This window comes from Betta splendens, chromosome 1 (assembly GCF_900634795.4).
Source record: "Betta splendens chromosome 1, fBetSpl5.4, whole genome shotgun sequence".
In the NCBI taxonomy this organism is placed as follows: Eukaryota; Metazoa; Chordata; class Actinopteri; order Anabantiformes; family Osphronemidae; genus Betta; species Betta splendens.
Window position 1 is genome coordinate 750986 of NC_040881.3, and position 115000 is coordinate 865985.

General features: G+C 50.2%; 13 protein-coding genes and 1 long non-coding RNA gene across 25 annotated transcripts in view; 7 read left to right on the forward strand and 7 right to left on the reverse strand.

Moving 5' to 3' along the window:
* acaa1 (acetyl-CoA acyltransferase 1) overlaps positions 1 to 1492 on the forward strand; it is a 3460-nt gene extending 1968 nt beyond the window's left edge. Inside the window, exons 8-12 of the mRNA XM_029154456.2 lie at positions 87 to 277; positions 357 to 536; positions 614 to 669; positions 743 to 888; positions 971 to 1492. Coding sequence (XP_029010289.1) covers positions 87 to 277; positions 357 to 536; positions 614 to 669; positions 743 to 888; positions 971 to 1049 — 652 coding nt within the window. The 3' untranslated portion in view covers positions 1050 to 1492. The remainder of the gene's footprint in view (positions 1 to 86; positions 278 to 356; positions 537 to 613; positions 670 to 742; positions 889 to 970) is intronic.
* A 4570-nt stretch (positions 1493 to 6062) lies between these two features.
* On the forward strand, positions 6063 to 8139 carry irf2bp2b (interferon regulatory factor 2 binding protein 2b). Its single transcript, XM_029154361.3, has 2 exons — positions 6063 to 7085; positions 7216 to 8139. Exons 1-2 carry the CDS (start codon positions 6365 to 6367, stop codon positions 7848 to 7850), a joined length of 1356 nt encoding a protein of 451 aa, XP_029010194.1. The 5' UTR covers positions 6063 to 6364; the 3' UTR covers positions 7851 to 8139.
* An 8143-nt stretch (positions 8140 to 16282) lies between these two features.
* Positions 16283 to 18945, reverse strand: LOC114857561 (E3 ubiquitin-protein ligase TRIM21-like). Its single transcript, XM_029154146.1, has 2 exons — positions 18791 to 18945; positions 16283 to 18108 (listed from the first exon to the last, which is right to left on the reverse strand). The coding sequence occupies exons 1-2, from the start codon at positions 18906 to 18908 to the stop codon at positions 16457 to 16459; spliced, it is 1770 nt and encodes a 589-aa protein (XP_029009979.1). The 5' UTR covers positions 18909 to 18945; the 3' UTR covers positions 16283 to 16456.
* Positions 18946 to 21682: 2737 nt separating this feature from the next.
* Positions 21683 to 25533, forward strand: tomm20b (translocase of outer mitochondrial membrane 20b). 2 transcript variants are annotated; one of them, XM_029154885.3, is made up of 5 exons: positions 21683 to 21932; positions 23757 to 23803; positions 24608 to 24689; positions 24763 to 24905; positions 25055 to 25193. In XM_029154885.3, exons 1-5 carry the CDS (start codon positions 21809 to 21811, stop codon positions 25088 to 25090), a joined length of 432 nt encoding a protein of 143 aa, XP_029010718.1. In that variant the 5' UTR covers positions 21683 to 21808; the 3' UTR covers positions 25091 to 25193. The 2 variants fall into 2 exon arrangements, with proteins under 2 accessions (XP_029010718.1, XP_029010709.1); XM_029154876.3 differs by having other exon boundaries at positions 21686 to 21932; positions 25153 to 25533.
* Positions 25534 to 30271: 4738 nt separating this feature from the next.
* Positions 30272 to 34071, reverse strand: rbm34 (RNA binding motif protein 34). The gene is made up of 11 exons (XM_029154477.3): positions 33888 to 34071; positions 33520 to 33676; positions 33209 to 33330; positions 32921 to 33131; positions 32242 to 32301; positions 31630 to 31673; positions 31413 to 31496; positions 31279 to 31342; positions 31166 to 31208; positions 30974 to 31092; positions 30272 to 30786 (listed from the first exon to the last, which is right to left on the reverse strand). The coding sequence occupies exons 1-11, from the start codon at positions 33908 to 33910 to the stop codon at positions 30481 to 30483; spliced, it is 1233 nt and encodes a 410-aa protein (XP_029010310.1). The 5' UTR covers positions 33911 to 34071; the 3' UTR covers positions 30272 to 30480.
* Positions 34072 to 34209: 138 nt separating this feature from the next.
* On the forward strand, positions 34210 to 41633 carry tbce (tubulin folding cofactor E). 3 transcript variants are annotated; one of them, XM_029154221.3, is made up of 17 exons: positions 34210 to 34354; positions 34478 to 34639; positions 35763 to 35847; positions 35983 to 36147; positions 36216 to 36301; positions 38958 to 39057; positions 39313 to 39415; positions 39482 to 39558; positions 39639 to 39731; positions 39981 to 40045; positions 40178 to 40242; positions 40323 to 40475; positions 40550 to 40688; positions 40844 to 40912; positions 41007 to 41066; positions 41183 to 41274; positions 41357 to 41633. In XM_029154221.3, exons 2-17 carry the CDS (start codon positions 34495 to 34497, stop codon positions 41450 to 41452), a joined length of 1593 nt encoding a protein of 530 aa, XP_029010054.1. In that variant the 5' UTR covers positions 34210 to 34354; positions 34478 to 34494; the 3' UTR covers positions 41453 to 41633. The 3 variants fall into 3 exon arrangements, with proteins under 3 accessions (XP_029010054.1, XP_029010063.1, XP_055365882.1); XM_029154230.3 differs by having other exon boundaries at positions 34272 to 34354; positions 34489 to 34639; XM_055509907.1 differs by lacking the exons at positions 34210 to 34354; positions 34478 to 34639 and adding an exon at positions 34679 to 35477.
* A 304-nt stretch (positions 41634 to 41937) lies between these two features.
* LOC114857250 (nidogen-1-like) lies at positions 41938 to 56770 on the reverse strand. Of its 3 annotated transcripts, none has more exons than XM_055509891.1 (21): positions 56653 to 56770; positions 55035 to 55291; positions 50693 to 50992; positions 50390 to 50619; positions 49628 to 50262; positions 49412 to 49552; positions 48978 to 49223; positions 48694 to 48894; positions 48384 to 48617; positions 47810 to 47947; positions 47600 to 47728; positions 47385 to 47528; positions 46912 to 47040; positions 45962 to 46192; positions 45717 to 45889; positions 45383 to 45509; positions 45135 to 45306; positions 44491 to 44648; positions 44288 to 44411; positions 44097 to 44209; positions 41938 to 43001 (listed from the first exon to the last, which is right to left on the reverse strand). In XM_055509891.1, exons 2-21 carry the CDS (start codon positions 55236 to 55238, stop codon positions 42883 to 42885), a joined length of 3948 nt encoding a protein of 1315 aa, XP_055365866.1. In that variant the 5' UTR covers positions 55239 to 55291; positions 56653 to 56770; the 3' UTR covers positions 41938 to 42882. The 3 variants fall into 3 exon arrangements, with proteins under 3 accessions (XP_055365866.1, XP_055365864.1, XP_029009403.1); XM_055509889.1 differs by lacking the exon at positions 56653 to 56770 and adding an exon at positions 55807 to 55947; XM_029153570.3 differs by lacking the exon at positions 56653 to 56770 and having other exon boundaries at positions 55035 to 55330.
* gpr137bb (G protein-coupled receptor 137Bb) lies at positions 55946 to 63902 on the forward strand. Its single transcript, XM_029154490.3, has 7 exons — positions 55946 to 56401; positions 56732 to 56781; positions 61154 to 61376; positions 61455 to 61604; positions 61697 to 61825; positions 61909 to 62030; positions 62117 to 63902. Exons 1-7 carry the CDS (start codon positions 55946 to 55948, stop codon positions 62208 to 62210), a joined length of 1224 nt encoding a protein of 407 aa, XP_029010323.1. The 3' UTR covers positions 62211 to 63902.
* On the reverse strand, positions 63093 to 71267 carry ero1b (endoplasmic reticulum oxidoreductase 1 beta). 2 transcript variants are annotated; one of them, XM_029154307.3, is made up of 16 exons: positions 70798 to 71267; positions 69033 to 69152; positions 68732 to 68815; positions 68551 to 68592; positions 67905 to 67978; positions 67714 to 67787; positions 67448 to 67568; positions 67127 to 67173; positions 66446 to 66457; positions 66334 to 66360; positions 65910 to 66002; positions 65588 to 65834; positions 65192 to 65261; positions 64992 to 65078; positions 64785 to 64918; positions 63093 to 64681 (listed from the first exon to the last, which is right to left on the reverse strand). In XM_029154307.3, exons 1-16 carry the CDS (start codon positions 70957 to 70959, stop codon positions 64621 to 64623), a joined length of 1455 nt encoding a protein of 484 aa, XP_029010140.1. In that variant the 5' UTR covers positions 70960 to 71267; the 3' UTR covers positions 63093 to 64620. The 2 variants fall into 2 exon arrangements, with proteins under 2 accessions (XP_029010140.1, XP_029010149.1); XM_029154316.3 differs by lacking the exon at positions 70798 to 71267 and adding an exon at positions 69967 to 70733.
* Positions 71268 to 72048: 781 nt separating this feature from the next.
* LOC121202245 (uncharacterized) lies at positions 72049 to 73935 on the reverse strand. The gene is made up of 2 exons (XR_005897724.2): positions 73795 to 73935; positions 72049 to 73503 (listed from the first exon to the last, which is right to left on the reverse strand). It is a non-coding gene; the product is annotated as an uncharacterized LOC121202245 (long non-coding RNA).
* Positions 72502 to 77231, forward strand: gtpbp2b (GTP binding protein 2b). Of its 4 annotated transcripts, none has more exons than XR_003786241.3 (12): positions 72502 to 72684; positions 72957 to 72983; positions 73339 to 73523; positions 73614 to 73725; positions 73818 to 74015; positions 74175 to 74349; positions 74573 to 74792; positions 74912 to 75047; positions 75134 to 75192; positions 75273 to 75444; positions 75645 to 75840; positions 75911 to 76049. XR_003786241.3 is itself a non-coding variant. In XM_029154085.2 (12 exons), exons 1-12 carry the CDS (start codon positions 72502 to 72504, stop codon positions 76103 to 76105), a joined length of 1827 nt encoding a protein of 608 aa, XP_029009918.1. In that variant the 3' UTR covers positions 76106 to 77231. The 4 variants fall into 4 exon arrangements, 3 of the variants coding, with proteins under 3 accessions (XP_029009918.1, XP_055365874.1, XP_029009941.1); XM_029154085.2 differs by having other exon boundaries at positions 75676 to 75840; positions 75911 to 77231; XM_055509899.1 differs by having other exon boundaries at positions 75285 to 75444; positions 75676 to 75840; positions 75911 to 77231.
* LOC114857266 (apoptosis-stimulating of p53 protein 2-like) lies at positions 77216 to 87215 on the reverse strand. Of its 3 annotated transcripts, none has more exons than XM_029153623.3 (18): positions 86843 to 87215; positions 82645 to 82810; positions 82457 to 82558; positions 81998 to 82038; positions 81819 to 81920; positions 81576 to 81753; positions 81286 to 81473; positions 81019 to 81183; positions 80718 to 80937; positions 80530 to 80616; positions 80406 to 80452; positions 79961 to 80309; positions 79266 to 79891; positions 79037 to 79174; positions 78838 to 78971; positions 78591 to 78757; positions 78032 to 78231; positions 77216 to 77856 (listed from the first exon to the last, which is right to left on the reverse strand). In XM_029153623.3, exons 1-18 carry the CDS (start codon positions 86924 to 86926, stop codon positions 77815 to 77817), a joined length of 3036 nt encoding a protein of 1011 aa, XP_029009456.1. In that variant the 5' UTR covers positions 86927 to 87215; the 3' UTR covers positions 77216 to 77814. The 3 variants fall into 3 exon arrangements, with proteins under 3 accessions (XP_029009456.1, XP_029009439.1, XP_029009447.1); XM_029153606.3 differs by having other exon boundaries at positions 80530 to 80634; positions 86843 to 87214; XM_029153614.3 differs by having other exon boundaries at positions 80530 to 80634; positions 82457 to 82555; positions 86843 to 87213.
* Positions 87216 to 88884: 1669 nt separating this feature from the next.
* On the forward strand, positions 88885 to 92450 carry rrp36 (ribosomal RNA processing 36). Its single transcript, XM_029154615.3, has 8 exons — positions 88885 to 89149; positions 89993 to 90360; positions 90434 to 90566; positions 90634 to 90700; positions 90777 to 90881; positions 90947 to 91021; positions 91098 to 91215; positions 91527 to 92450. Exons 2-8 carry the CDS (start codon positions 90018 to 90020, stop codon positions 91676 to 91678), a joined length of 993 nt encoding a protein of 330 aa, XP_029010448.1. The 5' UTR covers positions 88885 to 89149; positions 89993 to 90017; the 3' UTR covers positions 91679 to 92450.
* A 14280-nt stretch (positions 92451 to 106730) lies between these two features.
* Positions 106731 to 113790, reverse strand: slc22a7a (solute carrier family 22 member 7a). The gene is made up of 12 exons (XM_029158281.3): positions 113649 to 113790; positions 113304 to 113370; positions 112231 to 113217; positions 111766 to 111869; positions 111124 to 111278; positions 110875 to 111043; positions 110687 to 110810; positions 108063 to 108172; positions 107777 to 107991; positions 107604 to 107712; positions 107265 to 107471; positions 106731 to 107072 (listed from the first exon to the last, which is right to left on the reverse strand). Exons 3-12 carry the CDS (start codon positions 112576 to 112578, stop codon positions 106991 to 106993), a joined length of 1623 nt encoding a protein of 540 aa, XP_029014114.1. The 5' UTR covers positions 112579 to 113217; positions 113304 to 113370; positions 113649 to 113790; the 3' UTR covers positions 106731 to 106990.
* Between the last annotated feature and the right edge of the window lie 1210 nt (positions 113791 to 115000).

The following is a 115000-nucleotide window of genomic DNA, read 5'->3' on the forward strand; positions in this document are numbered from 1 at the left end:
GAGTGTGAATGTGAAGGAAACGGGTCGGCACCTCAGCCTCGCTGCAGGTGTCCTCACGTGTTGGTTCCACCCGGTTCTTCCTTCAGAGCCGCTCGGGCTCAGAGTTCCGGGCTGTTCGACCAGGAGATCGTCCCCGTCACCACGAGGCTCGTCGACGACGCCGGGAGCGAGCGACAGGTGACCGTGCGTCAGGACGAGGGGATCCGACCCGGGACCACGCTGGAGGGACTTGCAAAACTCAAGCCGGCTTTCAAAGCGGACGGCAGCACCACGGCAGGTGGGTGTGCTCCTGCAACCACAGGTGAAGCGGGGGGCCTGGCTCACAGCCCTCTGGTGGTGGTTGTGGTTCTGCTCAGGTAACGCCAGCCAGGTGAGCGACGGCGCCGCGGCCGTGCTGCTGGGCCGCAGGGCTGCTGTGGAGGCTCTGGGTCTGCCGGTGCTGGGGGTTCTGAGGGCCAGCGCCGTGGTGGGGGTCCCTCCTGATGTGATGGGTGTGGGACCAGCGTTCGCCATCCCTGCAGCCCTGGAGCAGGCCGGTACCGGCTTTAAGGATGGTTTGACGTATATCACATAAACTGAAGCAGAACCTCTCATCTGGACCTTTGCTCTGCAGGACTGACTGTGGCCGATATCGACGTGTTTGAGATCAACGAGGCCTTCGCCAGCCAGGTGAGTCCCGGCTAACGCTAACTCCGCTAACCCGGCTAACCAACGCAAGCCAGCGCTGATGTTTGCGTCCCAGGCCGTGTACTGCGTGGAGAAGCTCGGGATCCCTCTGGAGAAGGTGAATCCAAACGGGGGCGCCATCGCGCTGGGTCACCCTCTGGGCTGCACCGGGGCGCGGCAGGTGGTGACGCTGCTCAACGAGCTGAGACGCAGAGGACGGAGGTGAGAGCCCGGCCCGGCCCGGCCCGGCCCGGCCGGCCCGACCCGGCCCGCGCTGCCTCTTGACCCTGCTTGTCGTCTGCAGGGGCTTCGGCGTGGTGTCCATGTGCATCGGGACGAGGATGGGAGCCGCAGCCGTCTTTGAATATCCTGGACCGCTGTGAGCGAACTCACCGTTAGTCAGAGCAGAGAACTGGGTCAGTGCCTTTGATCCTGTGCCGTGGGAAATGAAGCCACTGCTTACTGAATGATCTTTGACTTTAGTGTCTGGATGAATCTGAAAGTGAGATTATTTCCACATCACAACTTTTGTAACAGATGGGTTTAAATGTTCCTCTGGATCCTCACTTGATTGTCTTTGTGTTAAACATGAAGTGTTTGCGCTTCACATTTAAATCCCAGTGAGTATTTTACTGAGAAGCGGTTTGGCCTCCTGCTGTGATGAGTTGGATCAAGTCTGCAAAACTAACGGGTCTGAACAGAACTTACAGCCACTGCTTCGTCGCATTGTCAGTGTTTGAACCATTAGAAATGCGAGTTGGTCTGAAGACTGGAGGAAAATTTGTATTGGTTCATGTGTACATGGAAATAAAAACCTTCACTTTCACCTTGTTTTTAAACACACATGTCAAACACACGCAGTTCCTGTGTCGGCAGGAGGCTCCGACCAGAACCAGTGTCTGGGTCAGAGAGTTGACCCGTTAGTTTCACTGCATGCTGATCAGAACCACATCCAGCACTGTCTCTGCTTCGTCTTTTATCTGGTCAGACGGTACAAAGGCCTCACCTCCACCTCCACCCAGAGGTCAGAGGTCGTAGATGAGGTTAGATCATTCGACATCAGTAAAAAATGAGTCGAAGAGAGCTTTGCACACAACCATTTGGTTCCAGCACAAAACCTGTTAGTGGATCGAGACCTCGTGAAGCTGAGGGAGGGAGCGGCCTGTTGGATGCTCCATCCGCCTGGAGCTGGTCCACATCCACGCTCGCACCCCAGCATTTCCACGTCATCTCTCAGCTGTTCCAGCCCGGTTCTGGGCCGGGTCGGCATTCGGCCCAAACTGTGAAACCCCCTTCAGCTTGGACTTGGCCAGTGCTGCTCAGCTGGGACCTGTTGTCTTTGCTGTGATTTGGTCGCGTTCGGTCTGCACACACACCTCTTTCACTGAGTGTTTTAATCAACCTTCGCCCTCCAACCGCTGCTCCGGCAGGACGCGCTGCAGCTCCGCTCATTCCAGTTCTCCTTTCAGTAGAATGCTTCGGAACCAGAACCAGCAGGAGGGACCGCTTTGCACCCACGTTGTTTGTCCTGCTTTGTGTCGCTGAAACGTTGCTCGTAAATAAGCTTTAGGAGGAGGGCGAGTCTACAGCCACAGCCGCAGGGACTGAGGCATGATGGGTAAAGCAGAGAAACCACGCAGCTGCCTAAATATAGAGCTGGAGATGGATGCAGATACAGCCGAAACCACCAGGCTCTGACCCACGACCTGATGTGCTTGGTCTCACTAACGCTCAGTACCGTGTGTAATGTGCAACATACGTTTGTAGGTCTCGTCTCAGTGTGACTCTGGAAGCGGAACCTGAACGTTGCATTAAGAACCTCTGGAATCTTCTGTCTCTACAGATGTTTCTCTTTTGAAGTGTTAAAGAGCAGAAACCTTCTGATTGTCGATGAATGTGAACGTCTCGTCCATGTGTTTGTTTGGCTTCATTTATTGATGGGCTGAAACTGAATAAGAACGTGACCATATTAACAGTTCCGATTGTTGGCGCGTGACCTGTGAGGCTGTGACCACGACAGCGCGACACCATTGGGGTTCAATAATAAGCTTCCTGCTGCTCGAGCTGCTGCTTCATTCCAGGAAAGATGACGAGAGGCACATTTTTCCAAGCAAACGTGGAGCTGGAGGCCCTTTTTCCTCCTGTGTGTCCAGGTGGGTCACGTATTGGAAGGTTTTCAGCGGTTTGACCCAAACGGTCACCTTCACTATCAGTGGGCAACAAAAGAGGCTGTAGTGAACAGACTAGTGAAAGACTGACTCTGGACGTCTCCAGTGGCTCCTGGCATGAACACGCTGGTGTCCATGGGAACTAGACTGGACTTCAAGCACCAGCTCAGGTGTAAACCAACAAACAGTGGAACAAAGGCTCAGGCTGATCACCTTTCATTTCCTGCTGTTTCCTGCTTTGCTGCTTTTCCCGTTTTTTCCCATAATGCTCCTCTTCCACCTTCTCTCCTCCTCTCCTGATGCCCAGCCACAGCTTCATGTTTTCCTCGTTTTGTCTTCTATGTCAGCAACAGGATCGATCTGAGAGAAGCCGAGCCGTGGCTTCACATGGTGTCGGGTCTCGGCCACATTGAAGGCGAATGGGAACGGCGGTGTTGGCTTACGCTGCCTCCTTCAATAGCAGCCGGACAATGAGAGGCGAGACAGACAGAGCATTGAGGAGGATGAGGAGCAGCGTCTCCATCCCCTGTGCGCTCGCTAACAGGAGACAGGAAGCTCTCTGACCAGCAGGAGGCCTGGCAGCAGGGGCTGGGAAGTGAGGATGATGATGGTGATGATGAGCAGTGGCCACATCCAGAACCTCCACTGGCCCAGCGGGCCGAACACCCTCCTGCCTGCTATGAAGCGCAGCACACACGTGGAGCAGCTGCTCGGAGGTCTAGCAGAAACTGCCAACGTGCCGTCCAGTGAATTGACTGTGTTGTTTATTCTGTGCTGCGTTTAAATCTATACCATACGTGGTGTCCTGGTGGGCTCCTCCTCTAGGCTGAGCTGGCGATGGTCCAGTGAGCTGTAACGAGTGCAGGGAAAAGTCCTGTTCGTCTGGAACGGGAAGAGGTGAAGGGACTCTGACCCGCTGTCCACTGGTGTCTGTCAGCTGCTCACATCTGAGTATTTCCTCGTGAGGTGCGGCTTTTCTGAGCTTCCTGGACCAGACAAATCTACAGAACAACCTCAGCCCGCGGCGCAGGTGACCCTGGTTCGGTCCGGGTTGAGCCTGAGGCGGAGCTAGGCCCTAAACGAACGCTCCCCTGCTCGTGCCTTTAGCAGCAGGCGATGCCGCTCCTCGTGCGTCTCCTGCCTGTCGGAAACGCTTCCGGAGGAGTCCAGCTGCTGGACGGCGCCGCCATCGTCACCGTCATGTCAGATTCCCAGCAACCGAGCTCCTCCTTTCGTTCTCGCTCCTTTTTAAAACCCTTCCTTGTTCCAGGGAAACCCAACACTGCCCGAACCACTCCCCGTCCAGCTCAGCGCCCACAGACCGTCCATCGCAGCAGCACATGTGGCTGTGACTCATTATTCTGCTCCCTTCTCTCGCCGCCGTCATGGCAACGCCGCCCTTGGCACAGCATGGGGCCATAGGAGAAGCACCGGGCAACGGTCCAAACAGCCTCCGTGGACAGAACAAAGCTGGGAGCGACGCCACCGCCGCTCCTGCTTGGCAGCCGCCACGTTTCCCAGCAGCCCTTGCTTTGGCAGCCGGACGAGCCCAGAGGATTAGGTTCAGGAGGGGGAGCGGGAGAAAGGCAGGGAGCCAAGGGTTTGAAAGGAGAGTTGTTGTTTCTGCTTCGCCCTCACTGACATCACTACAGGTCCAGACCGTCGGCTGCACCAACACAAGCTCCGTGTGAGTCGTGAAGCAACAACAAAAAGCCGAGGAGCTCAACAGTGCTCATCCGCTCAGGTCACACAGATTCCCCCATGTTGCTCTAATGAGGGTCTGTCGGTCCGTTGGATCGCTGAAGCCCAGGAAGGAGGTGCCGCCAGCAGTCGAGCAGCTGGAACACGGGTCTGGAGTAAACATTGCTAATGTCCTGAGAATCAAAAGGAAGCAGGTCTGTCTGCTGCAGTGAAGCAGTGGTCCAACAGAACCTCCGCTCAGGTTCGTCCAGTCCTCCCAGCCCTCGCTTCCCATCGTGCAGACAGAACCACTGGGTCGACTCCCATCTGGGAGTCTCATCTCATGTTATGTTTGAAGGACTGAGCTGCTGATCTTCATCATTCCTTTGACATCACTGCATCGGCTTCATTCTGCTGGTTGCTACTTGGTCTCCTGCGGACGTCAGCGCTTGTAATCAGGAGATAACATGACTCTGCTGCTGTTTATCAGGCCGCGTTCAGCTGGCGCCTCAACGTGGAAGAAAAGTTTGGCTTCACTTCACTGTTTTTACTTACTGTCACTGTAATATTTTACTAATTATGTTGTAGTTGTGATGTCGATTACTTGGCCTCCATTTGAGTCCTCAGTGAAAGTCTCTGGAACGATTACGTAATAACTGTACTAATATACAGTGGCGGTTTCATGCTCCGTGCTCAGCTCAGCGTCAGTCCGAATAAAGGGAGGGCGTTCACAGTCACAGTCTGCCTGGTAACAGCAGCTGAATTCTGTGATTGGCTGGGGCTGGATGGCGTCAAGCGCGTCTCACGCTGGCGCAGCAGTGCAACAGGAGGATTGTTTTTATGTTGCACCAAGTAATCACAATAGGAATTTACTTATGTCAAATCCATAGGTTTTTCTTTGGTCATGTGCTTTAATGGGAAACGAAAAAGTGTTCAAGAATAAAATGAGGCTCAGAGCAATTAAAGGGAAGACAACGGAGCAACGAGCTCTCACTCTGCCTCCAGTTACAAAGTTTACTTTTTATTTGGACCAAATACTTTATTACCAAAGCAGGTGTACGGGAGACAGTGTGCCACGTGCCAAAACAAGATGTACTCAATATATTTCAGTTTTATAACAGAACACATAATCACAGTGATCCATATAATTCCTTTTCTACTGATGCACCTTTTATTAATGTCTTTGCTGTTGTGGTCATTATCTTGACACCTTAATTTTACTATGTATGATGCAGCGTAAATATATATATTTTATATCTTATTTATCAATTCTTTGATTAATCTTACTATATAAAATCAATAACTTAACCAGAAATCCAAATACTCCAAATTTTCTCAGATAAATCAAACAGACTATGCTACCAAAGCAAAAAGCACCTGTTTTGGCCCATTCGTGGTTTTAAAAAAATATTATTGGTTTGTCAAAAGACGAAAACGTGTGTGGTAATGTTAACTTCTTGTTTTTCAAACAATTTATTCCACTTATGTCGTGCACTCGTGAACGTCTTGCAGAGTGATTTCTCTTCACATTTACACGCGATCTTTGTGCGTGACATAAGACACGCATGGCGCATGCGCCCGAGGCGGTCGTCGAAGAACCCAGTAAATAGAGTCCGAGGGCACGAGCTACCGTCTGCGCTTACGTCACGAGCCCACGTCGAGAGCTCGAGCTGAGTTGTAGGAACTGGCTTAGACGGAGACGCGTCGAGGAAACGGACGCAGCGACGATGGCCCGCGGCCGCTGAGTGTCGGCTGCTTGCGACGGAAAACACCGACGGCCCCTGCTTCCAGCGAGGTCCACGCGCCGACGGACATTTTGAGGCGCCGTGCTGCCGCTTCAGGGTCGCAACATGTCGTCCGCGGCGGTGCCTGCCTCCAGAAGGCAGTCGTGCTACCTGTGCGACCTGCCCCGCATGCCGTGGGCCATGATCTGGGACTTCACCGAGCCCGTGTGCCGCGGATGCGTCAACTACGAGGGCGCGGACCGGATCGAGTTCGTCATCGACACCGCTCGGCAGCTGAAGCGAGCGCACGGCTTCCAGGACGGCCGCGCTCAGGGCGCGGGGAAGCCCCAGCACGCCGGGAAGGAGTTCGGCCACTCGGCCGGAGACGCGGGCGCCCGTGCGCCGCAGCCGCTGGAGCGGTACCCGCTGTGTGACCGGCCGCCCAGGCTGGGCCCGGAGTACCAGGCGGGCCGGCCGCTCAACGGCTTCAGCAAGCCGGACGAGCCCCCGGAGCTGAACCGCCAGAGCCCGAACCCTCGCAGGACTAGCGCGGTTCCTCCCAGCCTGGTGCCGCTGGTGAACGGCGGCCTCCCCGCAGGACACCCGCTCAGCGGCCGCTTCCCCGGGGCTCTGTCCGGGCAGGAGCACGGCAGGCGTCTGGAGAAGGAGGACAAGCACAGGCCGGACAGCCTGTCGGACCCGACCGACAGCCACAAGGACTGGATCGGCAAAGGCAAGACGGTCCGGGACCTGATGGCGCTGCACGCGTTCGACGGCAGGTTGAAGAAGGAGCACGCGGCCGTGCAGAGGGCGATGGGATGCGAGGCGGGCGCGTCCTCCAGAGCAGGTACCGGCCCAGCGTTGTCCTCGCGCCCGCCCTGCAGCTTCACACGCGCAGTGCGTGTTGCTGGTGTTGTTGTTAGATTGTGTGTACGCTGTGTTGCTCCTGACCCGCTCTTCCTCCTCCTCTTCCTCAGACAGGGGGAAGCAACCACGCAGCGTGAAGAGAAAGGCTTCTCCAGAGCTGGACCCCGAAGGCGGCGTCTCCAAGGTGAACGGTGCTGATCCGTGGCTCCCGTCGCCCTCTGAGGTTCTGAAGGTTCCTCCGGTCGCTCTGCCCGGCTTCTCGTCCGCCCCCCCCTCCGCCATCTCCCCACTCTCCCGCATCACACCCCCTGAGGTTGCCACGGCGCAGAACGGCCAGTTGCCCGCGGCGACGCTCATCCACGCCGGCGACGGCAGCCAGGTGCTGTCCAACATGGCGGCCGCCAGCCCCCTGCCCCAGAGGGAGGGTTCTGTGGACCTCCACCGTCCCCCGAGCGGCCCGGACTCCTCGGCGGCGCCCGGCGGCGCCCCGCTGTGCTGCACCCTGTGCCACGAGCGGCTGGAGGACACGCACTTCGTCCAGTGCCCGTCGGCGCCGTCGCACAAGTTCTGCTTCCCCTGCTCCAGGGAGAGCATCAAGCAGCAGGGGGCCACGGGTGAGGTTTACTGCCCCAGCGGAGAGCGCTGCCCGCTGGTCGGCTCCCACGTGCCCTGGGCCTTCATGCAGGGGGAGATCAGCACCATCCTGGCCGGGGACGTGAAGGTGAAGAAGGAGAAGGACCCTTAAAGCGCTGCGTCCGACCCGATCCGAGCACTGCGGCCGCAGCCGCAGCGGAGTGGAGCTGCTGCAGCCGAAGCCGGAGGCGGCGCCGCCCTGGAAACTGGAAGCTTTGCCCTTTCCACTACGTTGTTGTTTTTTTTTGGAAGATGGCAGGTTTGTCCTCTGAACGGACTCACTGGCTTCAGCCTAGAATGTGACTGCTGAGGAAATGAACCATGCTTTGCTTCTAGCTGTACATGTCTGCACTTGTTTAAGAAGAAACTTGCTAAATACAGTTTCAGCTCTTGTAATAACACCTGCAGTGTCTGTGGTGTCTTGTCCTCCGAGCCTCCAGTCATATCAGTGGGTGGAATAAAAGTAAAGGAGGGCGGGAGCAGCGGCGCTGAGTAGAGGGGGGGGGTCCACACACTAAAAATAGCTGGTCACGATCATCTGGGTCTTTGTTCTGGTCGAGCTCTTACTGGTTCTGATAAAAACGTTGGTGTGTCTGTGCTGTTTCAAGTTCCCCATGTTGTTTTTGTGAGCTGGGGGGGGGGGCTCAGTCACCCCCCCCTTCCCTGTTCATTCTTAAAGGCAGCGAGTGCATGAATGGGGCCAGTGTTGTGTTCGGGGCCCATTCACACAAACGTTAACCCCTCAGGAGTCGCGTTCGATGAACAGAGCAGCTGGAGGTAAGAAACGCTGACAGAACCAGATAAACGTGAATGCTGTTACGTTCAGCTTGAAAACCAGGTCATGATGTCAATATTTTTATGATCACCGTTCACATTCACGGACCTTTGAATTGAATTGCACGTATTCACTGGATGACCAAGCATTTGCACTGAAAGCTAACTCCGTTAACTCCGCTTTTTACATGGAGGGAGGGCGCATGGCGTCACTTTGTGTGGGTCGAGTGTGACACTTGAACCACCAGCTGCTCTTCATCTGCCACTGACCTGAGTTTTGGCACCCACCGTGAGCTGAGCAGCTCCTCCTCATCCTCCTCTGGACTCTGGAGGAAGAGGAGCAACAACAAACCTCAGCTGTTCTCTCACTGGAAATACCACGACTGATTCAGTTCAACCAGGAAGGTTCCGTCCTTCTGGAACCTGTTTGTAACCGGCACCGCACCGACGGAGTGGAGCAGGAACAGAGGGTTTGTGCTGCAACTGCAGTCATTGTGTCCTGACGAGGGGGAAAAAGGTCGGTCCCCACATGAAGAATGACCCCACTCAGCCTGAACACACCGCAGTCAATGGGCGTCCAGCCCTGATGCGTTCAGGTGCTGACGTGGCAACGACACGCACGCACACACACACACACACACACACTGTCTGTGTCTGCTTCACGTGACGCTCGCTGGCTCAACCTGAACATGTGGTTGATTTGGTTAAATTCACAGCTGCAGGTTTTTGCCAGAGACGGGCTGAGCTGCCGTCCGGTTCAGATCAGACTCAGCAGCTGCTCTCTATAATTAGGCAGAGGCTCCCGAGGCATTAATCAGAGAACCCCCGGCAGCGAGAACCAAGAAAGGAACCTTGTGCTGTGTTGACGCTTTATCTGGAAGAGAGCTTTAGGGAGCAAAGGCCCAAATATAGCAGGCGGCGCTCGGAGCCGCGGCCCGATGCCCTCTGGAAGGTAAACAGAGGTCAGTGAGCTGGCGGGAGGGCTTTGTAACCCGAGAGCAGCAGAGCTGAGGGTTCCGAGGCGGGCCGCATCGGACCTGCAGAGGTCCAACAGGAAGCTCTGCTGCTGCACCGGTGGAACAGCTGCCTTCACACCTGGAGGATGTTTGGGTTTGTTCTATCCTGTGACAGGCTCAGGGTCCGGAGCCCGAGTACAACAGTTAGTGTTGATGTAGTTAGTGGACCTCCGTTCAGAAGCAGAAACATTGGTGGGAGTCCCTGGTTTACTGTGTTAGTACGAGGGTTTACTACATGCAATGAGCCCTTCTAGAGTTGAACTCCAGCTCCGTCTGGTCTGAGGATGGTCAGGTTTAAAGACCAGCGTGGTGCCTGCTTCCTGCTGGTTGGAGCCCTTAAACACTGGTTTGTGCCACGCTGGGCCTCCGCTCGTCTGCTCTGTAATTAAGCACCCAGAGAAATGCGGCTGAATGTGGACCAGCTGCAGTGCGTCCGCCTCACGGGCTCAGTTTTGGCTTGTTTCCCAAATCAAAGACCAGCCTTTGAACCTTTTTCCTACTGGTGACGTCAACGCGGTTTCCCCTCCCTCCACCTTAAGGAGATGAGTGAACCCAGAGTGGGTTTTAGCCTGGAGTTGAAAGGTCAACGCATCCTTCGCGTCCTGCTGCCTCAGAGAGTGGAGACCTGGCTTTAGAGCAGCTAAATGTGTTTTTGGAAGTCAAATCTACTTTAGCTGCAAACAGCTTGTGTTCTTCATGTGCCATGAAGCCTCCTGGTCACAGCAGCAGTGACCTTTAACCCCACAGCCTCCTGCAGACGCAGACACAGCTGAGGCAGCCTGCGTCTGCTCTGCAGCTGGTTTCACTCCAGGTCTCTGTTTTTGGACCGTGGAGCTGAGACGTGTCAATCAGGCATCAAAGCTGCTCCGGTTCGACCCCGCCTCCTGGGCCTGTGGCCTTTGACCTCTCACTTCCACCTCCCTCGGGTATGTGGGGTCAGAAAGTGGCTGCTGGGAAATAAACCCTCTGTATATTATATATTAACTGATGATGTCACTGTTTTTAGGATGAGAGAATGTGTCTCTTCGTTTATAATGAGTCTGTGATGTGTGTTCAGCTTCTGCTGCCAACATGTGAACAGACCTTCCTCTGGTTTTTACTCCGTCTCCCCCCGTGTGATTAGAGCCAGTTGCTGCAGGTGATGGTGTTTGGATGCAGCTGCTTCAGCTTCCAGTACCTCCCACGGACGGGTCTGGATGGGTCCCCATGCTCTGATCACAGCCTGAAGCCGCACAGAGGGACACCTGGTTCCAGCTGCGATGCCTCCTCCTCCTCCTAAGTTCTGGTCGGGTCGGAACCAGGTTTGGTGGGAAGGGGCGAAGCTCCCCAGTGTGATTTGTAGCAGGCCGGGCCGGGCCGGGCCGGGCAGACGAGTTACAGAACACGTCTCCTTTTAGTCTGAGGTGTCTTTACTTGATGTTTACGCATATTTTAGCTGCTTCAAACCACTTGAATCGTGTATAAATATTCTGTGATGAGTCCAGAACCTTTGTGACTGGGTCTACGTGAGCAGAACGTTGATACAGTAATAAAGTTAGTATAGCATCCAGTCTAAGGGTTCTGGTCTCGTTTAGTTAAATTGAAGTCAGTTTTATTTGTATAACACCAACACAACCAAACGCTTTATAAGCGTTGAGACCTGACATAAAACTGTAAAACCGCACATGGAGTAGTGTGATAGTTCTGAGGAGATCTCTGCTGGGTCTCAGGTTGAACTCCTGACTCTGGATATGCACAGGGCACAACTGGAGCTCTGCATGTTGTCCTCCAGCTCACGTGGTCAAGTAGGTCCTGGTGTCGGGTGTGGTGGTAAGCGGAGCCGTGATCCGTTCTGCTGGACCTCGACCCCTGCAGCCTCCCAGCTTGGCCTCGGGTTAATTGGGTCGCATCCAAAATCACAGCCCTGCAACTTCCTGCCCCAAATCAGAGTCAGCTGGATGTTAAACTTCTGCTGAGCTGATCATGACCAGTCAAATAACCCGGTTCTGATCCACATCCAGTCTGTCCGCAGAGCTCCAGTTTCCCATCATGCTTTGCCTGTGCCACGTGTAGCTCTTCATCTTGCGGCGATTTGCTTCCTTCATCTACAGACGGTTCTCGGATCACAACAAGACTCTGGGCCGATCGGGAGCTGAGTCAGCAGTTCTGTCCTCACCTCAGCTCAGGAGAGAGACGTGTCCAGTAGAAACTGGGGCTGCCTCTGCTGGGACCAGCTCCTGACGCCGGTAACACATTGGTTCGCCTGTCAGACATGGGTCTAATCCCCAAGTGAAGGCGTTTCCTAGAAGGATTAAGGTTCAAACCCGGAGCCAAGATTGGATCAAAGACAGAGGACGAGGTGATGCTGAAATAAGACTAATTAAATCAGCTTTGTTAGAAGCAGACAGTTCGCCCACGATCAGCAGATGTGGTGAAATGGTTGACCCGCCCACAGCCCGGGCAGCGCCGGCTTCCACATGGACACAGATCCGACTGATAAACCCTCACACATCTGCTGCTACGGAGACTCATGTTCACAATAGCCCGGTCAATCACTGGTTCCGAACCCGACGATGTTCTGTTCTGTCTGTGGGACTCTCTGAAGCCTGAGACCTGCTACAGCTGCTCCACGCCAGCGTGGATCTGCTTCGCACAGCAGAATCCTCCAGAATCCATCTGATTACCTGCAGGTCACAGTGAGGCGCTCAGTACCAATGGCTGAGAATGGTCAGAGGTCAGAGGTCATGGGATGTGTGACTGTGCGAGCGGATCTTCAGTGCCTGTTCCTGTGGTTTAGGTGCAGAAACACAGCACAGACGGTGGATGTCAGATGTCACATTATGAAGGAGTCAGCTGTTCCTCAGTCTGTTGGTTCTTGTTCGGGGAACCTGAAGCGCCTGCCTGAAGGCAGGTCCGTAGGCGGGTGAGAGGAGTCCTTGGAATCACTGCGTGCTCACCGCAGACAGCGTCTCTATTGGATGTCCTCAATGGCACAAGTGGAGTCCCTGTGATGCGTTGGGCAGTCTTCACCTGCTGCAGTGTCTCACGCTCCACAGCAGAGCAGCTCTTACCACACTGTGACGCCGTTGCTTAGGATGCTATCTGTTGTGCAGTGGTAGAAGTTCACCAGGAGGCTGGTGTCAGTTTGTCTTCACTGTCGTGGTCCTGTCTGCATTGAGGTATGTGATCCCACATGTTTTGTAGTCAGTCATGTGTTGTGTCTTTTGGTATTTTTTGTACTTTTCCTGCTTTGCAGCGTATTATTCTCAGCGTCACCTGTGGTTTATAGTGTCTTGTGTTGAATAAGTGAAGTACTTAGATTCAGTCAGCCTGTCTGTGGTTGTGCATTGGGGTCCTTTCTTCCCATCCTGCTCTAGGTTGGGCTGGCCAGCATCGAGTTGAGTCTGTTACTCTGTCTGTGGGAACAGAACATGTTTTTTTGTCCTAGAATGTTCAAATTCTAAACCAGGCAAGAGTTGAGACTGACTGATGGTTCACAACACAGCGCACCGACGTCAGAGACAAAGAGAACGCAGCCAGTCAGGATTATATCTGTTATCTGTCTGCTATTAGTCTGTTATCAGTCTGTTATTAGTCTGTTATCCGCCTGTTATTAGTCTGTTATCAGTCTGTTAGTAGTCTGCTATTAGTCTGTTATCAGTCTGTTATTAGTCTGTTATCCGCCTGTTATTAGTCTGTTATCAGTCTGTTAATAGTCTGCTATTAGTCTGTTATCAGTCTGTTATGAGTCTGTTATCAGTCTGTTATCCATATGTTATTAGTCTGTTATTAGTCTGTTATTAGTCTGTTATCCGCCTGTTATTAGTCTGTTATCCGCCTGTTATTAGTCTGTTATCAGTCTGTTAGTAGTCTGCTATTAGTCTGTTATGAGTCTGTTATGAGTCTGTTATCAGTCTGTTATCCGTATGTTATTAGTCTGTTATTAGTCTGTTATCTGTCTGCTATTAGTCTGTTATCAGTCTGTTAATAGTCTGTTATCCGCCTGTTATTAGTCTGTTATCCGCCTGTTATTAGTCTGTTATCAGTCTGTTAGTAGTCTGCTATTAGTCTGTTATCAGTCTGTTATCCGTCTGTTATTAGACTATTATCAGTCTGTTATTAGTCTGTTATCCGCCTGTTATTAGTCTGTTATCAGTCTGTTAGTAGTCTGCTATTAGTCTGTTATCAGTCTGTTATCCGTCTGTTATTAGACTATTATCAGTCTGTTATTAGTCTGTTATCAGTCTGTTATTAATATGTTATTAGTCTGTTATCCATCTGTTATTAGTCTGGTATTAGTCTGTTATTAGTCTGTTATCAGTCTGTTATTAGACTGTTATCAGTCTGTTATTAATATGTTATTAGTCTGTTATCCATCTGTTATTAGACTGCTATTAGTCTGTTAATAATGTGTTATTAGTCTGTTATTAGACTATTATCAGTCTGTTATTAGTCTGTTATCAGTCTGTTATTAAGATGTTATTAGTCTGTTATCCGTCTTTTATTAGTCTGCTATTAGTCTGTTATCCGTGTGGTATTAGTCTGTTATTAGTCTGTTAACAGTCTGTTATTGGTCTGTTATCAGTCTGTTATTAATATGTTATTAGTCTGCTATTAGTCTGTTATTAATATGTTATTAGTCTGTTATCCATCTGTTATTAGACTGCTATTAGTCTGTTAATAATGTGTTAATAATGTGTTATTAGTCTGTTATTAGACTATTATCAGTCTGTTATTAGTCTGTTATCAGTCTGTTATTAATATGTTATTAGTCTGTTATCCGTCTGTTATTAGTCTGCCATTAGTCTGTTAATGATATGTTATTAGTCTGCTACGAGTCTGTTGTTTATTAGATAAATTATTTTACACTAATTGTTTTAGTTACTTATTGCTCAGGGACCGCCGGGAGCGTGTCACCGGCTACATAGGAGGACGGGTTGAGGAGCCAGGAGATTTACAGCGGATGGCAAACAGTTTTTACTGGAGACGGAGAAACGGAAAGACAGGAATCTGCAAAGGAACATTGAAGAGACAGCAGCCATAAGACACAGGAACACACGCAACAAGAAGCCACCATGGATTGTTTGTTTGGTGGAACAATAAATCACCTGCATACAGCATGTTGGACTGGACATTGCACTGTTTGATTTAATCACCCAGCTCAGCTCCTCAGTGGCCATTTAAAATCGCCACTACAAATACTATGTCTACTAACGCTATGAGGCCTGAGGTGCTGGTATGATTATTAATGGTCTCCTCCTCCTGTGGATCCACAGGATGGAGTCATCAGGAGGAGACGCAGGATCACCCAGGGCCTCATGTACGAAGGGTACTTACGCACGAAAACCCGGCGTAGGCACGAATCTACGCCTAAGGTCAGATGTATCAGAAACTATGTAAAGTAGAAACGTGCACAGATCTACGGTAGCTGGCTGGCTGGTGTAAGTACTTTTCTACAGCTATTGGTCCATTAGCGACACGAAGAGGTCAAACTGGGAAACTGTTAATCACATGAAAACGATCATTAGTCACAATGGAGAAAAACGATAAACAATAATATACAGCCACGCGTCTTGTTAGATGAGGTGTATTCTATTAGAATCTGGTAGAGGTGCCCGTTCCTGGACCGCGATGCAGTGAGAAGCCGCGCAGCCAGCCACATCCAGCTGTTGACCACAGGGTTCCAGCCACGGGGGCATCCAGCGGAAGCTGCAGACCTGTCAGGTAGTGGACCCTGAGCCGAACTGAGCCGAGCCAGCTTTTACCTGATGTGACGGGATTCATCGATATAAAAGCGCCGTCACAGGATGAAACATGAGCCGACAGGAAACATTTTTATTTCATCATACAAATAATCTGTGACACAAAAAATGCAGCTACAGTAAGTAATGTGTCGAGGTGCCTGGTTTAACGATGATCCATTCATTGTATCAGATTTGAAGTTGGTACCAGATCGGTGGCGTCTTGGTCAGTAAATAATTTAACGGCCTTAATATTAATTCCTGTTGCGCAAAGAACCTGTGTGCAACCAAAGTACATCCTGTCTTCATCATCAGCATTAGTTGGTGATTTAATGTAGAGAATTCCCATTAGTAGCTGAACACAGTGTCTTCTCCTTCACTTCTGCCTGTTTTAGTGACGCTTTGGCGGTAAAATTCGCTTCATGTCCACCTTCATGTCAGACCACTTTAATTTTTTTGTTTCCGCTCCTGAGCAGAACCTGCAGCATTAATACCTGCACACGGTCCTGCTCAGCTACTGCGCGGACGCAGACCCTATTTAAATGAATTAAACTATGTATGAAGGGGTGTGTGATGGGAGGAGTCTGCTGCTCATTCACCTGCGCTCAATTCTACATTGATTGGAATGTACGAAGGAAGCATGCGATTGATACTCTGTATTTACGCAGTTTTCTGGATTTTAACTTACGCCAGGTTTAGTAGGAAATCTACGCAAGTCTACCCGAGGCCCCAGGGGACCAGCTGCTCCACACCTCTGGCATCCTGGGACTCTGTCCTCCTTGTGAACTGGGTCATGGTCTGATTCTCTGATCTGTTGTAGTCGAGGTGTTTGGAAAAGACTCGTCAAACAAGCACACATTTAACTTCAGTGTTGTGGGTTGTCATCATTGGACCAGAGGGTGAATGGAACTTAACCCTAACTAGCTGAGCAGGTAAGATGAGTTTAACCAGCAGAAGCTTTGCCTCAAGGACGCGCTGGCACTCGATAGTAGCACACGCTGTCTGCTTTTCAGTACTAAGCATCACTCATGAAACACTGTTTGGGAGAAGTTTATTTAGCTTTCAATTTAACAAGAAGCCATGAAAGTAAATACATATAATTTCAACATTCCTGATTCAGATGCCACAAATGGTTTTTGATTCAGCCTTCACCCACATGAGTCAAACCTTGGACGCTCCCTCTCAGCTCTGCGTCTTCCAGGATGCCGCTACAGGAAAGGGTTGTTTTGTTTGACAGGACAGATGATCAGAGGAGCTGAGTTTTTACCACCGTCGTTGTCACTGGGACAGAAGTACGGCAGCAGTTTGTGAGTGAAGGAGCAGCCGCAGAAGGAGTAGATCAGCGCTCCGGTGTCTGCGTCGTAGAAGGACACCAGCCCCTGGTCGCAGTCCACGAACACGCCCACCTTCTCGGGCCGGGACTTGAGGCGCAGGTTCACCGCGGGCTCGTCTAGCGCCTCGTACTCGCTTCCGTTTCTCAACCAGACGGCCCAGTAGCCGTCAGCCGGGCTCAGCGGAATGTTCTCCTTCCTGTTGATGGACTCTCGGGCCACTCCCACATCCCAGTCGGTCTTTCCTGTGACCTGAACCTCAAAGTAAAACCTGCCTGAAGAGAAGCTCTGCTTTGCGAGGACACAGTTACAGTCCGAGAACCGCTCTGGGTTGTCTGGCAGCTTCTGCTTCGTATCGCTGTCGTAAACCTGCTTGCCATCAGCAGACAGGACCAGATCAGGGTGAGCCGTGTCCGGGTCGAGGGTCACGTCCACTGCAAACTGCCGGACTCTCGCCAGCTCCGCCTCCAGCAGCTTCTTCACTTCTGCGCTGAGCGTGTCCTCCAGCCGAGCCACAGCTCTCACCACCGTGCCCTCGTAGGACGGAGGCCGGACCTCCACCTCCGTCCAGTCCTTGGTGGGAGGAAGGGCCTGTAAATAGTGGAAGCTCTGGATGAAGTGGAGGTGATCCTCCCCACGCGCCAGCTGCTCCACCTCCGTGCTTCTCTTCATCAGCTCGTACGTTTCCTCTTCCAGCTCTTTAATCAAGTCTCGAGCTTGGGTCTCTGCCGCTTTCTGCTTGCTGTCGATCTCCTTGATGAGCTCGTTCAGGCTCCTCTCCACAGACTCCTTCAGAGCAGCGGAGGCCTGGACTCCTTCCGCTTTCTCTCGGTCTGCTCCTTCTTTACTGAGCTTCACCAACTGTTTAATCTCCTGAACCTTCAGCCGTCTCTTCAGGATCATCTGCTGGATTTCAGCCTCCGTCGTCACCAGCTCTGCCTTCTTTCCTTCATATTCTTCTTTCAGAGGAACAACATCGTGTGTCTTGTGCTCCACCACCGAGCAGAACATGCAGATGCAGGTCTGGTCTCTCTTACAGAACAGCTCCAGAGGTTTGTCGTGCTTCTTACATATCCTGGCTTCCAGGTTCTCCACGGGCTCGATCAGCTGATGCCTTTTTAGACGTGCTGCCGTCAGATGAGGCTCCAGGTGGGTCTCGCAGTAGGACATGAGACAATCCAGGCAGGACTTGAGGGCCGTTCCAGAGCACACGTCGCAGGGAACCTCTCCTGGTTTGGGGACTTGTTGCTCTGAGTCGCTGCTGCTGACAGTCTGTTGAGCTTCGTGCCTGAACTGACCAGCCATCTCTGAGATGAAGGTGTTGATGTCTAACTCTGGTCTTGTGTAGAAAACCTTGTTACACATGGGGCACAAACAGATGTCATTAGTTTCCCAGTGTTCAGTGATGCAGTTCTTGCAGAAGTTGTGTCCGCATGGTGTGGTGACTGGATCTTTGAACACATCCAGACAGATGGAGCACAGGAACTGGTCTTCAGACCGCAGGCAGCTGGCAGCGTACATGTCTAGCACTGAGAAGAGAAGGTAGAGCAGTCACAGTTTCCATATGTGAACCTGTCCCAGATGCCCTGCTTCCCCTGTGTTAGACAGAACTACAGCTTCTGAGGGGCACATGTGGATTTAGTAGCTATTGGAATCTTGGCACGTGGTCTAAGAGAGGTCTGTGCATGGAGGGTGGATCACTAAATCAGAGGCAGGAACTGGAAGCTCAGCTTGAACAAGGAAACCGATTCGAATGAACAGAAAAGACCTGAAAGCCCCGACTCCTGTCAGCACGGTGGCAGGATGCGAGTGTGGAGCTAAACCGTGTCTTCACATGGAAAGCGACCCAAAGTCAACCCACTGAGCAGCTTTCCACTTCTCGAAGGAAGAAAGACCCAGAACCAGGACGGAAGCTCAGCCACAGCCACTGAGCCGTCAGCTACAACCCACGCGTCCGCTCCGTGTCTACAGTTCCCACACAGGCTTCATCCGCTTGGCTGAGCTCCGACATCAAGGGGACAGAATGCTGCCAGGTGAAAACAGCAGGTTTGTCCACAGAAACCAAGAGGCAACGAGCAGGAGCGGGATCGGCTCACAACCCCTCCATTAGACAAAACCTCCTTAGTTGACGATTACTCACATATGACCTTAAAGGCTTTAATCTGATCTGGTCCCAGTGTGAAACCAGAACCAGGACTGACCTGTACTCACCAGGGTTTTCAGGGACCACAAAAAGATCAAAAAAACTCTTGCTTTTCCTGCAGAATTCAAAATTGCGTGTTGACTGTCGTCGGTGTCGCTGGGACAAATGCTGACTTTCCTCAAACATTGTGACTCTGCACTTGCCCTGAATTTCCAGTTCTTGTACTTCCCACCTCACCTTGTTCTGCAACATGCTTATAATGACAAGCATTCATTCTTTAGAGCCACGTTCCTAGTTTTGGTTTTGTCATTTATTACTTTGTCAGATTCTTTACGACCAATGTCAAGTCTTTTACTTCTACAGCTCTGCTTGTCACAGGACCAGTAGCACTGCGGTGCATTTGGTTTGATGCTGGACATTCAACAGACATTCAACCATTCCGGACAAGCAGCCCGTGTTTGAACAAGAGATCCGTGTTTTGCGTTCGCTATGCAGACAAGACAGTGGTGATTTCAGCTCTGCTCTGTGGGTTAGAGACGGTAGCAGTGAGGAAGAGGCGGAGGCAGAGATGAAGATGCTGAGGTTCTCCTTATAGTGACGAGGTTGGACAGAACCAGGAACCAGCTCATCAGAGGACGGCTCACGCTGCCTGTTAGCAATAAAGTGACAGACAGACTGAGATGGTTTGGACGTGTGCAGAGGAGGGAGAGCGAATATATTGGTAGAAGGATGTTGGAGATGGAGCTGCCAGACGAGAGGACGACCAAGGAGATACATGGATGTGATGACAGAGGACATGAGGTTGGCTGGTGTGTGTAGAAGATGCCAACGATAGAGCGAGATTAACACAAATAAGTTATAAGAAGAAAGCCTTTATTGGTCATTATCCCATACAATGTAGGAACGAAACTGGTCTTCGGCATTAAAGCCATGCCACGGGGGAGCTTCTGTGGTACAAAGTGTCCTGCTCAAGGACACACTTGCTCTGGTGGGGGGGAACCTGGGACCTTCTGCTCCCCAAGCCACAAAGCAGTCATTACATTAAACCATCTACAAGTGCTGATGCTGAAGACAGAATGATATTTATGAGCACACAGGTTCTTTACTGACCAAGACGCCACCGATCTGGTACCAACTTCAAATCTGATACAATGAATGGATCATCGTTAAACCAGGCACCTTGACACATTACTTACTGTAGCTGCATTTTTTGTGTCACAGATTATTTGTATGATGAAATAAAAATGTTTCCTGTCGGCTCATGTTTCATCCTGTGACGGCGCTTTTATATTGATGAATTCCGTCACATCAGGTAAACGTGCTCTTGATGCAAACTGCGCTTTAATGTTGCACCGATCAAATTGCAGACGCGTGGCTGTATATTATTGTTTATCGTTTTTCTCCATTGTGACTAATGATCGTTTTCATGTGATTAACAGTTTCCCAGTTTGACCTCTTCGTGTCGCTAATGGACCAATAGCTGTAGAAAAGTACTTACACCAGCCAGCCAGCTACCGTAGATCTGTGCATGTTTCTACTTTACATAGTTTCTGATACATCTGACCTTAGGCGTAGATTCGTACCTACGCCGGGTTTTCGTGCGTAAGTACCCTTCGTACATGAGGCCCTGGGTGATTTACTGTTTCATCGGCTGTTTGACGGAAACCTGTGTGTAACAACAAAACTCAACACACATGTTCAAAGCTTGAATATTGATGAAAAGAGTTGAAAAAAACTACATAGAAAAATACACAAATAAATAAAAAACACATAAATAAAGATGATGTTTGATTCTGATTTTGCACCATCAGCACCGGTGCACCTCAGGGATGTGTCCTCTCCCCACTGCTCTATCCCTCTATACCAACGACTGCACCTCAGGAGACGCGTCTGTGAAGTATGAAGCACGCAGACCACATGACCGTTGTTGGGCTCATCCAGGACGGTGATGGGTCTGCATACAGACAGGAGGTGGAGCAGCTGGTCCAGTGGTGCAGTCAGAACCAGCTGGAGCTCAACACGCTCAAGGCTGTGAAGGTGACGGTGGACTTCATGAAGAACCGCCTGAACCCCCCCTCCCCAAGGCCCAGCAAAAAGGCCCAGCAGAGGTTGGACTTCCTGAGACAGCTCAGGAAGTTCAACCTGCCCCAGGAGCTGCTGACCACCTTCTACACGGCCATCGTCCAGTCTGTCCTCTGCACCTCCATCACTGTGTGGTCTGGTTCAGCCACCAGGCAGGACAGACACAGACTGCAGAGGGAGGTCCGGTCAGCAGAGAAGATCATCAGGACTGAGCTTCCTTCTATTGAGCATCTGTACCGGTCCAGACTCAGGAAACGGGCTCTCAGCATCACCGCTGACCCCACACACAAACTGTTTAAGCTCCTCCCCTCTGGCAGGCGTCACAGAGCCATAGCCACCAGAACCAGCAGAACCAGCAGAACCAGGGTCAGCTTCTTTCCCCAGGTTGTGTCCGAGCTGAACTCAGAGAAAACATAGAGAAAGGACTCAGCAAAAACATGTGTGGTGCAATTTTAATTAATTTTATTCTATTCTATATATTTTTTATTTTATTCTTTATTTCCTTTATGCAAATAATGTATGTATGTATATATGTGTAATTGATGCAAACCTGGCGAAGAAAAACGATTCTGTTCCATGACGTCACTACATACCGTAAAAAACGTACTTTTCAGTCAAGACTCTTCGGTATTCATCACTTATTCATTTTGTATCTTGTTGTGAGCAAGTTGTCATCAACGTTTGCTTTATTATTATTTCAGGTAACACAATTACGTTTCACGTTTTCATGTAGAATAAGTGTAAGCATAACTATGTCTATATAAATTGCACAATTGTTTAGTAGTTATTCCATTTTCCAGACTTTAATTTAATACATATATACATTTTTTGCAGTCAGGCGCCGCTCGGGCAGCTGCTGCTCGAGGATCACGGGTCCTTCCGGGTCCTTCGGGGTCCTTCGTGCCCGGAGTCGCTCCGCCTGCCTCCTCACGTAAACCTTCCACCCGAGGAAAAGACGGTGTTTCACACTAAAGTCCGGACCAGCCGAGCGGGTTGCGGAAGCGATGATGGGCGGCAGGACGAGCGCGATCGCCGCGGGCGTGTGCGGGGCTTTGCTCGTCGGCTACTGTGTTTACTTCGACAGGAAGCGAAGAAGTGATCCGGACTTCAAGAACAGGCTGCGGGAGCGTGAGTGTTGACCTGCTGCTCCTCCTTCGGCCTCGGTGCGGGTTCGGCCCGGTCTGGTCCGGTCCGGTCTACCTGCCCGTCTAACCTCTCTGGGTGTATGTTGTTACGCGCTTGAGTTCCGGTGCCTCCCGTCCGCCACTCGCCAGGCTCCGGTCACAAGTCGAGCTCTTAGAGCCCAGCTGCTACAAAGCCACTAGTTCTGACCCTGCTCAAGTTCATCGGTTGATTCGGCAGAAACTCGGAAGAGCTTCATTTCAAACGTAACAGCTTTGATTCTCTGATTGGCGCTTCATTTTATAAAGCAGGTCTGGGTCAACATCTGTCCAGCTGCCCCAGATGTTTTGGACGCCAGTACGGCTACAACTAACGATTATTTTGATAATCGATTAAGCTGTTGATTATTTTTTCGATTAATTGGGTATTAGAAATAATCAGATAAAAAAGATAAATTATTATTTAATGTTTTGCTTATTAGAAACCCCATATTATGTTTTTTTTATACTAAATTTAGATTTTGACTCTTCAAATCTCAAAGAAAACACAAAATCCACCATTTGAATAATACAAATTCAATATCCAAAATATAAATAAACAAAGCAAGCATAGAGTTTGTTCCAACGTGAAGATCTGCAGCAGCCCTAGTCAACCTGATATACCGGTATATAATCGGAGAAACCCCACGAAGACACGGGAGAACATGTAAACTCCACAGAGACTCCTGGGCTCCTTCTGGCCTCTGAGGCAACAGTGACAACCACTAAAAACCATGCTGTCACATTTTAATGCTGCGGTTACATTTAGTGGCTGGAATCGTGTGTCTGAACAGGGTCGATTGACCTCTGACCTCAATACAGAATCAGCTGCTCCAGAGCCAGCTCACTGGTCCCATGTGTCCATTCAGCCACACGATCAACAGTCATAGTATTTTGCTCTCCTCAGGGTCATCTGCTCTTCAGATAATCCTAACCAGACACTGATCACAAATCATTTGGGACGTAGATAAGAGCTGAGGCTGTAACCAGTGACGTGCGGTCAGGGTAGACAGGGGAGGTGGGGCCTTACCTCACCTGACAAAATACCATAATATGAATACATAATGACATAAAATAGAAATAAATATCTGTCCACTGATCTGTGTTAGAAATTTATTTCCTATACATTTTTCACATTTTCTTAAGTAAAATCGCTGAATATGTGTATTCCCGGCCCTAATATCCAGTGAGTTAGCAAACGAGGTCAGTTAGTTTATTTCCCATCTCAAGATGGAGGAGAATTATGTAAGTCTTAAGGCATTTTTCAAAACTGGACTTTCAGTCAAAACATAGGCTCATAACTGATGGAAGACCAACGCCGGAGCTTAAAGGTTTGCTAAGACCACAAATGGCTTTCAGTTTTCTAAAAAAATAACCAATGACACCAACTTAGATTTTTAAGTAAAGTCAAAGTCTTGTGTCGACATGCAGTCCTGTGTTAACTAAAAGTACGTGTGCTGTGTTAACTAAATAAGGCAGAAGTCCTGTGTTAAACAAAAGCAAAGGCTCATGTTTTTATGTTGTTTGGTCCAGTGGTAAATCCTGTGGTATTTTTTAAAGTCAGAGTTCTGTTTTAAGTGAGTAAAGCGAGTTAAAGCCAGTATCACTGTTTGGTCTCTCCTGTTCCTCTGTTATAATTAAAGTAATTTTGTTTGCCCATAGTCAACGTAAAGATACTCCATTTTATTGTAGGTCTGACTCTGGAGAAGTCAGCGCCTCAGCAGCCATGAACCTCACACCACTGGCTGTGACGTCAATAAAACCTTAGCTGACTGTGCTTGTTGTGTTGCAGGCAGGAGGAAGCAGAAGGCGGCCAAGCAGAGGGAAGGTCTGACAAAGGTGGGTCGTCATGTTGGCCTCTTAAAGGAAAATTGACCAAAACAATGTTGGGTAGTATGTCAAAATGAAGAGACACTCTGTATCCTCCATATTATCTATGCAGGCTGGCAGATTGTTTGCCATGGGCTCACAGACTACAACTAGTGCTTCCTGGTTTTCTCTGTACCTGCCTGAGCAACGGTCGGGTTAAGAGGGGGCGGAGCCAGGCTGGGAGGGGGGCGGTGCCATGTTGCTGGAGTGCAACTTCTCCGTCCGCCATTGTTTTCCTCACATACCCGTACAGCACTAATATTCAATGGTCTGAGGTCCCACTGTAGATTATTTAGAAGACGGCGAGTACTTCAGCACAGTCTGATATTCGTGGTTAGTGTATGAGCCAAAGTACAGCACCGACTAGTTACGGTATGGAGGAGTACGACGCTGCCCGTGAAAGCAAACCACCTGCAATCAATGCCATCTGCCGAGGCGTCTTACGAGAGGAATGAATGATCACTTCTCTGTATAGAAATTATGGAGGAATCTGAAGGAGGAAGAATCCTTTCATTTCTAAATATTACCCGAGGTCGAGGCCCCCATTGAAAATCAGTGAAGTTTTCCTTTTATGTGCTGCTGTCAGCTCATAACTCTGGTGAGCTGATAAGTCATCCAAGCTTTGACAATGCTCTGGGGAATTAAAGGGAGAGTGGGCGTTGGTCAAGTCCTTTAACCACATCCTGGAGGTCTGGCCATTAAATCATCTTGGAAAGTTGTGTAGAAACAAATTTTCAGAGCTGCTTCCTGTTTTGATCCATGACTGTTCTGCAGCTCCCAGACCTGAAGGATGCTGAAGCGGTGCAGAAGTTTTTCCTGGAAGAGATTCAGTTGGGAGAGGAGCTGCTGGCTCAGGGTAACGCCTCCGGTCCGGTTCCTGATTGCTGGTTGGACGTCTTTTACCTAAACACCATGGTTTCTCTCTGCAGGCGACTATGAGAAAGGTGTGGACCACCTGACTAACGCCATTGCTGTGTGTGGCCAGCCTCAGCAGCTGCTGCAGGTGCTGCAGCAGACTCTGCCACCCCCTGTCTTCCAGATGCTGCTCACCAAGCTGCCCAGCATCAGCCAGGTAAAGCCAGGCACATAGCATAGGTCACCATCAACATCTGTGTTAGTTCTGTCACACAGGCCTAGACTGCTACGTCCTAAAGCCCTAAGCCCTGGATGTGCAGTTCAGAATCAGCTGTGGGAGCATAAGAACCTTTTTTTCTGGTCTAGGTTTCAAACCTTCGTACCTGGTCCAGGAACATGTAACTGCTGGGATTCTCCCCTAAACAAACGTGTGATGCTTCTGTTGTTCTGTTCCCACCTTGCAGCGGATCGTGAGCGCACAGAGTCTGAGTGAGGACGATATAGAATGAGATGATAAAAAGCTGCCGCTCGACCCTCGGCCCGGCAGCGTCTCGGCCTCCATCACTATAAGGAGTTAGTTTTTTTTTTAACCCTGCTTTGTCCATCGCAGTCTTTGGTTTTTACATAAGTGAACGTCTCAATTGTAGAAATAAATCAGTCTGGTTTGAAGCATCAGGACGGTGGTGGTTCACACCGTGTCTTCATTCTGCTCATGCTACAGAATATTTATTGTTTATTATCAGTCATTTTCATTTCAGTATAAATGCTTTTTAAAAAGTGACAGATTTTTGTTCATTTTCAAAGATGATGAATCTCTTCAAGACATTAAAAAAATTCAAAGTACAGTCGGAATTTTATTCTTTGCGCTAAACTTAGAGTTTTTTGATCCCATTGAAATATACAGTGCCTTGCAATAGTATTCATCCCCCTTGGCATTTTTTGTGTTTTTTGTGTTTTGGTGCACAGATTTGCATCATATCATTTACAGAACATGCCCACAACTATGAAGACATTTTATTGTTAAGCAAATACCAAATAGGATAAAATAACAGAAAAGTCAATGTATATAACTACCCCCTCTACTTTGTAGAGCCACCTTTTGCAGCGATCACAGCTCCACGTCGCTTATGAGCCTGTCACGTCCTTCCACTGGGAGTTTTGCCCATTCCTCCTGACAAAACTGCTCCAGCTCCTTCAAGTTGGAGGGTTTGCGCTTGTGGACAGTAATCTTCAAGTCTGACCATAGGTTTTCTATTGGATTGAGGTCTGGGCTTTGACCGGGTCACTCCAACACAAGTGAAACCTCCATTTTGATGGCCGATAAGTTCAATTTTAGTCTCATGAGGCCAGTGCGCCTTCCTTCATACTTGGGAGTCTCCCACATGGCTTTTTGCAAACTCAAAATGTGCTGTTTTGTATTTTGCTGAAAGTAATGGCTTTCCTCCTGCCAGTCTGCCACAAAGCCCAGTCTATGGAGTTTTGGTGGATGGCCGTCTCTTGCTTTGTAGATGGTAGATTGATAGTGATGCTGGGGATCATGAAAGATTTGGATATTTTTTATAACCTAACTTCTCAATAGTGATGGGTCTGGCAACGCCGATCTCATAGCGCGAAACCCTGTGTCGGTGCATGTATCGCTTTGGAAAAGTCACATAGCCAACACTATGCAGTAAAAGTATTTGATATTTGCTGTATTAGTACAGCAATGGTGATGTACCAATCTGAGGAAGTCATTTTATGGAAGTCAAATTTCAGCTATTGATGTGAATTGAACTTACTTTACGATAGTTCATTGATGGATAACTTTAAAACTGTACAGTAAAAGTATTTGCTATTTGCTGTGGTAGTAGTTAAGGTAGTATCAAGCAGAACTATGAAGGAATGGTGATGTACCAATTTGAAGAAGTCATTCTATTCAAATCCAAGTATTAGAATAGAGGCCAATTCCCTTTTTATATTTTCCATCAGTGATTTTTTTAAAAATTCACTAAATTACATAATTTCCTAAATTTGCTTCGTTTCCTTCCGACATTAATCCTAATATCGCCTCAGTTGCTCATTGGAGTGAGTTTCTCCGCTCTTCACGGTGGTCGCAACTCTGTTACCGTAATTATCGCACGAATCGCGCATCTCGAATATAGCGACGGCTCATGACCACGTTAACGCAAAGAGCGGCTCATTTGACCGCGGTAAAAGGAATTCCTGGGCGTTTGCCGTTTATCGTCAAATTCATCTAGAATTATAGAACAGCCTCAAGCCAAAAGAAGTGTGCGGAAATCTTTCTTTTTCTGTTTCATCCTGTTCAAGCTTCCACTTGATGTATCTGAATTCAGATTAATTTCAAAGTGACTCTTCGTTTACTAATCATATTATTTTCTCCAGGTGAAATGTCATATTTGTTTGACAGGACCTATTTAAACAAAACCACCTCCCAGCGCGATGACCCCGCTAACACTTCTAGAGCCCAGATTTAAATCACTGGTTCCGCCGTTGCTCCAAGTGCGATGAGGCGTCAGTAGACTGCGCTCAGACTGCGTCTGTTGGACTAAAAGTGCCGCAGCTGAGTCCATCCAGGAGGTGCACAAAAACCCGACACAGGGCGATATGACCAGGTCCCAGGATCCTATGAGATCCTATGAGATCCTATGAGATCCTGGGTCAACAACAAGACCATCTACCCAACCCTAGCGGCTGTCCTCACAATGTCTCTGCACCTCATCTGTGCCACGTGAACGGGTCTTTTCTGCAGCTGGAGAAGTGTATCTAAAACGCGTAACAGGCTCAGTTTAAAAAAAAAGTTTTTTCCGACGTTTTATTATAAATTTGTAAAAAAAAGTTCACTTAGATTTTCACTTTATGATACATGTTTACTTTATCGACTGCATCTAAAAATATCAAATATAATTAAATTTAAATGACATTAAATTATACTATACAAAACACAATGACTTACATTATATTATGGTATATATTGGGTCAGGGGTGTCAAACTGGTGCCGACACTGCTGGTTTTCAAAGCCCAGCTCCGACTGATTATGTTGACCAGGTGTGTTCAGTCAATCAGTCAATGACAAGCTGGGAAAGCCGACTGACACACCTGATCAAGGTAATCAGCAGAGAGCTGGACCACCAGCAGGGACACGGCCCGAGGCCCGGAGCTCCACACACGCGTATTGGGTCATCAAATCCGTGAGCGGAGTCCGTCCACCAGGTGTCAGTATTCAGTGACACAGTATCAATACAGTTTTGTAATGTGTCGAAACGCTTCCTGAACCTCGTGCCCATCACCACGTCTCAACAACACTGTCCCTTACCTGTGTGGACTCTTCCTCGGTCTTCGTGGAGGTGTTTCTTCAGTGACGCCTCTTGCTTAGCTGTTGCAGCCTCCACGGCCTTTCAAAAAGGTGGGAATATGTAATGACAGATCACGTGACACTTAGATTGCGCACAGGTGGACATCATTTCACTAGGTAGGTAGTTGGTTTCACCAGAGCTTTTTATGGACTTCATGCGGCACCGTCTGAGCAGAACTTCATCTAGCGCATCCTTAAAATCCTCTTGTTATTCTATGTTGCATCTTTCATCTGAGACAAGGAAGCCTTAAATCAATCTGTTGGAAGTAGGATGCCAGAACAACATCGTATTGTGGATTGTTTGGACCTGAGTCAGCCGTATTCAAGGTCCGAGGGGAGTAGGATTAATAAAGCCGGGATAAAAGAGGAAGCGCGATCCTGGCTCGATCCTTTGCACGTTTGCTGAGTCAGGATTAGAAACCGCAGCCAGATCAACCAGGTGTAGTAGGTGGGAAAACTGCGCGCTCGCGGCCATCTTAAACAGACCACGAGATCGATCACAGAATTATCGATGCGCCGTGCGACGTACTTCTCACAAGCAGAGCAACAGCTGATAATAGAAGCCTACGATGAAGTCAATGACATCATCTGTAAAAAGGGAAATACCGCTGCTATAATAAAACGAGAAAAAGAATGCAAACTATAGCGGAAATGTGTAAGGATTCCAAATTACTAATACTACTGTCATAATTAAAATCAGTATGTTGCTAGTCATTTGCACAAATTAACAGTTGAACTCTGTAATTTTCTGTTTGTTTAAGAACAAAGTTGTGGCTAAAAAAAGAACCTGGCAGCAAGTTTTTTACTTGCTGCCATTTTGCAGGCTGGTAAGTGACTCCTCAAATAACAAATTAGGTGTTTGTTGATGTGTTTTATTGTGTATGTGTCACCTGATTTTAGCATGTAAAAACAGGGGAGGGACATCTACTGATTCCTGCCCAGCAACTGAACCTGGCCTCTTCATACAAGGCACATTATTACCATACTGCACATGGAAAATAGGACAATTCACACCTCCTGTGGACTGTGCGACTTTTCCTTGAAGCATGTGGTAACAGTTTTACTCCTGGAGCCACCGGACCATGATCCCCAGTGAGCTGCTAATACAGGTTCTACTGAATATGACATGACAGTGCAGGCTGAGATGCAAACTAAAAACATAGCAAGTACTGCCTCAATTAAATGTACAATTATGCACAAATCCAGCTTCACTAATTAATGTTTTACATAATTCACAAACAGTCAGATGTCTCTACACCACACATCTGAAGAGACAAATACAGCTGACTGAACTGCAGATCAGGGAGAAGAAGAGAAAAGCTGGAAGAAATGGACCTCGATGTGCAGATAAAGCGCTGAGGAAACTGGATTTTAAAATCCAGACATTAGAATGAGACGTATGTGATCTCAGTTCACACTAACCATGACTATAACACAGTGCATTTACTCATAGTTATTGTTTTCTCTCCAAAGCTCCAAGCTGAAAAGTGACCACAATGCAATAAATGAATGAAACCTGAAACTGCTCTGTCTTTCTTATGGATGTCTTGTACACTAGTGAATATACTTATTGATTCAATAAAGTGAAACTAAAGTTTGGGGATGTAATCAGACACTGTGTGCTAGTAGTTCACACAAAATGGAGAGTACACATGAATGAGTGACACATTATCCTTTATTCAAGGACAGGCTACATCAAAACAATTAACTGAAATAATTCACTATGTATTGTTCTCAGTCTACTTTTTTGTTCATCTGTAAAAATGGCTAAATTTTCCCAGTCAATATCATTAACAACTCCTGGGGCTCTCTTTTCTGTCTGTGGAGACTCTCAGGTGGTGCAGGCACTGAAAGCCTGATTTCAGGAGCACAAAGGTCATTGGATCCGAGCCTTGTTCTGACGTGGGCATGGTTAAAAAAATAAATGAGGCCTTTTCTGATGCTGTACTGAAGGAGAAAAGAACTGTTACCTTAGCTGAAAGCTGCATGTGAAAGGGGAGATAAAGGCAGTGTGAAATACGATAGACTGGTCATAAAACCCAGGTGTGAATAAGTCCAACAGCCAAGTTAAATGGATAGATGACGGTTGATTTTGATAGTTTACATAATTGTGTTTTCTGTTTTACGTTTTGCACTCTGATATTAGTCACTTTTGTGTGTGCTAGAGAAACCACAGCTGTTGGTTTCCACTGGGCTCAGCTTCCTTGTGGTTCAATGCCTTTTTCCATGAAAAAGTTGAGAATTTGTTTATTGGAATACGCCATTACACAAAACATCAGTTTACAAGAGACAAGTGTGTAACAGGTTTCGTACTTCTACAGGCAAAAGTTGTTGCAGACATGTCTAGCAGACATGTTGATCAAACCCTGAAGCTGGAACATGCTGGAAACTGCTGCAGAAGCTCCAACACTTGAACTTGAAAATGTGTGAGGTCTGACGTCAGATGTGAATCGTCTTTTTTGGCTTTGTTTTCTTCTTCTGACGCTTTTTAGTCTTCTTCTTTGGATCCACCACTTCTCCTTTAAACAACGTGGACCTCTGCTGGTTTCCACCGAACAACTTCTTTCCTGAGCCTTGAACTGGACCCTTCGCGGGGCCCCTTCCTGGGCCCCTGCTGGTCCTCCCTGTGGTCCCTCTAGTGCCACTTTTACTCTTTTCTTTCTTCACTGATCTCTTCACCCGGATCGAGCGGCCGTCCACCTTGGAACCGTCCAGTTTTAGCGCCAGCTGGACAGAGTCTGAGCTCTGCAGCAGGAAAACAAATATATTCTTAACATCTAGCGTGTTTAACTGTGACACTGATATGAACTAATATTAGTTAACGAGTTAAGTTTCTTTTCGTTAATAAAACTTTCTTAATCATTAGTGTTCTTCCATCTTCTGATCTTCATTTTACATAGTGTGATCTACAGATTTGTCATAAGAGTCGTACCTCAAACAGTACATAACCGAATCCTTTCCCCAGCCCAGAGTTCTGGTCCCGGACCAGTCGTACAGCCTCCACTGTGCCGCATTCCTCAAAATGGCGTCTAAGCGTCAGCTCATTCATCTCTGAACACAAAGACAATTAAAAAGCTGCAGCTTGTGTCAAAAGGAAGTCTGCAGTGAGAACAGAAAAACTCACCAAACGAAAGATTCCCCACGAAGATGGAGCGTTTGTGGTCGTGCTGCAAGACAACAGGAGAGATGGGGATCAGCCGTTGGCCATAGATGGTTTCAGATGAAACTGAGACTCACCGATGAGCTGTCCCTCACTCTGTCCACGCGGATGTAGACGTCTTTCTCCATCTCCATTCCATTCCTGTCAGATGAGACAAGGATGATGAATGGGCTCATTTCAGTCCACATCTGGTTTTCAGTGAATGTCTGACCTGTCCAAAGCTCCAGCCGCTCCCTCCTCATCTTTAAACACTATGTAGGCGTTTACACTTTGCCTCTTGGGATGAATCTTTCGTCTGAAGTAAAGAGAATCTGAGATCAACTGAAGCTAGAAAATACCACTGGGGGCTCAGGTTGGTGACTAATTACCCAATCCAATTACTGCCGTGGACTGTTTAAGTACTTATGTATGACAAGACTCGAACTCACTTAATAGCTGCTACTTTGCGGGACATGGACTGATCCTCTCTGACCTGTAGGAGACAAACAGAGTCAGTGACGGTCTGTAATGATCAGTGGATTCTTTGTGTCTGAACCGGAGTTAAACTAAGTGAACTAACTGCTTAAGTTATTATTGACAAGCTTTCCTAGTCCAGACCTAGAATCTGATATTGCCACCGATGGGACCAGGTTCTTGTTCTGGAAGCTTCGGTCTCATCCACCAACAAAACATTCTATAGAAAGATACTCAGGAACACAGCTATCAGCTGTGCATCAGGTGACCCAGATGCTTGTTGTGATCCTGCTCCTGTTTAGACTGTTGTCAGACTGACAGTAGGAGTCCATAGTGTTAAGACATGCTCTTGTAACCATCATCAGCCTGTTTAAGTATGAGACATGTCTGCAATCCTGTTTTAGGATGTAATCTTAGAAGTGAAGACGTTATGATGCATAAATGCAACATTGGATCATTTTTCAAAATGAATAAATTCAGTGTATTTTTGTTCATTTAGTTGTAACACAGAATGGTGACTGTCAGACAGGTTTAAAGTTTCCATTAATACAACTACCATTACTGTTTTGGGTGAGTGTGCGTCTTACCACAGAGCGAAAACGGATGGTCTCAATGGATCCTTTATCCTTGAAGAGGCTCCGCAGGGTCTGAAAAACAAAACTTCACCATCTGTGCTCCATTTTAAATGAGTATTAGTCATAAGTGAATCACCTGGAGACACAAACCGCAAATAATTACTGAAGTAAAATGTATTGCATTTTCTCCAATTGGCATGTTTAGAGTTTGCATGTTCTCCTCGTGTTGGCGTGGGTTCTCTCTGGGTTCTCTGGCTTCTTCCCACGGTCCAAAAACATGCATTACTGTAGGTTAATTGGTCACTCTGAATTGCCCGTAGGTGTGAGTGTGTGTGTGTGTGTGTGTGTGTGAATGGTTGTCTTTCTGTGTGTTGCCCTGTGATGGACTGGCGACCTGTGCAGGGTGTTCCCAGCCTCTCGCCCAAAGACAGCTGGGATAGGCTCCAGCACCACCTTCGACCCCGGATGGGAATAAGCGGCAGAAAATGGATGGATGGATAGAATGTACTGTCAGGTGAGTTTACCTCTAATCCTTTCATATTGAATCAGCTCAGTGTGAACAACACTCAGTGTGAACAACACTGAGCTGATCCAATTTCTTATACACATATGATGGTTTTGTTTTAAGTTTTTGCTGTAGATGTGGAGCACCAAGTCTTCCTAAAACATCGTCTGCTGACTTCATCACTACCTTCTTGGTGCAGCTGATGGGCAAGTTGCCAACAAAGATCGTCCTCTTCCTCTTTAAGGCCTCCTCCTCTCTTCTGGCTTTCAGCCGCTGTCTTTTCATCACCCAGTCCTCCACATCGTTCTCTCGGCAAGGACTCGGCGCCTTCCTCTTCCTCTTCGCAGATGTCGTTAGTGCTTGCTCGTCCTCGTCTGCTTTCTGTAAACTGCTTTCCCTAAAACCACCAGACAAAAGAATAAGAATGAAAACAAAAAATGTATTTGCATCATAGTCTGCATCTGAGCTTCTCACCTGTTTACTAGCTTCTTGTCAGCTGCTGATTTGTCCTTTGGTGGCTTCTGGTTTTGACTTGGTTGACCTTTGACCTCTGAATCTTTCTGCTGTTGTTTTTTTTCTGTGCTCTTCTGAACAGGCTGCATTAAAAACAACCAATCACTTTTGGCACGGGAAGTCTGCAGATATTATGTATTACTAATTGACAAACTGTTGCACTGGGTACCATGCATCTTCATCCACATCTTTTATTGATTCAGTGCTGCTGCCAAATGTGGGTAAATCGGTTGCTGAATATGGTGCTTTTACTACACTTCCATTTTATTTACCTTTGGTGCAGCCTGGAACACCAGCGGTGCAACTGCACCAGCTGTGCTGAACAAAGCCGTCAGAGATCCAGAGCCTGACGGGTTTTCCTGAAACAAACTCTCCGATACCTGACCCACAACGTAGTCAGTTGATTGCTGCTCCACTGAAGCATCCCCACTGACGAAGAAACAGACGTGAAGAACAGCCAAACGTAAACATAATTTACGAAGCATTAATAAGAATGTGTGTACTGTTACGTCCTGTACAGGAGCTGAATGTCCCAAAAGTAACTAGTGACACAATCTATCACACAATTCAATACTGGACAACACCTAACACACCACAGCAGCGAAGCATTTGCAAAGTTGCGAAGAAACTGTAAACAAACCTCCGTTTAAGTTTCTTCTTCATGTTTTTTTTTCCAGATTATTCGTATCGTCGCTTCAAGTCGATTTTACCTGTTTTATTCTTTTTCAGCATATGCACGAATTGTTACTTAAAGTCTTATAACATCACAACAGCAGCATGTTCACACGTTTCTCCAAGCTCACAACTCACAACTGCGAATAGTTTCCCTCTTAAAACACAATCACGGCGGTGCAAAGGTTCCGTTATATGGTAAAACTAGTTTTATCTTTTTTTTTATTCGGAAGACCTGATAAGTACAACAATAAGCAAGCATGGATATATCGTGTGTTGATACATTTATTCAAGTTGCGGTATGTTCGTAGTTGAATTTTAAAATAAAAGTGAAGTGGTAAATCGGTGCAACCGCTAAATGTGACACTTCCGGTATGGTGGTCCTGTGTTTTAGTTTGAGAGCTATCCGCTAGTTCACACCTACAAACGTCACAGGTAAATGTAAACTTTATTTTTATTGGGTGATTTTCCACGCCGCGGCTCCGTTACACGAACACATTTAGTTACCTTGTTGTATATTGACGTTAAACACCTGAAGTCAGTGTAACGCCTTGGCAGTACGTTAGCAGGCGGTCATGCGAATAGCTGCGTGCCAGGCTGTTTCGATGGGAGCTGATCACATGGAGACGCAGGTTCCAGAGGACGCAGTCGGCAGGCGTGTGTCCTGTGGCGGGGAGCGGGCCACGGTTCGGTACGTGGGCCCGGTACCACCGACGTCAGGTGAGACCTGTGTTGTGTGGCGCGCTGGTTGGTTTTAACTTTAACTGTTTCTTGAGCTGTCAGTGATTTCCTGACATTTTGATCTGCCACTAAAACAGTAGAAACGGAATGCGAACAGAGTGTAAACCCCCCGTTCAGTAAGGGAATAGAATAATTACACAGGGTCCAGACCTGCTCCTCCGTGGGGGGCCAGCTGGGAATGTCTGAGAGGAGAACTCCAGCCCTTATGGAACTAATGGTTCTGGCAGCAGCTGGACTTGGTGGCTGTGATGAGCACCAGACTCCCCCAGAGGCCATTCATCAAAGCAGCACCCTAGTCTGATCATCTGAAGGTGAATGTGTCCCTGACGGGCTGGACCGAGAACATAAAAGTGACACGTTAACACAGTACAACAAGTAGCAAACAAATTCTGACCAACTGGAGACCAACTGGAGACCTACTGGTCAACAAAACAAAAGGTAATTAACAGTGCTGATTGTAGAGTCTGATGCAGCAGGAGGAAGGATCTACAGAATCTCTCCTTCACACAGCGAGGGTGGATCAGTCTGCTACTGAAGCTGCTCTCCAGAGCAGACAGTGAGTCCTCCAGTGGGTGAGAGTCCTGGTCCATGATGGATGTCAGTTTAGCCATGACCCTTCTCTCACCCACCTCCTGCACCGTGTCCAGAGTGCAGCCCAGGACAGAGCTGGACTCTGATGACCCTGTCCAGTCTCTTCCTGTCATCACTGTGATGCTGCTCCATCAGACCACACGTACAGGATGGCTAATGCCACACAGAGTCATAGAAGGTCTTCAGGAGCAGCCCCTCACTCCAAAAGACTCAGTCTCCTCAGCAGGTAGAGTCTGTCTGACCCTTCCTGTACAGTGCATCCATGTTATGAGTCCAGTCCAGTTTATTGTTCAGATGCACTCCCAGGTACTTGTAAGAGTCCACTCTCTCAATGTCCCTTCCCTGGATGTGCATCGATGGTATGACAGCAGACTGCCATCGTCAGAAACCCACCACCATCTCCTTGGTTTTCCTTGATCTAGTGACCACCTGGGACCTACAGAAATAGCTTGACTGACACATCCTGAGCTAAACCTAATCACTAACGTCAACCCTGTTGGCTCGTTTTTAGGGCTGTGGCTCGGTGTTGAGTGGGATGATCCAGAGAGAGGCAAACACAACGGCAGCCATGAAGGAGTCCAGTACTTCACATGCAGGTTAATGCCACTTTCATTAAAGCATTCTTTGGTAGTCCAGCAGTTCAGAGAGCTTTTAACACTAAATACTACTGGGTTAGGTGACTCTCCTCTGCTGTAAGCTTCTGTTATATTTGTGAATTCCACTTCTCTCAGACACCCTAAAGGAGGCTCATTCGTGCGTCCAGCAAAGGCGAGTTTTGGAGTGGATTATGTGACGGCTGTGCGGCGGCTGTACAAGATCGACGCGGAGGAGGTGCTGAGTGAAGAGATCTCCATCTCCTCCAAAAAGCTCATGTGGGAAGGCATCAAGGAGCGCAGGTATGACGCCACGGCAAAGACGCAGCGTCACCAAGGATCAATCACTGCACCCGTTTCTGTCTCTATAGCTTTGAGAGCCTTCAATCTGTGTTGCTGACTCGCTGCGAGGTCAACAGCCACGGGGCCCAGGGGGAAATCCGACAAACAACGCCCAGTATCCTTCCACAGAAGCAGCAGGATCTGCCGGAGTGTAAACTGCCTTCCAGTAAGTCGAATGTTTAGGTGAAGATGAGGATGTTCCCTTAAATACTGCTGCGGACGCGTCTTCATCCACCTACAGCTGAGCCTTCATCAGCTGCTGAAAGAAACGTCTTCTGCTTCATATGTTATGTAATAGAGTTATTAGGGAAATGTTCACAAAAAGCTGGAATCAATTATGTGTATGTTATAAATCATACATCCATCCATCCGTCCATCCATTTTCATCCGCTTATCTGCGGCCGGGTCGCTCTAAGGGAGCGCCCAGCCACCCTGCGGAGGAAGCTCATTTCAGCCGCTTGTATCCGTGACCTTGCCCTTTCCGTCATGACCCAAAGCTCATGACCATAGGTGAGGGTAGGAACGTAGATTGACCTGTAAATTGAGAGCTTTGCCTTTTGGCTCAGCTCCCTCTTCACCTCGACAAACATACACCGGCCGCATTACTGCAGCCGCCGCACCGATCCGTCTGTCAAACTCACGCTCCTTCCTTCCCTCACTCATAAACAAGACCCCAAGATACTTAAACTCCTCCACTTGGGTCAGGAACTCTTCTCCAACCTGGAGAGAGCAAACCTCCTTTTTCCGGTCGACAACCATGGCCTCAGATTTGGAGGAACTGATTCTCATCCCAGCCGCTTCACACTCAGCTGCAAACCGCACCAGCGCACGCTGGAGGTCCTGGCCTGATGAAGCCAACAGGACAACATCATCTGCAAAAAGCAGAGATGCTATCCTGTGGTCCCCAAACCAGACCCCCTCCGGCCCCTGGCTGCGCCTAGAAATTCTGTCCATAAAATAATGAACAGAACCGGTGACAAAGGGCAGCCCTGCCGAAGTCCAACATGCACCGGGAACAGGTCTGACTTATTGCTGGCAATGCGAACCAAGCTCCTGCTCCAGTTATACAGAGACCGAACAGCCCTTAGCAAAGGGCCCTGGACTCCATACTCCCGGAGCACCCCTCACAGGATGTCACGAGGACGTCCACCACCGGGTTCGGGGATTACCACCACGACATCACCTGCGTCCACAGCTCCGAACGGCCGCGTTGACGATGGTGACGGAGAACATGGTCCCCTCGGACTCTATGTCTCCAACCTCCCTCGGAATCTGGTCGAAGCTCTCCCGGAGGTGTGAGATAAAGGTCCGTCTGACAGAGGGTTCAGCCAGGCGTTCCCAACAGACCCTCACAATACGTTTGGGCCTGCCAAGTTGTTCCAGCCTCCTTCCCTGCCAGCGGATCCTACTCACCACCTGGTGGTGATCAGTTGACAGCTCAGCCCCTCTCTTCACCCGAGTGTCCAAAACATATGGCCGAAGGTCAGGTGAAACGACTACAAAGTCTATCATCGACCTCCGGCCTAGGGTGTCCTGGTGCAATGTGCACCGATGGACACCCTTATGTTCGAACATGGTGTTTGTTATGGCCAAACTGTGCCTAGCACAGAAGTCCAATAACATAACACCATTCGGGTTCAGATCAGGGAGGCCGTTCCTCCCAATCACGCCTCTCCAGGTATCACTGTTATTACCTACGTGGACATTGAAATCTCCCAGAAGAACAATGGGGTCACCAGTTGGAGCGCTTTCCTCCAGAGACCCCAAGAAGGCCGGGTACTCCACACTACCATTTGGCCCGTAAGCACAAATGACGGTAAGTGACCTATCCCCCACCCAAAGGCGCAGGGAAGCGATCCAACACATGGCGACTAAGCTGGGGAGCTATGAGCAAGCCCACACCAGCCCTCTCACCGCAGGCAACTCCAGAGTAGAAGAGGGTCCAGCCCCTCTCAAGGAGTTGGGTTCCAGAGCCCAGGCTGTGTGTGGAGGTGAGCCCGACTATTTCTAGCCGGTACCGCTCGACCTCCTGCACAAGCTCAGGCTTCTTTCCCCCCAGTGACGTGACATTCCATGTCCCAATAGCCAGATTGGTTATCCAGGGATTGGGGCGCCCAGGCTGCCGCCTTCGACTGCTGCCCAATCCACTTTGCACCGGCCCCCTACGGTTCCTCCTGCGGATGGTGGGTCCACTTAAGGACAGCCCCACGTCGCTCTTTCGGGCTGTGCCGGCCACCAGGCGCTCGCATACGAGCCCCAACCCCGGGCCGGGCTCCAGGGTGGGGCCCCGGCTACGCCATACCGGGCGACGTCTCTGGCCTTGGTCGTCTGCCTTTCATAGGGGGGTTTGTGATCCATTCTTAGTCTCCTCCTTGAACCGCCGCCTTATCATGGTGGAGGAGTTTGTGTGCCCGAATGACCCCGGGAGCTATGTTGTCGGGGGCTAAATGCCCCTGGTAGGGTCTCCCAAGGCAAACAGGTCCTGGGCGACGGGCCAGACTAAGAGCGGTAAATCATACATTGGAATATAATATAAAATGTTCTGATTTGGAAATTCTCCAGGCTTTGGTCTGTAGATTAAGCTGTAGCACTAATGACTCCGTAACCTCAGTGATGGTACGTTTGTGGTCACACATCTTGGAAGAGATGATCCAGCAGAAAGGTGGACTTGTAGCTTGGACAGTTATTGGACTATATTTTATGCAAGCCAAAGTAGTGTGTAAATTAAGAAAGTGAGGCCGTCATGCTACCACCTTAACAGCAGCGACCAGACGTCCAGTGGCTGGACCTGGGTGGGACTCTGCTGTGCTCCTGGGACGATGTAGCCGCCATCACGAGGCAGCTGGAGCGACTGGAAGGGCTGCAGCTGAGGTGTGTGTGGGGGGGGGTTGTTTGATGGTTAAGATGTGATTTTAGAGCTGAAGTTAGAATTGAGTTTTGGTTCTGATCTGATTAGAGCAAAGATTAGACGTCTGCCTTTAGTTGTGATGGTTAGAGTGAGGGGCTAGGGAGGCATTATGTCAGTGGAGGTCCTCACTTCCATGGAAGCACAGGGGTGTGTGTGTGGGTGTGTGTGTGTGTGTGTTTCTTTATGAACAATACAGAGACGTAAAGTTTGCATTTCAGCTCAAACAGACTGCGTTTGCCCTCTGAGCCCTCGCTTCACTGCCAGGCTTTCTGCAGCCTCAAAGTCCTGGCACTCAACAGCTGTGACCTCACCTGGACACAGGTACGCAGGGCAGGTTGTTGTCTGTTTTCATCTTTTCCTCCTACTGATTTCTCTCCCATGGGTCAGGTCCTTGAGTGCGCCCCCATGTGGCCACAGCTGGAGGATCTCTGTGTAGAAGACAACAACATCACAGAGCTGCAGAGGTGATGACGGCTCCATCCTTTCTCCTTCTCTAACGCCGTCCTGATCCTGACTCCAGTCTGGTGTGTTTGGCGTCTTACAGGCCGGAGGGGGTGCTGCAGGGTCTGAAGAGTCTCAGTTTGTCCAGCAACCGTTTGGTGCAGCACACTGTGCTCAGTCTGTCTGCTCTGCCCAGGTACAGTTCATACTCCACTACGTGAATGTTGTGTTTGAAGACTTTGTTTGTCATCTGTTTATTAGCATTAAGTGATGTCGGTCATATTGTTATTGAACATGCAGTAAACCAGGAGTTTGACACATTTGAAGCACAAATGAATGAAAATCAGTTAACTTGTGTTAAATAACAATCACTGTGATTCCTAGTGAGCTTGGTGTGTGTTGCTGCTGTGGAAGCTTGTGTCTGATCTCTGTGCTTTGATTCCAGCCTGGAGAAGCTGAACCTGTCCAACACTGGACTGTCTGACATTCGATTCAATGACACTGCTCCTGGTAAGTTGAAGACAGTTTTATCTAAACTGTGTTTCACGTCAGTCACAGCTTGTTTTTCTCTACTGAAGAGTTATGATGAACCCGACCTTCAGCTGTTGTTACTCCACATAAAGTTCAATCTCCTCGCTGCAGGATCTTTCACACACATGTTTCCAGCACTGAAGAGTCTGAACCTGGACCAGAACAGCATCACAGAGGTCAGCGTGTAGCTCCAGTTAAGGTCCTGAACGTTAACCTGGCAGACTGTGACTCCATCTCTTCTCTTGCTCCTCCTCAGTGGCGGGTGGTGGACGAACTAGCTAAACTTTCCAGTCTGGTCCAAGTCTCATGTCGTGGGAACCGACTGGTGAGCAGCGACGGAAACCCCAGAACAGCCAATCAAATGCTGATCGCCAAACTGGGACGACTGGTCGTCCTCAATGGCTGCGAGGTGAGTTGGACTCTGTGTTGGTGTTTGTAATTGTGGTAGCCTGCTGAGCAGTTGCCATGGTTACTGTCCCTCAGGTCCACCCTGAGGACAGGAGGGGGGCAGAGCTGGACTACATTAAGATGTTCGGAGAGGAGTGGCTCAAGGCAGCGGGCCAGAGTCTGACCAGCACCCAGTTCACCTGTCAGCACCCGCGGTACCAGAACCTCATCGACAGTGAGTCACAACAGCAGCTCCCGCTTAATGAGATCAGCACTGGTGGAACCAACTCTATAACGTCAGGCACACAGCAAATCCGGTTCTAGTGGTTTTGCTTTTTGCTTGAAATTTAAACTTGGGCCCCTTTTAGATTCATCTGGTTTTGTTTTCAGAGTATGGAGCTCCAGAGGAAGGTGAGCTGAAGAAGCAGGAGCCGTTCACCCTGAAGAACCAGCTGCTGAGTTAGTCCCACTACTCTGACTGTTCATAAAGACACTCACCAGCTGAGGTCTTTGTTCACCACAACACAACCAGACATGTCTGTCTTTGTTCTAGAGGTCACGTTCGTGTTTCCTGATGATGCTCAGCGGAAGCCGATGGAGAAGAAGCTTCCAGGTAAACAAGCAGAGAATCCACCTCTGATCTGCTGCAGTCCAGTCTGTGGTCAGTGTTTAACACAAGGCGTTGTTTGGACGTATGTATGTAAACCTGTCCTGTGTCCTGTGGTGCAGCCTCCATGGTGGTGCAGAAGGTGAAAGGACTCCTGCACAGACTGCTGAAGGTTCCTGCAGCGAGTCTGAGGCTCAGCTACACCAGCCCCAAGGTACCACACGCCACATCCCACCGCTCGCTGCTGTGGCCACTCGGCACAGATGAAGCCTGCTGAGTTTTTCCCTTGGTTGCAGGTGGCAGGGACAGAGTTTGAGATCGACAGCGATCTGAAGACGCTGCAGTTTTACTCGATAGAGGACGGAGACCAGGTTCTGGTTCGCTGGTCCTGACCCAGACGCTGCAGCCGTTACCAGGAGCTGCAGCTGGAGACACAACTCACTGAGCTGAATCTGGTTCTTGGGTTATTATTGATGCGCTGATGGGATCTGTAACCCTGCAGGAACCACATCCATGACTCCGTAAACACTGACAGACTCTTAACAATAAATTAAATGTTTAGTATAATAATAATTGACTTTGAAAACTTTTAATTCTTTCCGAAGTCTAATGTTAATGAAGTAGAAGTATAAACTTCAAGGAGGTAAAAGTAGCATAAACTGGTGATAGTTCAGCAGAGTAAATGTACACGACTGCATATGGAAACCCTTCACATCCATTGACATGGTCTCAGCTCCCAAAGAGAAAACTAAAGCCAGAACTTGGATCCAGGCGGCATGAAGATGCTGAATTTACAAAGCTGCTACTACTAATACTACTAATGAAAACTCAAATCAGAAATGACCTGAAACTTTACCTTATTAACATCAGTAACAGATTCTCGGCCTCCTCCGTGTAAAAGGTTTTATTCAGAATGAAAGCACCAACTGTGATGAGTCAATAAGTGAGTCTCCAGTCCAACACGAGCTGCTCACACAATCCCTCACGGGCACCATCTGAACATTAACAGCTCATTCATATAAAACAGTAACAAAACACATTATAAATCTTACTGTATAAGTGGTTCTAGCTCTTATGAAGCTCCAATGAATGGGTTCTGGGAGCGGGTTCTAGCAGTTCTGCTAGTGATCCAGCTGTGATCCAGCTCCCACTCTGATAAGGCACACCAGTCTAACAGCCCTGGTTTTAGCATAGAGGGATGTTAATGCAACACAAGTTAAGTTCAGCTAAGAAGCAAAACAAATGACTTTTAATGTTACACACTGATTAATGTGTGATGAACCTGTCAATAGAACCAACGTGTGATCAGAGGTTGTTTTACTGACCAACCATTAACCTTTAGAAGCTGGACATCCAACCTTGGCTCAGGTGCTGGTTTCCTGCTGGGCTCAGTTTGTCCTGAGGCTAATGCCTCGTGCCTTTATTGAAAAACTAATGGTTGCTGCTTCTTTTATTCCTGCTGAGGATTTGTTCAACTTATAAAACACTTTGGTAGCGCTTGATTGCTTCTTGCACGTATCTTACACCACATCCTATAAAATCTACTAAAAGAAGTGTAACTTTAAAACCACTGTAAACAACCTGACGTCCCTCGGGTAAAAACCAAAAACAACTTTAAGCTTGTTGGTCCTTGGCTCTTAAAGATCCCTGTAATCACATCACGTTTAGTTCCAACTTGGCTTTGAAACAAATCCTGCACAAACTGCTTAAACTACAATAAATACTGTGAGGTCTGAACACGTGAGCTGGTTGTAGAGTTGTTCAAGTATGAAAAGTAGAAAAGCCCAAAACGAGTGGAGAAGCGTCGCTGCCTCCTGCGGAGTCACGGGTTCATCTCCGCACACTGAGCATCGGACGCGTCTGGGCATCGGCAGGTGAAGCCTCCGAGTCGAGGAAGACACAGGTGAGAACAGCCACCGTTGTTGGAGCAGTAGTTGTAGACTGACGGGAGGAGAGAGTTTGAAACGTCAGGCAGTCAAAAAACAATGTTAAATGAACATTATTCAGTTTGCTGCTTTCGCTATTTGTGGATGACGATGGTTAATGTTTGACATCAGGAGAGAAACAAGGTTCTGCTTAGATTCGTTCCTTCCAAGTTTGAGTTGGGATTTTTTTCTTTAAAAATATTTACATTAAATCTGTCAAGTAGTTTGGTTTTTTTGTGGGCTCTGCTACCCATCCCACCGCCCCAACCAGGCTGCCCAGGGAACCACAGGCCACGCAGCCAGAACCGCCACCCCTCTGTCTCATTCACACATGCTTGACCTGTGTGTCTGTTGGCTGATAGGAATTAGGTAGTTCCAGGCCAGTTGTTGTGTTTTGACTTTTTAAGCTGATTCGTGGTGGCTTGTTTCTCCATATAAAAACTTATGTTTTATAAGTTGAACAAAAAACTTTTGGCAGGACCCTTATTTTTATGGTAGCAATTCTTCCCATAAGTGAATTAGGTAGTGACTGCCATCTTTTGAGGCTGGCTTCTATATGTTTTATTTTATTATAGTTTAGTTGGGTCAGCTCCGACAGTGTAATGGGATAATTCCATGCCTAAGTAATGTTTCCTGAGCGGAATGTGGTAGATAGAATGTTATTCGCCTTAACGTTAGGTGGTAATGCTATAGATTTCTTCCAGTTGATATAATATTCTGAAAGTGCTGAGAATTCATCTATGAGGCTGATAGTTGTAGAATGAGACATCTGTGGCTCCAGCAGGAACAATAATACATAATCAGCATATAAACCTATATTATGGTTAGCTGATTTTGTAGATATTCCCTCATGCTCTCTAACCGCTGCAGCTAGTGGTTCAATGAATATCGCAAATAGTGATGGAGAGAGTGGACAGTCCTCTCTGGTCCCTCTATGCAGACTCAACCTTGGTGAGGTCCATCAGCCCCAGCTGAGCTTTTCAGGCTTATAACACCCACTCTGAATCATGATGAGAGCATAGGCGGCTTTACAGAACTTCAGTGTTTAGCTTTGCATTGTTCTTTGTTCCGAGCCGTTCTGTTCTCATGCCTCCAGGCTGTGGGTCTGTACCTTGTGGACACTGTGTCGTTGTTGTGGTGATGCCGTAGACCCGAGAGCGTCTCTGAGGTAGAAACTCTTGCGTCTCTTTCTCTGAGCGACGGTCCACAGCAACGACGGCCTCTCTGATGTAACCAGAACAGAAACGTGTTAGCCTGGTTCTGAGTGGTTCTGAGTGGATCTGTATGAGTGTCAGTCTGTACCTTCTCCAGTCGGTGTAATACAGGTTCTTTCCGTAGGAGACGAGAGCAAAGGGATACTGGATCCCGTCAGCGACCTGCCTGCGGATTCTGCGGTGAGGGTCCATACACTCCAGCTTACGAGTACCTGCATCAGGATAACGTACGGACAAGGATGGGTTCTGAAGGATAGGTTCTGAATTAATGCGCGCTGCTGGCGACCTCACCTGCGTCGGCCCAGCACAGCAGCTGGTTGTCAGGGTCAAAGGTCAAACCGTTGGGAAGCCCCAGGTCATCTTTCACCAGGATGGTTCGCTCAGTCCCGTCCATGTTGGACATCTCTATTTTAGGACCGTCTCTGTTCCAGTCAGCCCAGTAGATCCGCCTGAGTGCAACAGCACAGAACCCGGTAGAACCTGACGCTCACTGCTGCTGATATCGAAGTACACCAAGATCATCACTAATTACTAGCAGTAAATGGACCGTCAAGCCAGAACTCGCATCATGTCTGAGCAGAAGTTTACTGGTTCTTATCAGAACAGCGACAGATTTGGAGAGTTCTTGGAGAAGTCAGCCACGAGTGAATGAAGAGTTGAATTACATTTTTAAATCATTAAAATCAGTTCTTTTGTAGTCAGAATCTGAGGAACCATCAAAAGAAATTTGTCAGAGATGTAACACAACACTGTGGAAGGAAAACAACGACTGATGTCACCTAAAGGAGGAAAAGGAATCAGTTTGTGTCTCAGTAATCAGAACAAGACGGGGGGGGGGGGGTTCTAAAGGTTCTGACTCTCCTATCATCACCCCCAGAGACGCCGGAGGATAAACCTAGATGGTTCCGGTTACACTCATGGGCCCCGTCACTCACCCGTACGCTGGGTTGGTGACGATGGGTCGAGGGCTGACCAGCTCCGTGTCAAACAGGACTCTGCGTTGGCTGCCGTCCAGCTTGGAAACCTCCACGGTGTCTCGCATGGAGTCGGTCCAGAAGAGCAGACGGGCCACGTGGTCGACGGCCACGCCTTCTGGACTCTGCAGCTCTGAGGACATGTTACAGGAGAAACTCAGGCAGTGAGCGGACCCTGAGACGACGCTAGGTCTCGGATGCACCTGTACCTTTGGTGATGACCGGGCTGATGTCGCCTCCGCTCAGACGGGCCCTGCTGATGGACGGACCCGTGATGTCTGTCCAGTAAACGGTCTTCTCCACACAGTCGTAGGTCACAGCGATCAGCACCCGGTCCTGACACACAGCGCACACAGACGGATTATTCACGTGCAGAGTTTTTTCCCTCTTAATAACAAAGTAAGGTGATGAAGGATTAGAAGAATCTGGAAACAACAAAGGGGCCGCCATCCGTAGAGCCAACGTTTCCTTTTCACTGAAACAAACTGTTCTTTACATAATTCTCTTATGGAGCTCCAGGTTCATTCTCAGGTGAAGATTTACCGGAACGTGCAGCAGCGGTTTGGCCTCCTGCTTCTTGATCCTGTATCCGTCCAGAGGCACGTGCTCGATTTTCCCGCTCTGAGCGAACAGCAGGTGTGTCCCCGGAGCAACGGGCCGGACATCGGGCCGCGGCGTCGGACCCACCGGAGGAGGACTCACTGCCTGGTTGATGCCTGTCAGGAGAGAGAACTGTCGGTTGTGGAGCGGCTGCGTGTTTGTGCGTCTGCAGGAAGCGGCCGACTCACACAGAGGAGTGCTTCCTGGGCCCGTCCGGGTGTTGGGAAGCTCCTGACCGCTGGCATCCACGCACCAGCACTGGCCCAAGCTGCTGTGGCACTGCGTGGACTCGTAGGCTCCGTGCTGGTCGCACTGAGGGACGTAGAGGCCGACGGGCGGCCGAGGGCGGAAGAAGGACAGGAGGCCGGTGGAGGAGGAGGCCTGGTCTCTGTGACGCTCACACGGACTCTTCTCTCGCTCTAAGGACACAGAACACCAGAGAAGCGGAACAAGCAGGTTCTAAGACGACCTGGGTCTCAGTCTGTCTCAGCTGGAGATGAAAACGTGAGAACGCACAATAACGAGGAAGACCCCTGAGATGAAGGCAACAGAGCAGCTCACAGCAGGAGGCAGGTTTTGGCAGGCGACAGTAAATGAAGCCTCTCAGCGTCCTGCGGTGGAGGAAACGCCACAAAGCTGCAATTAACTAAGCTCCTCACATCTGGAATCACTGAAGGGGCCTGAAGCTTTAGGTCAGCGCCAAACCAGACCAGACACCAGTGAGCCGGATCAGAGAGACCAGCAGTGACCGTAAGATGTGAAGTGAAAGCTGCAAATCAGCAGCCAATATAGAATTAAACAAACTACTGATGCCGTGGGCGGAAGGAGAGAAGAAGAAACGCTGCTTCACTCTGTTTCGACGGTTTCGTGCTGAACCTGTGTGTAAACACGTGATCCCAGTCAAACTGTTTGTGGCCGTCAGTGCTTCACAGCCACAAACTCATTCATTATGGTTTTGGAAAAAATTATAAACAAAACACCACAATCATCCAAAACTCATTATGGACTAGAAAAGCCTACAGAGACCCTTCATTCACACGTCTGTGTTGTTTTCCTCAGCTCATCCACAGCTCTGCTCTAGCCTCAGCTGAGTTTGCAGCAGGTTCCAGTAGAACCCAGAACCACAACCTGTTCTTACCTGTGGACGTGGGGCTGCACTGGAAGCCATCGCCATGGAAACCAGGGCGGCATTGGCAGGTGTAGGATCCGTGCGCGTTGGAGCAAAGAGCATCACGATGACACGGGTCCTGCTGACACTCGTCCGAGTCTGAAACAACGATGTGAAGGTTGAAACGGGGAGAGTTGTTCCAGAACCACAACGCTGGCGTGAGTCCCGTTCAGCCCTTAAAGCTGCTGAGTAAAGACAGATGTTCCTCTGCTTCCTGGCTAAGCCAACAGGAGATGAAGACAAGGATTATCTGCTCAGCTGTAGGTTCTGTGTTTCCTGTCCGGCCCCAGGGCTCAGGGGCAGCGTTCCGCTGCAGACAGAACCCAATCTCTGGCTTCTGAGGCTCCTTGTTGCTTACTACAGGTGGATTCTCTGCAGCTTCCTGTTCATTCATGAAGTTTCGGTCATTGCCTTTTCATGTGTGGAACCTTGGTCCGACTCACCCTGACACATCCGACCGTCGCCCACGAAGCCCGGCAGGCAGGAGCAGGCGTAGGCCGAGCCGCCTCTGTAGCTGCACACAGCTCTGTCAGCGGCGTCGCAGTCGTGGCTTCCTGTCTGACAGTGGTTGACCGGACGCCTCTCCTCTGCAGAACCACACACGTGTAAACAGGGAACAGAGATCACAGGCCCAAGCAGCACGGCCTCTGTCACCTACCGCTGCAGGTTCTCCCATCGCTGGCGAACACGAAGCCGGCGGTGCATTCACAGCGGAACGTTCCGGGCTGATTGCTGCAGATGGCGTTGGTTCCACAGACCGGAGGAATCTGCTGGCACTCATCAGCGTCTGCAAACAACAACAAGCACGGTGGATCAGGTGACTCTGGACCAGAACCAGGCCTCTATCAGCGGAGGCGAGCTGCGTTACCATGACAATAGCGTCCGTCTCCAGTGAAACCAGCGGCACATTGACAGGAGAAGTGGAGTCCGTCGGCCGGCCGGCACACGGCGTTGATGTCGCAGCCGTGCCGACCCGTGAAGCAGGGGTTCTGCTCCGGGAGGCTGCCTGGGCCAACACAAAACACCAAGTGTTACAGAGCAACTAGGACTGGATAAAGGAAGCCACAGTCACAGCTCCTCGTTCCCACGGAGCCTCATATGCGAGTATCTCTCACAGGAAACAGGGTCCAGATGTTGCCCAGCTGAGGGGTGTTTGTTTGCATAACTCAGCCTCCACCTGCTCCCGCAGAGATTTGGGCCCCGACCCCCAGCTGAGGAAATACAGCCGAGCTCAGGAGGCTGTTTGTCTTTGTGTGATGTCTCTGAGGCTCCCAACAGCTGGAGCTGTGCCTCAGTAATAACATGTATTTCGTCAACCACAGCTGCTAGAGTTGGTCCAGTTCTTTGTCTGGACCCAGCGTTGCTTGGTTGTTTAAAGAGAAGACTTTCTGTCCTTGTGAATATGAGGATCTGTGTCACTCTTAACGCTTTCTTTCACTCACTGTGGATGGGCCCGATCCTGTTGCTCATCGCATAGCGGATCAGCAGGTTGTCGGGGTCGAACATGACAAAGATCTGGTCTACGCTGAGCTGCTGGGTCGGCGCCGCTGTCCTGCTGGTGTCATCGTGTGGGCAGCTCTGGAAGGTGATCGTCTGGCGCCACTGGTAGCTTCTGCCCTGGACGAGGCCGTGGGGGGAGGTGACGGTGTAGTTGCGGTTGGAGGAGGATGTGACCACTGAGAAGGAGAGAGCAGCATGAAGGGACACACACACGAACCCGACTTAACGGTTGCCTCTGTTCCGCGTCCTCACGGTTTCTGTCGTATTGGTAGATCTCCTTGTACGGGTCGATCTGGACCGTGGACCCTAGCGGGACGACCGGCACGTGTCCCTCCATCTCGGTGCTCACCACCAGATGGTCGTGCTCGTCGATGCCAGTGAACTGCTGCTTGATGCTCAGACGCTCGTTTCCGGGCTGGAAGGTGACCTCAGCCTGTCGAGCGAACACGCCCCCTGCAGGTGGAGAACAAGCGCTACAGCAAAGGTCTGCGTGTGCCACGGAGGGAGCAGGACGCCAACTGAACACGCCTCCTCACCGACGAGGCTGAAGCCGTTCCGGAAGCCGGGCTGCTCTAGGGCGAAGGCCCAGCCGATGACTCCGCCCAGCGGCGACAGCGGCAGCAGCGACGGCCCCAGGCTGGGGGGGATGCTGCTGACGGCCACGTAGGCCCGTCCATCGTTGGCCACAACGTACGAGTGCAGGTCCTTGTTCTGAAGCTCTATGAGCATGTCGCCCACAAACACACGGCCGCTCACTTTCCCATTCATCCGCTGAGGTTTGCCTGCAAGGCAACAGGAAACCATGAGATGAAGATCTGCAGCTGTGACGACATAGAGCATCACGTTACGTTGACTAAAACCCACTGAAGTAAATTAACAGGCCACGACAACCCTACAAGGACAAAGCTCCTCAGCTCTATTATGGTTCAGGTGATGAAACCTCCCAGTACTCCGTAAAGAAGCCTTTCACCTTCTGCAACACAGTCTTTGCCGTTGCCATAGTAACCAGGACGACAGTGGCAGCAGTAGCCACCGCTGTGATCTCTGCAGTCGGCGAAAGCTGAACATCTGTGGCGGTTGTGGGCGCAAGTCTCCAAACTGTATGAAAACACTGTGAAGAAGCGTCAATCAGCAGATTAAGTATTAAAGTTCTTCTGAAGAAAGAAAAACAAAGCACAGCGTTTACCATCAATATCCAGATCTTCATCCTCATCCACTGTGACCATCTGGGGCTGGGCAGAGTCGGGGTGTATGTACCGTGACTGGACCAGGTCAGGGTCCGGCATCGGATGCACCGCAGGGAATGTGGGCACACCAGACTCAGGGATGTGGGCTGGTGGCAGGGGCTCAGTGGGTTCTGTGCTCTCTGCTTGCTCAGGGTGCATCGACCCGACTGTAGAGTACAGTGGTTCTGTGGTTTCAGGGGCGGCATGTGTTGGGTTTGTGGTTTTGGGTTGGCCTCGGTGTCTCAGCTCAGGCTGGGTTGGGTGTGTGTTTGCTGCAGTCACAGCCTCCGTCTCAGGTTTTCCTGCTTCAAACAGGTCTGGTTCTATGTGGTCCGGGTCCTCGGGCCCGGACTCGCTGTATTCTGGGGTGATGACTTCAGCCTCTGGAAAACGAGGCTGGAACTCAAGAGGGGTCTCAGTTGAAAAGTCTTCATTTTCTTCTGGAACCTCTTGGATCATCAAGGCCGGCTGGATGGTGGAGGTGGGATCTGTGGTCGGTTCCGCTGAGGAGAGGTCCGATGGAACCAGTCCCGCTGCGATGTGTGTCCCACTGATGTCGTAAACCCAAACTCCTCTGCGTCCTGAGTTTGTCTTTCTAGATGGGAATTAGAAAGAAGAAACTAACTCAATGCCTGTTTAACTTTCATTCTGACGGAAGAATCAGTAACTGGCCTGTTCTGTTCTGTTCTGTTCTGTTCTGACCGGTGACTTTGGATTCTTACTCGGTAAGTTCCCTGACGGAGGCCTCTTCCTCGGTGGTGGTGGGGAAGTGCTTCCCCTGCGTGCTGCCCCACAGCCAATGCTGCACCAGGCCTTGGTTGAAGCCAGCCTCCAACAGGCGACTAGCGCCCCCTACGGCCGTGGAGACGAACTGCAGGGTGCCTCTGGGGTACAGGAGGATGGCGAAGGAGGCCGACGCCGTGGAGGCCACGACCAGCTGGAAGGTGTTCCTCTGCAAGCACAGAAGAGCCCACGCTGAGTTCACTGAGCCAAAGCTGCAACGCGACGCCGCAGATCTTGCTCACCTTCGTGTCCAGTCCGTCCCCTCGTCCCAGTGTCCCGTGGGCAGCCATGTTCTGCCACGTGACGATGAGGGCGCTGGAGGGGTCCACAGCCGTGACCGAGGGGAAGGCTCTGCCGATGTGCTCAGCAGCCTGGCGTAGAACGCGTGGCGCAGCGTCCTCCCTGAAGAACACGGCCCCCGCGTCGCCCGTGTCCAGGTCTCCCAGCAGGACGGCCATCGCTGGGAAGGCGGCCGGCGTCCTCCCCAGGTAGCGCTCCTCCGCCGGAGGTTGTGCTCCTGCCACCAGGCCGTTGGTGCAGACCTGTTGATCAGCACAGTCTCAGCGCTCCTCATAGGAGGTAAGTAGCGGTAAGAAGGCCAGCGCCGCTGCCCCGCTGGTTCCCAACTCTTCCGGCACCCACATAGCGTTGGAGGAGCAGCGGGAGCAGCGGGAGCGTTGGAGGAGCAGCGGGAGCAGCCCGGAGCATTGGAGGAGCAGCGGGAGCAGCCGGGAGCATTGGAGGAGCAGCGGGAGCGTTGGAGGAGCAGCGGGAGCATTGGAGGAGCAGCGGGAGCAGCGGGAGCGTTGGAGGAGCAGCGGGAGCGTTGGAGGAGCAGCGGGAGCGTTGGAAGAGCAGCGGGAGCAGCGGGAGCGTTGGAGGAGCAGCGGGAGCAGCGGGAGTGTTGGAGGAGCAGCGGGAGCGTTGGAGGAGCAGCGGGAGCGTTGGAGGAGCAGCGGGAGCAGTCGGTAGCGTTGGAGGAGCAGCGGGAGCAGCGGGAGCGTTGGAGGAGCAGCCGGGAGCATTGGAGGAGCAGCGGGAGCAGCCGGGAGCATTGGAGGAGCAGCGGGAGCAGCCGGGAGCATTGGAGGAGCAGCGGCAGCGTTGGAGGAGCAGCGGGAGAAGCGGGAGTGTTGGAGGAGCAGCGGGAGCAGCCGGGAGCATTGGGAGGAGCAGCGGGAGCAGCGGGAGCGTTGGAGGAGCAGCGGGAGCATTGGAGGAGCAGCGGGAGCAGCGGGAGCGTTGGAGGAGCAGCGGGAGCGTTGGAGGAGCAGCGGGAGCGTTGGAGGAGCAGCGGGAGCAGCGGGAGCGTTGGAAGAGCAGCGGGAGCAGCGGGAGCATTGGAGGAGCAGCGGGAGCAGCGGGAGCGTTGGAGGAGCAGCGGGAGCGTTGGAGGAGCAGCGGGAGCGTTGGAGGAGCAGCGGGAGCAGCGGGAGCGTTGGAAGAGCAGCGGGAGCAGCGGGAGCATTGGAGGAGCAGCGGGAGCAGCGGGAGTGTTGGAGGAGCAGCGGGAGCGTTGGAGGAGCAGCGGGAGCGTTGGAGGAGCAGCGGGAGCAGCGGCAGCGTTGGAGGAGCAGCGGGAGCAGCGGGAGCGTTGGAGGAGCAGCGGGAGCGTTGGAGGAGCAGCGGGAGCAGCGGCAGCGTTGGAGGAGCAGCGGGAGCGTTGGAGGAGAACGAGATGAAAGCGCGTGCACAGGTCCAGCTGAGCCGAGTTTGACTCGCTGGTGTCACTTTACAGGATAAAAGGAAACAATGACGAACGACGTGGAGGTGCTGCTTCTAACACCGGCCGGAACCGGCGGAAACAGCAGCAGCCCACGAGACCACATTCACGAACGGACCAGTGTGAGCTGAAGCCTCCGTCCGACATCATGAACATCAGTCCACAGCTGCTTCTTCCCACTGGTCCCATCCAGTGACAGTGCTTTGCTGCCCGTTTAAGCCGCTCAGATGATAAATTCATGTGAACGGACGCTGAGGCTCGCACACTGAAGCCCCGTAGGTTCATCCTCTGGTGAACATGAATGTTCAAAGACGTCGGCCTGTCTGTTTACGGGACACGGGTTTTCTGGATGTTTCAGAACCTCGACCTGCAGCTGAGCTTGGTTCACAGACATCCAGAACCACAACACTGGCTCCTGATGTCACTCAGACCGTGAGCTGTGGTCCGTCGTCGGCACTGGACGAGCTTCAGCCTGTAACAGTGGCACCTTAGCAGAAGGTCAAAGGTCAGAGCCGCTGCTGCAGACATGACGGGAAGGAAGATGTCCTGCTCCTGTCTCTGTAGCGACGTGAGCTCCTCCTCCCCCACTTCCTACCGATAAAGGCATGAGTGGCAGCAGCATGTGGGGGAGGCGCTGCAGAGACACAGGAGCCGCTGTGGAGCGATAATGACAGGATCCCATCATCATCATCATCATCATCATCATCATCATCATCATCAGCAACAGCAGCAGCAGCAGCAGCAGCAGCAGCAGCAGCAGCGTGTGAACCAGCTGCTTCAGAGGACACATGTCCTACATGTTCCAGGTGGAGCTGAGCCAGGCTGGTTGAGGCCCGCGGAGGGGCAGCAGCAAGAACCCCAGACCCAGACTGTGAAAAGGTTCACAACAGATGCAACAGCTGCCCAAAACCCACAGGTTCTGTTCTGAGGTATCAGAACCAGCAGCAAACCCAGGCAGGCAGGATGTGTCCCGTCCGTCTCTCTGATCCAGAGTGGGTTTAACACAGCGAGGGACAAACCCAGGATCAGAACCTTCAGAACCTTCAGGACACGGTCAAGGTTACACCACAGCGCTCAGATTCCACGTGGACTCATGAGGAGCTGTTTCTTCTAAAGATGCTCTGAGAGCAACGACAAAGAACCAGAACCAGAACTGAACTCCAACTGAAACCGACTGTGAAGCTGAGCTCAGATGCACTTTAAGAACCTGTTAATAACAGACACTAAACAGTGTCACGTCCATCCTTTATACCTGAAGCTGGGTTGACTGTGATTCGATGGTTCTGTCTTCCTCAGACAGGCCGGGCCACGCTCATACCGGGCTCCGGACCCGGACCCCTCTGGTGTCAGCACCGAACTACGGCTGCATTTAAAGATCTGGAACCAATGTAAAGTCTTCAAGTCTTCCGTGAAACTGAGTTCATGCTTAGTGTAAACACTCAATCTGGATTAATTAAAGGTCACATGATCTGCGTTGGCTGCCTCACATTCCTGTCTCTGCTCACCACGGACGCATGTACACACAAACACGCATGCACACACACACACACACACACACACAAACACAAATTCACACACACACACACACACACGCACACACAAAAATGCACGCGCACACGCACACACAAACACAAATACAAACACACACAAACACAAATTCACACACACACGCACACACACAAATACAAACACACACAAACACAAATTCAGACGCACACACACACGCACACACAAATACAAACACACACAAACACAAATTCACACACACACGCACACACACACACACATGCACACAAACATGCACGCAAACACAAATACAAACACACACAAACACAAATTCAGACACACACACACGCACACACACACACACACAAATACAAACACACACAAACACAAATTCAGACGCACACACACACGCACACACAAATACAAACACACACAAACACAAATTCACACACACACGCACACACACACACACACATGCACACAAACATGCACGCAAACACAAATACAAACACACACAAACACAAAATTCAGACACACACACACGCACACACACACACACACAAATACAAACACACACAAACACAAATTCAGACACACACACACACACACACACACACGCACACACACACACAAATACAAACACACACAAATACAAATTCACACACACACACGCACACACACACACATGGACACAAACATGCACGCAAACACAAATACAAACACACACAAACACAAATTCACACACACGCGCACACACACACTCACACACTCACACACACAAATACAAACACACACAAATTCACACACACGCACACACAAACACGCACATACACACACAAACACACACAAATACAAACATGCACATACACACACAAACACACACAAATACAAACCCTCACAAACACAAATTCACACACACACACACACGCCAGCTTCACCACTAAACCGCAGGCAAACGTTAGGGGCCTGAACGCAGCAGGCGTCCGCGGACGACAAAAGACAAAGGCACGAAGCAGCTTCACCTACAAAGAAAAACACGACCCGAAGCCGCACGTGCTCCGCTTTAACCGCTCAGCAAAAGCAGAACATCTGCAAACATGCCGTTTGTCACCAACTGCGTTCCTTTAAGTTTGAGGGTAAAAGTTAAGTCTTGATGTTTTGTTTTTATGAGCGGTCTTTTAAACTACTGATAAAAATCACTGAACTTTTTTCTTGGGAAAAGTGTTGTTTAATTGGACCGAACCACGTTGGTGCGGTTGAACTTAAGATAGATTTCTGTGATTCTCGTCTGAATTAACACGCTGTTGTGTGTAATCAGAACCGGACTAAATGTAATAAACGAGTTTTTCACTCACGTAAACTTTGTCCAGACTTTGTCCAAAGAACCAGACCGAACCGTTCAGAAGCAGCTCGACGGTGGAATCCGGACCGGGTCGAAGCTTCTGGTCTCCGGCTTCCTCCCCGAACTCAAACAGGTCCTGCAGCTCCAGTGACCAGGTCAGAACAGCCAGGCTCAGCAAGCAACACCAGACCCACGCGCAGCGGCACCAGAGACCCATGATGCTCCACAGACTCGGTCCAGCGAAGGCGAAGCGACCGACGGAAAGCGGAGCTGGAGACGGGATGAATGAGTGGAGGAATCCGGAGCAGAGAGAGGGAAGAAAAACGACGGAGCAACTTCCGGTCACGAATTTCACAGTAAAGGTCTCCAGATGTTCGCTTATAATCAATGAAACCACAGCACTACTGAAGTACAACATTGTATTAGTTTTCATTTCAGGTTCTACAAACGTTCTAAGCTGTTTCATGGGTTTTACTATTGTGACTTTATTTATGGAAGCTGAGGCAGTGAGTCTGTCTGGAACAGCAGCCTGAGGCGAGACAAGCTGTACAGCATCCGCCACACTGAAGTAACAACAGAGAAATTGAGAGAACGAGGCAGAAGAGGGAGAGGAGGATTCATTCAGCCATTATTTGGTTTACTCACTCACAGAATGCGTGTGTGTGTGTGTGTGTGTGTGTGTGTGTGTGTGTGTGTGTGTGTGCGTGCGTGTGTTCCCTCCCTCCAGATCAGTCTCTGCTCATCCTCCCTCTCTGCAGCATCCTTCCTCCAGCTCAGCCAATCACCTTCAGAGGAGCTGGATCATGTGACCAGCAGCCACCAACCGCCTTCCATCAGGCACCGGCTAGAAGAGGGGCGGTGCCTCTCCTCCTCCTCCGCTCTGTGTGAAGCAGACGTCTGAAGAGGAGTCGATGGAGGCATCTAATGAGCTCCACCACGTTTCTTCCATCTCGGAGCCTCTGCTGCATCACTGAGGGGACGCCTGTGGAGGCGATGGAGCAGAACCCGGCTCAGGCGCGGCAGCCGGTCGGCAACGTGTTGCAGAACCCCCCCCCTCCCACCATCACGCCGGCCGTCCCCCCCTTCGTGAAGCTGGGCCTGACTGTCGCCTACACCGTCTTCTACTCACTGCTCTTCGCCTTCGTCTACGCTCAGCTCTGGCTGGTCCTGCGGTACCGACACAAGCGCTTCAGCTACCAGACGGGCTTCCTGTTCCTGTGTCTGCTGTGGGCCGCTCTACGCGCCCTCCTCTTCTCCTTCTACTTCAGGGACTGCGTGACGGCCAACGCTCTGGGACCCTTCGCCTTCTGGCTGCTCTACTGCTTCCCCGTCTGCCTGCAGTTCTTTACCCTGAGCCTCATGAACCTCTACTGCGCACAGGTGAGGAGCTCTGGTTCTGGTTCTGGTTCTGGTTCAGGAGAAGCTGATGTACCTGTGGTCACTTTGTATCCATCCATTCAGATGTTAACCAGTTGTTTGTGTGAATTAATGTGGTTGATTGTGATTTTGTAATGAAAGAAGGGAACAGATACAAGGTCACAGAGACTTTGACCTTTGATCAAACACAATCAAATTTCAAGAAACATCTTCACATTGTTGGTTCTGAATTTATGAGAATGGAATCTACTGACCTTGGCCTTTGACCTTTAACTCAAAGGAAAACTTCCTTGAGGTCAGCCAGCTCTGATCCTGGTTCTGCTCGTCTCATAGGTTTACTTCAAGGCGAAGTCCAAGTCCTCGCCTGCGCTGCTGAAGTACAGGTACGTGTACGTGGTGCTGAGCCTCAGGTTCTGGGCCTCAGGTTCTGGCTAGGTCTGGCCTCAGGTGCTGAGCCTCAGGTTCTGAGCCTCAGGTACTGGGCCTCAGGTTCTGAGCCTCAGGTGCTGCGCCTCAGGTTCTGAGCCTCAGGTTCTGGGCCTTAGAACCTGAGCCTCAGGTGCTGGGCCTTAGAACCTGGGCCTCAGGTTCTGAGCCTCAGGTGCTGAGCCTCAGGTTCTGGGCCTTAGAACCTGAGCCTCAGGTTCTGAGCCTCAGGTGCTGGGCCTCAGGTGCTGAGCCTCAGGTTCTGAGCCTCAGAACCTGAGCCTCAGGGCCTTAGAACCTGAGCCTCAGGTTCTGGGCCTCAGGTTCTGGGCCTCAGGTGCTGAGCCTCAGGTTCTGGGCCTCAGGTGCTGAGCCTCAGGTTCTGGGCCTTAGAACCTGAGCCTCAGGTTCTGAGCCTCAGGTGCTGGGCCTCAGGTTCTGGGCCTCAGGTTCTGGGCCTCAGGTACTGGGCCTCAGGTTCTGAGCCTCAGGTGCTGAGCCTCAGGTTCTGGGCCTCAGGTTCTGCTCAGGTTCTGGGCCTCAGGTTCTGGGCCTCAGGTTCTGGGCCTCAGGTGCTGAGCCTCAGGTTCTGGGCCTCAGGTTCTGGGCCTCAGGTTCTGAGCCTCAGGTTCTGGGCCTCAGGTTCTGGGCCTTAGAACCTGAGCCTCAGGTTCTGAGCCTCAGGTTCTGGGCCTCAGGTTCTGAGCCTCAGGTTCTGGGCCTCAGGTGCTGGGCCTCAGGTGCTGGGCCTCAGGTTCTGAGCCTCAGGTTCTGGGCCTTAGAACCTCGGCCTCAGGTTCTGGGCCTTAGAACCTGGGCCTCAGGTTCTGGGCCTCAGGTTCTGAGCCTCAGGTTCTGGGCCTTAGAACCTGGGCCTCAGGTTCTGGGCCTCAGGTACTGGGCCTCAGGTGCTGAGCCTCAGGTTATGGGCCTCAGGTGCTGAGCCTCAGGTTCTGGGTCTTAGAACCTGAGCCTCAGGTTCTGAGCCTCAGGTTCTGGGCCTCAGGTACTGGGCCTCAGGTTCTGAGCCTCAGGTGCTGGGCCTCAGGTTCTGGGCCTCAGGTTCTGGGCCTCAGGTGCTGAGCCTCAGGTTCTGAGCCTCAGGTTCTGGGCCTTAGAACCTGAGCCTCAGGTTCTGAGCCTCAGGTTCTGGGCCTCAGGTGCTGAGCCTCAGGTTCTGGGCCTTAGAACCTGAGCCTCAGGTTCTGAGCCTCAGGTGCTGGGCCTCAGGTTCTGGGCCTCAGGTTCTGGGCCTCAGGTTCTGGGCCTTAGAACCTGAGCCTCAGGTTCTGAGCCTCAGGTGCTGGGCCTCAGGTCCTGGGCCTCAGGTTCTGGGCCTCAGGTTCTGGGCCTCAGGTGCTGAGCCTCAGGTTCTGTGCCTCAGGTTCTGGGCCTTAGAACCTGAGCCTCAGGTTCTGAGCCTCAGGTTCTGGGCCTCAGGTTCTGGGCCTCAGGTTCTGGGCCTCAGGTGCTGGGCCTCAGGTTCTGAGCCTCAGGTTCTGGGCCTTAGAACCTGGGCCTCAGGTTCTGAGCCTCAGGTGCTGAGCCTCAGGTTCTGGGCCTCAGGTTCTGGGCCTCAGGTGCTGAGCCTCAGGTTCTGGGCTTCAGAACCTGAGCCTCAGGTTCTGAACCTCAGGTGCTGGGCCTCAGGTGCTGGGCCTCAGGTGCTGAGCCTCAGGTTCTGGGCCTCAGGTTCTGGGCCTCAGGTGCTGAGCCTCAGGTTCTGGGCTTCAGAACCTGAGCCTCAGGTTCTGAGCCTCAGGTGCTGGGCCTCAGGTTCTGGGCCTCAGGTGCTGGGCCTCAGGTTCTGAGCCTCAGGTGCTGAGCCTCAGGTTCTGGGCTTCAGAACCTGAGCCTCAGGTTCTGAGCCTCAGGTGCTGGGCCTCAGGTTCTGGGCCTCAGGTGCTGGGCCTCAGGTTCTGAGCCTCAGGTTCTGGGCCTTAGAACCTGGGCCTCAGGTTCTGAGCCTCAGGTTCTGGGCCTTAGAACCTGGGCCTCAGGTTCTGGGCCTCAGGTTCTGGGCCTCAGGTTCTGGGTCTTAGAACCTGGGCCTCAGGTTCTGAGCCTCAGGTGCTGAGCCTCAGGTTCTGGGCCTTAGAACCTGAGCCTCAGGTTCTGAGCCTCAGGTGCTGGGCCTCAGGTGCTGAGCCTCAGGTTCTGGGCCTCAGGTTCTGGGCCTTAGAACCTGAGCCTCAGGTTCTGAGCCTCAGGTTCTGAGCCTCAGGGCCTTAGAACCTGAGCCTCAGGTTCTGGGCCTCAGGTTCTGGGCCTTAGAACCTGGGCCTCAGGTTCTGGGCCTCAGGTTCTGGGCCTCAGGTACTGGGCCTCAGGTGCTGAGCCTCAGGTTATGGGCCTCAGGTGCTGAGCCTCAGGTTCTGGGTCTTAGAACCTGAGCCTCAGGTTCTGGGCCTCAGGTTCTGGGCCTCAGGTTCTGAGCCTCAGGTTCTGGGCCTTAGAACCTGGGCCTCAGGTTCTGGGCCTCAGGTTCTGGGCCTCAGGTACTGGGCCTCAGGTGCTGAGCCTCAGGTTCTGGGTCTTAGAACCTGAGCCTCAGGTTCTGAGCCTCAGGTTCTGGGCCTCAGGTACTGGGCCTCAGGTTCTGAGCCTCAGGTTCTGAGCCTCAGGTGCTGGGCCTCAGGTGCTGAGCCTCAGGTTCTGGGCCTCAGGTTCTGGGCTTCAGAACCTGAGCCTCAGGTTCTGAGCCTCAGGTTCTGGGCCTCAGGTTCTGAGCCTCAGGTTCTGGGCCTTAGAACCTGGGCCTCAGGTTCTGGGCCTCAGGTTCTGAGCCTCAGGTTCTGAGCCTCAGGTTCTGGGCCTCAGGTGCTGGGCCTCAGGTTCTGGGCTTCAGAACCTGAGCCTCAGGTTCTGGGCCTCAGGTTCTGGGCCTCAGGTGCTGGGCCTCAGGTTCTGAGCCTCAGGTGCTGAGCCTCAGGTTCTGGGCTTCAGAACCTGAGCCTCAGGTTCTGAGCCTCAGGTGCTGGGCCTCAGGTTCTGGGCCTCAGGTGCTGGGCCTCAGGTGCTGAGCCTCAGGTTCTGGGCTTCAGAACCTGAGCCTCAGGTTCTGAGCCTCAGGTGCTGGGCCTCAGGTTCTGGGCCTCAGGTGCTGGGCCTCAGGTTCTGAGCCTCAGGTTCTGGGCCTTAGAACCTGGGCCTCAGGTTCTGAGCCTCAGGTTCTGGGCCTTAGAACCTGGGCCTCAGGTTCTGGGCCTCAGGTTCTGGGCCTCAGGTTCTGGGCCTTAGAACCTGGGCCTCAGGTTCTGAGCCTCAGGTGCTGAGCCTCAGGTTCTGGGCCTTAGAACCTGAGCCTCAGGTTCTGAGCCTCAGGTGCTGGGCCTCAGGTGCTGAGCCTCAGGTTCTGGGCCTCAGGTTCTGGGCCTTAGAACCTGAGCCTCAGGTTCTGAGCCTCAGGTTCTGAGCCTCAGGGCCTTAGAACCTGAGCCTCAGGTTCTGGGCCTCAGGTTCTGGGCCTCAGGTTCTGGGCCTTAGAACCTGGGCCTCAGGTTCTGGGCCTCAGGTTCTGGGCCTCAGGTACTGGGCCTCAGGTGCTGAGCCTCAGGTTATGGGCCTCAGGTGCTGAGCCTCAGGTTCTGGGTCTTAGAACCTGAGCCTCAGGTTCTGGGCCTCAGGTTCTGGGCCTCAGGTTCTGAGCCTCAGGTTCTGGGCCTTAGAACCTGGGCCTCAGGTTCTGGGCCTCAGGTTCTGGGCCTCAGGTACTGGGCCTCAGGTGCTGAGCCTCAGGTTCTGGGTCTTAGAACCTGAGCCTCAGGTTCTGAGCCTCAGGTTCTGGGCCTCAGGTACTGGGCCTCAGGTTCTGAGCCTCAGGTTCTGAGCCTCAGGTGCTGGGCCTCAGGTGCTGAGCCTCAGGTTCTGGGCCTCAGGTTCTGGGCTTCAGAACCTGAGCCTCAGGTTCTGGGCCTCAGGTTCTGAGCCTCAGGTTCTGGGCCTTAGAACCTGGGCCTCAGGTTCTGGGCCTCAGGTTCTGAGCCTCAGGTTCTGAGCCTCAGGTTCTGGGCCTCAGGTGCTGGGCCTCAGGTGCTGAGCCTCAGGTACTGGGCCTTAGAAGCTGAGCCTCAGGTTCTGGGCCTCAGGTACTGGGCCTCAGGTTCTGAGCCTCAGGTGCTGAGCCTCAGGTTCTGGGCCTCAGGTTCTGGGCTTCAGAACCTGAGCCTCAGGTTCTGAGCCTCAGGTTCTGAGCCTCAGGTTCTGGGCCTTAGAACCTGGGCCTCAGGTTCTGGGCCTCAGGTTCTGAGCCTCAGGTTCTGGGCCTCAGGTTCTGGGCCTCAGGTTCTGGGCCTCAGGTTTAACTCTGGTTCGGACCGTTTCCCCCAGGCTCCCTCTGTACCTGCTCTTCCTGGGCGTCAGCCTCCTTTTCCTGGTGGTCAACCTGGTCTGTGCCCTGCTGGTCAAGATGGCGGCTGCCGACGTCAAGGCCGTGGTGCTGGTGAGGGTCGCCGTCAACGACAGCCTGTTCGTCCTCTGCGCCGTCTCTCTGTCCGTGTGCCTCTTCAAAGTGGCCAAGATGTCGCTGGCCAGCATCTACCTGGAGGCCAAGGTGAGGCGGAGCCCCGGTGCTGCCGTCGGTGAACGGGCTCGACTCACCCACGCGGGGCGCATGCTTGTCTGTGTTCAGGGGACGTCCGTGTGCCAGGTGACGCTGATCGGCGTCTCGGTGGTGTTGCTCTACGCGTCTCGAGCCTGTTACAACCTGGTGGTGCTCGCACTCGCCCACATCGAGAGCATCAACACCTTCGACTACGACTGGTACAACGTCTCAGATCAGGTGACGCTTGCTGGACAGAGTCTCACTTTAGCTCAAGTCAGGATTTTCGAAAAGGTTTCTGGCCCTGACCTTTGACCTCTGTGCGTCTCCAGGCCGACCTACGCTCGTCGCTGGGAGATGCCGGTTACGTCGTCTTTGGGGTGATTCTGTTTGTGTGGGAGCTGCTGCCCACCTCACTGGTCGTCATCTTCTTCAGGGTCCGACGGCCTCCTCAGGACCGGGTCCGCTCCCCTCCATCGTTATCATGTTTTTTCAGCTTGTCTACAAACAGTGACTTGTCTCATTGTGCGTCATCGACCCACAGGGCACAGTCGGGCTTCCGAACCACGTCCTGTCCTCTAGAGGGTACTTCTTCGACAACCCTCGTCGCTACGACAGCGACGACAACCTGGCCTGGAGCATTCCTCCCCACAATGCATCAGCGAGGTCAGTCTGCAGCTCAGACAGACAGTGTAGAATGTTTGACACATCTGTGCAGTAAGAGAGATAATTCCTACTCATTTCTCTCTCAGTCTTTCCTCCAGCCGTCACAGCAGCTTCACGAGTCACTGCAACAGTGACGAGCAGCGTCTGACGTCGACCGGAGAGCTCCGCCCCTTCCCCTGACTCCACCAGTTACTGTCAGAACTATAGAAAATCAGTGTTCATCACAGTGACTAAATGCACCGTGTCTCAGGGTGACTGAGCTGTAAATAACCAGATTCATCATTTGTCATCGGCGATAAAAGGAAGGTGTGAGCAGGTCTGAGCTAACGAGCTGCAGCAGCATTAGCCTTTAGCATCACGTTTAGCTCACTGCACCTCTGCTGGAGTCCAGACAAGAAGGGAATGCGTCAGGTCGTGGATGGTTCTGGGATGAGTGCTTCATAATATCGACCAAGAGGCTCCAGATGTGACAGGGAAGCAGGAGGTGGCGACTGTAAAAGTTCTAGTTTGACCTCTGTTCTCCTCAGAGGACTTGATGAAGGGATGAAACTTGAAACATGGTTGTGATGAAGGACACGTGAAACTGCAGATCGTTTTGACACAAAGCAGGAAGTGAGACTCTGAGCTCTACATAAACTCATGTTATTTTGAACATTTGTATAGTTTCACTAAGATGACGTATTGTGTTGTTGTGTTTGACGACAATGTTAGTGTCTGAAAATACAAATTCTAAGGTTCTGATCCTTAAGTGTCCAGTTCTGATCAGAGCAGATCCACATTTAAACTAAAATTTGTCATTCAAACATCTTAAACACTGAAAGGTTTCAGGAATATTAATCGTTACAAGTTTCTGTTTCGGAACGGATCAAACTGGAAAAACATCCGAGTCTGATATTAATGTTTGGACATTTAAGAGTCAACATACAATAAACATTTAATGTGGGCAATAAATTTAAATCAATAGTTCAGTTCAAAGTTCAACTCATTTTATAAACTTGCTCATTGACTAAAATAGAGATAAATGTAATGAATGTAACAAAATAAAAATGACTGCAACTAATGTTTCATTGAGATAAATTATTTTAATCCCATGATGACTCAGCAAAACATCAAATTAAACTTTTCATGAACAAATTTTGGACTTGCACACTTTCAAACTTCAATTTTCTCCAATTCCAGTCATAAACTCATCTGAGTTTAAACAACAAAATGCACAGCTGCATTAAAGGCAGGAAGGAACAGGCATCACCAGGTCACACGGTGTCATGGCAGAAACTAAGCTAAACGTTGCAAATAACAGGCAACTCAACAGTCTTTGGTCCAGCTGACACTTCAATAAACAACAGCATTAAAGCGGAGACACAAACGGAACAAAGCAGTTCCACGGTTGGAGGCTGAGACTCACTGATTGACAGGTTCTTCAGCCTCGAGAACAAACTCTGATTTGCCTCCAGGAACTGGGCTCGTTTCACCCTGCAGCTGTGACTAGAGAGCGAACACAGACGCCGGGATCTGCTCAGAGTCCGCACATGCTTTAAACTTCCTTCTGTCAAAGCTTTAGTTTCAAGTCTGAACCATCAAAGACCACAGACAAAGTAAACGTGAGGAGTCTAAGACCTAGCAACTAACACTGATTGGGTCTAAAAGCGGGATGTTGACAGTAACAAACTTAAAGCACCTGAACAACAGAAGCTGCTCGTCCCAAAGACACTTCAGCAGCATGGCTCTCTCTCACACACACACACACACACACACACACACACACACACACACACACACACACACACACACACACACACACACACACACACACACACACACACACACACACACACACACACACACACACACACACACACACACACACACACACACACACACACACACACACACACACACACACACACACACACACACACGCTCATAGTAAAGTTAAGCTGCAACACGACACGGCTGAAGATAAAGCAGCAAAATCAAGTAGGCAGCAGGTTCATTCAGAGACAGACAAAGACAGATAAAGAGACAGACAGACACAGATAGGCACGAGAGGGACAGACAGACGTGACCTATTCATTCACAGTTACTGGGAAAATCTGCTCCTAATATGAAGCTTGTTTGTTTCTGGAATCGGGTCATAGTCTGTCATTTAGCTGGAACTGTTCACAGGTTGAGGTAAATATTAGCAGATTGGTCCAGAACCTCAGACTGAGCAACAAACATCTGTAGAAAGAGCAGGAGATGCTGAGAATGCAGAAAACCAACCAACCAACAGGCAGCATGGCCCAAACATCACTCCACGAGGAAATTGCTCCACACTCGCAGAGTCAACGCCTGTAGAGGGTTAGGAGGTTTTCTCCATCATCTGCTGCCCTGGACCCAAGTTCTCAGAAGAAACTACTGTGAAGGTCAAAGGTCATCGCTGGGTGAACTTTGACAGCAGAGAGAAAAGTCACATGTCCATGAAGGCAGAAGAGAAAACGCACGATGTTACAAGATAATCCTGATGAAGGAGACCTTCTGGGTGAGCTTCACATGACTGCAGAGCTGAGAGCTGGCTCCACCTGGTGGCCAGGAGCAGCATCGCCTGCTGTTACCTGGACTCCTTCAACAGCAGGCGGAAATTATGGAGCTGATATATACTGGTGGACAACCTGAAGGAGCGAGAACATTTCACACCTCTACTCCATCACCAGCTCCTGTCTCACTTTGGAATGTCTGGCCTCAGGATGCAAACGTGTCAGGTTCACCCCTTACCTGCTGAACGCGTTCATCAAGGCCACAATCTCCTGCCTGGTCAGCTGGAAGCCTTGGGAGGGACTGTGTTCAGGGAGATTTTTAATCTCCTTCTCAGAGAAGAGAATTTTTAGAGCGGTGCCAAGACCCTGAGTCTGTAGAACAGAGGAACAGGAAACATGTGACAGCAGCAGATCAGCTTGAAAGGTCAGTGAGAGCACAACTTGCCTGTAGTTTTCCCCACAGCCGACATTTACTGCAGCCAACGCAGTCCATGATCCTCGAGATGTTCTTAAAGTGGAGGCGAAATTCCTCCTGGAAGCAAAGATCAGGTGTGACTGAGTTACAGGCTGTAACCATGGAGCCAGCAACAAGAGGATGTCACACGCAGTAAACAGTCCGACCTCTAAACATCACTTCTGTTTCACCTTTAAGATCTTTGCCTCCATTTTGTGTCCTGCAAACATGGACTTCTCATCAAAGTGCATCGGAAAGATTCTGCAAGACAGCAGCAGCCGTTGATGACGAGGAGGAAAACGACAAAGCAAAGTATTTTAGGCTTCAGGGTTTAAAGCCTGTAGGAGACACGCTTAGACAATTCACACAACCAAACAGAAGGCAGGAGATGATGCTGCTCTGCTTGTTTTACACACATCTGTGCTTTGGACTCTTTATGAAGAGACATTTATTTCAGGATCAGGACAAACATCATCTTGTAGCAGAGGAAGCACCTGCAGCGTGTTTTACTCCAGCCGCTACTGGCTTGCATCCTGCTCAGTGTTAATGAACAGTCAGAGGACAGTTCATGAACTTGAACCTCTTACTTGATCTCATTGAAGATCTGCAGCAGCAGTTCTTTGGTGGCGCCGTCCTCCTGCGAGTTTCCTGTGTACAGGTTGACGATGGCCCGTTCAAAGTACGGCGCCACCTTGTACAGCGCCCGCAGCTCGATCAGGTACAGGAAGTAGAGGTTCTTCAGACGCCGCGTGCCCTCGCCCTTCGTCTCCGCCGTGTCAAAGCGGTGCCGAAACTCCTTGAGGTTTGGACCCCACACAGTGCGGCCCCAGCCCTCTGAGGCAGAGCAGCACACGTCAGCACGCCACACAACCACACAACCACACCACACTAGGGGCCGAAGGTTCGTACCATCCAGCAGGTGCTCAGCACACAGGTGGATGTTGATGCTGCTGTGGAGGCCAGAGATGAGTCGGTAAAAAACTCTCTTCTCCAAACACAAACCTGGAGGAAGAGATGAAGGAGACGAGTCTAACACTGAACCCTGCACATCAGTGGCCAGGCATCCAGGCCGTGAGGCGTCTAAGGGCGGTGGGCACAGCTAATAAAAGGGGTCTGGGCTGAATTCAACCCTGGTCATTGTAACAAGAAGCTACGCTGTGGGAGGCAGTTAGCAAGAAGTTCTGATCCAGCTGAACCGGATAACTAGAAGCTCTGATGGGTCTCAAGACTTGCAGAGAAAACAGATAAACCGACTGCTGTTCTCAGTTTAACCTTAGAGCCAGAAACATGACTAAAACATGACTGCACTTCACTCACAATAAAGAGGACTCACCTTCAAGCCACGTGTAGAAAGCTTCTCCTGCAATGCGAGGACAGATGTTAAAGTTCTGCTTTTAACCAGTTAAAAATAAAGTCTGATGCAAAAGGTCTGGCTCATAACTCACCATCGTCATCTCCTGATCAGAGAGAGGAAAGGAAGAGAACACAGCTGGGTTATTAATATGGCTCATTCACACATAGCTGACGGCTGATTCTAATATTCTGTGCATAATAAACACATTCATTCACATTAACACGAGACTGTCAGAAGCAGCTCAACACTAAACCTGACATTCTGTTCAGCCTCATCTCGTAATGATCTGACAACTGACACATCGATGTCAGCAGACAGTCCTGTGTCTGAATGTTTGATGGAAGCAGAATCTAAATGTCCAACTTGAACTTTAACCAAGATTAAAAAGTCCTAAACGGTCATGTCCTAACATTTAGCTTTAGAGATGTGCTAGTTCTGAAACAAGGACTTAGTGTTTGTCCTCTTTACTCTATTTTGTCATAATCAGGTGAAGTCAGAATTCAAAGAAAAAAAAACAACGCTCTTATCAGTTTTTCTGGAGTCAGAGGTTCAGCACTGACACAAAAACAAGCAAAAACCTTAAATGTTGAATGTTGTGTCAACACAATAACCCAAACTTTGTGCAATGAAAATAAACCTACAGCGTCGATTCAAACACAAGGTTCTTCACAGTAGCTAATGCTCATTTCTGCAAGAAGAACCTTTGACAAAGACACATGTGAACTGGACTCTACAGACATGCTATGAATCAGGCATCGATCCTCAGACTCACCTCTGCTCGGAGCCAAAGGATTCAGAGGTCGGTAAACTGATCTGGGCCTGTCAACACAAATACAGCTTTTATTAACAGGAAGATTTGTGCTCACACCAACAGTTCCTCATTTTACACCTCCGTCATCTACCCTTATTTCACAGCAGCTTTTTTTTGACTCAAAAAATGGTTTAAAACATCAACAAAACGATATTCCTCAGACTGAACATGTGAAAAGAAACAAGTCCCTTGATATCAGCAACCAAAGCACAAAAGACCTGCACTGTGCAAAGCCAGTGAATGCCTCAGAGAGCTGCTAAACCAGTGGTGAGCGAGTCCTACTTAAAGCAGTTTTCCTCATAGATGCTGTTCCACACTCTCCAGGCTGACGGACCCTTATATCCAGTGAATCGCTCGGGATTCAGCAGCAAATCTACGTAGTCGGCATCAGGAGAGGTTTCATCTGAAAACACAGGTTCAGTTACAGCCGTGAAATACAGCATGTGGAGTCAGCACTATTTCTACTGTGCTGAAGCGCTGGTCATCGAGTACTGAGCGCCAATCAAATGTGGTTGAGCTTTATCCACCCTGCAGCAGGAAACCCTCACCGTCCAGCTCACAGAAGTGATCCTGAGCATCATCATGTCTCGCCCAGTCAGCGAACGCCTCCTTACTCTGATTACTTAAACGTAAATACAGGAAGGACATAAACACAGTCACTAGAAATCTTTAAGTGTGAAACCAGTATTACTACAACTTTACTTACGACAGACGCCGCAGGACGGGCCTGCGGTCTCACCTCAGGGTGCTGTTGATGGCGCCCAGCTCCTTGGCCTGCTCACACTCCGTCATCTTCCCAGCAGCCTGAGCAAACTGCAAACACATTCAGTGAGAGACTTTAAAGCATCATCTGTTCAGACAGGGGAGCAGGCAGTGCAGGCACTCATTTCTGCACGGCAGCGTTGTACATTTGTTCTGTTTAACAGTTGGATACATTGTCACACCCGATGAAAACATGGCAGTGCCTGATGATAGATGTTTTTTTGTGCTGCTTCACCAATTAGGAAGTAGACAAAGCAATGAATACGTTTATTTTTCGCCTAAACCTGAAACGTGGTGATTTCAGCTTCAGAACCGCTTTAAAGCCGTAGCGTTGGCGAAACAGCTTCGACCTTGACTGCAGATGTCCAAACACCCGTGGTTCATAGACAGACAGACGTCAGGCTGTGAGCCAGGAGCTGGTAAACAGTGAAGGAAGATAAGCTGAGAGGACTAAGAGCACACACACTGCAGCTGGTGCTGGACTCTTTCAAACAGGTGCAAACCATTTGACGTCTCAGAGCTGAAAGCTCAAGGTCTGCGCTCACTACTAAAAGGCCATCAAAGCTTGAATCATGTTTACATCTCAGCTCTAAGTCAGTGACAGCACTGTCAAAGTCTCTCACCTTGTTGTAGTTCCCAGACTTGATTCCCACTGGAATTTTACTCTGTAAAACAAAGGCCCACAAATAAACAGCTAACAAAGTAAACTGTGTATGAAGCCAGTGCTAGTTAGTGGCTGTAATGTGAGCTAGTAACATTATTTGAAATATTTGTGAAGCGATGTGAGGATAGTTGACCTCTGACCTCTGGACAGGGCTCCACGTGACAGTCTTTGATGGAACAGTGTCCGTCATCTGGCCAGAAGGGACACGGCCTCTTCAGGTTCACCTGAAGGAAGAACAATTAGAGAAGAAATTGTGGCAATTTCCTGCAAATGTTTATATAAACCTAATGAATTTATTAGAGCTGACCTGCGAAAGACAAATAAAATTAAATGATGAATTACTTAAGTTATTTTAAAGTAGCATATTAGTTTGCTGGTGCTGATGTGAGCGTCTGCTGCAACTAGAACTAAAGTAGAGGCCTCGTCCGCAGCAGCTCTTACCCTGTAGTATCTGAAGTAGTCTCGCTCCATCAGCTTCTTCACGCGTGGATAAATCTTAAAGTTGTTGAACACGTCGATGCTCTCCACGTCACAGAAGCAGTCGTCCAGTACGCCCGTGAGCTGAATGGAGAAAAGAAGGATTTCACAACAAAACATTTCAGTTTGACCAAAGCTCTGCACAAACTGGACTCAGATCACATCAGTGTTTAGTTGCGTCTCCATCAGCCACTCTCTGATACGTGGACCCGTCACACCCTCCATCTTCAAACATAACGCATCACCAGCGTTACCTGAACCCACAATGCGCACTCAGCATAGAGACCTTCACCCGCCTGCACCCAGTAAACACCTGACCCATCAGCTGGAACACAGGCCACGTAACCACCAGCTGGTTTGTTCTGAGCTCAATTATAAAACATCAGAAAAAATAGTACAACTAATAGTACAACTAAGATAAAGCACCTGTTCGAACACTGATTTAGATCCATGGTTAGTCCACTACCTGTTCATGTGATGGTCGGTTCATGTTTTATTAATTGGTCTTTTCATCTGGTCTTGCACTGTTTGTCCAGTACTGATCTCTAGCTGTTCTTATCTACATGCAAACACATATGCAAACGAGCGTTTCTACTTCGTCTTTCAATACGTTACTTAGAGATACTTTTTTCTGATTCGTCCTAACAGAAAACTGACACAAGATACAAGTGATAAAACCTTCCCTTGGTACCAAAAAAGCCCTGTTTAGTAAGTGGTTTCTATTAAAACCAACCACATGGGCCCAGAACAAGGAGCCACTTTTAATACTTGCGTTTGTGTGACTCAGACGTGGTCCAGGCCTCGGAATTATTGCAACATTGCTCTGCCTGACGGTGACAAACAGCTGGAAGGTCTCAGCACGTTACAGCACACATCACACAAAGTGGCCCAGGCTGACCTCTGGCTGCAGCAGGCCACCGAGCGCCATGAAGCTGAGGAAGACACACACTCCCCGCATCATCCTGCTGCCTGCCCGTCTCAGGTCCATGGAGCATCTGCCCTCTGTGAGCCGGGTCCTGGGTCCCAGCTGCAGCTTGTGGAGCTGAGCTGTCACTACAGACCTTCAGACCCGTGCCCGCCCGAACCCCGCCTCCACACAACCAGCTGTCACACATGACCCGGCACTGTAGTCCTTTGCGGGCAGGGAGGCCGTTAGGAGAGCTTGTTGAAAGTGAGGCCGAAGACTACAACTCCCATGAGACGGAAGCTCTACCATAGCCAATCAGAGCACACCACGCTTTGCTATGGAACCAAAGTCAGTTTGATTACAAACGAAAAACGGAGTCTGAGCCCAAGACGTGTACCTGCTAACACACCAGAGTTAGATTTTTAAATGCATTGTTTATGTCAACAGCATTAAACGTGCGCGAGCCTCTAACGCAGTTTAACCACAATGAAACTTTATGTCCACTTTTTAAACGCGAAGCAGTTTCATTGAATAACTGACAAGAACGTGGCATTCCGCAGTTTGTCATCACTGTCAGTCGTGTCCTGCCTAAACATATTGACAGACCTTAATTTTAATCTCGCCAGAATTTAAAAACCTAAGACACGATTCGAGTTTGCTGCTGCTGCTAACTAGCATCACAACACGGTGACGTATGACGGTGGAAGCTGCTAGAAGCGGTGCTCTGCGTTCACTGCCGTGTTGTTTGTCCGTTTCACAACACAACAGTGATGTCTCTGTGCCAAGCGTCCGGGCTCGGTTCGTCCTATGTGGGTCGCTTACATGGCACAGGCAGCTCTGGTCCTGGTCCGAGGCTTCGCTCCGACGCTCGCTGTGTTGGGTTTGTGGTTTCACGTTGTTCTGGTGAAACCAGCCCACAACAAAGTTGCCGAAGAACCAGGCGAGCAGCAAAACCCCAAACACAGGCAAAGTAACTTTCCACATCCCTCGACGACCTGATGGTACCGGCGGGGAAATAAAGATCAGCAAGAATCCGCAGGAGTTCGGTTCCGCTAGCTAACTGCGGAAGCGCCTAGCTCAAGTTAGCGTCCGCAGGCTAACAGTGGCGTAAACGAGCCGTCAACGGTCCGAGGTCTGAACTCTCACGCCGACATACAGAACAGAACCAACGTCTTCGTGTTCATACAGAACTGCCTGAAGAAGTTTTGGACCTTCTTCTTCTTCTTCTTCTTCTTCTTCTTCTTCTTCTTCTTCTTCTTCTTCTTTTCCGGCGGTTGGCAAACAACTATTTGGTTCATTACCGCCACTTTGTACTGTAAATTGGAGCGTGGATCAAATGAACGGTCGTAAAAAAACAAAACACAAGTAATAATAATAATAATAATAATAATAATAATAATAATAATAATAATAATAATAATAAATACATACATACACATAGACTATGTTTTCTGGCATAATCCCGTTTTCTCTAGAAAACTAAATACTCCTCTAAATATTGTGTCTCATATATCTTTGCCTAAAAAACTAAACTAACTGAACTAAACTAACTAAAAAACTACTAAAAACTTCAACCATCAACGTTGTTTTCTTATAGTATGTAATATATATAGTATAGTATTGTCAACAGTATCTGGACTTTCTGAGGTTAAACAACATGTTTACTAATAAATAATAGTTGAACATCCAAAGTAATCTGGCCTGTCAGTTGATACAACTCTTGGTGCCTAATTATGATGACATCTACTTTAATATTCTCCAATTGCAAATTCAGGATGGAGACATTTGACCAAGGATCTCACATATGACTAAAATGCCACATTCAGAAAACTTGTTCATGTGCAATGATTGCATGTTTAAAAACAGCTGCTTTTGTTCAATTTCTGTTGGTTAGAGAAACACATTAAAGAAACAGAAATTGTTTGAGTGATATATGCAGAATATGTATCTTGTGTTAGCTGTGTTAGTTCCAGTCTACGTGATGGAACCTACCACGTTGATGCTATTATTGAAACAATGGACGTGCAAAAAACGTGCATTGTTTTCTTACAAAAGAAACGCGAATCACCCGTGTAATGTGTAAGGAATGAATGTTTGGAGCGTTTTATTTAACATAGATTGAGCAGAGAAATACAGCAAATGGTAAATAAAATCAAGATCCTCTAAATATTAGAGCAGCTTTTAACGACTTTGGAAATACAGCCAAACATGTTTAACAGTCAGCATGACACTGAATTTTGTTGCGCTTGTGTCTCTGCTCTTCCAGTTTATTTTTGATGTTTCCTGTGGCATTTCCTGTTTTTGCACTCGTGTTATTTTGAAAAACCGGGCGGAAGCCGGATCTCAGCCAGTGCCTCAGACTTTACGGTGAGGATGCTGAGGAGAGAGCATCCTCGGCCGCGTCTGTGCGCGCAGGCGGCCGTAGGCGGTCCGTGTTGACTTAGAAGGAAGGAAGCAGCTGTTACACGTCAGTTCTTCTCGGTTAGTTCACGTTTCTTCAGATAAAATCACGCTTCAGCTTCAGTGATGGTGGATTTGTCCCAAAGTGGCGCAGTGTCGCCCGGACACAGCCGCCACGGACCAGGCTCCGGGAACAACGCGAAGAAGACACCGAAAAAGTCACGAACGAGACGAGGAAAACGAGGCAGGAGACGGAGAAACAAAAAGAACAACAAGAACAGGCCGCCGCCGCCGTATTTACCACCGGAGGTAGATTAACGGAGCCCTGCTAGCTGTTAGCTGCTAGCTGCTAGCGGTGCTAGGACAGACTGTTAGGCGACGCCAACACGTTATAACACGTAATAACATGTTACAGTTGCGTTGCTACACATTTATGACCCGGTTTGCGTCCAGACATTCTGCTAAGTGAAGAGGCGTGAACATCTGAACCACTGAGCGCAAACACGGGACCTGGTGAAGCTGTCTGCTCTGTTTTCTGTAACCATGTCACATAACAGCTGACTCTGTTTGTCTGTTCACAGGCTGAAGAGGGAAACATAGAATATAAGGTGTGTGACCCTAAATGAATCATTGTTAACTGGGTAATTCAACTCTTCCTTGTTTTGGGAGGATGGATCATGGTTTATATCTTGTCACTATTTGTCGTATATAAATGAACTAATGAACACTCAGAGAAGTGAAGTTTTCTCTGGCAGCCACACCTCTAACTCACAACAAACCAACTTATGAACATACTTACACACTGTATGTCTATATACATTCAGACTCAGGTTTTTTGGTTAGTCAGTAGAAGTTGAGCATGGTACAGAACTTTTCACTGCTTCCATTATCGTCTGCTTTTTCAGATAATTGGTTTTGTCCATCACCTCCGTTTAAATGCGTTTGTCTGCTGTGTCGTTGTAGCTGAAGCTGGTTAACCCCACCCAGTATCGCTTCGAGCATCTGGCCACGCAGCTGAAGTGGCGACTGCAGGAGGGCCGCGGCGAGGCCGTCTACCAGATCGGGGTGGAAGACAACGGCCTGCTGGTCGGCCTGACGGAGGCCGACATGAGGGCCTCACTGAAGACGCTGAAGAGGATGGCAGAGAAGTAGGTCAACACAACCAACGAGGCAGAACTTCTTCAGTACAACATGAACTCTACCGCCACTGATCAGTTTTTATTTCCTTGTCTTTTCAGAGTCGGTGCAGACATCACTCTCCTCCGAGAGAGGGAGGTTGAATACGACCTGGACAGAAACACTCGAAAAATCGCAGAGGTCCTTGTTCGAAAGGTTCCTGATGATCAACAGGTGAGATTCTGTCCAACCGCCTCCGTGTCCGTCCTGATAAAATATAATCAACTTGTGGCCCGTCCTCACCTTGCTGCTTTGGACCGGGACAGTTCCTGGACCTGCGGGTGGCAGTGCTGGGCAACGTGGACTCTGGGAAGTCCACCCTGCTGGGCGTCCTGACGCAGGGCGAGCTGGACAACGGGCGCGGCCGAGCGCGTCTCAACCTCTTCAGGCACCTGCATGAGATCCAGAGCGGACGCACGTCCAGCATCAGCTTTGAGATCCTGGGCTTCAACAGCAAAGGAGAGGTGATGCAACGCACACGCACGCACGCACGCACGCACGCACGCACGCACACACACACACACACACACACACACACACACACACACACACACACACACACACACACACACACACAGCCGACCTCAGCTTCAGTCCAGTCTGATTCTCATCTCGTGCTGCAGGTTGTGAACTACAGCGAGTCTCGGACAGCAGAGGAGATCTGTGAGAGCTCCTCCAAGATGATCACCTTCATCGATCTGGCTGGACACCACAAGTACTTGAAGACCACCATCTTCGGCCTCACCAGCTACTGCCCCGACTTCGCCATGCTGGTGGTTAGCGCCAACACAGGCATTGGTGAGCTGCACCTGAACACAATACTAGACATTAGAAGCCTTTATTCACAGGAACACCTCTGACAGGTTTGTAGCTGCAGCTCTGCCTTGGTTTTAAAGTATTTCTTCCTGACTGACGTCAGTCAATGTGAATTAGTCCAGATTTAAATCTCCAGATCTGAGGGTTCACATTCACACAAATCTAAAACAGTGAATGTCTGAATGAGCTCCTCCTCCTCATCCAGCTGGCACCACCCGGGAGCACCTGGGCCTGGCCATGGCGCTAAAAGTTCCCATCTTTATTGTGGTCAGTAAAGTGGACCTGTGTTCTCGCGGCACCGTGGAGCGAACGGTCCGGCAGCTGGAGCGGGTTCTAAAGCAGCCGGGTTGCAACAAGGTTCCCATGGTGGTGTCGAACCCTGACGATGCAGTGACGGCCGCTCAGCAGTTCACTCAGTCTGCCTGGTGAGTACAAGTAGAGGAGATGTACTGAAATGAGAAAGGTAATAAAATATACTGAGCTGCTTTCATCTAGTTTCCTGGTGTGTGTGTGTGTGTGTGTGTGCGGGCGTGCGCGTGTCCAGCATCACACCCATCTTCACACTGTCCAGTGTGTCTGGAGAGAGTCTGGACCTGCTAAAGGTTTTCCTCAACATCCTCCCTCCTTTGAGCAACAGCAAAGAGCAGGAGGAGCTGATGCAGCAGCTTACAGAGTTCCAGGTACATGCACGCACGCACGCACGCACACACGCACGCACGCAGGGATGATTGACCTGGGTGTCGTCACATCTGAGCATCGGTCGCAGGTGGATGAGATCTACTCAGTTCCTGAAGTCGGCACCGTGGTGGGAGGAACTTTGTACAGGTAAAAGCTGAGTGTAGTTCCTTCATATCCCAGCGTTTGCTCCGTGGTTCCGTCGTAATGCCCGACGCTGCGCGTTTCAGCGGCGTGTGCAGGGAGGGCGAGCGGCTGGTGGTCGGGCCCACAGATGACGGCCGTTTTCTGCGTCTGAAGGTGGGCAGCATCCAGAGGAACCGCTCGGCCTGCAGGGTGCTGAGAGCCGGACAGGCCGCCACGCTGGCTCTGGGAAGCTTCGACCGCTCCCTGCTGCGCAAGGTCAGAGGTCACACCAGAGCATTCCATCTAGAACCTCTTTAGAACGTGGGTTCTGAACCCTGGTTGTTTGTAGAAAACCGCTGACAAACATTTGTTGCTTTGACAAACCCTTAGAAAACTTTAATGAAATCCATGAAGTTAGCTTGTTCAGAAACAGCATGGTTTTTATGAGACACGTTCTTGGGGCTAAATGCTAACAGGAGCGTCAGTGTGATGTGACTGCTTCTGCAGGGGATGGTGATGGTCAGTCCAAAGATGAACCCCACCATCTGCTGTCAGTTTGAAGCCGCTATCGTCCTGCTCTTCCACGCTAAGACCTTCCGCCGGGGGTCACAGGTCACCGTGCACGTGGGCAACGTCCGGCAGACGGCCATCGTGGAGTGCCTTCACGGAAAGGTCAGTGTTAGAGTCAGCGTCAAGTCTTCATCACGATGTAGTCGCGTCACCTCCTCCTCCTCTGCTGAAGGACGAGCTGCGCACCGGGGAGAGAGCCGTGGTCCGGTTCCGCTTCATCAAACACCCCGAGTACCTGCGACTGGGCGCTAAGCTGCTCTTCAGAGAGGGCGTCACCAAAGGCATCGGCCACGTCAGCCGCCTGCTGCCGCCCTCCCAGAACCACTACCAGAATCAGAGCCACGACCAGAACCTGCAGGAGCTGTGACAGCGTGTTGGTGCCCTCTGAGCCTCTAACTGGGTTCTTCTCCTACCACCAACGAGTCGGCAGGGTAATCCTCCTGTCCTGATTCATCATCATCATCATTATCATCTTCCTCCCAGCAGACCCTGCTTTGATCTGACCAGAATGACTGTTTTCTTGCCTGCCGATTGAGCTTTTTCCTTCACTGGTGCTGACATTTAATCCTAGTTCTGAGGTTGAGCCCAGAGTTCTGTCCAACTCTCCGACCCATATGCTTCCAGATGTCTCACATTCAGCTTCTGAAGCACAAGGAACTGAACGTTTTCACACGTCACCTGTGGAGGTGGTTTGGACGCAGCTCAAGTTTTAACCTGTAAATCGCTTTAAAGGCTGAAACGTAGAAGCTGGCATTTTATTCAGATATTGATTTGAAGTCTGACTTATTTAAGTCGTAAATTTGCAGATCGACCAGTGGAAGAGAATAGAATGATTTTGTTGTTTTACATTGTTTTTTACATCTCCATCCAAAACACAAACCCACCATGGCTTGTAGTGGAAGCATGCTAACGGTGACTGATGCTAGCTAGCACCGCTACTTCAGCTCAGTGTGTTTTTGCTCATTAGTGTCCTGGGAGAAGTTTCTTAATTGCAGAGTCTGTCAGTTAAAGATGAACCTTTGAGGCAGTGATCAGAGTCAGATTTAAACCCCAGGTGAGTGATGAGGCTCCTCGTTTGCACTTTATTTTATTTTATTATGAAACGTTCCTGTGACCACTTCACGCGGATCAGCACCGATGCCAACAGTCCATTCATTTAGCACTGAATGCAGGCAATGTATCTGCATTTACAAATGACTGACGATGATTTTGACGTGTATTTGTTCAGGTGCATTTTGTGAGTTTGATGTGATCTGAACTTAACCTGCATGCTCTTTGTACTGGATCCTCACTGTGTCCAGTGAAGCCCAGAGCAGTTTCTGTGCAATCGCAGCCCTAGGTATGGAACATGGGTTCAGACGGAGGTCTGTGCATGTGTTTGTTAGAAGCTGTGACTTTGGTCAGAGATGAGCAAACGCTGCACCTCAGCTTCTAAACGTTCTCAAGCTAATGAATAAAGTACGTCTGAAACGTCTCCTCTGTGGAACAATGAAGGAAGGTGTCCGTGACTTTTACTTTATTCTGAAATCAGTCAGTTTCATCTGTTTGCTCACAGCTAAGACGCCTAGTTAACACATACAACAAACATGAATAATAACAGAAACCTTCATAAAATACGAGACAAAGAACTTTAAGCTTATAAAATAAAGAGCTGAGAATAAATGTGGGTAAAATTAGTGTCTGGTGAAAAAGGACGTTAAACGGCTGCATGTTTACTCTGTGGAGGCGCCAAAAACGTCTTGTTCTGATGTGATCCATCCAGAAACACCAACTTTTATCTTGTTCTCACAACATACACAAAGGATTACGAGCGGAGCCTCCGGTTTGATGCCTCATATTAAAATGCCCTACTGCTTATTAGGAGGAAGTTAGGACTTTGCTGAATCCAGTGGGTCCTATTTCTGTCTTTATCTGAACGTCAGGATTCAATGGAATTAAATTTTAGAAAAGAAAAAATAAGACTGAAAATTTGCTGACTTTTCTTGATGAACAGGGCTGAACATCAGTTAATACATTAATGTGGTCTGTTGGAGCGAGATCAGGTTCTGGTCACATTCATTGTGCCGAGGTTCATCGCTAAGCCAGGCTCCTCTGCCGCGGCCTGATCCTCAGATAGAGCTGAGAAAGAAGAGAGCAGTTCTCATTAAAAACCGTTACAATGAGTGAGTCTTCACTCCCATTAAACGTGACCAGTCTCCTACTAAGACTCTAGGTGTTAACTGACTGAGACCTGCAGGAGACATCGAGTCAGTGTTAAGGTTCCAACTCCCACGCGATCGTAAAACAAACGCACCCCCAGCAGGTTGCGGGGGATGAACCCCTCCCGGTCGCCGCATCTCGCCCACCACCACTCCGTCTCCACAGCGTCGTCCCGTCGCAGCACCGTCACGCAGTCGCCCTCGCTGAAGCCCAGCTCGTCGTCGCGCTGAGGCTCGTGGTCCCACAGGGCGAACACCACGCCGCGGTTCATCACGCCCATCTTCTCCTGGACGCCTGCCAGCACCACATCAGGACACAACTCTCTGAAACCTCCTGCGGCGCAGAAACGCCCCCAGATCCACTGAAAGCTGAGAACACTCGCAAAATCCTCCTAAGACATTGGACACTGCAAAAAACAACTATTTAATCAACTTCCTTCATAGAAGCCGCCGAACCGGCTCAGCTCTTCAGTGTAGCAGGGACAACGCTGGAATCCCACCCTGCATGTTCCTGTAGAACCTGCACAGGCTCTTTACCTCCCACTGCATCCGACCCTCGTGGATCCGACAAATCCTCCTCAAATCCGAACGGACTCTCTATCAGCTGGTACCAGAACCTCTTTGAAGTGTGATGCGGGAAGGGTTTGGTCTCACCATAGAGGAACTGGGAGCACTGGGCGTAGCCGTCCTCCATCTCCTCACATTTGTCAGCGGCCGTCTGCATGTCGCTGTGGGTGGTGGCGAACACGGCCGCCCCCGACTCCACCAGGAACTTACACACCTGCACGTTGTTACAGGAGGCGGCGCAGTGGAGCGGGGTCCTGAGGGGAGGGAGGGAGGCAGGTTCTGTTCAGTCAGTCGCCAACCACTGGACCGTGATGTGATGCCGCTTCGCACTCACCAGCCGTCGCTGTCGGCAGCGTTGACATTGACGCCAAACTGAACCAGAAACTTGACGATTTCCGTGTGACCGGCACAGACGGCGTTGTGCAGCGCCGTGATGCCCTCGTCGTTGGGCAGACTGGGGTCGTCCACCTGCAGGACACACGTTCCTTAACGCTGGTCTTATAGGTTGTGTGACATGGACTGGAGGGACTCACATCATAGATGACCCTCTGCACCAGGTCGTACTCGCCCTCCAGAGACGCGTCCAGCAGCAGAGCCAGAGGGTTGAACTTCACCCGCAGGCGCTGGTTGCTGCGCTCTGCGCCGGCTTTACGGAGAATCGACCTCTTAGCCTGAAACACAGGCAGAGGCAGGAGGTTTGAACAGACAGACAGGCCCATAACGGAAGCATCAGTCAGTCAGAGTGGATACGTCAAAGCTCACTGGTGGCGCCGTGACCTGTCCCGTGACCTCCGGCGCCTCCTCTTGCTGCACCACCTCTCCACAGCTGGGGTACGGTGGAGGTGGGTAAGGGGGGAACTCCTCTGGAAAGGCAGATTGGCTCACCTCCACGTCCTCCAGGGGGGGGGGCAGGGAGGGGCAGGGGCCGGGGGCGGTGATGGGTGAGCGTGGGGGCAGGGGAGGTGGAGTCGGGTCATCTGGGCCTGGTCCAATGCCGTCACCGGGCTGCAACGTCGCCTCTGCACTGCTCAAAGCTGCCCCCGCCGTCTCCATGGGGATGGTTTCCATGGCAGCCAGCGTGGTCTTCTGGTAGAGCAGCTTCTGGATGTTGGGACCCGCCGGGCCCTCGGGCTCCGTGATGGAGCTGCGTTTCTTCAGGGGCCTGGGGGCGTGGTGCAGCCGGCGGCGCAGGGCCTCCAGGTCGGCGTCGCTGGGGCTGCGGTGGGGGTTGGACAGGAAGGGGAGGAGCTTGGTGGGGCTGAGCGGTCGAGGGGTGGCGCGTTCTGCACCTTCACTGTTTCCTGGGCAACCGCTGTCGGCATCGCTCAAGGCCGCTTCGGCGCCGGCAGACTGGGTCCCGCAGGCTGGGAGGACGGGTTTACCGTAAACTGTGGAGCAGAGACGGAGTCAACTGGACCTGCGGGACACGTGCGAGAGCAGCCGTGAGGAGAACCCACCTCTGGGCTGGCCGCGGGGCAGCGTGCCCTGGCCGCCCGGCGTGGCCTGCTGGGTGTACATGGAGTAGATGGACGAGGCCGCCACCGTCTGCGGCTTCTGCAGCGCCGGAGGCCCATCGCACGGGTCGGGCGTGTACGGCCGCACCGCCGCCGCTGGAGGACTCTCCTGCCTGCTGGGCAGAGGCAGGGTGTTGCTATGAGCCCGGAGGTGGCCCCCGCCCCCGCCCCCGCCCCCGATGGGCCGGGCCTTGCTGGGGAAGGTCCCCGTGCTGTACGGGGGCTTGGAGAAGGCTGCAGCAGCCGACGGTGGGAACGCTTTGGGCTTCGAGGGAACGGGAGGAGCCGTCACCTGAAGACACAATAAGACGCTGAGCAAGAGTAGGAAACAAGCAGTGAAACACAAGCTGGAACCACGTGAACTTCAGAGCTTTAGAACCGGACTGACTCTGAGTGGGTCCTCTGTGCTTTTATGGTCCATTGGGTTCTCACCACCTGCAGGAGAGAACATCACCGTAACATGAACCTTCTGGAACAAGACTGAACACCTGGAACCCGGTGTTCGGGCCGACCTGAGCTGCGGCTGTTGAGCTTGGTCATGCGAGGCAGGGTGGAGGCGTGGCCACTGGACTCAGAGCTGCTCCACTCCAATTTGGTTACTTTGGAGGTGTTAAAAGCTAGAAGAATCAAAAAAGGGTTCTGTTTATTTCACAGCTGGACCGGTTCTGATCTTCTCAGTTCAGTGAACCCAGTCAAATACCTGAGGCTGGTTTGACAGGTCTGGGAGGTATCTTCAGGGAGGAGCTGGGCATGGGGAGGGTGGCGGTGCCGTCCGGGTACGCCTGCTTCACCAGAACCTCCGGATGGACCGGACCCTGAGGTCTCACCGGGCCCGTTGTGGAGGAGGACTGAATGTAGGGCCCCACTGCTGCCACTCTGGAGCCCGCTGCCACCTGTGTGGCGGCGCAGTCTGGGTTCACCTGGTGGAAATGAAAATACCCCATGATTATCACTCAACCAGGTTCGGATCACCGGCTCTCACTAAACGGGTCATCATTCACCGGCAGGCTCTCCTTCTGCTGCAGGGCGGCCTTCTTCTTCCAGAGCCGCTGTCGCAGCTCGGCCAGACGTCGGTCCATCGCGGCCACCTCCAGGTTCCGCTTGTTCAGACTGTCTCTCTGCAGCTGCAGCCGCGAGCTCTGGTCCTGGTTCAGCTTGTTCCTTAGCTGGAAGAGAAGAACACGATGGCGCCGTCAGCCCAAATCGCTACAGTGCTCGCTAATGACCTGGTCTCTGTACGCCTCTGGTTCTGGTTCTGCTCGGCTCACCTGCAGGTCCTTATAAAGATGCTCCAGGTCGGCCGCGGACACCGGCGCCGAGCCGTGATGGGGCGGGCCCGGCCGGCTGCTCTTCAGCGCCTCCAGCTGCTCGCTCAGCTCATCCACTCTGGCCACGGCCGCCAGCAGCTGCCGCTGCTTCTGCTGGAACAGGCTGCTGATCTGCTCGATCTCCTCCACTGCCACAAGAATCAAACAGCGATCATGGACCCGGCCTCCTTCCTCCTTTCACACATTGGTCAGCTAATGAACGTGGAGGTGAGCTTCCGCGGGGCACTGACCCAGTTTGCTGTTGCTGAGGCGCTTGTGCTCCACTTGGCCCCTGAGGGCCCGGACCCGCCGCAGCTTTGCCTCCTGGTTGTGTGCGTTCTCTCTGAGCTGCCGGAGCTGCTCCTGCTCCGACGCCTCCTGCTGCTGCTGCCGCTGCTCCTGCAGCTTCAGGAAGCGCAGCTGCTGCTCCTACAAACAGAGGTCAGACTGACACCAGGCCCGGCTCCGGCTCCGCGGGTGGTGCTGTGTGGTACCTTGGAGGCCAGCAGGTGCTGCTGGGCGCTGATCTGCTGCTGCTGCCGCGTCGCCAGCTCCTGCAGCTCCGTCAGCGTCATGTCCACACCAGGAGCCGACACCTGCAACACACTCAGTTGAGCTCCTCAGACGGCCCGGGGCCCCGGACACCGGGCTCCGAGCGTCCATGTGGACTCACCCCGTTCAGACGAGTCTCCACCGACACCTTCACCGGCGGATCTGCAGCACGGAAACAGAAGTAAAACACACAGAACCAGTTCTCATCTGGAAACACAGCACAGGTCGGATCAGGATGTGACTCTGGTTTCTATGGCAACAAGTCAGCACCAGTCCTCCCAGTGTCTGCTCAAATACAAACAGGAGCGACTGCGGCGGTTTTCCGGTGGATCAGCTGAAGGACCCAGTCAGCCATAAGCTGATTACACTTGATCATCTGCTGTAGTTACACTGTGACGCTGCAGCTGATCTGCTCCATGCACTGATGTCAGACACGCTGTAATCTGTGATTTACAACCGGTCAATGTTCTCACGCAACTGGGATCGACCCAACAAGCATCTTCCATTCAGTCCACACCACTCATCACAGTTGCTGTCACCAGTGGGACCCAGCAGAAGCAGTTGAGGCCTCGTCTCTTACCAGCTCTCTGATGGTGCAGGAGGTAGCGAACCTCCGCCCTCTGCTGCCCCCACTGCTGCAGCAGCTCCATCATCCGCTCGCCTTCGCCAATGACTCGCTCTGCTTCAGAAGGAAACTAGATCAGTGGGCCGCGCCGGGAGGAAGCGGCTGATACACAGTGACAGAGAGCAGGTCCCGCCTGGAGGCACCTGAGCCTCTCCACAGCTCGGCCAGGTAGCAGTCCGCCTCGCCGGGCTCCTTGCACAGCTCCACCACGTCTCTGCACAGCGTCTCCGGAGTGATGGGGACCTCGCTGACGTCCTGGCTGCTGCTGCTGCTGCTGCTGCTGCTGCTGAGGTACACAGTGAGGAACATCTGCAGGGAGAAGCAGAGGAAACAAGGAGTGGGTGAAGCTGCAAACATTCAAGGAGAGAGACAAACCAGCTGATACCAAAACAACACACCTCATGCTGCCACCTGTGCTATTTAAGACCCTACGGATGCACGACGCCATCTGTTGGTCCGGCCCTGAGCCAGACGACCTGCGTAGGTGGGAACGAGGAGGAGGCGGAGCCTCAGTCTTCTTCTAGGACGCTGTTCCAGGCGGTGAAGTGACCTTGATGCTTCCTGAACATGTGACAGTGAGGCTGCTCTCCCGCCTTCTGCCCTATTTCTGCCTCTAACTTGCACCATCAAACCGAAGCTATTGTTGATGTTATTACCAGAATGGAGCCGGGGACAGATAAGAACATTTCAGGCCGCCAGAGCAGAGCTGGCATTAGCTCAGGGAGCCGTCACAGTCCTGTCTTGGTGCATACGCACAGCTGATACGTTAGTCGTTTCACCATGAGATCCACACACTGACGCAGCGCAGCCCATCACATCATTTGGTCGCAGGCTTCAAGTGTTTAAATGCTTCAATCCTACTTCATCACATCTAGAAAAATATTCTAGTTTGTTGTTTTCTCTGTTTCTGGCTCTGGATTCAGTCAACAGCTTAAACGTCTGCTACTCTGCTCACCAACAGCTACAAAAGCTGATGGGACATTTCTCAACAAACTGAACGGCTGAATTTCAGTGACAGAGATAAATTAGTGTTGGAGAGAATCCTGCTGTCCTACATAGAGGAAACTAGAGCACACCACCAGGAAGCTCTGCAGCCAATCAGATGCTGAGGGGGTGGAGCCAACTGTCCCGACAGTGAGTCCAAAGACGTGAGCTCAACAAACATTGTCATGCGCCACAGTGTCACATCCAGGAAGCAGCTGCAGACGCATGTCCTCATCATGGTCACACGTTCTCAACAAGGTCCACCTGACACGGAGCCTTCAACGGACCTGGGCCCCGTTAAACCGTCCGTCCATCCATAACGGGCCTGGGCCCCAGTAAATGGTCCATCCACAACAAGCCTGAGCCCCAGTAACAACCATCCATAACGAGCCTGGGCCCCGTTAAACCGTTCATCCATAACGAGCCTGGGCCCCATTAAACCGTTCATCCATAACGGACCTGGGCCCCGTTAAACCATCCATCCATAACGAGCCTGGGCCCCGTTAAACCGTTCATCCATAACGACCCTGGGCCCCGTTAAACCGTTCATCCATGACGACCCTGGGCCCCGTTAAACCGTCCATCTCTAACGGACCTGGGCCCCGTTAAACCGTTCATCCATAACGAGCCTGGGCCCCGTTAAACCGTTCATCCATAACGAGCCTGGGCCTCGTTAAACCGTTCATCCATAACGAGCCTGGGCCCCGTTAAACCGTTCATCCATAACGAGCCTGGGCCCCGTTAAACCGTCCATCTCTAACGGACCTGGGCCCCGTTAAAACGTCCATCTCTAACGGACCTGGGCCCCGTTAAACCGCTCGTCCATAACGAGCCTGGGCCCCGTTAAACCGCTCGTCCATAACGAGCCTGGGCCCCGTTAAACCGTTCATCCATAATGAGCCTGGGCCCCGTTAAACCGTTCATCCATAACGAGCCTGGGCCCCGTTAAACCGTTCATCCATAACGAGCCTGGGCCCCGTTAAACCGTCCATCTCTAACGGACCTGGGCCCCGTTAAACCGTTCATCCATAATGGACCTGGGCCCCGTTAAACCGTCCATCCATAACGGACCTGGGCCCCGTTAAACCGTCCATCTCTAACGGACCTGGGCCCCGTTAAACCGTTCATCCATAACGAGCCTGGGCCCCGTTAAACCGTTCATCCATAACGAGCCTGGGCCCCGTTAAACCGTTCATCCATAACGAGCCTGGGCCCCGTTAAACCGTCCATCCATAACGGACCTGGGCCCCGTTAAACCGTTCATCCATAACGAGCCTGGGCCCCGTTAAACCGTTCATCCATAACGAGCCTGGGCCCCGTTAAACCGCTCGTCCATCCATCGTTAAACCACTGAGACAGCAGGTCCTAATCCAGCCGGCTGGGAATTAGCCCCACACAGCCAGACGGCCCCCGAATACTAGAAAGATGCCCTCCTCCGACTACTAGCGAACCCCCAACCACTACCCCCCACCCGCCAAGATTACTGTTGGAGGAGGTTCGTCGTCTGTCAGCCTCTTTCGAAACAGCAGGAATCCACATGAATCTGTCTCTAATCTCATCACGGCACCAACAGACCAAACACAGATTCAAAGTACTGTACTGAGATCTGCTCATGTTCTTACATGTTTAGAACGAGTACTACTCCAATGGTACTACTCAAATGTAAATATTGAATTTTTTCTATTTAGCACTTTTCTTTATTCTGCGGTTTTCCTGTGGCTGCTCAAGCGATTGAATTTCCGCACTATGAGTTGAATAAAGTTTATCTGTCTGTCCAAGTTAAAAAGTCTTTGTTGCTGCTCAGAACTTGCTGAAGGTCTGTTGCGTTTGTAATCTTCACGTTCTATTGTTGAGATTGATTGTTGGATCTGAGCAGAACCTTTCCTAGTGTTGCTTCCGGTTCTGTCTGGCCCGTGGGGCCATCTGGCCCTGCGGGTCACATCCCACCTGTTTTGTAGGCGGCTGGAGCCATATGGTCGATACTGGATTAACGAGACGCCCACTGAAGCCTGCTGGCGTCAACAACAGCCACAGGAGGCCGGACCCTGGTTCTGCTGCTGGTGCGAAGCGCTTCGTGATTCCACCCCTTACACACAAAATCAAAGATCCGAGGAGACATCAGCGGTTCTGTCAGTTACCACACGTCTGCGTGGCGAGAGGCCCAGTAGCTGCAGGACATCGGGTCTGTCCGTGAGAACGGCACCGGCCCAGGAACAGGAACCGAGAATGCAAAGTTTAGTTTGCGTGGAAATGGACAGAACACAGGATCCACGCGACTTGAGCAGAGGGAGAGTGTGTGTGTGTGTGGTCGCTGTGGCAACAGTTACCACGGAGCCCAGACTGGAGGAAGGGGAGGATGCAGCAACGACATCAGCCCCAAAGTCAGTTCAAGTTGAAAAATGAGGAACATCCGAACAAAGCGACCTGAGCCCAACGACTGATGAGGAACCGATGAGTTCCTCCAGTCCAAATTCATTCATTCATTCATTCATTCATTGGTACGGCCGATCCTCTACCAGGCCTCACGCAGCTCACCCTCTCTCTCCACTGTCTCCTGGTCTATTGAACTGGTGCTCCACTCACCCACTGCAGCACTTTACCACCGTTCCCAGTTGACCTTGATGGTCCAGAAATCTGTCACCACACTCTGATCCACCAGAAGCAAAGCCAGATGTTAACGTAGCAGCTGCACAGCTCAGTGTGTTTGTTTTGTGGCCCAGATGATGTTCTTTAACTGTGGAGAAGTATTTTGTTGATTATTATCACTAACGCGTTAAAGTGTGATGTCGTCTGAGGACACAGCCACCAGAAAGTTCTAATAATCATAGTGAGTTTAGGGCAGCAGGAAAAGGGTTCTGGTGAATCTGTCGCCAGATTTCACCTGATCCAAAGCCTCAAGGTCACGTTTCAGACATGTCACTATCAAAACTTTGTTTAGTGACTCCAGCAGTTTTACATAAGATCACTAGTATAAAGTATTTGTCTTGATTCACAGGACAGAAAGCACACACACACATCAGAAGGCTGTGGGTCAAACCCGCCCGGAACCAGCCGAACCCACCTTCTAGTTTGCAGTGTCTACATGTCCTCATAATCTATTGGTGGAAGCAGCGAGTCAGCGTCAGTGCAGCTTGATTCCTCAAACTCAACCTGAACGTCACAACAGACAGTTATGACAGTAATGATCCGGGTCCAGGCGGGTCCAGCTGTGACTGGACCCAGCTCACATCCACGAGTCTCTTCGGTCCATGTGTTCACGTTTCACCTGCTAAACACATTCTGTTCTCGTTTCGCAGGAAGCTTTGTTGAGACCCCTGAGGACGGTTCCACTAAAACCAATTGTGTTTGTGGACTCACCGGCATCATGATGGCAGATGGTCGCGTCCAGGCTGCAGCCGAACCCGTTAAACCATCCTCGCCCTCTTCCGTCTCTATTCTCATCAGATGCTCTATTATCGCCTTTACTCCCGCTGTTCCTCGACCTGTTGCGATAGAACCGCGGGCCCTGATCTGCACCTGCCCGGCTCCGTCTGGACGGAACCTGAGGGGACGTTCTTCGAGGAGCGTGGCATCAGGAGTAGGAACCAGAAGACGAACCCGCTGGTTCACAATGCGGAGCAGCTCCCGCTGGGCTTTAGTCCTCCAGCATCCAGGATTAGTCTGACGGCGTCTCAATGCGCATCAGCGCCAGCCAGCCACCGACCGGAAGCCGCAGCCTTTCACAATAAGAGCGCATTCAATTGGCTACAGACGCAATTTGAATTTTTAAATATAAAAATAAAAAAATAACTATTATTAAAATGTTTTTTTACTTATCCCACAGTTAGGAAATATGATCAATGAAAAGACAAAGACAATCATTCAGTTTATTCCTTATGCGTCTTTATAAAGTAGGATGAAGCCTCACACACTGGTATGAATGCAACAGAAGGGAGACGATAAAGCCACTTCAATGGAAGGAAACCTCCAGCAGGAAGAAGCTGAGGAAGGACGTCTTCTGCCTCGACTGGTTGGTGAGGACATAGAGGACGGGGAAGAGCAGTTAGTTGGAGCAGCAGCTGAAACACGCAGCTCTGAATCCGATACTAATTACATACAGTGTGTGACAGTGTGTGACATTTAATGAGGAAAGTAATTATTACATGTTAATGTTTAACAATGTAGTGAACAAACTGCATACAAACACACACCAGTTCGTTGTGTGCATTTAAACATGTCTATTTAATTCTGTGTGGTTTTAACATCAACAGTCATTTTAATATAACATATTAACACATATAACAAAGCAGTGATGGAGTGGTGACTGTGGAGGTGCTCCTGCCTGTTGGTCTTGCTAGAAATTGGTGGATGAACTTCAAACATTAGGGAAAATTAATTCCAAAATTTCACGCTTTCACATTTGTAGGTGAGGACATCAATGGGACTGCGTCTGTTTGGTTTTAGTTTTGATTCATTGTTGCTTTGCAAGTAAGGATTTGACCTGGTTTTATTCTGAAGGAGGCTGTATCAATGACCGGGTTCAGTGTTCAGAGTGACGCCCTCTGCAGGGTCTCCTGGCAACGGGAGATAAACTCCTCCTCACCTAGAAACCACAAGCGTTCCCTGCAGCTTCCTCTAAAACCAACTTCCTTCTGCTAATGTGTCATCGCGTTCTGTTCAGTTTTACCTAGAAACAAATATCAACCCTGGACCCATTAAATGAATGAACCAAGAACTTGATCAACGAAGGACAGCTACAGTAAAAACCTGTATCCAGTGCCAGAGAACACCTCTTTGTCCAGTTGTCCGTATCAGCACAGCCACAGCAGCGTCTCCTGGGGACGATCCCTATGATGTCAGTGATTTTTTAATAGCCTTTCTCTTTAATTCTAGGTTTTCCTTACTCACTTACAGCAATAAAATAAGACTTTATTATTCACACGATTAATGGGGATCAAAGTAATAAATCTAGTAATGAATGAAAGAAGGAACCATCAGACTCAAACAGGTTCGGGTGGAACTAGTTTGTCTTCAGCAGAAGCAGAAAATGGTGCAATTTATGTTTTAGGACACACACAGAACAAAGACATGGGACATACAGTATGATCAAATTAATTACAGTAGATTACGCTTACGAAGATCCACCTGAACCATTGATCGGTTCATGCATTTTAATCTGTATACAAACACTCACTGTTATAAAACATGTGCAGTCCTCTATATTGTGTGTAACACAAAACAGAACGAGAAGTTTAAATCCACAGGCTCTACATTGTGATTATTATATAGTTGATGAGTAGAGTCATTGGTCCAGCAACACGCGCCAGAGGAGGTTACAGCTGTAAGAGGAAGTGACTGCTAGGGCGAAAATAACGAAACTCGGAGCAAAGCATGCATAAACCCCGACCGCTGCCACGGGGACGTGATCAAACACACCAGGGGCCCGTTTCAAGACGGGGGTTTAACAAACTCAGCGTTTCAACGAAACCTCCGTCTTGAAACGGCCTCAGGCGCCTTTGGTAGAATTGTTCCCGATATTTCTCATATTTGGTCTTTAATCCTGCTCCAAACCACCGGTTCTTTTATTTTGAAACAGGAAGACCTCATTTGCGTTTTTTGTAGCGCAGCATGGACGCACGTGGAAATCAAAGCGAGCGACACTGGACTTAATTCTCATAACATCAGGTATGTTCACGTTATCAACCAACTCCAACCTTTACAGCGACGCTTGATGTCTGGTACAAAACCAGAGGAACAGATGTTAAACCCAAACATGTAGCTTAACGAGCCACGAAAATAAATGAGAGGTTCTGACGCATCTTTACACGGTGAAACACTGAGACATCGACTCAGATGACAAACGCTGAAGCTCGAGCCGCCGTTAAATTAACGGCAGTGCATTAGATTAGATTCATTAAATAAACGTAAGCGAGTAGCTATAGGTAAACAAAGGACGCTAGCAGCGTTAGCTACAACTAGCATCTCTCCCAGAGGGCCGCTGCTAACGTTAGGGAGAAACGGGAAGTTATAACAGCAAGGTCTCGACTCAACAAACATCCACTTTTATTTGGGGTCTGACTGCAGAGAAGCTGTTAGCTGATGCTAGCGGTGGTCGTGTAGCTAACGATAGCAGTCAAGGGGCGGTTCATCTTTAACGAGGTTGTTTATCGTGTCTTTATTTGACGTACGAGGCAGGAGAACTCCTCGGCTACAAGCGTCGATTGTATCCAAGTTCACAATAAGTTAAATGGATCTAATCAGACGATAGGAAAATATTCTTCTTCTTCTTCTCCCCCTTGTGTTCTTCTTCGTGGCGTTTTAAAGGCGGCTTGCATCCCTAATGTTGCCCTACCGCCACAGTCAACTCTGTCGCCTTCACGGAGCATCTGGACATTTGTTACATCGCAAACAGAAAAGCGTTCACCCCGTTTCAGAACTCGTTTCTGTGCTCTTCAAGGTGGCGACCTTGTCTCGCTACAGCTTCCTGTCCTGGTCCAGTTATGACCCGTCTCCTTTGTTTATAAGCAGCTGAGACAAGAAGCAGCGGAGCAGAATGGCAGCAGCAACGAAGATGAGGCGGCTGAGCAGCAGCAGCAGCAGCGAGGCTGAGGACTCTGATGTGGAGAGGAACTTTGCTCTGCTCACAGAGAAACAAAGGCGAGGAAGGACAGAAGACGCAGGTCAGCACCACGAAGAGGAGGAGGAGGAGCGGGCTGATGGAGCTGAAGAGGATGGGTCAGATGCTGGCGATGAAGAGGAGGATGAGGACACATCAGGAGGTTATGATGAGGAAAAAGAGCATGAGTTGGATGAAGAAGAGGGTGTCGATAGCGACGCCTCTGAGGAGGACGACGGTGAGGATGAAGGCCTGGAGACACCGGACAGCTTTAGGAGAGGTGAGCCGCTCGCTGCCGCTGTTCCTTTTGGCATCGCCCCACTGCTCGTCTGTTCATCTCTGTTGTCTGGCAGAGTTGGCCAACATGTCCTTCGAGGACATCATGAAGCTGCAGAGCAAAGTGGGAACCAGAGCTTACAACAAGGTCGCCTACGGCAGCAGCCGGAAGCAGCAGCGCGGCAGCGGGGCGCGGCTGAACAAGAACAGGTGGGTTGTGGCGTCTGCTCCGCGCGCCGACGTCTGCTCTCTGCTCACAGCCTGTGTCTCGTTTCAGGCCCACAGAGATCTCAGCCAAGAGGCCGGCGCCGTTCCTCCGCCAGGTCGTCCCCGTTAAGAAGCCTGTAAGAGAGCACAGACCCTGTGAAGCCTTTGTTCGCCAGTGCTCACTCACTTTTTGACTCATCTTTCATGCTCTAGACACTGAGAGATCCTCGGTTTGATGACCTGTCTGGAGAATACAGGCCCGAGGTTTTTGACCAGACGTATAAATTCATTCACGACATCAAGCTCCGAGAGAAAGAGGTAAGAGAACGTGGGATCTGGGAACGATGTTCTAGTGAGGACGTCAATGTTGTCTTTGTCTGCAGGTGGTCAAGAAGCAGCTGAAGAAGGCGAAGAGCAGCCAGAAGAAGGAGAAGCTGCAGTTCCTGCTGAAGAGGATGGTGAGTGTCACACGGTCGGGCTGAGCGGGACGTTCTCCAGCAGAGTGTTGCTCATGTGCCGTGTGCCTCCCTGCAGGAGAACCAGGAGCGAGCGAGGCTGAGCCGAGAGCAGCAGCGAGAGAGGGAGCTGCAGTTCAAGCAGCAGCAGAGGGAGCAAGCGGGTCACGGAGCCCGACCCTTCTTCCTTAAGAGATGTAAGAATGGGTCCATTCCCTGGTTTTTCCTCCCTGGTTTACGTCTGTTAAGAATCACTGGCGAGATTATTACTGGCACACAAACCAAACAGGAAGGAAGGGTTTTTTCCACATTTCACCCTTTTATTTTCTGCTAGAATGAAACCGCTAAATTAGTAACATTTTCTGGTGGTTAAGCTATAAACTAAATAAGAATTTATCTGTATTTAAAACCAAAACATCCTTGGAAAAACACTGAGGCAAAAGCTTTCTTTACTCTGAAGCTTTGCTCCGGTGACGTGTGGTGAACTTTCTTGTTTGTTTGTCTCCAGCGGAGAAAAAGAAGCTGCAGCTGGCTGAAAAGTACCAGGCGCTGAAGAGGAGCGGCAAACTGGAGACCTTCCTGAGCAAGAAGAGGAAGAGGAACGCTGGGAAGGACCGCAGGAAACTGCCGAGGCAGCAGCAGGACACCAAGGCGGCGTGAGGCGTTCACTGACCAGACATGAAGAACGGCCTGCTGCTGCAGCCCGGTGTCGCGTCAAGGTTTCATCCCCTCACAGCGAAAGCATCACTAAAGTTAGTTCATTGTCTTCTTCAGCAGAATCTGTGACGGTCGTTTTGATGCAGGGTCCAAAGGTGACCTCACTGGCTGTGGTGCATTCAGGGATGCACTGCCATCTAACTGTTGATGGGGAACAGACTCTTCATACTAATATTATATTTTCAAAATAAAGTTACACTTGTGTTTGTGTCTTTGGAGTTTTAATGTTGAACCGACACCAGCAGAGAGTTTCAGGATCTGCGCCGAGTCGCAGCCACAACAGATTACAGTTTTTATTGGTCACTTTGAACTGTTTTGCATAACTAGGTTCCACTTATTTTGATCATCACTATTCCAGCAGAGCATCAGACACATGTGTAAATGTGTAAACCGGTTCTCATTTAATTGACACATTTTCTCCTCCCTTTTGTAAAACAGCGAACACTGACTCATTGAAACCGTCCAAATTCCATTGTTTTAGCTTTGGTGACCAATCTGTTCCTAACTATTAGTAACCAGTAAGACCAGTATAAACTCACCATAGCACCTGTTTGACACCTTGAAATAGAACCAGGTCTGAGTAACTGTGGCCGTGTCTCATCCTCCGATAGGTTTGACTGTAGTTTAGTTTACATGTATTTCCTGTAATATTTTGTTTTCTGCCTTGGTTTGAAAAATAAATTTCATGGATTCAATAAATCAAAGCATTTCTTCATCTGGATCCAATTCTTTGCAATAAAGTTAAATTTGACATGAACTACAAACAACTAATATCAACAGGCTCCAATGACGATCAATGAAGCAGTGATTCACACTGAGATCAGTGGTTTGTATTTTTCTGTCCGCTGTGTTGTGACTGATTGGACGTGTTCATGTACTTGGTTGCAGGTTGTATTGTTTGAAGGCAGAATGAGTTTCTGCTGCATATTTCTGCTGCAACAGCTGTTCGGACGGAAATATTTGAGCTATTTGCAGCGTCGCTTATTCTGCTGCTTGCAAAAGTATCATCTCTACGTCAAAGCCTCTCGTCGCTCTGCGGGTTTTAGGCTCCACGAGCGAAGCCCCTTCTCCACCTCTGCGTGAACCGACAGTCAATAAACCGCAGCTCGGTTCGAGTCTCTTGGCCTTTGTTTTGTCTGGTGCATTTTAAGCTTGATCCTAATATTAATTTATGAGATTGTGTCTCGTTCAGAATGGAGGTCTTGATTTAGGTCACAGTGAGCTGTTAGATGTACATCAGGTTGAGCTGGGCCTGGTTCGGGCCTGTGGACCTTCGTTTCTGGGTCTTGCTGTCATCTCGCCTGTTCACCTGCAGGTTTCCTCAGCTCCAGGACACTTTGAGCTTCAGATTCTGTCCATGCGGAACATGAATGGGCAGCTGGAGTCCGGCGCCTGCTGCGACGGGCCTCGTGACAACACGGATCTACGATGCACGGCGGCTGAATGTGACACCGACTTCTGGCTCTGCCTGAAGGAGTACCAGCTGAAAGCGTCCTGGGCCGGACCCTGGAGCTTTGGCGCCACCACGACGCCGCGCTCAGTGGGAACATGTTTTCTTCCCACAACAGTGACAAAGCCAGGATGCTGCTGCCATTCAGCTACGCATGGCCGGTGAGTCCAACATCTGAGGTTCTGTTTGGACCGAAACCAGCGTCTGGCTTGTCGTTTGCTCATAATCCTGACTTTTAGTAAAGAGAAGGGGATCCTTGTGTTTTGTGCGTAATCATTGTCTGATTCAAGTCAGTGACTCAGTCCTTGAGCAGCCGAGCTGGACTGTTGAGCTCTTCGAGCGGTTCTGGTCCTTGGCGGCGCTGAGCGCGAGGGAGGCGCAGAAGAGACGCACACTGACGCCAGGGAGGCGCCCAGGAGACGCACACTGACGCCAGGGAGGCGACAAGGAGACGCACACTGACGCCAGGGAGGCGCCGAGGAGACGCACACTGACGCCAGGGAGGCGCCGAGGAGACGCACACTGACGCCAGGGAGGCGACGAGGAGACGCACACTGACGCCAGGGAGGCGCCGAGGAGACGCACACTGACGCCAGGGAGGCGCCGAGGACACGCACACTGACGCCAGGGAGGCGCCGAGGAGACGCACACTGACGCCAGGGAGGCGCCGAGGAGACGCACACTGACGCCAGGGAGGCGCCGAGGAGACGCACACTGACGCCAGGGAGGCGCCGAGGAGACGCACACTGACGCCAGGGAGGCGCCGAGGAGACGCACACTGACGCCAGGGAGGCGCCGAGGAGACGCACACTGACGCCAGGGAGGCGCCGAGGACACGCACACTGACGCCAGGGAGGCGCAGAGGAGACGCACACTGACGCCAGGGAGACGCAGAGGAGACGCACACTGACGCCAGGGAGGCGCCGAGGAGGCGCAGAGGAGACGCACACTGACGCCAGGGAGACGCAGAGGAGACGCACACTGACGCCAGGGAGGCGCCGAGGAGGCGCAGAGGAGACGCACAGTGACGCCAGGGAGGCGCAGAGGAGACGCACACTGACGCCAGGGAGGCGCCGAGGAGGCGCAGAGGAGACGCACACTGACGCCAGGGAGACGCAGAGGAGACGCACACTGACGCCAGGGAGGCGCAAAGGAGACGCACACTGACGCCAGGGAGGCGCCGAGGAGACGCACACTGATGCCAGGGAGGCGCCGAGGAGACGCACACTGACGCCAGGGAGGTGACGAGGAGACGCACACTGACGCCAGGGAGGCGACGGGGAGACGCACACTGACGCCAGGGAGGTGACGAGGAGACGCACACTGACGCCAGGGAGACGCAGAGGAGACGCACACTGACGCCAGGGAGGCGCCGAGGAGGCGCAGAGGAGACGCACACTGACGCCAGGGAGACGCAGAGGAGACGCACACTGACGCCAGGGAGGCGCCGAGGAGACGCACACTGACGCCAGGGAGGTGACGAGGAGACGCACACTGAAGCCAGGAAGACGCAGAGGAGACGCACACTGACGCCAGGGAGGTGACGAGGAGATGCACACTGACGCCAGGAAGACGCAGAGGAGACGCACACTGACGCCAGGGAGGCGCCGAGGAGGCGCAGAGGAGACGCACACTGACGCCAGGGAGACGCAGAGGAGACGCACACTAATGCCAGGGAGGCGCAAAGGAGACGCACACTGACGCCAGGAAGACGCAGAGGAGACGCACACTGACGCCAGGGAGGCGCCGAGGAGGCGCAGAGGAGACGCACACTGACGCCAGGGAGGCGCCAAGGAGACGCACACTGACGCCAGGGAGGCGCCGAGGAGGCGCATAGGAAACACACACTGACGCCAGGGAGGCGCAGAGGAAACACACACTGACGCCTGGGAGGCGCCGAGGAGGCGCCGAGGAGACGCACACTGACGCCAGGGAGGCGACGAGGAGACACACACTGACGCCAGGGAGGCGACGAGGAGACGCACACTGACGCCAGGGAGGCGATGAGGAGACGCACACTGACGCCAGGGAGACGCAGAGGAGACGCACACTGACGCCAGGGAGGCGCAGAGGAGACGCACACTGACGCCAGGGAGGCGACAAGGAGACGCACACTGACGCCAGGGAGGCACCGAGGAGACGCACACTGACGCCAGGGAGGCGCCGAGGAGACGCACACTGACGCCAGGGAGGCGCAGAGGAGGCACAGAGGAGACACTGACGCCAGGGAGGTGACGAGGAGACGCACACTGACGCCAGGGAGGCGCCGAGGAGGCGCAGAGGAGACGCACACTGACGCCAGGGAGGCGACGAGGAGACGCACACTGACGCCAGGGAGGCGACGGGGAGACGCACACTGACGCCAGGGAGGCGACGAGGAGACGCACACTGACGTCAGGGAGGCGCCGAGGAGGCGCAGAGGAGACGCACACTGACGCCAGGGAGGCGCCGAGAAGGCGCACACTGACGTCAGGGAGGCGCCGAGGAGACGTACACTGACGTCAGGGAGGCGCCGAGGAGACGCACACTGACGTCAGGGAGGCGCCGAGGAGACGCACACTGACGCCTGGGAGGCGCCGAGGAGGCGCAGAGGAGACGCACACTGACGCCAGGGAGGCGCCGAGGAGGCGCAGAGGAGACACACACTGACGCCAGGGAGGCGCAGAGGCGACGCACACTGACGCCAGGGAGGCGCCAAGGAGACGCACACTGACGCCAGGGAGGCGAAGAGGAGACGCCGTGAGCTGGCGCAACACGGGACCAGACAAGTACCACTGTTCCTGGGCTGAAGGCTTTTCTGGGGTCAACTGTCAGACAGGTGAGAGCGACCTGGTCCGGGTCCAGGTCTGGGTCCAGGCCTCAGAACCGCACTTCAGGGAAGGTTCTAATCCATCTGTGTCCACAGCCAAACACGCCTGTCTGTTCAGCCCCTGCTCCCACGGAGGCGTCTGTGCAGAGACCAGCCGGGGCTTCGAGTGCCGCTGCAGCCCAGGCTGGACCGGACCGGCCTGCTCCGTCGGTACGACCCGGTGGAACGTCTGCCGTCCTGCTGCGCTTCAGCAGGTGATGCTTATTTGTGTGTCCCAGATGTGGACGAGTGACAGGTTCTGGTGAACCCTGCAGCCACGGAGGAACCTGCCAGGACCTGCTCAACGGGTTCTGGTGCTCCTGTCCTCCTTAGTGGACCGGAAAGACCTGCCTCATCGGTGAGCGCTGCTCTTTCGGGTCGCCCCCCCACAGTTCTGTGGACGAGCGGGCGCTTCCCACTAGTGTGGTCCTTCGGACCTGGGAGGACGCTCCATCCGCCTGGTGTCAGGGAGACGAGCAGACGGTGGGACGGGTCCACGTCCCAGTTAGAGGGTCTGAAGCACGGACCTCACTGCGACTCTGCTTCTGCTGCAGTCGGGGCCACAGACTCTAACGTGTTTGTTTCCTCTCAGACGACGAATGCGATGGCGACCCCTGCGCCACCGCCGGCTGAAACCAGAAACCAGTGTGTGAACAGGCCGAGCCTCTAACTGGGCCTCTAATCGGGCCAGTGACCGGGCCGATGACCAAGCATGTGACTGGGCCGAGCCAACGGGCCGAGGGTGTGAAGAATGGCTGCTTGTAAAATGGCTTTGGTTGTATTTGTTTAAACCTGGAACAAAAAGGAAGAATTTTTTTAACCCAACAGTGAAGGAGAGTGAGACTCTCTAAGCATCTGTGTCAAGCTCGTCCTCTTGGCTCATGTTTATTCTTCTGCCTCCTGCTGCTACAACAGCGGAACCTGTGTAGGTGGCGACAACTGGTACCGATGTGAATGTGCTGCAGGGTTCGCTGGACCGGATCAGTGAGTGTTGGACCACTTTAAAGCTCAGAGCCGAACACGACCACATCCTCCTTCTCTTCCAGACGTGGATGAGTTCCAGTCGTCGCCCTGCTCCTACGGCTCCACCTGCATCCTTCAAATCTACGGGTACCGCTGCATCCGTCCTCCGGGAAGAAGAAAGTGAAACCTCCTCAAATCCAGCTGACGAGTAGCTGATATAAACGAGCAGAAACACGCCTTTATTATTATTATTGGAGCACATTTGTTTGATCCAAACTAACTGTTCTTCTGCAGTTCTGGGGAGGCAGGGTGGGAGGCTTGCTGATTCTGTAACAGCTGCCTCTGTGCCAATGGCAGAGTGGTCTGCAACAAGGTAAAACTGACACCGGTCTTCTTTCAGCCAAGAACAGCTTGTTCCTAAACGGTCTTGTTGTGTTGGTTCTAAGGCTGGTTTCTTCTCCGACAGTGCTGGTGCCGACCCAGACCCTGCAGCCTGCACAGGGCTGCCGGCACCGAGTGTCTGGCCGGTCAGACCTGCGTCGCCGTCCCTGACGAGCCCACCGGGCCCCGCCCCTGAGTCCCGCCCACCGGGTCTCGCCCCTGAGTCCCGCCCACCACGCCCCGCCCCTAAGTCCCGCCCACCGCGCCCCGCCCCTAAGTCCCGCCCACCGGGTCCCGCCCCTGAGTCCCGCCCACCGGGTCTCGCCCCTGAGCACGGCCCACCGCCCCCCGCCCTGAGTCCCGCCCACCGCGCCCCGCCCCTGAGTCCCGCCCACCGGGTCTCGCCCCTGAGTCCCGCCCACCGCGCCCCGCCCCTGAGTCCCGCCGCAACAGTTCATGGTGATATACGCCTATACTTATGCAAATCAATCAAGTGTTTTATCCTTATATGGAATTTTCTCGTTCTCAGTATGATCTTCATGTATTCATTGTAACCATACCATATGTGCAACTTCAAGGCGTGTCCCATTTTCTAATAAAAAGCCTGCACCAAGGAGAGCTCGCCGAAGTCCGAGTTTCAGTTCCTGGGTGAAGTGCTCCCAAGTACAACAAAGTTGTAGCTTGTTGTACTTTGTTGTCTTCATCTCTCAGCGTATGGAAAGTGTTGTGGCTACTTCAAAGCCAATTCAAAGCAGCCGTGTTTTACCAGCACAGGAGCCGGTTCTCGGAAGCTCCCTCTGTCTAGACCACAAGGAGGAGGAGAATAAAGGCCATGACACTAGGGATGGAGGATGATGACAGTCAAGAGCTTGATATTTGTGATGCGTAAGAATGAACAACGAGGTTCAGGTGTTCCATGAATAAGATGGAGATTGACGGCTGCAAATGAGAAGAAATGGCCTGACAGCTGCAAATGAAAGACGGAAATATTGATCCACATAATGAATCTCCATCAGCTTTGAAAGCTGTGGCTGTTTAGTTGCTTCCGTTACTTCACAACTTCACTTCAGAGTCAGATGTATCTATTTGGTCTGAGGAGCGTTTGTTTGAGAGGGAGGACTGCAGCGGACAGCGCCCTCCACAGGAAGTCCTGCCCAGTCCTGCCTCCGCTGTGCCCAGACCCTCTACTCATTTTGTTAAAACAGTCCGACCCGATCGTTTGTCAGATGTGAGCTGCGGTTTTATGTGGTACCACCAACCCTGGAACAAGTTGGCATCAGAGGAAGCAGCTGTGCAGATACCACGTCAACTGATCCATTAGCAGAACTGCTGTAAAAAGGACAGAGTCTGACCCAACAAGGGCTCCACTGTGTTTGATGATACACGACGTTCCTGCCTTCGAACCTTTACATCGGCACAGGTCCGGCAGGTCCTGGAAGAAAACAGTCACATGCACTGGAGCAACCTCTTAACAGGGACGTCTGACCTGGTTCAGGGGCACCTTCACCGACTCTCTTCCTGTAAATGATCTGCAGAAAGTGTCTTCCGTTCCAGAACAGTGGACAGTGAAGTGATGCAGCCACAGGTTTGTTAATATGATTCAGAGATGTCAGAGAGGTAGTTCACATTTTATTATTAAGAGATAAACAAACACTAGTTCTGCATCATTTGATCTTAAACCTCGTACATGAACCAGTAGATTTTAATCAAATATTCTGGATTCGATCGATTCAATGAATGATTTCAATAAAACCTAAATTAGGACACGCACAGATCTTAGTAATTTCAGTAACTGAATGTAAAATATCTTTCTGGACCAAATTTCCTGCTGAGATTTTTCATGCAGCTGAAATATTTTTGGCTTTCGTGCAGCAGCAACTAAAACACAGACAAACTATTTTTAGTGTGGCTGGTTTTATGCATCCAGTGAAGACTCTGGGTGTGAAAGTCAAAAACACGGGGGAATCCCTTCACTAAAAAATGTGGATTCATCTGAAACTTAAACAGCATTTGAGTTTGTTGATGGGCAGAAAAGACAGAACATCAATGAACGTAGACTTGAAATGTGAGTTAATATTTCAGGAACATCTGGGGAAACAGAAGTCCCACAAAGCCGTGACCAACGCCGGCTTTTGTCCCTCAGTGAGTCATCGAGGTAAATCAGTCCACTCGTTGGTCAGCTCTGTGTTTGAGCGCTGCAGCCTCTGAGCGTGCGGTGCTCCTCATGGCTCTCTGCATGGCCCAGGTGCCCAGGTGGATGGTGACGAAGGCCCCACAGGCTGCCCACAGCCAGTTCCTTCGGAGCCAGCTCTGAGGCTTCATGGTCTGTAAGCAGGGGATGACACAGCAAAGCCACTCAGCTTCATTTACACAATTGGTTAGAAATGTGTTCCAGGGCAGATGCAACGCTGACAACAGCCTCCAAAGCTACTGAGCATTATAGGAGCTAGCGTCAGAGCTTCAGATGCTTCATGAAACTGCTCCGATTTATCAGATCGCCAATTTTCTCCTGAGCTTCCAGAATTGTCCCAGGAATACTGAACGATGCACTAGTAAACATGCCTAGGGTCTAAGCTGATTCTCAAAGTCATGGTTTGAGTAGCATCCTGACAGATGCTGGCTGAGGCTCCACTTCTTTCTTTGGAGATCAACAGTGAGCAATTACTTGTTTAGCATCAGAGGGTTCTCGGAGCTAGTGCTTTTGGAAGAACTGCAGCCTCAGCTGTGCTGGTTTGTGGAGCAGTGATGCAGCTGTCGTACCTCACAGCGTTTTACTTGCTCTTGGCAGCAGAAGCAGTAGTAGAAACGTGAAGGATGATGCCCGGCTCAGGAACGTACTCTTCTTTGGGTTTATGCAGCAGTGTGTTTGACTTCAGACTGAACCAGCCCCAGTGGACCAGCCCCAGACCTGTGCCCATTACAATCAGCACCTTGTAGTTTTTCCAGAAGCTCTGCAGACCCATGGCTGACAGGCACTGTAAAGATGAGCAGGGACCATCAAGTCACCCGGAGTCAACATTAGAAGCATTTTAGTGTGATTGTAAGAAATATCTGAATCTGACCAATAAACTATGAGCTACTAAACCTTTAACACGGAGACAATAGCAACAGTGACGTAATGCTATGATCGGCTGCTCAGACGATGGGCAGTGACGCAATAACCGTAAACGTGAACCCGTTTCGCACGTTCATCACGACAGTTTTATGTCCCGTTATTCCTGTTCCTTTTACGGTCCCTTTGTTCAGGATTCGGACAGATTACATTAACGTGCAGGCAAACGACACAACGCTGACACGAGTCACAGGGTCGTGGTTCATGTCCTACAACGAACAGTCCAGATCCGCACAAGTCAACAACTGGGTTCCCGTTAACAGGCACACATCAGTCATCAAAGCTCACCAAGAGCCGCGAGCCGCTAGCAAAGACATGCTAATGTTAGCCGCCCACGTAGCGTTAACCGACGTTCACAGACCGGAGTAGAAGGAAGCCTGAACTCATTAAAAACTCCCGCACCGGGCTCACCTTCAGGACTCAGCGGCTTTACCTGCGCAGACCGCGACGACCTGGATCCGAAGGAAGCTAGCTGAACAGCTGCCTGATAAAAGTCACAATCAGCTTTTGAAAAGTAAAAACATGCTGAGATATAATATAATGACCGGTCGCGTAATTCAAAACATTTATGAACAAAAGAGGTAAAAAAGCACCTCTAAGCTTTCGAACCTGCTTGTTTTAACGCATGTTTTTAATCAGGCAGATACGACGTCGAACCGGTCCCAGGACCCTGTACATGGGGAGTTTTCCCTAAATCTGACCTTCAAGGCTGCACGTTCTCTGACTTTATGCATGTCAGTCGCCATAAACCACGATAAGAGGACGTTTTCTCTGTGGTTTCAGCGTCATTTATCTGCACTATATAAGTAATAAACATTAGACAAATCGGCAGCTATTTTTTTATTTCATAGCGCAGTTTGCTTCCTTCGTCTAGTCCTGCAGCTCAGAAGCACCTCGGACTTTTTAAGCCAGAGATGCCATCACTAGGTTACAGGTTAATTGTACTGGAGTGAATCATATTAGGAGCTATGTTAATTCAGCAACCGTGCTGGGAACAGGCCGACTTGCTCCGATCACTAAAGACTTCTGTTGTATTTGTCCTCTTGCTACCCTGAGTTAGTCCACTGCGGTCAAATGAGCCGTCGTTCTTTCATCCGTCGTTCAGCCAGCCGCGCTTCAAAAACGTCTTGCGCCCGTATTACGCGCTTTACAGCAGAGCACAAAACACGCTCGTCGCGACTTCCTCTTTTCATAGCGACACGTCTGGTCTGTTCAAAATATGGAAAACTACGAAACAAAATATTGCATATACAGAAAAACTGTCGCCTAATAAAGATCTGTGTACTTTAAAATTAAGCATTTATTAGTATTTAAAATTACCATGTCATACTGTAAAACTTTTATAATTAATAACTTAACTTTGGTCCATAGTTCCAAACTCAGACCACTTTCTCCTATTTCTGCTAGATGTGTACTATCAACACACAAAGATCTGTGTAATTTCACTGTATAGTTTAGGATTTATTAGTATTCAAAACTACCATTTCATACTGTAACTGTATGGGCAGTATAGTCAACTGTAATCATTAATAACTTGACTTTGGTGCATAGTTCCAGGCCCAGACCACTTTCCCCTTTTTCTACTAGTGACATACTATCACCCCACAAATATTCATGTATTTCTACTGTATAGTTTAGGATTTAGCAGTACTTGAAAGTACTATGTCATACTGTAAAACAGTCAACTTTGATGATTAATAACGTGACTTTGGTGCATAGTTCCAGGCTCAGACCACTTTCCCCTTGTTCTACTAGAGATGTACTATCACCCCACAAAGATTTGTGTATTTTTACTGTATAGTTAAGGATTTATTAGTATTCAAACTTCCAGGTCATACTGTAATACTCTATGGGCCTTATATTCAACTATGATGATGAATAACTTGACTTTAGTGTATAGTTCCAGGCCCAGATTATGTGACTTTTCATATAAAAAACTGTGAGTGAAACTAAGCACACACACATTAAATCCTTTTATTACCATCTGTTAGGACTCCAAAGTGTGACTTTTAATATTGAAACTAAATGTTTAATGTTTAATATAAAGCCATGGAACAGTCAAAAGCTGAATATTTATGTGTGAAACATACATTAACGTGGTGGAGGAGTTTGTGTGCCTGAATGGGGGGCTAAATGCCCCTGGTAGGGTCTCCCAAGGCAAACAGGTCCTGGGCTGAACTGGAGGACGTGTCCGGAGAGAGGGAAGTTTGGAGTTTGCTTAGACTGTTGCCCCCGCGACCCGCCCCCAGAAAAAGCAGTTGAAAATGGATGGATACTGAAATTGTTATTTGTTCTCATCAAACCATTTCCCATGTCTGGAGTTTGTTTTATCAAAGTTATTGCTGTCTTTGTTCTTGCAAATTGTAATATATAGTTTTGAACACTAAAATGTAAATACAAAATGTATATAACCAAATATTCATGATTAGATTTAATGCAATTATTCTCTCTTCACAATACAGACTTAAAACAATAAAAAAGAAAGTTACGCACTACACTGTTTGTAGTGCAGTACTTATTGGTTTTATGCTTGACTGTAAGGGCCATATTTCAGCATAACATGGTACTACTAAAATCCTATATCCTCTTATATCCTAAACTATACAGTAAAAGTACACAGATCTTTGTGGGGCGATAGTACACCTCTAGCAGAACAAGGGGAAAGTGGTCTGGGCCTGTAAACTATGCACCAAAGTCAAGTTATTAATGATTAAAGTTGACTATACGGCCCGTACAGTTACAGAATAAATTGGTAGTTTTGAATACAAATAAATCCTAAACTATACAGTAAAAATACACAGATTTTTGTGTGGTGATAGTATATCTCTAGTAGATCAGGGGGAAAGTGGTCTGAGCCTGGAACTATGCACCAAAGTCAAGTTATTAATTAAGTTGACTATACGGCCTATACAGTTACAGTATGACTTGGTAGTTTTAAATACTAATAAATGCTTAATTTTACAGTAAAAGTACACAGATCTTTATTAGGCGACAGTTTTTCTGTATATGCAATATTTTGTTTCGTAGTTTTCCATATTTTGAACAGACCGACGTCTCTCTATGAAAAGAGGAAGTCGCGATGAGCGTGTTTTGTGCTCTGCTGTAAAGCGCGTAATACGGGCGCAAGTCGTTTTTGAAGCGCGGCTGGCTGAACGACGGATGAAAGAACGACGGCTCATTTGACCGCAGTAGTGAGTCCCTGGTTCATATGTGTTGCTGAGCTGTGACACTGCTGTAAAGCCTTTTGCCCCATGAGATTAAACTTTTTTTATTTTCACAGATGAGTCTCTTGAATTTCGATTAAAATGTGACTGTGTATTCTGTCATAGAGCCTTTGGATTTGTCCAGAAATTCTTTAACAACAAATAATTAAGACTTTGAGTCTGTGGTAGTGGTTGTCCTGTCCTGTGCGAGAGGTCCCGTTCCTGGGCGAGTTAATTAAACCCCTCTATTAAACCTGATACATTTATTCATGGATCCTCCTGCTTCAGGGTCAGACATCCTGACTTTGTTTCCTCAGAAGTCATGACGCGAAAAATTAATTTAAACTTTATTAATCCCATAGGGAATTGATTTTGCACACTTTATTCTCTGTCACAGATGGAAGTTCACACAAGAAGGACGGGAGATTAAAAATAAGAATGCTAACACATGTACACACACTCACATCTAATGACTAGCTAACGTTTTACATACATGTTGTTCAAAGATCAACCCTTTCAGACAGAGCAGGAGTTGTACATGCTGATGGCACCGGTAGGAAGGATCTCCGGTGGCGTTCTGTGGAGAACCTAACACTTACTACTGATCAGCCTTTTTCTTCTACATGTTATCAAACGTTCATCATCATGGAATGTTGTGTAAACGTGAGCATCACTGGCAGAGACCTGAACGGCTGCTCCTTGTCACTGTTGGTGGGAAAGCGTCAGCTGCTGCATCTGAAACCAACAGGTGGGAAGGCGGCGCCGGCCTCATCAGTAAAACACAGCAACGTCAAGGTTTTGCTGAGTTAATTAGTGACTGAGGTCATTAAACAAGTTCCAAATGTAAGCATTTCTCAAGGGACGTCAAAGACACCTCTGATGCATCATGTGCTGCACCTACCTGAACATGCTCGTTCTCACAGTCACCTCCACTTACAGAGCCATTTGAACTGTTGAACTCAGACAGTCTGAGGCCCCAGGGCTGCGCTGCGCTCAGGCTGCGGGTGCTGATGGGGGGGCGACGGGTCGGGTCACAGTGCTGCCCAGCGCTGACGCTCACAGCTCAGCTCCGCCGGCAGCCGCTCGCACGTCTGTCCCGAGGTAAGCAGCGCTTTTATCCCTCATCACAGTCTGTTGGTTTGTTATGTTCAGACGTAACACGTGCAAAAGATCTTTGATTGGAGTAAAAAGGTTAAAGAAAACCTCCATCACAGATTAGTTACTAGTCATTTTTAGCATCAGCTCCTAATGTTGGTACTTTATTAAAAGTATCGAACACATCTGACCTGAACTTTAGGATCTGAACATTTTCATCACTTGATAATGTAACAGATGTTAACAGCGCCTGTCATTGTTGACACGTTTCTATTGAACACAAGTGTCTTTTTCTGATCTTTCTGCACTGAGGGCATCGAGCCTCACGTCGTGTGATGTTGATGCAGCTTGACTGGAAACGGCCGCTGACCAGTGTCTGGGTCCCAGTGAGGGGACGGTCGGCCGGCGCTGCTGAGCCCTGCCCGCTTTGGAAGTGCACCTCAGCAGAACCAAATTACATTGTCTTCATTTCTCTGTGTTCCACCGAGGGACAATGCAGCCGCCCAGGGGGCCGTGTCCGTCGTCCGCTGACACCCACTGCAGCGACTGAGGCTTTGTTGAACTATGTCTCAGCTCGTTAAAGCCTGTGGAACCCAAAGGCCGGAACAAATGCAGCGTGTCATCTGTGTGTTCTCTGTACGAGTCTCAGCAGCAGTGACGTACAAAGAGTGTGTGTGCATATGTATGTGTGTGCATTTGTGTGTGTGTGAGTGTGTGTGCATATGTGTGTGTGTGTGCGTCTTGATGTGTGTATGTGTGTGTGCGTCCTAATGTGTGCATATACTTATGCAAATCAATCAAGTGTTTTATCCTTATATGGAATTTTCTCGTTCTCAGTATGATCTTCATGTATTCATTGTAACCATACCATATGTGCAACTTCAAGGCGTGTCCCATTTTCTAATAAAAAGCCTGCACCAAGGAGAGCTCGCCGAAGTTATGTGTGCATATGTATGTGTGTGCGTCTTGATGTGTGCATATATGTGTGCATGTGTGTGCGTGCATATGCGTGTGTATGTGCATATGTATGTGTGTGAGTGTGTGTGTATATGTATGTGTGCATGTGTGTGCGTGCATATGCTTGTGTATGTGCATATGTGTGTGTGCGTCTTGATGTGTGCATATGTGTGTGTATGTAAATATGTATGTGTGTGCGTCTTGATGTGTGCTCTGCTGTTCTGTGGTTGGGTCCAGTCACAGACGTCTTAAATGCCGTTGGTGTGAACGTGTGATGCAGCTCTTCAGGTCGACTCGTTAATCTCTGCAGGCAACTGTGATGTCAGCGCCGCCTCACATTCACCTGCAGAGATGCACCAGTCGCTCAGTCTGTCTGCAGAAAGAACAACGTTCTGCTGAGAACCCATCAGCTGGGATCCAGTTAAATCTCACCTGGCAACCGTGACTTTGAGCGTCTCACGGCGCCGACTGAGGTTCACCTGAACCAGCACCTTGGACTGTGGACTTCCTGGTGGGTCCACCGGGCAGCGAGGAGCCTCCTGTTCACCATGGGCAGAACGTGTCCGGTTTTTTCCTCAGCACGTGTGTGTCTGTGGTTTCAGAACCTCATGATGCTGGCGATACTGCATCAGGAACTGACTGGAGAGCGATGAGAGGCCATCAGTTCCTGATGCACTGCCTTTAGCATTACAACGTTCAAGATGAAGGACCATCATCATCATCACCACCACCCACGTGTCCATTTACAACTATAATGGTGTCAGAATAAAACCAAGGACCATGAGCTGAGCTGTTTAAGGAGAAGTGAGGAGTTTATGCTACATGAAAAACAAACACACTAGAAGCTTCAGGAAGCTCCAGAACAAACTGCTTCTACTTCAACGCTCTGATCACGTTTCTAATGAAATAATGTGAACATCAACATGTGTTTGTTTAGTTGTGACCTTCATGGTTCTATGCTAATATTAAAGACATAGAACATAGAACACTGTTCACCTTTCTCTTCTATTTTCACACGTCATATAAACTCGGAATCAAAAGCTTTTTTACAAAGACAAGAAGAAGATTCATTTGATGTCATTTGTTTAAGATTCTACTGGTACATCAGGTTCTATCGGTGATCGACTATTGTCAGCAGCTCATAGCAGATACCACACAGGAAGAGGTCCTTTCAAAATAAAAGCCTCTTCTCAGCTGTCTGAGCTGTCAGGACCAGAACCAGCAGCGAAAAACGCTGGACAGCATCTTAGTCCTCGTGTGCTGACGCTGTGTCCTCTGGGCTCATTTTTCTGAGTTCGATGTTTGCAGCTGATTGACTCGGTCTGTGTCTAACAGAAGAAGAGAAGCAAAGGTCAGTCTTCTAATAAAAGGTGGCAATGGCTCAAACGTTGGGCCGTTGAGGGTCCGTCACCTCCTGATCGGCTGGAACGGGTGCATTCACCTGACAGTAACAAACCTGCGATTGAAGGAGCTGAGCTGCACGTTAGCTTTGAGGAGCGTGCTAGCGTGGGGGTGCCTACCTTCCCTCCTCGACATCGTAGACGTTTTCAGGCAGAGGGATGTTGAGTGTTTCTGGCAGCAGGAAGACCAAGCAGCCGCTCACAATCCCCATGGCAGCAAATATCAGCGGCGGCAGCAGAAGCCACACGTCCTCCAGCAGCATGAACATCGGCGCCAGAGAGCTTCCGATCCGGCAGACGCAGGAGGTGTAGCCCAAGCCACGCTGCCTGTCCACAGCCAGCACAGGCTCAGGTTAGCTGCTGAACCCAGGTCAGACCGTCCAACCTCAGCCCAACATGGCCAACAGGGACGCGACCACCAGCACAGCAGCAGCCGTGGTGTCCCAGGTTGGGCTTTACCTGAGGACGGTGGGAAAGAGCTCGGCCGAGTAGAGGAAGGCCGTGGTGAACGCCGCCTCGGAGAAGCCTTTGGACACCACAGCGACGCTCATCCGAACCACAGAGTAACCTGTAAGTGGAGCAGAGCATCAGGAGGCGTCTGCAAAGCTACGCAGAGCCAGGAGCAGCCTCACCTAGAGGGATGGCGGTGTTCAGTCCGATCAGGGCTCCCGTCGTCAGCAGGAAGCAGGCCTGGCCATTGCGCCGGCCGATCCAGTTCAGGACAAAGAAGGTGAGGATTTTGGCGGGAACTTCGATCACGCCATAGAGGAACTGCGTGAGGTACATGTTGACGCCGAACCCGGAGATCTTGAAGCTGATCCCGTAGTACAGGAAGGAAACGGCAAACCTGGAGGCGCAGCAGCGTGGTCAGCGCTGCCCAGCTCCCCATGGCATGTTCACGCACCCGTACCTTCATACCAGAATGTTCCGGAAACCAGCGTGATCTTCCTCAGCTCCGGGGTCCTGACCAGGTCCAGGTAGGAGTGGTTCTTCTCAGCAACCTCTGACACCGTCACCTTCCCTAGAGTCTAAAACAACCACACCCACTTCAGCTGCAACAGCTTGATGAGCTACAGTAGCTTGACTAACTCTACATGGTACATAGTCATGAGGCTCAGGCTTTGGTGTGGAGGTGGCTAGTTTATGTACAGTACCATATTATGTATTATTATATATTCTGAGTCAGCTGCACAGTGACTGTTCTATAATCTCTGTGTTTTGCCAGAATCGTTAAAAAGGAATCTCTGGGATGGACTCCAGGAAGCCTTTTAGTAAACACTTATTGCTGATCACTGATATTGGGCCTAAAGTTAGAACGGAACCAGATGTCAACGTAGCGGACATAGTTTGAGGGTCTGCGTTGCCTGAGAGGATCGCTAGAGGACCATGGGGTTCTGGGGCTGACACTTCTCCTGCAGGAGACCAGGTTCTCACAGCACTCTGCTCTTTTTCTCTCTCACCCTTGTTGATAATAATATGCCATCACTTGTAATAAATCCAAGAAGACTGTATTTGTTTAAACATTGAAGCAGTCGTAGTTTAAGTTCGTCTACTCCATTTAGAAACTACAGAATCTTGGCGCCACAATTAGGTCAAGAATTAGCCAATTCTGAGACACATTTGACCTCTGCTGACCTCTGGACACACGACAATTGTCTCCAGTGGCCACAAAGTAGGAGCTCTTTGCTTTTTCCTATGAGATGATTGATTTTCAGGCCAGTGTTGGGCAAATGTTGGTTAGATTAGAAAAAGCATATGATTTATTCTTAATTAAATTAAATTTTGATTTGGCTGTTTCTAGATAATAATCTGTGTGGGGAATTTAAAGTAAGAGGAGAGGCAGAGTGGAGAGAGTGCCTGTGCTTGCATTGCTGTAAATAACTAACTGCTTTGTGCTTGTTTGTGTTGTTTCTCTTATTAAAAATGTTACAGCCAATTGACCTAAAAGACATTCTGTAATCGATTAATCAATTTTATAAAATTAAGATAATGTGCTTTTGTATGGGGTCTATCGGTGTATGGTGTCTGTCATTAGGCAAAATTAACATTGCTGTATTAGTGCAAATGGCCTGTTTTGCTCGGGGACTACAAATAGGTTGGTCCAAGATCCACAGTATATGCAACATGGACATAGAAAAATAAGTCCAGAAATGTGAGCACCATACAGTAAGGCAGGTTTGCAGACAGACCATTTTGCACTGCTGACAGTGGAATCTGGGTCCATAAAAGTTTCTTGTACTCATTACAGATTTAATGGTCACTTTGACCTGTTTTGCATAACTAGGTTCCACTTATTTTCATCATCACTATTCCAGCAGAGCATCAGACACATGTGTATTTGTGTAAATCCATTCTCATTGGATTGACACATTTTCTCCTCCCTTTTGTAAAACACTGACATCATTCAAACTGTCCAAATGCCATTGTTTTAGCTTTGGTGATCAATCTCTTCCTAACCATTAGAAACCAGTAAGACCAGTATGAACTCACCATAGCACCTGTTTGACACTCCTCCACAAAAATCTTCAATTTGCTATCGGTCTTTAGGCCTTAAAATGGAACCAGGTTCTTTAGCAGCGTGGATGGAGGAGGTCTAAAGCAGAGACTGAGTATCATCTGTGGCCGTGTCTCATCCTCCGATAGTTTGACTGTATTTTAGTTTACATGTATTTTCTGTAATATTTACAATATTTTAGTTTTCTGCCACAGTTTGAAAAATGAATGTCATGGATTCAATAAATCAAAGCATTTCTTCATCTGGATCCAATTCTTTTCTGCATAAAAGGTAAATTTGACATGAACTACAAACAACTAATACCAACAGGCTCCAATGACGATTAATAAAGCACTGATTCACACTGAGATCAGTGGTTTGTAAATTATTATTATATCTAAGTTATTCTCTCTCTCTCTCTCTTATCTCACGTGCCCCATAAAAACTCTGACGTTCTACAAACTGACCATGACAAATGTGTAATAATTTTGGGGTTGTTGTTGATTTTGACGGTTATGACGGTTTATTTTTCATTTTCCATGTCAGTGATGTGTTGCTGTACACAGAAAGCTCACCTTTCTGACCTATTCTCTTTCTATCAGAGCAGCTGTGGAGGAGCTGCATCAGCAGAATTACTTTTTCCTGACCGATTTCTACACTTAACCTCCTTCCACAGGTTACATCAGTATCAGAGGAGGGTGTGTTTTCTAACCTGCTACACATGTGGTTCTCTCATATTTTCTGATTTCTACAGAGACATTCTGAAGCAAGAAGCAAACTATGGATGTGATTCAGTCTAACCCAAACGTTGGCAGGATGGTTTATGCAGCAATATGGTGTAGACCTTTTTGCTTCTCAGCTGTCAGCTCACAGGTTACAGGTTACAGCTGTGGCACCAGTCCAATGGGAGCAGGGGCACAGCTCATGGAGTTTCCAGTTATTGGAATTCCAACTGTACCAGAACGTCTGACCCACCTAATAGGCCACACGGCTACCGCCCTTAGCTGCATCCTTGATAAACACTGATGTTTAAATTTATGGACTCTACCTCAGTGCTCAGATTGGATGTTTCCTTGTGTTTGCCATTCATCTGCGCACACTGGACCAGATACTTCCGGGCCTCCTCCAGCCGGCCTCTGGCCAGCAGCCAGCGGGCTGATTCTGGCAGCCACCTGAACACAAAGTGGCGTCAGAACCACAGACTGAGGTCAGAAGTGCTGTGAAGGTCCAACTCACCACCAGGAGACCACGACGGGGATGCAGGGCAGCGTCACCGCCAGCATCAGGTGTCTCCAGTCAGGAATCAGATAGGCCATCAGCGCCAGCAGCATGTTCCCCACGCTCCACGTCAAACCCATGATGGTACCGGCAAAGGTCCGGTGCGCCACGTCTGTCCACTCGATACCTGAGCAGAGGTAAAGAACCTTCAGACAGGAAAGCGCTTACTGAGGCTGTTCACACACAGTACTACTCATCTAATCTTACTGAGGGCCATGCAGATGATTGACAGGCCACTCAGACCGACACCACAGAGCGCTCGGGTGATGGCAAACATGGTGTAGGAGGTGGAGAAGGCCGAGGTGACTCCCAGCAAGCAGGATGTTATCGCCGCCACAAGCAGGACCGACCTCCGACCAAACCTGCGACAAACACGGCTCCAGTCAACAGTTCTGACAAATCCAAAGAAGCAGAATCGTCCCCTTTTTACATGCGTTTAAGGCCTGCTAAGAATCGCTCAGTGCTAGAGAACAGAGTTATGACACGAGGGCTTAGACCTGGGACGGAACCCAGACACACGGATGAACGCGGGAAGTGAGTCCGAAACCACATCAGAGGAACCTCAGCACAGCCAGCTGAGCGTTGGGAATCAATGACATGGGCTCGGGAGATACGTGAAGATTTGAGCATCACGAGGACCGTGGGGCGAATCAGCGGAGCAGCAGCTGACTTTGTCTGAACAAGAGCTGCTCATGAAGGTAAAAGTTCAGCTCAGACCGTGACTGCCGCATCCAAGTGGCATTAACATGAGTTGGAGCCGTGGACAATGACCATAATCCAAATTTGCTCCGGCAGCAAGTCCACCAACCAGAACCAGATCCATTCATCTGTCTGAGGCTCCTGACCCACCTGTCAGAGAGCTGCCCAAACAGAACCGCTCCCAGCGTCACCCCCAGGAAGAAGTAGGTGGCCAGAGCTTGATTCAGCTGCTTGTTGTCACACACCAGGTCCCACTGCAGAGACACAGACACAGAGGGTGAAAGCAGAGCTACAACCGGAACCAGAACAGAACACACAGCGGCTCTGGTATCAGCCCAGACGCTGCTGTGTCCTGTCACACAGGAACCCAAGTCATTAAATACCACCATAAATGATTTGATCTGACCAAGAGACACGCAAGCAAACAAACAGTTTAGCCTTGAAGAAGAAGAACAAAGCTGCTTCGTCCCCGGATCACACAGACGGGTCGAGGCCTCCACCGATGACAGAACGTCTTCAAGTCCCAGACCGGCTGTGCTTCACATGATGCCCCCTGCAGTCAGATGCTGGTCATGTGCAGGCAGGCGCGGTGCTGCCCTCGGAGCCTCTGCTCACCTCGGTGGCTGTGGTGGAGCCGGGCTGGGACTGGTTGTAGACCCAGCCGTGGGGGCAGGGGGCGCTGGTGTTCCGCTGGTCCAGTCGGGACGCCAGCGGGGGGTCGTAGACCCTGCAGGAGCTGAGGGAGCCGTCGTCCTGCCGGGGGATCCGCAGGGCCAGCGCTCTGGGCTCAGCATTGTCCTCCAGGCTCCCGAGGGCACAACGGTGAAGAGGTGTGGCAGAGATGAAGTTGTGCAGGAGGAAGTGCAGAGGGAGGATGGTCCGAGGGAGGCACAGGATGAACAGGAGCAGGAGCTGGAACCGGGAGAAGCCGCCCACGCTGTCCAGGATCTCCTCAAACCTCATGGTGCTGAGCTGAGTGGAAGCGTCTGACTGTCTCTGTCTTATGTGTCTCTGGGGGAGGCAGCAGGGAGGCGCTTGGTGCACGTGGCTCACTGAGCCATGATGCTAACGTGGACCTGACAGTCCCACATGTTCTGGTCCAAAGCATGGTCACGGTCTCAGTAAAACAGTCACAGGGGTCCTAGCTGCTGCTGCTTCACTTTGCCCTCAGACAGAAGTCTTCAAAGTGATTCAGTTTAGTTTGCCTCACATGACACTGGTCACATGAGTTTCAGGACAGAGTGAACAGAGCAGAAAGGCCCCAGCATCTCCTGACTGAAGCTACAAGAGCAAATGAAATCAGGCCTTGTCATGTGGGAAAGTGTGTGTGTGTGTGTGTGTGTGTGTGTGTGTGTGTGTGTGTGTGTGTGTGTGTGTGTGTGTGTGTGTGTGAGCATGTGTGTGTGTGTTTGTGTTTGAGCATGTGTCTGCTGGTCCAGATGCAGCTCCATCCAGATGTTGCCACAGCTAATTACTCCACCCTCCACCGGTCAGAGGCTTGATGAACAACCAGCTGTGTTAAACAATTGGTAACATCTCAGTGTTTGCACTTTAAAGATCCATCCAACTGATGTAGATTTCATTCTGTCTTCGGGTATTTAACTAGGAAAAAGAAAAAGCGAGAAAGAGTAAGTAACCATAGCTCTATATATAGTGCAGTAATGCAGTACAGGGACAATAAACAATACCTGAAACAAGCAGTGCAAGAGGAAACGGAGCTTCCAGCTGGTAAGTGGGTGTGATAGGTTTGAGGATCTAATAGACAACACAATTATGAATAATATGTTTAATGACCTACTCCTATTTAATACACACTTAGTCAACCTGTATCACATCTTCAGATGAAAACTTCCATGTCCAAAAAATACAATGTTTCAGAGGTGTAGTTAACAAACTGGTGCAGCAACAACGAACTGACTCGGCTGATTAGCTTCATGTACCCACCATATCCTCCTTAAGGTACTTATTATAAACTAGCAAATGATAGCAAAACAAAATGCACAATGACTCATTAAATAAAACAAAGTACGTACTGTACTTGTGCACAGCAGATGCTTCCATCTCACCAGCGCCTCTTCGAAAGTTCCAACTGTCACAAGTCAAATTGCGGGCGGGAATGTGTTATCTTCAAATGCGCATGCGCTGATTTACCTGCCCAATGTTTTACTAATAAAATTTAATTAGTATTTTTTTGATACATGAAAACGCTTAGATGTTATAAATAAATACTTACTGTCCCCCCACAAAAAATTATTACATAAATAAATTGTGTTGTTTTTTTTAAATACAACATAAAACATAACAAAAAATTCTAGTTGTCACTGAATCTTAATATTCCAATGTAAAAGTTATTTTAATATATTTTACTACATCAAAAAAATAAAATTTTATCAATGCACTGTGTTATGACTAATTGGACGTGTTTGCTGCATATTTCCAGTGCTTTGACAGTTCGAACCTTTTACAAACAAAGCGTGTCATTATGACATTGGAACCACTGTTTAGACCTGTGTATGAACTGTTAAGAGACTGTGTTGTTTCATTGGACGGCTGCGTAGAAGCGACTGATACAAACTTACATCATCCACAGCTGCTGTAGGATCTCTTACACACTGAGAAGCTGTTTGGATGTGATGAAGTGGGACTGAAGCACGTTGTGGTATCGGGGCTCATCTCCACTGGGAGCTGTCACATCCTGCAGCGGTTTGGCTTTGGTTTGGTTTCAGCTTTTTGGTCACTTCTATAATTTAAACATAAACGTTGTGTATTGTGGCGTCCTGCCGTCTCCTCGTCGGCCACCAGGGGGCGTCAGACTCTTTCCTCATCACGTCTCCAGGATAAACTGAGACTCTGGCGATGCTTTTCATCTTACTCTTCTAACTGTTTCAGTTTAAACGCTGAGTGACGACAGCGTCCATGACAGTAAATGAACAACCAGTGAGTGAAGCTGAACCTAAACATAAAGTTGAAAAACAAAACTATTATGAATAAAATGAGTCCAATTGAAATCAAATCTGTTTTCCAGTTTAAGTCGACCTGAATTTGCATTTCAAAGATGTTTTGTTGTCATGTGGTGCTGCTTCCTGTGACTTTATAGCATCTCCTCACACAGAGGTACAGCCACAGGTGTGCTGTCGTCGTGGTAACCTGACCTGAATCCACGGGACACAGCTGGAGAGGAACGAGCCGCTTCAGCAGCTTCTGTTAGATACACGATTATGAGTTAGTGGATTCTTTCAGACGCTCAGCCGGTGGTTCAGTCGCTACTATAACTACAGAACAAATGAATAAAAAACTAACCACCTCTATCATGACAAAGCACTGGTTCTGTCGTGGTTTTCTTTCTTTAATTAACTATTTCTCAAATTATAATATTGCATTTTAC

Coding starts and splice junctions, on each gene's coding strand:
- irf2bp2b (XM_029154361.3), top strand. CDS start 6,365: ATGTCGTCCGCGGCGGTGCCTGCCTCCAGAAGGCAGTCGTGCTACCTG. Junction 7,086..7,215: donor GGGCGCGTCCTCCAGAGCAG/GTACCGGCCCAG, acceptor CCTCTTCCTCAG/ACAGGGGGAAGCAACCACGC.
- LOC114857561 (XM_029154146.1), bottom strand. CDS start 18,908: ATGTTTGAGGAAAGTCAGCATTTGTCCCAGCGACACCGACGACAGTCA. Junction 18,109..18,790: donor TGTGGTCCCTGAAAACCCTG/GTGAGTACAGGT, acceptor TTCTCTTCTCAG/TGCTAGACATGTACGCTGCC.
- tomm20b (XM_029154876.3), top strand. CDS start 21,809: ATGATGGGCGGCAGGACGAGCGCGATCGCCGCGGGCGTGTGCGGGGCT. Junction 23,804..24,607: donor AGAGGGAAGGTCTGACAAAG/GTGGGTCGTCAT, acceptor ACTGTTCTGCAG/CTCCCAGACCTGAAGGATGC. Junction 24,690..24,762: donor AGAGGAGCTGCTGGCTCAGG/GTAACGCCTCCG, acceptor TTCTCTCTGCAG/GCGACTATGAGAAAGGTGTG.
- rbm34 (XM_029154477.3), bottom strand. CDS start 33,910: ATGAAGAAGAAACTTAAACGGAG. Junction 33,677..33,887: donor AAGAAGAAACTTAAACGGAG/GTTTGTTTACAG, acceptor TTTCTTCGTCAG/TGGGGATGCTTCAGTGGAGC. Junction 31,343..31,412: donor GCGGCTGGAGCTTTGGACAG/GTCAGACATTCA, acceptor CTCATCTGACAG/GAATGGAATGGAGATGGAGA.
- tbce (XM_055509907.1), top strand. CDS start 35,249: ATGATGGATGTCAGTTTAGCCATGACCCTTCTCTCACCCACCTCCTGC. Junction 39,732..39,980: donor AGTCTGTCTGCTCTGCCCAG/GTACAGTTCATA, acceptor CTTTGATTCCAG/CCTGGAGAAGCTGAACCTGT. Junction 41,067..41,182: donor GATGGAGAAGAAGCTTCCAG/GTAAACAAGCAG, acceptor CCTGTGGTGCAG/CCTCCATGGTGGTGCAGAAG.
- LOC114857250 (XM_055509891.1), bottom strand. CDS start 55,238: ATGGGTCTCTGGTGCCGCTGCGCGTGGGTCTGGTGTTGCTTGCTGAGC. Junction 47,948..48,383: donor CAGGATCGGGCCCATCCACA/GTGAGTGAAAGA, acceptor GTGTTGGCCCAG/GCAGCCTCCCGGAGCAGAAC. Junction 44,210..44,287: donor TATTACACCGACTGGAGAAG/GTACAGACTGAC, acceptor TGGTTACATCAG/AGAGGCCGTCGTTGCTGTGG.
- gpr137bb (XM_029154490.3), top strand. CDS start 55,946: ATGAGCTCCACCACGTTTCTTCCATCTCGGAGCCTCTGCTGCATCACT. Junction 56,782..61,153: donor CCTGCGCTGCTGAAGTACAG/GTACGTGTACGT, acceptor CGTTTCCCCCAG/GCTCCCTCTGTACCTGCTCT. Junction 61,377..61,454: donor GCATCTACCTGGAGGCCAAG/GTGAGGCGGAGC, acceptor GTCTGTGTTCAG/GGGACGTCCGTGTGCCAGGT.
- ero1b (XM_029154307.3), bottom strand. CDS start 70,959: ATGTGGAAAGTTACTTTGCCTGTGTTTGGGGTTTTGCTGCTCGCCTGG. Junction 69,153..70,797: donor ACCAGAGCTGCCTGTGCCAT/GTAAGCGACCCA, acceptor TTCTCCATTCAG/CTCACGGGCGTACTGGACGA. Junction 68,816..69,032: donor ACTACTTCAGATACTACAGG/GTAAGAGCTGCT, acceptor TTCTTCCTTCAG/GTGAACCTGAAGAGGCCGTG.
- gtpbp2b (XM_029154085.2), top strand. CDS start 72,502: ATGGTGGATTTGTCCCAAAGTGGCGCAGTGTCGCCCGGACACAGCCGC. Junction 72,984..73,338: donor AGGGAAACATAGAATATAAG/GTGTGTGACCCT, acceptor GTGTCGTTGTAG/CTGAAGCTGGTTAACCCCAC. Junction 73,726..73,817: donor AGGTTCCTGATGATCAACAG/GTGAGATTCTGT, acceptor GGACCGGGACAG/TTCCTGGACCTGCGGGTGGC.
- LOC114857266 (XM_029153606.3), bottom strand. CDS start 86,926: ATGAGAATAGAGACGGAAGAGGGCGAGGATGGTTTAACGGGTTCGGCT. Junction 81,184..81,285: donor ATCTTTATAAGGACCTGCAG/GTGAGCCGAGCA, acceptor CTTCTCTTCCAG/CTAAGGAACAAGCTGAACCA. Junction 78,972..79,036: donor TGCAGAGGGTCATCTATGAT/GTGAGTCCCTCC, acceptor TGTGTCCTGCAG/GTGGACGACCCCAGTCTGCC.
- rrp36 (XM_029154615.3), top strand. CDS start 90,018: ATGGCAGCAGCAACGAAGATGAGGCGGCTGAGCAGCAGCAGCAGCAGC. Junction 90,567..90,633: donor GCGCGGCTGAACAAGAACAG/GTGGGTTGTGGC, acceptor GTCTCGTTTCAG/GCCCACAGAGATCTCAGCCA. Junction 90,882..90,946: donor TCAAGCTCCGAGAGAAAGAG/GTAAGAGAACGT, acceptor CTTTGTCTGCAG/GTGGTCAAGAAGCAGCTGAA.
- slc22a7a (XM_029158281.3), bottom strand. CDS start 112,578: ATGAGGTTTGAGGAGATCCTGGACAGCGTGGGCGGCTTCTCCCGGTTC. Junction 111,044..111,123: donor AATCATCTGCATGGCCCTCA/GTAAGATTAGAT, acceptor ACCTCTGCTCAG/GTATCGAGTGGACAGACGTG. Junction 107,713..107,776: donor GAACACCGCCATCCCTCTAG/GTGAGGCTGCTC, acceptor CTCCACTTACAG/GTTACTCTGTGGTTCGGATG.